The sequence below is a fragment of the Cinclus cinclus genome, chromosome 8 (assembly GCF_963662255.1).
Source record: "Cinclus cinclus chromosome 8, bCinCin1.1, whole genome shotgun sequence".
In the NCBI taxonomy this organism is placed as follows: Eukaryota; Metazoa; Chordata; class Aves; order Passeriformes; family Cinclidae; genus Cinclus; species Cinclus cinclus.
The window spans coordinates 1,500,677-1,607,487 of record NC_085053.1 but is presented as its reverse complement, the minus strand read 5'-3'; the positions used below and the strand labels follow the sequence as shown (position 1 = coordinate 1,607,487).

General features: G+C 45.2%; 3 protein-coding genes across 13 annotated transcripts; all 3 read left to right on the top strand.

The window, feature by feature from the left end:
- Nucleotides 1–21,254: 21,254 nt before the first annotated feature.
- On the top strand, nt 21,255–28,147 carry FMO1 (flavin containing dimethylaniline monoxygenase 1). Of its 4 annotated transcripts, XM_062497199.1 has the most exons (9): nt 21,255–21,295; nt 22,628–22,798; nt 22,984–23,172; nt 23,263–23,425; nt 23,750–23,892; nt 24,241–24,440; nt 24,933–25,288; nt 25,858–25,930; nt 27,062–28,147. In XM_062497199.1, the coding sequence occupies exons 2-9, from the start codon at nt 22,673–22,675 to the stop codon at nt 27,402–27,404; spliced, it is 1,593 nt and encodes a 530-aa protein (XP_062353183.1). In that variant the 5' UTR covers nt 21,255–21,295; nt 22,628–22,672; the 3' UTR covers nt 27,405–28,147. The 4 variants fall into 4 exon arrangements, with proteins under 4 accessions (XP_062353183.1, XP_062353182.1, XP_062353184.1 ...); XM_062497198.1 differs by lacking the exon at nt 21,255–21,295 and having other exon boundaries at nt 22,527–22,798; XM_062497200.1 differs by lacking the exons at nt 21,255–21,295; nt 22,984–23,172 and having other exon boundaries at nt 22,527–22,798.
- Nucleotides 28,148–29,814: 1,667 nt separating this feature from the next.
- On the top strand, nt 29,815–34,580 carry LOC134046888 (dimethylaniline monooxygenase [N-oxide-forming] 4-like). The gene is made up of 8 exons (XM_062497711.1): nt 29,815–29,949; nt 30,226–30,414; nt 30,747–30,909; nt 31,388–31,533; nt 31,852–32,051; nt 32,253–32,605; nt 32,957–33,026; nt 34,211–34,580. Exons 1-8 carry the CDS (start codon nt 29,818–29,820, stop codon nt 34,578–34,580), a joined length of 1,623 nt encoding a protein of 540 aa, XP_062353695.1. The 5' UTR covers nt 29,815–29,817.
- A 17,237-nt stretch (nt 34,581–51,817) lies between these two features.
- Nucleotides 51,818–105,235, top strand: PRRC2C (proline rich coiled-coil 2C). 8 transcript variants are annotated; one of them, XM_062497604.1, is made up of 34 exons: nt 51,818–51,985; nt 53,112–53,289; nt 56,482–56,588; nt 59,524–59,655; nt 61,475–61,710; nt 62,073–62,152; nt 62,765–62,898; nt 62,980–63,067; nt 63,329–63,470; nt 64,428–64,502; nt 65,220–65,826; nt 66,635–66,804; nt 67,398–67,644; nt 68,681–68,894; nt 69,494–71,857; nt 72,495–72,703; nt 73,296–73,450; nt 73,903–74,239; nt 74,705–74,790; nt 75,712–75,900; nt 78,538–78,789; nt 83,453–83,542; nt 85,257–85,358; nt 89,362–89,569; nt 90,403–90,606; nt 91,279–91,391; nt 91,929–92,065; nt 94,024–94,258; nt 94,654–94,761; nt 96,365–96,583; nt 97,378–97,452; nt 98,602–98,705; nt 99,932–100,058; nt 103,386–105,235. In XM_062497604.1, the coding sequence occupies exons 1-34, from the start codon at nt 51,871–51,873 to the stop codon at nt 103,653–103,655; spliced, it is 8,109 nt and encodes a 2,702-aa protein (XP_062353588.1). In that variant the 5' UTR covers nt 51,818–51,870; the 3' UTR covers nt 103,656–105,235. The 8 variants fall into 8 exon arrangements, 7 of the variants coding, with proteins under 7 accessions (XP_062353588.1, XP_062353591.1, XP_062353592.1 ...); XM_062497607.1 differs by lacking the exon at nt 83,453–83,542; XM_062497608.1 differs by lacking the exon at nt 85,257–85,358.
- Nucleotides 105,236–106,811: the final 1,576 nt, after the last annotated feature.

Genomic DNA, 106,811 nt, shown 5'->3' with positions numbered 1-106,811 from the left:
CAATATATTATCAAGAATAGAACAGAAAAATCAGCAAAGTTCTGACTTTGCTGATTTAAAAAATCACATCATAGGCCACTAATGGTTGGAAGGAGGGGTGCTCTCCTTACCTTGCCTAAAGTGAATTTGGTTGCATGTGCAGGCTTTATTGAAAGGAACAGGAAGGAGATACTGAACAATAATGCTGATTTCTCACTGGCTTTTGTTCACCTTTCCTCATAAAAAAAAATACAAATAAAATAAAAAATAAAAATAAACTGGAGGGACTTGCTAAGAGAACAAGAGAAAAATGTGTTTTTCCTGGCCAAAAAATACACATCCAAAATCTTTCGAGAGAAGACTGAGCCTGTGTAAAACACCTCCAAAACTCTTATGCACTCAAATGTTACTATTTCAACGAGTTCTAACAGTTTATTTGATGCTGTGTGATGCTGCCTGTGCTTGTTTTTCCTGAGATATTGTCAAGGTGTGGGTCATTAAAAAAGCAAAGCTTGAAGACACTGATGTGCTGGCCAGGATGGCAGCAGGGTTGGCCTTGTATTGTTGTGAGTGAGTAGCACAGGAACACCCCTTTGGTTATTAATGGCAATTCCCATGAAAACGAGGAGCTGGATGGAGTGGGGTATGCCACTTGTGATCTCACGGAGCCCCTGCTGCTTCCAGAGCCTGCTCAGAGCAGTTGATCTGAGAACTGGGCAGCAAGGGGGGAGGTTTTTAACTTTTTTATATCCTTTCACTACTTTTTTTTGGTCGTTTGTTGGAGGAGTGCATTGCTCTGTTCCATCTCTCGTCATCTTAGGAATGCCTGTGTCCATCTTGATGCTGTATGGACCTATCCAGTCATAAATATTAATATAAATTATTATTTCATAAATAATAACCAGCTAATAATAAATAAATGCCAGCTCAGTGAAGGATATCTGAGTATCTGGAAAATTCTGCAAGTAGTAAATACTACTCTCAAGACAAAGGTTTGTTGAATAGAGTAGCCAGAGCATGTCCTGATCTCCTCTTGACGAGGCTGAATTGGGCATGGTGCTGCTTCCTTACAGAAAAACCTCAAAGAAAGACCAAACTCATCCTGATAACTGCCAGGAGTGAAACATCTGAAGCTAATTTGATTCCCATCAAACCTGCCCTGTTGTATCCAGTCTCAGTGGGAGCTGGAAAGCAAAGGTGATGCAGCTCCCAGCAGTGATCCTTCAGGTCAGCAGTTCCAGTGCTCTGCTCTGGAGCCTTGTTTCTCCCTCCAGCACCTGCTTCAAGATCAACCACTTGAATGCATTATTTTTAAAATGCATTTTAATAATGTCCAGGCTGAGACCTGGGAACCTACCAGACCAGGACAGGTCACCTGCAAAGCCACCTGCAATGCTGAATTTATGTTTGTGATGCAGCTCGTCCCAAACTCTTCCAGTTTGCACTTCTTCAGTAGCAGAACTGTGAAATGTTTTGAGCTCTTTTGGTGGTCCTTCTCCATCTCTTGGATGTCCTGTAGCCCCACTGCTATTTCCTGGGTTTCATTCCTACTCCAGGCATCCTGCTGCTCCTTTCAGGCTCTCCCTGGTGCTGGTTGGGCCTCTCTGCAAGGAAGCAGCAGAGTCCCTGCTGGCACCTTCCCAGAGAGGTGGGTGATGGGGATGGGCTCTCTCCTGGCCTGTCACGGAGCAGGAAGGAGGGAAACACGTCCCAAAATGCTTTCCATCACCAGGCAGCTCCCTTAGCCCTCGTGTTGAGTTTTATTAATGAAAAACATTAGCAGGGCAATATGTCAGCAGGCTGCAGCACTCCAGGACTCAGCCTCCCTGTGGGATTGTCCTTGAGCAGGAAGGTGCAGTGATCTCCGTGTCCCTGATGGCACCTCCTGTAACCCTGCCTCTGGCAGGCCCTATAAATCCCTCTCTGACTGCTGAGAGAACATAGATCTACCCCAAAATGTGATCGTTACCAAACATGACTGCATTATTGAGCCATAAATCCCCCATCAGCTTAGGGAAGTGTCTGGTTCCATCGAGCTAAACAAGTCAAGACATCTACTTAACTATTCCCAAGCATCAGGCTGTTAAGATGCAGACAAGGAGCAGCTCAGTGTTATTTTCTCAGCAGTCATTTATCACATTTGTACAAGTCATAAACAGGTCTATGGCTTTTGGCCGTGCCTTTTAATTTCCAGAAACGGAGACGTGGCCAGGAGGAGCAGAGGCAGGAGCATCTGCTCAGGTGCAGGGGAGGAGCTGGGGCATCAGCCTCACTGCTGCAGAAAGAAACAATTTTGTGCTGCAGGCAGGTGGTGCTGTGGCATTTGCAGCTTCCACTTCTCAGGGAAGATAGATAAATATGTTTGGGAAGGGGGCTGGGGTGGTGAGAAGCCAGCGGCTCCAAAAAGCCAGTGAGGTACAAAATGACAAACCAGGTACTGATATGATGAAGTAACAAATAATGGAGCTTTCTGACAGCCTGGGTAGGAAAAAAAAAAAAAATTAAAGCCTTTCTGTGCCAATATTTTACCATCCCAGGCTGTAAATGAATCCTTGTCTTGAGCTGGAAGAGTCATGAATCTGCCCGCAGAGCCAAGGGCAAGGATTTACAGCCTCTCCTTCTGTTACTCTCTCCTCCAGCAGCTGAAGCAGGGTGCCTTTCCCCCTCTGGGACTCTCCCTTGCCTCTCACACTCTGCTTTTTCTTGCAGTGGAGGATGTTATTTTTCCCTGCTGGAGCACAGGAGACTCTGTTATTCCACACCAGCTTCATGAGCTGGGTGTCCTGGCTGTGGTGGGGAACTCCTTGGAGCTGATCCTTCTGCAGGCACTGGAAACTGAGCCAGGGCTGCAGAGCCTCCTTGTACAAGGATCCATAGAGTTCTCCCTGCAGGAAAATGAATCTAAATGTCCCAAAAGCTGGGACAACCCTGTTGTGTTTACATGGGGAAGATTATAGCCCCTTCCCTGCAGGTCTGGAAGCGCCAGGATTTGAGCTGTGTGTGACAGTGGGAAATGTTGTGTGTGTTTTTGTTTAAAATACAGGTGTCTTGTTAAGAAAGGCAGGAGCCCCTTTTGAAATGGAAAATGTAAACCCCCCTCCCTCTAAATAATTATAATTTTGAAATTAAGGAGATATCAGGCAAAGGTGGGGGACTAGGAATAACAGTTCTTTACAAGAAAAAATAAAATAGAAATACAGTATTACAAAAAACAAACCCAAAGCACTGCCAGAGTCAGAATCCAAGCTGACACCCCATCAGTCAGTCAGGGTGTTGGGAGCAGTCCCATTAAATGGTGGCTGCATCCTCCTGCAGTGACAGATGTGGTTCTGTTGGAGCAGTGCTCCTGTAGAAGGTGCAGTTTTCCTCTGAAGGTCCAGTGATGATGTAGAAGGGTCTGGTTTTCCTCTGGAATCCAGTGGGAATAAAGCTGCCCTGATGTTCCAAATCTCCAAAATCAATGAATGCTTCTCTTTCATCTGCAGCGATGCTTTGCTTCTCTGAAAAAAAAAAAACCAAAAAAAAAAAACATTTGCAGCATTATTGGAAGTTCTCAAGAGGTCAACCCATCAGTTAACCTGCTTGGTAGCAAATCCACAATACACAGGACCAAGTAATCAAAACATTTTGTGAGCTCAGTTGGTGCATGTAGCCACTCTCAGTTCCTGAAAGTAAAAAAGGACTTTTTTTTCCATAGTTAAAAACAGACACAAGGATTGCTGATAACTTAATTTGTACATGGGGTCCTATCCACAGCCACACATTCTTTCCCAAAAGGGAAAAGGGCAGGCCTGGCACATGGAAATTTCAGCCCTTTAAAGACTGTGGTGTGAAAGTGGAACATCTTGCAAATGCCCCAAGAGCTCTAGGAGGCTGATTTCAAAAGGAAGTTTCTCTTGGACAACATGGTCTCTTTGAGACAACATGGTCAAAAAACAATTGGTTTTGAAAGTGGAAGTTGGGTATGTGCAGCAGGCTGTCAAATAGCAGCCAGAAAACCACTCCCCAGTCCTGAGAATACGTGCTCAAAGGAGACTCAAATCATACTGCCCCTTGCTCAGAGCAGCTCCACCATGCCAGTCCCTGGGGCTCCCGAGTGCCCAGCCTGCTGGCCTCCTCTGGGCAAGCAGTGCTTGTGCTCTGTCTGATAAAACTCCTGACAGAGCTGCGTGGTCTGTACCCAAAATCTGAGCATCACATCCAGGCCCCAGCTCTTCTGTGGGGTTGGAAGGAGAGGCACAGCAGCAGCCACTGAGCAGGATGGAGCGCTAGGTCCAGACCTGGTAACCCAAGCAGAGGAAAAGCCCAGCCTGGAGGATGTCATCAAATTAACAAACTGAGCAGTTCCTCCCCATAAAACTCTGCTGGCTTCCTCCCATCCTGCTGAGCTTTACCCTGTGGGCTTCACCCCTTTCCTCAGGGCCAGAGTTCAAGTGACTTACATCTGATTTCTCACTGCCTTCTGATGAGTGTTTTCATAATGCTTTTCTCCTTCCCAGATCTGGGCACCTGCCAGAGCTCAAGTCCTTCTGCTCTTTGACATCTAATTTGGTTCTCCACAGGATATTTCCTGCAGGGTTCATAGGAGTCTTGAGAGAGGCTGCCTGGCCTTGCAGCAAGAGAAACTGGTGCTGGCAGAGGTTGTGGTGATGCTCTGTGGGCCTATAAAGGGTTGGCAAGCAGCAGAACTGACCCAGCCCTTGCCAGGGATAGCACATCCCTTGGCTGATGCCTCACAGAGATGGAGAGGGACCAGAGGAGCTGTAGTACAAGAGGGGAAAAAGGTGGGCAGAAGAAAAAAGAGGGGGAAAATGTCCTCCCAGCTGTCATCCTCTCCCCTGACAGTTGCTGATCCCTGGGATTTGATGCAGGATCATGAGTCAGTGCCTGGACCTGGGCTGCTCAGGGCTGGTCCTGCAGTCCCAGCTCGGCCTTGCCCCAAGAAGGGTGGTCAAAGACTGGGAACGTCTGGAGATGCATGGGAGGGCTGGAAGGAGAGAGGTCAAACAGCAGCTCTCTGGAGAGAAGATGGGGAATGGGTTGAGGGTGGAAATGAGGAAATGGAGACAGGGATGAAGCTGCCTGTCTGGCAGCAGAAGTGGGGACCACAGAAGTGTCACTTGAAGCTGGTTGCTGTGGTGGAAACCAGTGGTCAGGAGGGACTGGCACTGTGGGTGGCACCCAGCAGTGCGGGGCAGGGTGCGTGCAGCAGGTGTCCCCCTCTCTGGGCTCTGCTGCCCACTGGTCTGTTTTGGTTTGAAAGGCAGGTGTCTTGTTAGGAAAGACAGGAGCCTCTCTTGAAATGGAAAATGTTTACTCCCTCCCTCTAAATTATTGTAATTTTGAAATTAAGGGCTCTCAGGCAAAGGTATAGGAATAGGAATAACAGTTCTTTACTAGGAAAATTAAAATAGAAATACAGTATTACAAAGAACAAACCCAAAGCACTGCCAGAGTCAGAATCCAAGCTGACACCCCATCAGTCACTCAGGGTGTTGGGAGCAGTCCCATTAAATGGTGGCTGCATCCTCCTGCAGTGACAGATGTGGTTCTGTTGGAGCAGTGCTCCTGGAGAAGGTGCAGTTTTCGTCTGAAGGTCCAGTGATGATGTAGAAGGGTTTGATTTTCCTCTGGAATCCAGTGGAAAAAGGCTGCTCTGATGTTCCAAATCTCAGATTTTATCTGGGGAGGAAATGCTTGGTTCCTCCCCCTGGGTGGAGCATCTCCCAATGGGATGATGGAATTTTATCAGTGATGCAGTGGGACTCAATGGCCCATTAACAGGAGATCTCTTTCCTGGAGGAAGGATGGGTTGTGGAAAAGGTAAAGAGCACTGTCCCAGCTGGTTTAACAGATGGTGATAGAATACACACTGCTGGGCACATCCTGCATTGCAAGCCAAGACATGGTATGAGGCAGGGCTGCCCTCAAGTCCCTGGAAATGTTACCAGGGTCTCAATGAAAAAATGCTGAATTACCTACAGGACAACTGATTGCATTATTGATAAATCCCCTTGGATTTTTTAGGGAGTGGAATGCTGCTTGTTGAAAAGGGCCCTTTCTCATTTTTCTGCCCATGCTGCTCTTTGCTTGAGCTATTCATTTTCTTTCCCCATTTTTGCAGACATGTTCCCTCCCAACTCTGCCCTCCTGTCCCTGCTGTCTGGCTCCTGGGTGACATTATTTTTTCAGGTCTTTGTAGCTCACAGCAGAAGGTACATGTTGGAACCCAGAAATCTGGGAGTTTTGAGCTTTCTGTGCTTTCTGACCTGACCCCCTGGAGAACACTGCTTTTGACTTGAGGCCTTGGAGAAGGCTTCCAAATTTAGGTAATGGAGTTAGAGTCATGGGTGTGTAGTTAGAATAGAAGTGTGCGATTTCACAAGGTGAAGGGTTTTGAATTTGAGGTTTTAGAATATAGTAATGAGACAAAATAAAAGTTCATAGCTTTGAGCAGGAGAGTGTTGTCTCTTTCTGTCTTCTTCCTTCTTCTTCCTAGTTTCAAGTAGTAGTTTTTAGTTAGATAATTAGTGCTGCACTACAGGTCACATGTCTTTGGTTATTGGGTCAAAAGTATAAATAATATATAAGTGTTAGTTCTTTATTAGACTGTTTCATCTCTAAAAAAACCTTGTAACTAGCTAAATTCATCTCCATTTACCTTGCTTTTAGCTGGTAGGTAGAAGTGTTGCAGAACTCTCTGTACTTTAAATAAAATTTAATAAACAACCCAGTCCAAACAAGGAATCCGTCTCCTTCATATTTTAATCCTAACTGTAAGGAAAAACAAAAGAAAATAAAAACAAGCCACTAATTAAGTAGTGCAACTAACCCTTTACAAGTGGTGGACAGTGGGTACATCTCCCAGTCCCTGCTTCCCAGGACTCTTCCCAGGTGCTTTTAGCCCAACAGAGTGAAATCCCCACATACCCAGGCTTATTTGACCCAATCTGGAGTGGTGTGGGCTTTTCTCACTTCCAGCTCTTGTAGTGTGCTTGGAGGCTTTGTGAATCAGATGGAGCCCTCTGAGCCTCTCGTGCTGTGGGAAGCCTGCTGCTCTGGAGACATGAAGCCCTCTGGGTGCCCCTTTGGGTTATTTAGCCCCATTGGCATGACAGGAAGCCCACCCCTTCCAGCCTTTTCCCTGCCCATCAGCTGCTTTAGGAGCAGTGGAGCCGTGGTGTGCTCTGGGCCATGCGGTTGGGAACGCCTCTGGAGAGGAGCTGTCTTCTGGTGCCTCTGCCTGTTGGACATCTCTGCAGGCTGCTGCAGCTCCTCTCGCATCCCAGAGCCTGAGCTGGTGCCAGCAGCTCTGCCCTCTGACATGGAAGTGGCCAAACTCTGTTTTTGGTGTCCCTGGCTCCCTTTGATGTGCTGCCTCGCTGCCCTGAGCCTACGCACCCCAACCCGTGCTATTCCCTGAGGTGCACCCCTCTTTCCCAACAGCCATGAGAAACATCCTCCTTGCGGCATTTCCAAAAGGAAAAATTTGTCCTTGAGTGCTGTAAATAGCACAGAGGAATGGTTTCTCATGATCCTGCTAGGGCCAGCGTTTCTGCTGCTCGAGCCTCGTAAAGTCCCTGGGCAAATGTCAACAGAGAGCCCTTCTCACCACTCTGTGGCCCTTCCCATGCTGCTGCCTTCATGCTGGCCTTGAGGAGCCCCTGGGGAGCCAGGAGCCCAGGTGCTGTGAGAAACAGCCCTTTCCTCACCAGTGGGAGGGTGAATGTGCCTGTTCTGCACATGTCAGATGAATCCCAGACCCCCTCACTGACCTCAAGCTGCTGGATGATTGGGTGATGAATCTGCAGGAATGGCTCTGGGATCCTTTTCCATGGATAGGAACTGACTCCCCCTGATTGTCTGTCCTAGGATGGGTGTCTCACAAGGTGTTCAACAAGTGCTGGCACTGATATATGGGGTGGGGTTGATGCCTTAAGTTTTAGCTTTCAGATTTTCCAGATTCTGCACTGCATTAGTGTGTAACTCTGAACTTCATATCAAGTGTCAGCAAGTTCTCCTCACAGCTCAGTCACACAAAACAATCCTTTTCCAGCCCCACAACCAAGGACAGCGCTGCAGCTTCAGCCCCAAAAAGTGCAAACAGCAGAGAATTGAGGAGAGCAATCTGGGAGGATGGGAGTGCAGAACCTGGAGCTGGAATTGGACAATTAACCCCAGTATGGACATGGACCAAAACTTATAAAAGTGTGAAAACTCCTGACTCTGAGTCCATCTTGGGTGGAGCCACGGCTGGGCTCTTGCACTGCCCAAGGTGAATCCTTTGAGGGGCTTTTAATAAATCGCTACTTTATTCCTTTAATTCTGTCTAACCTCTATTCCAGGGAGTTTCTCAAGGCATCAGGGTGAGGTGGTCCCTATCCCACCTGGGGACATGGCAGCTTTTTGGAGTGTGGCTGCCTCTCTTCAGCTCCACGTGGCCACAGGTTTCATCTCAGGCACGTCCTGTTCACAGGCTGGGAAATGTGGAGAAGGAAAGGAGAGCAAACCCATCTCATCCTGTTTCTCCAGAGCTCTACAGCTACACCCCAAGAAGGTGCTTAGCTCTAACTCCATCCCTTTTCTGAAGGCACAGCCCAATCTGGGAGAGGCAGAGATGAGGGAGGCTGGGCTGCACTACTGTTGTGACAGTGACAGCATCTTCCAGGCCACCTGTGTGACCACTGGCAGAACAGACCATCCCAAATTCACAGCCATGAGTTGTGCAGAGATACAGCAGCAAACCAGGGCCAGAGGTACAGCTGGCGTGGCCAAGGAAAGCACATGGACCAGTGGAGCCACCGCTCCCTCTGCAGGAGGGCATCCATTCCCTTCCAGAGCAGTGGCAATGTGTTCCCAGAGCACCCCAAGTGCAGGCTGGCACCAAACAAGTCCCTCGCAGGGTGTTCCTCGCCTCTGAGGCTCCCCTGTGCCTGTCCAGGCTGGCACAGAGAGAAAATTGGCAGGGGGAAAAGGAGGGTACTTCCCATAAGGAAATAGGGCCCCTAGGAATCACCCTTTTCCCAGCCCCTGGGTGGGAATGCACCACCAGGGGCAGACCTGGCACATGGAAATTTCAACCCTGAAGTCACATATTATTTGGAAGCTAATGACAAACAAAATCTATTTTTGCAGTGGTCTTGTTTAAAATATTTCCCCTTATTCCCCTTGAAATAACAGTAATTGAAAACGGTTCTCTGCCATGCCAGTGCATACTTCTTTAATTATATCCTGCACTGCCTGTTTCCAATGAAAGGGCCCTATCTGTTTGCACTTACTGGCCTTATGAAAACCAGGCTTGGGCCCAAGTCGGCAGGAACCCAAAATAAAAAACATTTCCCTTCAGAGGCATCATTTGAGCTCATTAACTTTAATCAGCCCAGAAAGATCTCCCTGAGATTTCTTCCCCCACCTTGGAGCTGGGGCACTTCCAAGTGGCCCCAAGGGTGAAGAGCCATGACTTCCCAGAAATGGTGGGACTAGGGTGATGCTGTCACCAAGGGAGATGTGGGGTTGTCCCACAGTTTATAGGGTGATGGGTTCAGGTGCTCAGCCAGTGTGGGAGGGGGACAGTTCCTTATCCCACTCCTCCCACGTTGGCACAAGCCCAGGGACAGCAGCTCATTGAAAAGCTCAGCCTCAGGCAGGGTTTGGAGAAAGGGGCAGGGGCTGAAGAGCAAACTGAAGTGAGCTAGATGCCATCACTTCTCCCCATGTGGCTTTCTGGGTGCTGCTGGAGGAGCTGGTACCCAGCCAGTGCCTGGTACGTGAAGCCTGCAGGTGAGGAAAGGAGGGGGAATGCTGGGTGTCTGCTCCATGTGCTTTCCCCTTCCCCAGGTTTGGTGTCTGGGCTGTGCATGGGGTGGGATTTGGGGCAGAACTGACAGGCTTCCCCTCCAAACCCCACTTCAGACAAGAGCCAGGTTATTTCACTGAAATGCTTCTCATCTGCTCTTTAACCTGCACTGTGATTAAGCCTATGGGAAAAACTGAATTCATTAGTGTCGAGGTTCTGAGGGACTGTTGGGCTTTGATTGCCCCAAAGGAGACTCAGCTGGGCCCCCCAAACCATATTCAGTGTTGGGAGTCCCATCTGAGCTGAGGCTCAGAAATTCTTCTCTTTCCTGAGAATTTTCTCAAGCCAAAATTTAAATTCTGTGCTTAATTTTGAGTGGAGGATTCTGTTTAGACACACTTTCTACTGCTAGGATTTTTGGATTTTTTTTTCTTCTCAAAGCCAGGGTGCCTCCCTAGGCCAGGGTAAGTGAATAATTTTGTGGTTTTGTTTTTATTTCAATGGTTGTTGAGCTGCCAGAGATGTAAAGGATGTGCTGGAAGGGAGCAGAAGATGCTGTAGCAGCCCTGTGAGTCCCAGACATACCCAGGAGGCAGGGGATGGGTCAGGAGCATTCTGCCATGAGACTAAGGGGGTTTTCTACCTTAGATACCTAAGTATTTTAGGGCTGCATCTGCCAAGGCTCCCAAAGTGCCTGACTCTTAGTTTCTCAGGCTGGTGATCCAGGGAAATCCACCAGCAGGAGATCCTGGCTGTGAATAGAAACCACTGGTACAGAAAACAGGGGGAAATGTTCTTGTGAGCTTGTTGGCAGGGCATTTAAAAGTAGCTACAGGAGCAGAAATGAGTGATTGCTCACTTTGCTGTCTGCTCCCTGTGCACTTGGAGAGATTTATTGACTGGTAGCAGAAGATCAGATCCCTTCACTCCAGATTGTGTGTGCAACTGAGCACTAATTATGGTTAATGGTTGTACTGAAGTGGACTTTTTTTTTCTAGCATGACAACGAGAATAATATGATTTAGCAATATCCCTACAGCAAAAAAAGGCTAGGAACTGTTCTGAAGTTATTTCTGCAAGCTTTGCACAACAGGCAGAGCTATGGAAAGAAGACAATGGGAAAAGGACACAGGCATGGAAAGAAATCAGTCCCCCTCATGTGGGGCTTGGGATGGGCTCAGCCAACAGAATTGCTCATCCACAGCTCTTGTGGCAACAAACCACAGAGGAACAACCCCAGCAGTGTTTCCCATGCAGAGGTATTTCTGGGCTGCAAGGGGCTGATGTATTCACAGAGCAGGGAACTGCTTGTGGGAAGGCACTGAGGGAGGAGTGACAGCCACAAGTCCTCTCCACCCAGAAGCTGCCAGCTCCTACTCAGTAGGTGTGCAGTGGAGATGGGGGGGGAAAAAAAAAAGGGCAGAATTCTGTAGGTGGGTGGAAGTGCAAGACCCAAACCCAAGGGATCTGTGCTGCACCCACTGCTGGTCGAAGTGTTTTGCTTTGTACCGCCAGGAATTTGGTGCTTTTGCCTCCATACCCATCTGCTCATTAGGACCATCTGGGAATGGGAATTGGAAGCACAAGCAGGCTGTGGGTGTCGAGGTGAGCAGAACAAATAAAACAACTGTAGGTATATTGTTTTTTGAGTAAATGATAATGGGAGGTTATAAAATACATAAACCAGCTCACAGAGTTATGGAGTACCTGACCAAATACAACTTGGAGAAAGCAATTTACAGGGCAAATCAAATGTGTGGTGGGGAAGCTCCTCTGGGCAGCAGGGATTGAGCACGCCGAAAGGACAGAGCCAGCTGGAATGGGAGTGTGGATATGGAAACCCAAATGCAAGGTGAACTTCTGTGCAATAAGATCTGGGCTTTGAATGGGAAAGGCAGCAATATCTCACCTGCTGACTCAGAGTTTCTCCCAGGTTTCCTGGCACAGCAGCAGGACAAACTGGATCATGTGCATGATGGCAGCGGCCGTTCCAGCATCTGGACACGTTTGACTTTAATTGTGTGTTAAGTAATTCTGGGATATGTCTGGGAGCTATAAATACTCCCACAGTGACAGTAGGATAGCTTTATCCAAAAGTGGATTAGAGCAGCCTGGGTACAGGAGTCACAAGAGGGAGCTCGAGATGAATTTTAGGGGTTTTCTTAAGGTATAACACTTTTTTTCCCCTTTACAGTAGGCAAATAGGCCAGAAATCCCCAGTGTAATGATGCTCCTTTTTAACAGCTTTTACCCCAGAGTGTGAGGACCTGGCTGGATGTTTTGCATCAGAGGAAGCAGCCAGGAAAGCACTGGAGATGTCCATCTCTGGCTCCTGAGGAGCCTGTCATCCTGCCAGCCCTCAGTAATTATGTAATGGGGAAGGCTTGGAAATTCTGGGTTTGCACCAACCTGCAAAACCCTGGGTCTCACCTCCACTGGAGAAGACAGGACAAGAGCTGCCCCCATGGAAATGCAGCCCTGGAGGTGCAGGTGCTGGGCTGCCTTCTTTTGCAGCCTTCATCCCACTGGATGTCCCAAACCTCTGGAAAACAACTCTGCTGAAGCAAGGAGGGTGTTAAAAGTACATATTATATTATATTATTGGCTTTTTGAAAATATTAAAATGAATGCTATATGTAAAATTTGCTTTGCTTATGAATATAGTTTCTTTTTGTTCTGCTATTAGCAAAACTTAGAATTAGTAGTGTGATAAATATATATTTTTCTTGGACTATAACTTGGTGATGTAAAAAGCTGTTGTTCATGTAACTAACTCAGAGAACGGTAAAAATGATAATCAGGAAATTCTTCACATTCTTGGATTATTGGACACCAGAACCCCAAGGAAGGAATTTATTGATATTCCATTATCAGGGAGAACTGACAGGAGGGAGCCACAAGGAGAAAAAAAAATTGATTTACAGGTTGGGGGGGGATGAAGATCTATGAATATGCAACAGGTTGATGCATTTAAAGAAGTGTTTTCAGCGTTAGAGTGTGCTCTTGGCTGGATGCTAAGCACCTGGCTGTTAAAACCTCTTGCTTTATTGTTTGTCTCTTATTGTCTTTTATTAAACCTCTTAAAATTTACCAGGGAAGCTCGTCTTTCACAAGTGGATTCTTGCCTTTCCATGAGGCACATGAGTTAAGTGCAGTGGTTCAAGCCACGGATGGCAACGTGTCAGTGCCATGGGGCTGGAAGGCAGGAGGTGAGGGTGAGAGGTTTGCTCTGGGATTAGTCCCTGCTTTCCTGTTCCAGGGGGTTAAACCAGACACCTTCTGCTGGGTACCTGTCTCCCAAGGACCAAAGAGAAAGCACAGGCAGTCAGGAAATCTGTGACTGTTAAATGCAGGAAACCTCTTCAGGCAGGTGGGGTCACAAAGCATCCTGGAGCAGTTTGGTGCTAAAACTTGAGCTGCTGGTGTCCTGTTGCTGAACAAAGGCTGTGTTTGTTCCTTATGCAGAAAAACAGGTCAAACCTTGAAATCCCAGCCTGGGACCTCACCAAGGCTTGGGGTCCCAAGTAAGTCTTGCACATCAGTGACAGAGGACAGCCCTTTCCCTGGGGAGGTCACTGACAAAATCCTGCTCCTGTCCTTTTGGGCTTACCTAAAAACGGAGGTCAGACAAAATTAAGGGAATAAATAAATTTTTAAAAAGCGGTTCTATTGATTGAAAGGACTTCAGGTACATTTTGGGCAGACAAATCCCCCCTCAGAGGCTACACCCAAAATGGATGAGGGGTCACAAGTCTTTACACTTCTCTAAGTTTGGTCTATTTGCATATTGGGGGTTAACCTTCTAATTACAGCTTCAGGTAGTGAAGTCATTTACTCCCACTTTTCTCTACCTCAACTCACTTCTGTTTGCCTCTCTCACGTCCTGAGGCACTGAGGTGTCCTTGATCCCAGGCCTAGAGAGGAATTGTTGTGTCTGACCAAAACAGGAGAGCAGCAGCTAGCACTGTATATGGAGCTCAGAGTGCTACACTGAAGAACTGCAGGGTTACAAATACATGAAAAATACACGAGCTAAAATCCTAAGGCATCACTGGCAGGGCATGGGTTGGAGAAACAACCAGGGGAGGAAAGGTGTTTTATTGAAGGGAGGGTAACCCTTGGTACTATTTCCTGCATTTGGGAAGCAGATCCCATGGCTTCTCCATGTCTTGCAGCCCCCTGCAAGGCACATGGATTTCTGGACAGAGCTGTGCTTCAACAAAGGCATTTCAGACACGAGTCCCTGTGGTCTGGCAAGGTGGGGTTTTTTTGATTTGTCCTTGTCTGGTGAGCTGTGAAGCTGGAGTGAGCGATGCCCTCAGAGCTCCTGTCTCCACTGGAAGGTTCAGAACAGCTCCCTGGGGAATGGCAAAAGCAACTCTCAGGGCAAATGGAAGCTTAAGGAAGGTGAAGAGACACTGTAACATTTTCTTCCCTATCACAGGGGATTAGCTTCCCCTCGGGGTGCTCCATTCATCAACCCCAAACCTACTGGGAACAGTCCTGCAGCCCTTTCCTGGAAGGATTTTGCTCACAAACAAAAACAGGGGAGAAGGGTGTGGAAAAGCAAATGAAATATGGACTTTCAGCCGCGTTCAAGAAAAACAAGAGCTGGCTGGGGATGCAATTAGAGCAGAGCCAAGGCAAGGGGAATGTTCTTGTGCCTGGCTTTGTGCTGCTGCAGCTGTGGATTTATTGTCCCCCGACCAGCCTTGGCTGCTGGCAGCTCCAGAGGGCTCTGCCCAGCTTCCACACAGGGTGGTTCTCATTTCAGACTTCAGAGATGCTGGAACAATGCAGCTGCACATCAAAGGGAGGAGAGGATGATCCCTGGCCCCACGGGAGCTGTGGGCGTCAGTGGGGCACAGATTCCCAGTGCTCCCAGTTGGGCCAGTGGCACCTCTGGCCAGTTTGGATCATCCCTGGCTGATGAACCTAGCTGCAGCTCTCTGGTCAAGGCACTGTGGTGAGGTTTATTCCTTTGGCCTACAGCGAGGAATCCAGCTGTTTCCAGATGTTTCAGCTGGAATGCTCCTCAGGGAAGCATCTGTGGGTGTTGTGTCACATCCAGACGAGGCATGAGCAGCACAGCACATGCTGAGCATCCCTCCAGCTCCTGCCTCTGAGAGCCTCTGCAGGCAGCCAAAGGATCAGGACTGCAGGGGTTTTCCTCTCTGCTCTGCTGCTGCTCCCAGTGGGAAGGTTGGGAATGGCCAGCTCAGGCCACCAGGACACAGAGCTGCAATCACAGGAGCAGACTGTGCCATTGCCTTCCTGTAGTTCCTGCCGCTGCAGGCTGTCCCTGATACCTTAGGATTTTAGCTTTGGTATTTTTCAAATCCTGTACTGCTTTAGTGTATAACTCTAAACTCCACATAGAGTGTTAACCTGCTGTCTTCATGTTTTATTCAGACAAAACAACCCCTCTGGGCCTGAAACTCAGGGACACCCTACTGTCTCAGGCCCTGAAAAGTATCAACAAAAGTGAATTATGGGGGAGAAAACTGGGGGCAAAATACTTCATTACTCAAAGCTGTAATTGGAGGATTCAACCCTGATATGTAAAGGGACCAAACTTATAGTTGTCTGAAAAACTCATGATTGTCCATCCTGGGTACAGCCCTTCTTGGAGGCTTTTGACTGTCCATGGTGTGTCTAATGAATACCCACTTCTACTTACTAAATACCCACTTCTACTCTCTTAACCTTGTCCAGCCTCTGTTCTAGGTGGTCACTCCAAGGAATCATCCCCAGCTGGATTCCCACTGTCCTGCTGTGGCACCCTCTGAGTAACTCAGGATGCCACCTCCAGCCTCAGATTTTGTAGGTGAGACTTTCTGTGCTTTTTCCCAGCTGTTCATGTTCTTTTGGATGCTGGGAGCCCTCTCTTCTTGTTTTCTTTTCAGCACATGACAAAAACTCCATCAAAAGTTTGCAGATGTTGAACAGAACTACCTTTATTGCTATTAGAAAGGTTGAAGTCTTTGATTTTATTTTTCTCTCTCTCTCTAGGGATATTTGACCACCTTAATTTTTCTTCTTTTCTCTGCCTTCCTACACCTGCAGTTCTCCTTTCCTTTTTTTCTCCCGCTCATAGAGGAGAGAACGTCCAAAATGCAGTTTTTTCTCTTTGGAGGAAAACTGCAGCTGGGAAATGACAACTTAAGAGATCCATGACTTTTCCTGTTTCAGTTTCTTGACATCTGTGTCAATCCAGGTAAATTATTAACTCTTCCTGCACCTTTATTCCCTTCCCTCTGCCCTGGCATAACCTCTCCTATCCCTGTGCCAGGGCCAGGAGCAGGCTGGCTCTCACACTGTGCATCATTCCTGGATGTTGTTTTCTGACAAAATAAATCTTTTATTTCATAGAAGTCCTCCTCCAGGTTACAAACAGGAAACAGTAGCTGGTGGGGTCCATTTTCAGTGGTGCTGAGCTTCCCCAGGAATGCAGGATCACCTGTGTGTGCTCAGCAGCTTCTCAGATCAATTAGCAACTCAAGGCAGGAGGCAGTCAGAGCTCCTCTAACTGATCCCATTAATCAGTTCTCATTTAAACTGAGAGAGGGGTGAGGCTGCAAAATGTTCTCAATTATCCCCAAATGTCAGCCTGGCTTGGATGTAGAGAGAAAAGAAAACTCGATGGTCCCACCAAAAGCAAGCCTAGACTTTTATGGGAGTCTCCACAACCAGAAGTTTTTAAAACAAGTGAAGGAGACGAGGTGGTCCAGGTCAGCTGGAGCTGAGTTTGGAGGAGATGGGTCAGACATCCCTCAGGTCCCTTCCCATCTTGTCTCCCGGGGAGTGATGAAGGTGGAAGATCTGCCAGCTCATGAGAGCTCCTGCAGCTCCACAGTGCCTGTGCTGGCTCCTCTGCCAGGTGCCACCAGGGGCTCTGAGAGCAGCACCTTGCTCAGGCTTGGGGGTTTGTCCTCTTAAAACCCCCTAATTCTGGGGAATAAATGTGCAAAAGTGCTCCCATGTGGGAGGCTGGGGTGGTGCAGAGGCACATCTCTGCCTGAATTAGGAGTTCCTGTGCTGGGGGGTGGGAATGCCCAGCCACAGAGGCAGCAGGAATTGGAGGCATCCCAAGTGCCTGGCCTAAGAGCTCAGTCAATATTTATGGGAAGGGTCAGCTGCACTGAGTGGAATTTCTGAAAGCACTCCAAGGTTGATGGATGCCTTCACCTGGTGGTGGTAGGAAGGCACCTTCTGCTCAGGTTTAACTATGTGCTCTCCAGACAGCTCCTCCTTAGGATTATTTTGCTTAGGAGTTACCTTAACCCTAAATCCTGCTTGCTCTGACAGTCTCCGCAGCAGCTGTGCTTTATTGCCTGTGAAATGACAGGCACAGACCTCTTGACTCTGAGGAATGGCTCAGAAAAGCTGAGCAGGGTCTGAAAACCTTCCTAGTGCTGTGTGCCATCTGGGGCCATCTCCCTGGGAACCTCTGTGTTTGTCCACTTGGAGTCCTGGCACAAGGATGCGATGGTAAAGGGAAGGGTGTAAATGTCCATCGGGGTTGGGAAGCTGTAAAATGTACACTTTCAAAACTCCAAACCCAAGAAGTTAAAAACTGCAGCTCTGCAGGATTTATAAACACAACAGGTTTAACAACAGCAGCAGCCTTCTCTTGAGACATTCCACGGGTTACATGCCTGGAAAACACGGTGACTTATTAAATCAGGTTAAATTTTACCAAGAATGTTGGAGTAAAAAACACTTCAGCTCTCCATGTAGAGACCTCCATGCTTAACAAGCAAATCCCTCTCCTGTAGTCACTGTACAGCCATGTCTGCTCCAGCACATCCTTTGGATCTCCTTAAAAGTGGTATCTTTTGAGAGGTTTTGGGAAGAGTTCAAGATATTGAACATATCTAGCACAGCTGTCATTGAGATTGTATGTGCTGGGAATAGTAAACAGGAAAACAGCCTGCTTGGGAAGGGGTTTTCTTTGGTTTTGAGCAGTAAAATGCCTTTTGGCCTTGGAGGTGAAAGAAAAGTAGTTTTTGTTTTGGTTTTTTTTTTTTTTGTTTGTTTTTTGTTTGTTTTGGTTTGGTTTTTTTTTTTGTTTTTTTGTTTTGGTTTGGTTTGGTTTTTGGTTCTGGGGGTTTTTTTGTTTGGTTTGTTTTGGGGTTTTTTTGTTTTTTTGGGGGGGGGGGTTGGGTGTTTGTTTTTTGTTTGTTTGTTTGTGTTTTGTTTTGTTTTTTAATCAACATCCAGGCCCCAAGAAATGCATGGGGAAATTTTTTCCACCAGCAGCTGCTTCCCTCTGTGGATGGCCTTATCCTGCAGCTCTGCAGAAAGCAGTGGGAGGCAGAAGCCACCTTTGAGGTCAATTAAATTATATCAATTAAAGCCTCTGGACAGTGATAAGGTTGGAGAGGGGAAAATGAAGTGATTCACTGATGAGCCCAGACCTCACATCCCATTAGGTCCTGAGCAGCTGCCTGGTGCTGAGTCCCCTGCCTCGCTCGGAGACCAGCTTAACAAGGAACTCCACTTTCATTTCCATTTTTCTTTTCCCCCTTTAGCATGGCACATGCCAAAAACTGCTGACACAAATCTAGAAAGCAGCAAAGTGGGCTGCAGTGAGAACTGTTTGTGCAGAGATTTGCCCCTCCTCGGCCTAAAGTGTTATTTTGAACAGAAATTGTAAAACCGGTGCCAGAGTTTTGCAGACAAGGTGAGTTTCCCATCTGATTCAGACTAAATGGATATATTTAGTTTCTCCTAACTTCTGCTTTAAGGATTACAAAGGTTATTGCAGAGCCCAGGCTTGTGCCACAGTGCTGGGGAGTTTTGCTTCTCTGGGGGACAAGGGGCTTAGCAGTGGACAGGCATATGAATATCCCATTCCTGGTTCTCATCCTCAGCCACCACTGGATATTCCCTGGTCCTGGCTCTTCCTAAGGTGTGCCAGGGCTGCCATGCCAGCAGCAGAGGTGGGTAAAGGAGCAAGAATTTATCTGTTTTCTGACAAGGGCTTTTCAGCACCCCGGGCATGTGTGTTCATAATTACAGGAATTGCCTCCCTGCTATCTCATCTCCATCTCTTCTAATACTTTGTTCTGCACACTTGGCCAGGGGTATTTGTGGAGTGGAACACCACAGCCCTAAGGCAGATTACTGAGGCTTTGCAGGTATTTCTAGCCTACACTCACATGGTATCACCCACTGCATCTAGCTCTACACCTCTGAACTGGATTCCTCACCAGAACCAGGGCCAGCTTTACTGGCTGCAGCAAAGGTATCTGGTCCCATTTCTGTACCAGCAGCTCATTCTTTGCCAAAAACAACCTGTTCTTTTAGAAAGTTTCCCTACACTGCCCTCCTAAAAGCACTAACACCACTCCTGGAATGCTGCCACTGCATCCCTCTAAGTGCAAGTCACTTGAATGCCTTCTGGGGAGCTCAAAAAATGCAGAAGCATATAAAGAACATAATATTTGTCTCAGTGGATTCCTGACCTCTTTTTTTTTTTCTGAGTGCTGGTGAGCATCTTTGCAGGAGCACCTGGAGAAGGGTCCAGCGTGAGGGAGAGCTGGGAGACAGAGCTTGTACAAATCCAATGTTGTCAAAGGTGTGCAAGTCTTGCTGTCTTTTTTTTTTTTTTGGTAAACATGTCCCTTCAGCCTCTGCAAATCAAAATACAGGGCCAGAGGAGACATCTCTGTTGAATAATTTATTTACAACCCTCTGGTACCTGCAGACCTTGGATGGGTTTTTCTTCTCCTCCCTTGTGGACTCCTTGGTTATCCAAACTGTTAAAAGAGCTGGTATCAAATCTGGGCCTTTTGCCCTGGGAGTCTGTTTATCAGTGACAGGGTGAGGCCCTGATGGGGCTGAAACCTTTGACTGTCTTCCCTGCACTCACTCTCTGTGTTCTGCTGTCACCCCCATGGCACTAATATCTTTTTCTAAACACTGGTTTTCCTAAAGACCCAGTCCTCTATCAACTGTCTCTCCATGGCTTCTATATTCTCCATGCCCAGCTGGATTCATATGCAGGGATTTCATACTTTCCTGCCAGTCACCTCCAAATATATTGAATATCTGGGAGCAAAGCCCCATCCAAAACCACCTTTTTTCCCTTTGTTCCCATGATCATTTATTTCTGCCTTGGAGATACCTGGAGATACCTGTCTTTAAACATAAATATGTTATATATTGTAATACAGCCTAAACATAACTTTTCCCTGAAAAGGCTGGTTTAATTATAATGAGTTCTGGGAAATAATTTCTGTATTTGCCTTTGGCTCCTCCTGGTTGTGTCTTCTCTGTGGCTTCAGTGGCTTCTGGTAGTCATGGGCTGGGGAGCTTCAGATGAAGTCAGCTTCTGTTCTTCACGTTGAACTTTTCACCTCTGTTCCTCACTCCTGCTCCTTGGACTCTTGGCATTTCTCCAGCCCAAAGCCAGTTTCTGGTTTGAGATACTTCAGGCTTACTGAAGTTACTTCAGCTTACTTTTATCAGGGGCCAGTCCTGCTCCTATCAGACCTTCCTAGCTCCCTTTATCGCTATGACCTGCATTGTTGTTTCAGTCCACAGCCCCCCTTTCATCATGCCTGGGACCTTGGTACACTGGTTTTGGGGCCATTTCATGCTCTCTCAGTTGGCATGGGCAGCCTCCTGCCCAGCTCTGGTATTGGGAACTTATAACTAAGCTTGAACAGTCTCTAGTTTGCTGTGTAACGAAGTGTGTACTCTGCTATACAACAACAGGATATTGCCTATTGTTTAAGACTGAAAAGCAGGAACTAGTGCTCGAAAAAAATGGTAAAAACTGGATCTATTATTTAGACTATGGCCAGAAGCCTTGGAGGACAGCCAAATACCAAGAGAGCCTGTGCAAGGACCAGGTTCATCCAGAGGACATCGGGACCACTTAGTTCATCCAAGACCACCAGAAGACAGTGTGAAAGCTCAGAACGTGAAAAGCTGATTAACACACGGAGAGCAGGGTATGAATATGCACAGGCGATGTTGAAACTTTCATAAATATGTATGAGCTGAAGTGTATGCAAACAGAGCCTCTGCGCTGGGTAAACATAGCTACTTGAAAGCCTTGCTGGTTGTGGAGCCTTTTCTCCGCGTTTCTTTCCTGCTGCGGCCGATGGCACATGCCCCATGAGCTCTCTTAACTCAGCTCTCTTTCCTCGAAGGTGCCTTGGCTGCAAAGCCCTGACAAACCCCTTTTTTTGGTAAGTAGCCACGGGCGAGTGAAGGCATCGCACAGCTGGAGCCGCCCCCTCACCCATGGGTCCACAGCTGGAGAGCTCCACTCCCTGTCCCCCTTTTAGGGAACAACATCTGGGCTTGTCCAGCTGGCTCCAGGGCTCCAGCAGCTCCTCCCACGGCCAAGTTGTGTAACTGCTGGGGGAATTGAGTATTTTTTCTTGTCTCCCTGCCCTTCTGGCCAAGCTCCACCTCTCTATAACTCTGGAGCAAGAGGAGCCCTGCCTTCCCGATCCCTTCTCGCAGCAGAGGTGACCCGGAGCTGAGTGGCTGGGGCTGGAGGTGAGTATTCCCAGAAAAACCTTTCCTTCCCTCCCTATGCCATACCCGGGCACTTCTGAGTTTTGGGATAGTGTGGCAGAATTGGTATTTCTTGCGTGTTACTTCTCTGCAAGAAGGTAGGGAGTCAAATAGCAAATGTAGCTGGGAGATGTTGGTGGTATAAAGTTAAAAAAAGCCGCCCCCAAAAGAGTTATCAGTGAGCAGCTCATGCTAGTGCTTTCCTCATTTACAAAGGAAAAAGTCCAGGTTTTATTCCAGCCTGAGAAAGCAGAGTATTCATTAGATGTTGCTATATGGCTGAAAGTTAAAATACTTCTGGAGGATTTGGTGGGTTTTAGAAAATATTGTGTCCAACCCCATTTTTTTTTTACTGAAGACTTTTTATCTTTTAGTTTCTTTTCCGTGTTGAATGCATCGTACATTGTGTCTGGTGGAAACCAAAAGCAGTTCTCAGGCCAGAGGAAGTGGTGCCACCCATAGTGACATCCTGCCACGCTGAATTAACAACTCAGTCGAGCAGGCTGCTCCCTCCAGCCCTGGGGTTAAACCACAAGATGGAAGCAGCACCCCCAGGGCACCTGTGTGAGGATCCTGGCTCTGGAATTGTCCAGCCCAAGCCATGGAGCCTGGCCACCACCCCTTGTTTTATTTAGTTTTATAGTCCTAGCACTACCAAGGATTAGGATCCATCATCCCCACTGGGAGTTTTGTAGGGCTGCATGTCTACCCAGGGACTTGCCTTTCAAGCCCTGGGGTGGAGCTGCTTTTAGCCCTGTAGGAGACACAAAATCATCCTCAGTTCCAAGGTGTGCCACACCTGCAGCCCCTCTATCAGCCTCAATGGCTATGTCAGAGTCAGCCTCATCTTCCCTGGGAATGGGGGAGAGGACCCTGTCAGAGAGGCAGAAACCGAATAGTCCCAGTGCATTTTTAATTTTTTTTGTCCTTCTGAGAGAGGCAGGGGCACATATCCAAAGATAAAATACAAATATTTGCAAGGCTGATAACGCAGGAGAGTTTAAAGCCAGCTTGTAAATAAAACTGGCAGTGAACTGTGGCTCAACTGCATACTTTGGAAGCCAATTTCCAGGGCAGCTGCAGGGGTTTGAAAGCAGCCTGGGGAGTGGCCTGTAAAATTGGAGAGATTTTTAAAATAAACGGGTAGGGGGGGGGGAGGGGATGGGGAAGAAAATTATTCTTTAATCTAACTTGTAAATAAAGGGCCCAGAATGCTGGTAAATGGAATGAGGTTTGGGGGTAACATGTAGAGAAATTCCCTATGGAGGGCATGCCTGCCAAGAGCGAGATGATCATCTGTGGGGTTTCTCCCAGGTTAAATCCCATTGAGAGCCTGGGGTCCCAGCAGAGGGCACAGGGATGAGAGTGGCCGTGGTGGGCGCGGGGGTCAGTGGGCTGACAGCCACCAAATGCTGCCTGGACGAGGGGCTGGAGCCCACCTGCTTCGAGCAGAGCCAGGACATCGGGGGGCTCTGGCGCTACACGGTGAGCCAGCAGGGTCCATCCTCCTCCTCCTCCTCCTCCTCCTCCTCCCTTGGGCAGCTGCAGCTCTGCAGGGTTAGGGGTGGCTTGAGCTGGGCTCCAGTGGGTGTGGAAGAGCTTGCTGGGTGCTGAGCTGCACTCCCTGAGGTCAAGGCACAGGGCTGATGCACCCTGGGCTGCCATGGCAGGAGCACATCGAGGCCGGCCGGCCCAGCCTTTACCCATCACTCATCAGCAACACGTCCAAGGAGATGTCTGCCTTCTCTGACTTCCCCTTCCCCGAGCACTTCCCAGTATTCCTGCCCAACGCCCTGCTCCTGGATTACCTGCGGCGCTACGCTGAGCACTTCAGCCTGCGGGAGCACATCAGATTTGGGGTGAGTGATGGCTCCACCCTGCTCCCCCCTGCTCCCCCTGCACCCCTGCTGGGTGCCCGCTGGTGACTTTGCTTCGCTTCCACATTTCAGACCACCGTTGTCAGCATCCGTAAGCACCCCGACTTTGCCACCACGGGCCAGTGGAATGTGGTCACAGAGGCAGGTGGCAAGCAGACATCAGATGTCTTTGATGCTGTTATGGTTTGCAGTGGCAGTTTCTCGGAGCCGTCCCTGCCCCTGCAGTGCTTCCCTGGTATGGTATGGGGCTGCCTGTGATTCAGGGGCCAGGGAGAGAAGATTTAGGGATTACTGGGGGGAAATCCTCCCTTTCTTTTCTTGATTCTGCTTTCCAAACCTGCTGGCGTGAGCAGCAGTACTTTCTAGTGTCTCTGAGACCCTATTTTGGTGGGGAAGCATCAATTCTGCATGCATGGGATGGAGGGCTGGACCTCCCCAAGTCCCTGGTGGCCAGAGACTGCACATCCTTGCTCTTGCCATCCGGACTGGGTTTTTTTTACACCCAAGAAAACCCACAAATGCTCAAGTACTTCAAAGCTCTGTTTCTTTTTCCCCCGAGGCATCGAGAGGTTCCGAGGGCAGTACTTCCACAGCCGGCAGTACAAGCATCCCGACGTGTTCCAGGGCAAGCGTGTTCTCGTGGTGGGCATGGGCAACTCGGGAGTGGACATCGCAGTGGAGGCCAGTCGTGTAGCTGCAAAGGTGCCACCACCCTGCCACCCCAGGGGCGTGGGGAGAGGGACACTGGAGACAGACGACAGCTCCCTGTTATCATGGGGACACAGCATATTTTTGGTCAAAAAGTCTTTGACCAACCATTTTGGTTAAAATTTGACCCGAATTTTTGGTCCAAAACCTACCTTGAAAGCAAGCTGGTTTTCTTCTTGTCTCCTGTTTCATCTCCATCACCAGCAGCCAGTAGGTCTTAAAGATGATGTTGCTGCTTTTCCATTGCACAGCTGTTTGTGAGGGGCTGTTTGCCCCCCTGAGTTTCTTTAGAAAGGAAAAGCAGCAAATTCACTGCCTGAACCATTGATTCTTCTCTTCCAGGTGACCATTAGCACCTCTAGAGGATCCTGGCTGCTCAGCCGTGTGTTTGAGCGTGGCTACCCCTGGGATATGGTTTCAATCACTCGCCTTAAGACCCTGATCAAAACCAACCTGCCCGGACCCCTTTCATGGTGGTTGACTAATTACAAGGTGAACAAGAGATTCAACCACAAAAACTATGGCCTTCAGCCAGACAACAGGTACTTCTTGGTGCTTCCCATCTCACGCAGATGGGCTTATGGTGTGGGCAGGGGAGGATATTCAGCAGCCAGGATCAACCAGTGCCCAGACTGGGGTGGTCTCCAATGGGGAGGAGAAAATAAGCTGTAGCTCCCTTAGGTGGTGGAATACTGGGCATGCTGGAAAAGCCCAGGAAGGCCCAGAGGAGTTTTCCTGGTGAGGGTCTCTGGGTAAAGAGGAGAAGAAAGGCTTAAAGCATGGATCAGTTCTGGGAAGAGATGATTTAAAGAGTAACTGAGTGAAAGGAATAAGGCGGCAGATGTCCATGAATCCCTCGTGCTGTGAGACAGGGTGACATTGGGGACACGTCATTGTCTGGAGGTGGTGGGCAGGGCTGCTTGCTCAGAGAAAGTGACACCGGGAGGTGTGAGCTGGTGGCCCTGGGGACAGGAGGAGCAGGGGACAAGGCTTGTTGGTGGTGTCCCACCCTCAGAGCCCCTGGCTCTCCACAGCTGGCATGTCCGCGAGCCCCTGCTGAACGACGACCTCCCGAGCTACATCCTGACAGGCAGGATCACCATCAAGCCGGGAGTGAAGGAGTTCAAGGACAACTCAGTCCTGTTCCACAACTGCCCCGAGGAGGAGCCTGTTGATATTGTTGTCTTCTGCACGGGCTACGTGGTCTCCTTCCCCTTCCTAGAAGAATCCGTCGTCAGGGTGGAAAACAAGCACGCATCCCTCTACAAGCACGTGTTCCCAACCCACCTGCAGAAGCCCACCCTGGCTGTCCTTGGGCTGATTAAGCCCTTAGGGCCTGTCATGCCTCTGGTAGAGATGCAGGCACGCTGGGTGAGCCGTGTCTTCAAAGGTAGGGGAGCATATGTGAACCCTCCTGTGCCCCAAAATGCAGCCCGGGCTGGACACATTTTGTCCCTCCAGCCAGGGAGATCCCAGAGCTAAGAAGTTCAGAGTGGACAAGGGAGCATTTTCAAGGCTCAGGCTTCCCAAGTTATTTCACTTCAGCTAAGCTACAGCAACATGAGTGAGGAAAGAAACCTACTGGTGTTTTGTTTGGGGTTTTTAATAAAAATAGTAAGGATAACTTTGTGGAGTCAGGACTACCCCACAGAGATGATAAGCTCTAGGGTTTCTCTTTGGGATGATCCTCTCTGGGGCTTGCACAGCCTGTCTGACCCCACATCACCTGCCTGTGCCCTGACAGCTCTTACACATCTGTAGGAGCAGGAAAAGGTGTGGGTGAATTTGGATTACTGGAGGGCTGGTTTCTGGCAGGATTGCTACTGCCGAATAAATTGCCAGCAATGAGACTTTCCTGCCCTCCCAGGGGAGGGATTCCCACGTTTTTCATCACTGAATGAGTTCACAGTTCCCCCCGCAGGAGTTAAACTCGACAGGACGCTCTCCCCTCTCTTCCAGGCTTGTGTCACTTGCCTTCCCAGTCTGTCATGGAGGAGGAAGTAAATGAGAACAAGAAAAACCAAGTCAAATGGTAAGTCATTCCCCAGAGCCCCAAAGGTTTTTTGGTGGATTGAGAAATCCCTGGAGTTTTGGGGGCAGCAACATGTGGGCTCTCACTCTGTGCCTGTTCCCTGCGCACACGGCAGAGAAGAAGGAGGATTCACAGATCTGACTTCCCCTTTGCTCTCTTGCAAAGAGCTATCAACCTTTGATTTAACACTGATGTTTTGCCTGTTAGTGAGAGGAAGAAATTAATTCACAGTACTCAAGGCTAAAGCTTGCTTGGGAATTGGGGAAGAATGCCAGGATCCCCAGGGACTGAAAGATAAAATGGCAGAGAAATTAATGGTAAAAAATGCAAAGTAATTCAGCTGAGGGGGGGATAAAACAAACAAACAACCCACAACCAACGAGGTGTACACACAGATTGTCTCCTCTCTCAGCATGGAGACCTGACTCACTGTGAACAGGTGTCTGAGCACATCTGTGTGGTTCACAGGCAGGCAAAAGGCTAAAAAGGATTAGGGAATGAATGAGTGAACTGGGTGATATATAAATCCATGGTTCACTTAAATAGTTATTGGAGAAAAGGTATAGAAGAGTGAAATACAGAACAACTGCTGTACAATACAAGGCTAAATGGATGTGGGCTCTTTCAGACCTCTGAAGGTGGGACATGAAGCTGTGAATTCTGCAGGGAAGGTGAACTGGAAGCAATTCTCCAAGTCAGAGTGTATTCTTGCAATATTTTTGTGCAAATGAACGTAGGGGGTACTAAAGGGTGCCACCTTTCTCATGCTGCACATGACTTTTTTGCAAAAATCACAGAGATTTGGGTTTCAGGGATTTTTTTGTTTGTTTGTTTGGTTGGTTGTTTTGAAAAAGACCCCAAACTGGTTTGCCAAAGTCTGTTAACAGAAGATTCACCAAGGGGAACGGGGGGAAGATGTGCAATTTGTGGAAAGATTGGCATGAGCCAGCATCACTTTACAGGTGCTGTGCCATGGGCAGCCACAGGTACTGCACGTTCATCCAGTCCTTTCCTAAAAAGAACCCAGCTGCATTCCAGATGCAGTAACAAGGATGCAGAGGACCTCAGCTCCTCTAAGCCCTGCTGATACTGATCTTTCTCCTGCCTCTTTTACTTCTTTGATTCCTTCAGGTTTGGTCTGACCTATGATGAAGTCCTCAAAACTGAGTGGCTGGTCTACCTGGACACGCTGGCCTCCTTCATCGGTGCCAAGCCCAGCGTGCTGGGGCTGCTCTGCACAGACCCCAAGCTGGCTCTCACCATCTTCTTTGGGCCCTCCTCCCCTTACCAGTACAGACTGGGGGGTCCTGGGCACTGGGAGGGGGCACGGCAGGCCATCCTTACCCAGTGGGACCGCGTCCTAAAGCCCATAAGGACACGAGTCCCTGCTGGCTCCTCCAGCTCTTTCCCCTCCCTCCTGGTTGTGGTGGGCTTCCTTCTGCTACTGGCTGCTGTGATTTTTGGTTTCAAATAGCTTTTGGAGCATGTTTGCTTGAGTTTTTTTGTTGGGGGTTTTTTTTGTTGTTGTTGTTGGTTTTTTGTTTGGTTTTTTTTTTTGTCCTGAGAGATGTTGTCTCAGGTAAGAGAGCTCCTCAGATGGCAACAAACTTTAACCTGCAACCTGCAGTATAAACCTTCTGCTCCAGCTCAAACCCAAGCACAGCTTTGCAGACTTCACTAGCCAGGGATGGCAGCCTTGCCCAAATGTCTGTTGCCCCTCTGCTCCCCTGCCTGCTGCCAGGAGCAGAGCAGGGACTGGTGCCATAATTGTGCCTGGATCACACAGGACAGGATGCACTGAGGACAAGACCAGCAGAAGTGGTGATGTGTTACAGGAGCAAAAGTGCCCAGGAATTATCTGGGCTGCATACACAGGTCAGGCTGTCCCTTTCTCCAAGCCTAAACACTGTGACCCCATAATCCCATTTGGGGCTGAATGGGTGCATCTGCAGTGCAGTGGTTGTGGTGGTTTGTCACACATGAGCCTGTGGGGCTGAGCACTCCTGGCTTTGCTTCCCTGCATGCCCCACCACTGAACAATCCTGAGGCTTTGTTTTGTGCGTGGATAGACTGTAAATGAATAAAATCCCAGTGGCTGTGGCAGAAGTGTGCTGCAGATGTCTCTGTGTCCTGTCCTTGTGTGCATGGGAAGAGCTGAGGGGGAGAGCCCGTGTCTGAGCTGGGGCTGTGCCACCAATTGCTGTGGGCAGCGCCCAAAGCTGGGGCTCTCAGGGCATTCCCCGACTCCCCAAAATGAGGTTCCATGTCCCACATCCACACCATCTGCTGGCAAAGGGAGCGTGCTCTGCTCTCCTGGGGATGCCGAGGGAACACGAGCTCAGCACAGGCACCACTAAAGGGGATAGATCAGGGCAACCCCAAGCTGCTGCCTGGGCTGAAGCAATGACAAGTTACACCGTGCAAGCACATTCTCTTTGGGATTATCTCTGCATTTTCACCTGGCACTGCCCCAGGGAGGTTGGGAACTTTCTTCCAGTGCATTTAAGCCCACAAGGGCGGGGGAATGCAGGTGTAAAGGTCAGTGGTGCAAGAGCTGTGGCGAGCTGCCTGGACTTCAGCCTTCCCTTCCAATCCACGGCGAGAGAAACTCAAGGGAAATTCTGAGCTGAGCAGTGAACGCACGGCACTGAACTGCAAGGTTTGCTCCTCGCTTCTCCTGGATGGGTTTGGCAGGGTTGGAGAGTGGGCAGACAGCTCTCCAGGGTTTTGGCATTCACTGCTGGCTTTGCCTTGCTGCTGGTGGGGGGAGAGGGGTGATGCAGGGAGCCTCTGGAGTAAAACCATCTGCAGGCAGCGCTGGAGAAGTGGGGTGAGTTGAGCACCCTGAGCTTGCCTGCCCTTTCCTGAAGCCAAAGAAGGCTCCAGAAACAAGTCAGGCAGCTGTGGGCATGTCCTGCCCTGTTCCTACAGATCAAGAAGTGGCTCAGGCCAGGCTTGTGAATGCCAAAGGGTTTGTTTGTTGTTTGTTTTTTGGGGGGTTGGGGTTTTTTTTTTGCACCTCCCTCATTTTTCCCTGGCTTTCTCCAGTTTCTTCCAGTTTCTATTTACGTTGACTTACTTTTTGACAAAACTGATAGAAAAAGTTATAAATTACTCTTTCTTCAGACTCTGCAGTAGGAGTATTTCTTACCTAATCAAAGTTCATGTGGGTTCATTTTTTCCTAGTTTCTTTGCTTCCCAGTCAAGCTGGGTACAGTTCAGTTTACACTCCCCAGCTTTGAGTTCCTGCCATTTATACCCAGCGTTTCCCGGGTTTCTTACTTTTTGTATAAGCTGTAATCCCAGCCGTGCTTTCACAGAGCTGTCTAACTTCTGAATGGCCGTGCTGTGCTCCTGTTCAGTCAGGCATTGCTTTGCTTTTTTCCCCTTTTCTAAAAACCCTTTTTTGTTTTCAAGAGATTGCTCTTTAATGGGAAATTAAAAAGGAAAGTGTGAAAATGAGCCATCTTAGCTGGAGTTGTTTCTTACAAAGGTCTTAGGAGGATCACTTTGTATAGGCAGAAGAAGACAGCTGCAGCTTCTTTGCATGCCCTGGTTTGGGCTGGAAAAGGGAATGAATGGAAGCAGCAGAACACAGAGGTTTAAAGTGCCTCCTTTTTCCCCCCAGTGGAGGAGGGGGATTCCTGGACCCTCATTGTGGGTTTAGCACAGTAGCAAGGGTAATGAGCAGGATCTGTGCACAGCACTTGAACCAGGAGCTGGCCATGGCTTTCTCCCAGGACAGTTTTCCTTCATGGACACCTGCCAGAGAAGACCAGGGGTGTTGTGCTGGGGATGACAAGAAGGGAATTGGTGTTTCTGCTGATCCCTGGGCTGTTGTGTTTCCAGCTGCTCTCGCACCAGCCTGTCACCTGCCGCAGGCCAGCATGGTCCAGCGTGTGGCCGTGATCGGGGCTGGGGCTGGGGGCTTGGCCTCTGTCAAGTGCTGCCTGGAGGAGGGGCTGGAGCCCACCTGCTTCGAGAGCAGCGAGGACATCGGCGGCATCTGGCGCTACACGGTCAGTGCCTTGGCTTTGTCCCCGGGTTTGTCCCCTGCCTTGGAAGCTCTTTGACTGCAGCAAGGAGGAAAGGGTAGCCACGCCCTCAGGGACTGTCCCTATCCCACTCATGGGGCTCCTCCTGACTCCAAGATGGAGAACGACAGGGAGGGAGCAGAGATTGTCACCTGGTCCTAGTCCTTGTACCAAAGCGTGAGGAAGAAAAATACTCGTATACCTTATGGGGAGAAAGTCTTTCCCTGCACGCCTGGAGACATCACCACTGGCTTCACACAGGACTCCACAGACAGCAGGAGAGTCAGCGTGTACCGCTCAGTCATCACCAACACCTCCAAGGAGATGTCCTGCTTCAGCGACTTCCCCTTCCCCCAGGATTTTCCCAGTTACCTGCCCCACGGCCTCATCCTGGAATACCTCAGGATGTACGCCCGGCACTTCGACCTCCTGCGGCACGTGCGCTTCCAGGTGAGCAGGGACCCCAAACCCCACGGCGAGAAGAGGCATCGGTAGCTGCAGATTCGTGGTGGGATGGGACCAGGCTGGGTGCCAGCCTGCAAGGACCACCTGCCTTTTGTGTCCTGAACGCAGCTTTTAGCCCCGTGTTTTAAATAAGGTTGCTCCAACACGGGCTTGCCCCCCAGTGCCATCACCAGGGCAAAGGTGCAGGGTGGGATTTAACAGCTTCAGATATGACACGCAGCACCCCAGGAACCCAGCCTGCTCCCAGCAGCCCCAGCCTTTCATAGGCACGGGGATCTCTGATCCCTGACTGATGTTTTGTTGGGTTTCTGTGCAAGACAACAGTTCTCAGCGTGAGAAAGTGCCCGGATTTCACCACCTCAGGCCAGTGGGAGGTGGTCACCGAGGCTGGTGGTGTCCGTGAGTCCCACGTCTTTGATGCTGTCCTGGTTTGCACCGGCCATTACCAGGAGCCCTACTTGCCACTGGCTTCTTTCCCAGGTGAGCCCTGTCCCAGCAGTGGGGTTGCCCCCCAGCATTTCCCCCAGCGCCCTGGGGTCTCCCAGGTTGTATTTTCCTCTGCAAATCCAAATCCAGACAGTGGGAACCACTGGGTTACATCCAGAACCCCCATGTGGAGTGGGGCAGTGTGGGCAGGGGACAGTTTGTGTCACTTTTTGTCAGGTCAAGGTGAGCTCTGTGTGTGGGAGCTAACTGCCATGAAGCCCCCACACTGGAGCAGGCAGAACCCTGACCCCATGGAAATGGTGGGGAAATGGGGAAAAACACCTTGTAAAGGTGCAGCCAGGTTTTCCATCAGGATTTGCAAAGCGAGACTGAGCTGAGGAAGTACAGGGGACTTCCATGGGCTCCTCAGCTGCAAGAGGAGGTGGGAGGGAGGAGAGCTGGGGATCTGGGCACGAGGCTGGGGCGAGTAAATGCATCTGGCAGTAGGAGATGCTCCCTGCTCTGTGCCTAGGCATTGAAAGTCGCTTCAAAGGGCAGCGCCTGCACAGCCGGGAGTACAGAGATGTGCAGGCTTTCCGAGGAAAGCGGGTCCTGGTGGTCGGCATTGGCAACACCGGCGGTGACCTCTCCGTGGAGCTGAGCCGTGTGGCTGCCAAGGTACAGCTCCGTGGTGGTCCAGACTGAGTCTGTGAGAGCCCAGGTAGCACAGGGAGCTTTCCCCCCGTGCCTCAATAAATTCCAATTCTCGTTGAAGAAGCTTTGCAACTCCTGGAGTGTTTGGGCCGCCTGAGGATGGGCAACTGAGCAGCTGTGGGAGCTTTAGCAAAGCCACCACTTTATTTGTTCGTCTGGATGTCATCTCCTTGCCTTGGGTTAACTCCGTGTTGGCTCAAGTGCAGCAGAATGGGATTTGCCACTCAGGGCCAAACCAACGAGATGTCTGGGCAGGAGGCTGAGCCCTGCCTCCCTCCCCAGGTGTTCCTCAGCACCAGGAGCAACACGTGGGTCCTCAGCCGGGTCTCAGACCATGGCTTCCCCCTCGACATGGTCGGCACCACCCGCTTCAGCCACCTCCTGGAGTGGTTTCTGCCATCAGCCCTCATGAGGAGGATCAGGTTTCGGAGGTTCAATTCATGGTTCAGCCACGCAAACTACGGCTTGGCTTCCAGCAAAAGGTGGTTTATGTTTTTTGGGTTTTTTTCTGATTGTTTTTTTGGGTGGTCAAGGGGTCTTTATAATATTAAATGTTTGATTTTCAGTTTTGGGGGATAGTTGTGGAATAGCAAACCGCTGGAGGGGAATTCTGACTGTAAAGAAAAGTAATTTTAGGTCCCTCCCAGCTGCTAACACTGCTGCCCTCTTTTCCTCACCTCAAGCTCCAAATTTAAGGTGATTATCAATGAAGAGCTGCCATTCTGCCTCCTCTCTGGAACTGTGGTGCTGAAGCCAAACGTGAAGGAGTTCACTGAAAGCTCTGCTGTTTTTGAAGATGGGACAACTGAAGAAAACATTGACGTGGTGCTCTTTGCCACGGGCTACAAATTTTCATTCCCCTTCCTCGAGGAGTCTCTCAGCAGCACCATCGATGACAACCGTTCCCTCTACAAATGCATCTTCCCTCCCCAGCTGGAAAAGCCCACACTGGCCATCATTGGCCTGATCCAGCTGACAGGCTCCATTATGGTGGGGTCAGAAATGCAGGCTCGCTGGGTGACAGGGATCTTTGCAGGTAGGAGATGGGGGAGAGTCACAGAATTCACAGAATTCACAGAATTCACAGAATGACTAGGTTGGAAAAGACCTTCAAGATCATCGAGTCCAACCCATGCCCTAACACCTCAACTAGACCATGGCACCGAGTGCCACATCCAGTCTTTTTTTAAACACATCCAGATCTTCTGGGTGGGAGGTTTGGGGCAGCCTGACCTGCTGCCCACAGAGCTTAGGGCATATTTTAGCTCCTTGGTAGCCTCTGTGCACCAGCTGCATCCCTGTATCCCTGCTGCTCCACACCTGGGGAAAGGGGCTGAACATTTCCTCTGAAGGTGCTGCTGGAGCTTGCTGGTTTCTCTGTTCTCAGGCTGGAACAAGCTGCCTCCCCCCAGCAGGATGATGGCTGAGGTTCTGAAGAGGAAGCCACCAGTGAAAAGGTGTGTGGTGCTCCTGCACTCAGGGTGAGATGGGTGCTGTGTGCCAGGACAACCTCGGGGAAGGACAGCAGACATGGGAGGGCCCTGCTCAGGACACCCAGCTCTGTGTTTATTACCCCACCACCCACAGTGAAAATGTTCTCCTTTATGGAACAAGACACCGTGAGCTTCTCTGGAGCAGTTGATGACAAGACCGGGGCCTGCAGCTCCACTTCCCTTTCTTCCCATCTCCTTTGCTCCCTCCCTTTCTGCCTTTTCCCTGTCAGGCCTCCAAGCCATGTCCTTGTTCCCAGCATGTCAGGATGGAGGTTTGGCTTCCTCCAGGCTAACGGTGCCATCTCGTGGCTTCTCCCTCCCAAATCCAGGCAGTGGGGACGGCTGGGTTCCACCCAAAGCTCAGTGTCCCTTCTTGTGTCCCTTTTTGGCAGGTCAAGGTGAGCTCTGTGTGTGGGAGCTAACAGCCAGCCTGGTTGGCACTGGGATTTCACAGGATAGGGGATGTGGGATGGAAGATGATGGAGCAAGGAGGGGACCTCGGGGTGCAGGCTGGGTTGGGTTGGCTCATGGGACACTGGGGAAAAAACTGGGACAATACAGAGCCACAGGGATTATGACCAAGAGCCACCACGATGCTGTTACACAGAAATATGGAAGCCTGAGGTGCAAGGGAAACAAACTTGAGACTGTCTCCAATTTTCCTGAAGCACATCAGCACATCCTACCTCCTGTGAGGGAGATAAGGTTTCAAGTAGAAAAATCCTGGGCGTCCCTCCCAGCATGGGAAGCTTTCTGCATTTCCCAGATTTTCCCAGTCACCTTGGCATTCTTATCTCTGAAAATCTACATCTCTACTTGTCGAAATCAGCCAAATTCACACCCCTGAACCTCAGGGAAGGACGTAGCAGGGGTACTTGTGCATTACAGTGATGATACTGCTAAGTTAGAGCTGTTTTTGGAGTCACAACTATGCTGCAGATTCAGAACAAGCTTCTGCTTAACCCCTGCCCTGGGAACTTCTGGAACCAACCCCACAAGGGCTCTTTCAGTGCCTATGGCTTAATTTGGGACTAAGAGAGAAGCTGGGGCTCAGCTGATGTTTGAGCCCAAGGCTTTTGCTTTCCATGGAGCTGGGATCTGAGATAGGATGATGCCATCTGACTTTTATTTCTTCCATCCCCTCGAAGGAATCCATCTGAGAGAGAGAACCTGAAGATGAGTTTTATCAGCTACATGGACAAAATCGCTACATGTGCTGGAGTAAAGCCCAGCGTGTCAAGACTGCTCCTGACAGACCCCCAGCTGGCCCTGGCCATCTTTTTTGGGCCCTGCTCACCCTACCAGTACCGGCTGGTGGGACGGGGCAGCTGGAGCGGGGCCAGAGCTGCCATCCTGACCCAGTGGCAGCGCACGCTGAAGCCCTTGAGAACTCGGGTGGTGGGTGACAACTCTGACAGCTCCTCCAGCTGGAGCTGGATGTGCCTCCTGGCTCTGCCAGCTGCTCTCACAGCAGCTTTCCTCTTCTCCAAATACTCCTGGGCAGGTCCCCAGCTGTAGAAGAAAGCTGGAGAGCCACAAAGCCAGGTGATCTGGGGATGGTGCACAGGTGTGCCACCTGTGCCAGGTGCTGCCGGAGGGCTGGAGCTGGCAGCAGCAGGAGCCCGGAGCTACCTGGTGTCCACCCACCTCCTGCTGATGTGACATGGAACACTCACCCTGAACCATTCTGGGATGAACTGGTGAGCGTGAGGCCAAGCCTTCCTCCCTTCTGCTCCTGAAAATTTTGGCAAGACCCACACCACCTTAAGATTTCGTGAAACATGAACTGCCGAGAGCTGCTTCTGTGTCTGGCAACTTTTGGAACATCAAGGAGGGAGCCACAAATAAACCTCACAGATTTGGTCTTTGCAGATAGTTTTATTAATGGTTATTATCAGGCTGTGTGGACTCAGAGCTGTGGCAGAGTAGAGAGTCTTGTCCCTGTATATATAATCTATACATTTTATATAATCTATACATTTTATAGGTAGAAATCTCAACAAATGAGATAGGTAAGAAATGTTATATCTGCCAATATATTGATATAGAACAATAAATTCCACATAAAGTGACAAATCCAAGCAAGCAAGCATCCCTGCCACTGCCCAAGCAGCCTTAGGATTATAGGAAACCCTGAATTCCCGAGATGAGGCCAGGATGGGAACAAGGATGGAAACCGGGATGGAGCCGGGATGGGAACGGGATAGGAACCGGTATGGGAACAGGGATAGGAACCAGAATGGCACCGGGATGGGAAGCGGGATGAGAACCAGGACGGGGCCAACATGGGGACCAGGATGGGAACCAGAATACAACCGGGATGGGGCCAGGATGGGAACTGGGATGGGAAGCGGGATAGAACCGGGATGGGGCCAGGACAGGACCGGGATGGGACCAGGATGGGGCAGGGATGGAACCGGATCAGAACCGAGATGGGGCTAGGATAGGGCCGGGATTGGGTCGGGATAGGGTCGGGATAGGACCGGGATAGGGTCGGGTTCGCGCGGCCCCGCCCGCCTCCCGCGCCGCCAGGGGGCGCACCTATTCCCGGGAGCCCGCGCGACTGCGGCACGGTGCGGTCACGTGACCCGCAGCGCGGGGGCGGGGCCGGCGGCGCGCGCTGTGCGCGGTGACGTAAGACGTCGTTGGCGCCCGGTTTGGCCGCCCGCCATCTTGGCCCCTGTGTGCAAGCGGCCGAGGCGGCGGCGGCGCCGGGAGAAGCAGCGGCCCCGCCGGCAGCCGGACCCGCGGGCAGCCGAGCGCCGCCCTGCGCGCCCGGTAAGCGGGGGGGCTCCTCCGCTTCACCGCGGCGGAGCGCGGGCCCGCGTCGCGGCACGGAGCCGGCAGGAGCGGGCGGGCGGCCTGCGCCGCATGGCCCCGGGCGGGGGCGGCTTCCGCCCGGGCGGGCCCGCGGCCGGCGGGTGAGGGGCGCCGCGGGCCGGCACCGCCGCCGGGCTGAGCGGGGCGGGCAGCGGCGCCGGGCGGCTCGAGCTGGGGTTCGCCGGGCCGCCCCGCATTGGCGCCCGGGGCCGGCCGCGCCCCGCCGGGCACGGCCCGGGCCGCGCCCGGGACCGGCGGGAGGGGCGGCTGTGCTGGGACCGCTCCTGCGGGGGTGCTGCTTCCTTCTCCCGCCCTCTTTATTGCCCTCCGCTTTTCCCCTAATTTTAACGGCGCCTGGTCTCCCCCTTCCTCTCTTCCCCTCTCCTTCTCTCCCTCCCTTTCTCTGTCCTCTGGAGATTCCTCGAGGAACACGCCGAGCCCTGTGTGCATTTGAGCTCACTTCGTGGCTGTGATTCTCCCTGCAGAAACGCGCGGGGGAGAGCACCCTTCTCTTGCGGGGTGCTGGAGGCAGGGCGCCTTGGGTTTTCCAACTCTGAAATACGCTTCCGCGCTTCTTTCACTCTTGGCCTACGGTAAAAGGCGGTTCTTGGGTGGTTTGGTGCAGGACTGAGTGAAGGAAGGCATTGTTTGTGCTCCCGGCGCCAGGATTTGTAGGGGTGGGGTGGTCAGAGCTGGGGGTGTTCTCAGGGATAGCGCTTAAAGGTTCGTGAGAGCGTGGTGAGATGACACGGCTGAAATTCAGGCAGTTGGTCTGCAGTGGGCATAATCCAGGGATGCAGGGATTGAAAATGTTGAGGCTAAAAGTGGCCGGATAATTTCTAGTTCAGGCCCTTTTCCTGGGGAAGGGGGCATGCATGAGAGCATGGTGCTGCACAGTGAATGGAACATCGTGGGGTTTTTTTGTTGTTGTTTGTTTGTTTTTTGGGGCTTTTTTTAATTCACGTAGGTGTTCTGTAGATATATTCTTGAGTGGAACATCTTCAGCTCGGTATCTTCAAGGAAGGACCATTTCTCCTTATTGCCCTGATTATTTGGGTTAGATAGGTATATTACTGGAAATTAGCAATATTTCCAGCAGAAGGAGCGGGGCTGTAATTTTTAATAAATTTGTAATAGCTTTATTTCTTGTGCAATGAAGCACCTGGCCTTGGTGTCTCAAAGAGCTCTGCTCAGACAAGAAACTGTTTTTGAAGGGGCAGGAAACAGGACATGATCTCATTTGTCCATGTATGAGAAACAAAAGGATTGACCATAAGTAGTGACTGCCAGACTTCTCTCTGTGGCTGTCGGGGTTTTTTTAATTCTATGGGCTAGAGAATTTTGCTTCTGGATTAATTTGGTGGTGTTTTGGTGCAACTCTGCAACCATTTCCTTGAGAATAAAGAGTCTCAGAGTTTTGGGAGTTCTTTGAACTGGGTGAGTGTTCAGATGAAAGGTGGTTTGGTGATATGGGCTTGAGGGGTCGCTCTTTAAACTGTACTGTGAGCTTGGTTCCCTCTTAGGCCACTGCTTGGAGAGCAGGATTGAGGCTCTGTCTGCCACCTCAAACTCTGCCTTGGTGTGTAAATACGTTCCTTGTATGAATTTCTTGGCTTCTGTAGATAATAGCCCGTGAAATACACATAACTCAATATGCAGTTGCTTCTGTGAGTCTCAGTAATATAAATATTCTGTGTCTTGGCAATTTAGTAGCAATTTATAATATCTTTGCTCTCATTTAGACTTTCCATAATGGGAACCCTGTTTTTTTTTGTTGGTTTGGTTTTGTTTTGTTTTTTATAAAGCAGAGCAGTTACATCAGTCTCCAGTTTTAACTTGGGCTCCTGCTCCAGTTCTACAGATTTATGGGATGCACCTTCCATAGGTTCTCTTTCCCTAGGGAGGGTGAAACCGGCCCCAGTGAACAAGGGAGAGATGATGCAATTCCCGAGGGAGCTCCCTGTGGGTTTAGGGCTGTCTGAATGAATGCTGGGTGGCAATTAAAAGAGAGAGAATGGAAGGATTCTGTTCTACGGCGTCAACTTCAGCCAGGTGTCCTGCAGTACTGGGAGCACAGTTCCTTTATTCCAGGCTGATTTCCAGACTAAGGAAGGGCAGGGATGTGAGAGTGGAGATCGGGTAGGAAGCAGAGACTAAATACCATATAAGGGGTGGTGTGGATAAAATGAGGAGATAAAAATCTTGCAGAAGAATTAAAGCCTTGCACAGTGTGCTCTTGCAGAGGAGTAAACCCTTGTGTAGTGGATTGGGGATCTGAGAGAAGGAAAAACACTTCTCTTCCTGCAGCTGACGTCTTCAGAGGCTTCTACAACAGTGTGGAGGGTTTGAAGGGGAAAAAAAATGCATGAAAATGCAGCACCTTCCCACTAGTTGAGGATGGATGTTGGGCTTGTAATGACGGGACTGCTGGTGGTGTTTTACTGGTAGAACCAGTTCATCTTCTGCAGGAAATTTTTCCTTTGCTCAGCTTCATGCTCTCATTGTTTTTTGCGTTTGGGTTTTACAAAACCCAGTAGAAGCTTCCGGGTGAATATAGTGTAAAAATAAAAACTGAAATCCTCCGTGTGAGGAGGTGTGAGAAAATAATACTCTGAGTATTGGTGAAGTAAAAATGGAGTGCACAGGAGTCTTTAAAAATGCATTGAGAGCAGAGGAAGATGAAATCCTAATAAAAATCAGATGAAGACAGCTTTTATGTCTATGAAGAACAGGCTAACAGAAATAGACTGTTTTTATTACAAATACCTCAGCCATTACATAACATTCTAAGTAAATGCTAACGAGCTCATCTGTTACAGATTGCAAACACATACTAAAAGGAGAAACTGTTTAACATTCACATTGTTCATGGTTTAAATTATCTGACACTATCTTGATTAACAGGAAAATTAGAGTGCAGAATCAACCTTACTTGTCTTCAGTCTGAAGGATGATGGTGATAAGTTTTAGCTGATGTGTGTTTGAAAACAACGTGGGGCTCATTTTCAGGGTCTTCCAGCGTCACAGTGAGGAATGGCTGCACTTTATCTTCAGCTACAACAAATGTACAAGTACTGCCTGAAGAACTGGGGCATCACCCAGTGCTGGGTAACTGAGAGAAGAGCTCTCTTAAATACTGATTTAATCAATGTACAGCTGATTCCTAAGTGAAATGCAACCTTACTCAGATTTTACCTAGTTGGGCTATAAATTGCAGTTTGGCAGTGACTAGGTTGCCCATTTTGTGCTGCACTGCTTGCCTAAGTTTAGCAAATCAAACTTTCTGCTTAGAAAAGCAGCCTTTTTAGGCTGTCCTCATGAAATCGTATAAACCACTACACCTTGGATTAAAACTCTTATTTCATAAGCATGGGGCTGTTGTTAGATTTTATTGTTTATAAAGTACCATTTCAATCTGCAGTTATAATCTTAAGGAATGTTTGCAGGAGTAGTGATTTAAGATGTAGTTAAACTGATTTGAACCTTCAGCTAAGGTGGAAGTGCAGCAACATTGGCTTTTTGTTTGAGAAGCCAGTAATTTCCTCCAGTTAAAGACCTGATATTGCTTTAGGACTTCTGTTTCCAACTCACAGGATACTCCACTGAAGGACCTCAGTCTTAAATCAGTGAATTGATGCTTTCATTTGGAAAAAAAAATAGATACTGATTTACAGGGCTTGTTTTTAAGTCATGTTTAGGGCAGTCTGTGCTTTGTCTAGGTGCTCAGCAGAATTCCTCTTAAGAAAAGGAACAACAACATTTTCCCTTGACAGTGCAAATGAGAAAGATGTATTTTAGCAAGAAAAGCTTGCCTTTGGCTTGTGGCATTTCTAAATAGTTGCTTTGCTGGAGTCACACCTTGGTTAAGACATGTTTTTCATGCCACAGATGAAGCTACCAGCATGGACAGAGCTTTGTAGGACACACAGAGCTTTGGATAACAAAAAGTTCCTTGATAAGTATTTTGATAATGTGTTGAGCCTGAATTTTTTACTGCATCTTGAAAGCAAAGTGTCAAGGGACGTGGGTTGTTGTTTGTTAGTTTTTGGGGTTTTTTCTGAGCAGAATAAACAGAACCAAGAGCAAGTGAAGATGTTAGATCTCATCTGCAGCCATTTGGCAGATGCAAGTTAACTTCCATGGAAAATGGATTCTCTAGTGCTGAGAGACAGCTGCATAACGCTGGCTATGCTGATAAGGCTTTTTAAATTTAGCTTCTCATCTTTTTTTTCCCTTTTTTTGTGGTCAAATCCATTCTGAAGCAGAGGTCTGAAGTCAGCCCTTACTGTAATTAACTGGTGTTCAGAACTGTTGTCAGTGTGGTGTTGGCAGCTGCATTTCTTCCATGCTGAGCATTCTTCAGTGAACAAGATGTGTCTGTTCCAAGAAATTAGTGAGTCAGAGGGAAAAAGCATGTAACCAGAGATCCAGAGGATAATGGGCAGCAGGTAGAAGAGACTGAGCACCTGTGAGTTCTCTCCAAGCTGCACCAGACCAAGGAGCAAAATTCTACCACCTTTCTATGCATGGGAGTGAGATTTTTTTCTACTGGTGCTGTCAGTGTGTTACAAGCTAGAGCATGTGGCAACCCTGGCTCTCACTGTCAGTGAGAGTATCTTAAAAACCTTAAAAATGCACTGTAACATCTCTTTAATACAGAGAAGAAATTATGTTTATTTTTGATGTTCATGAATCAGGTTAAGAATATGATAGGAGTAACAGGCAGCAAAAAACTTGGGCAAGGTGGGAAGTTTTGAACATGGTGACAAGTAGCATAGGTCACTACACAACTGATAAGAGTAACTGTTTTGAACTTTTTTTTTTAATGATGGTGAGGTTGTACAAGACTCTACAAAAGTTTATTCTGTAGGGTGCTACTGTTAGGTGCTTCCATCTTCAGGTCCCACCCTTCAAAAACAAAAATACCTTAAGATTAACAGAAGAGAATTGGGGGGGAGGGAACTGACAAATGGGATTAATTTAGGCACTTGTGTTCTAAAGAAGAGGGGAAACCCTGAAGGATGTAGTCCTAGAGTGATTCTTGTGCACCGTCAAAATATTCTGAAGGAGCTCAAGAGCAGAGGAGCTTGCCTGAACATTATTTCAAAGCAACTTCTAACAGATTTCCAAAATAAAACCCCTTACATGTAATTACTTCTTATTTAAGGATTAACTTATGAATAGGGGCTTTGAGAAAACAAGTTATGTATAAAAATTTTACTTAATTGAAGTTGAGGTCAGGGATATTTTAGAGATGCTGAAAAGTGTGATGTGGGGAGAAATTTACTGCTCAACATTGTTGTTCCTGGGGAAGAACACTGAAAAAATATTAATTATTTCATTGGGGCTTAGAAATTGTGGTGAAGAAGCAGGAAATTGAAGTTTTGAAGAGATTCCTTGAGTTACTCCCAGCAAAGGAGTGGTTTAACTTTTTTTCTCCTAATCTGTCCTGCTCTCTTCCACTGTTCCAAGTCTACATGGAGTGGGAAGGGTTGAAAACATGCCACCAGCTCGGTGTGGGTTTGTAATCAAGTGCTCTCAGGGGTTTGTAGTTAAAGGGGCTTTTGCAGTAAAAAGTGAAAGGGAAAAATGAAACAGTGCCAAGATAGGTATTGGTTGTAAATGGCTGCAACTTCTGCTCATCTGTTGGGAATCTGGTCTCTTTTTCGTGTACTTGCAGATTTTCATTCATCAGCTTCCTGAAAGGAAACGTTTTGCACCCACTTATCGTTGGGATTGACTTAAGGAGTCACCTCCTGCTCACCTCAGCTGTTCCTGCTAACTTCCCCCAGCCAGTTCCTGCAGGGGAGCTGTGGATTTGTTTTTATCCCCTTTTTCTCAGCCTGACACAGCAGCCACTACTCGGGACACCACCAAGGAGGACACTCCCCACATCACTTTGTCTGTGTGTGGGGAGAAGGGGTTTGCTGATATTTTTTACCTTTCCAGGCTTCTGCTGGATGGTGTGGTTCAGTTGAGCAAGAAACGAAGTGGTGCTTGTGACAGTCTGCTGAATGTTTTTGTAATTTTTAAGGGATTGTTTGTGATCCTAACCATTAACAGATGCCTTTACAGAGAGCTGCTGTGGTCTGGATAAACTGATCTAAATTAGCTATTAAGAAGCCTGGTGAATAGTTGTAATTTTTTCAGTGAAAAATCCTTCTGACAGGTAAGATAGGTCATGGTATTCTTCTGTATCAGAGAAAAGTGCTGCCTTCCAGGCTGCTGCTTGAATCCTTCACTTTGAGAGCAGGTACACAGCTTGTTTCTGCAAGAATTTGCCTTAATTTGTTCCTTTATCTTGTGCTCAAATAGGCAGCAATTCAGTTTCTTGAGCTTTGAAGTTTTCTCATTCTTCCAAATAATGGAAATTTCTTTAATAAATGGTTTTGCAAATCTTAAAAATAAGTCTCATTTGGCATCTGCAAGTTGAAAAGCTAATTGGGCGAAAGCACTTACATTGTTCTGTTCCCAGAAATAATGAGAATGCATATCATTATGATGCTCTCTTTAATTCTATAGAAACAGTTTGGGTTTGTTTTTTTTTTTTTTTCTGGCCCTGGCTTCCTTCCACAACTTCAAAACTCCTGCCTCAATTAAGAATTTACAAATTATGAAAGTTTCTTAACCAACTGCATGAAACTAGAAAATCAGAAATCTATCTTGGAAAAAAAACTGTTTAATGCTTGGTGTCAAAGAAGTCAGAAAAGTCTTGTAAAGACACTGTCAGGCTAAGAAGAAATAATGTAGCATGCTCTAGAAGTGACCCACAGAGAAAACTGGGATGTTAGATTTTCAGAGACTAGATTTTTAGTTGCAATATGTTTGGTAATCTAGTGAAACACTGAATTTGTAATTCGTGCTGGAGGATTGTCAGCACATGGCCAGAATAGCTGTGTTGGGTTGGTGCATTGGCTTTGTCCAGTGCTGGTTCTCACTTCTGGGGGACACTCAGTGTCAGTCTCTTCCCTGGAATGTGAGATATCCTTTGTGGCAAAGAAACTGGGATAATTTGAAAAGGGCTGACACGTGAAGGAATATTCTAATACAGGTATTGGTAGTTACTCCTCGTTTGCACTTGAGCTGTGGTTGTGGTGTTAAGTTTCTGCTCCACTGTTAGAAGGAATGAGAAAATGAGCTGGACACTTGCAGTACCAGCGAGGGCTGTGCTGTATTTACCTGGTCACTGTATTCCACGGTGTTCTCAGCCTACAGTTAGGAGTCTTTTCAGCCTCTGGAAGCTTTTTATTCATGTGTCAGTGAGGAACAAGGTTTGTTTTGCATTGCTGTGTCTCAGCCCAAACTGGGAATTGCTCTGGGAGGAGCTGGGCAAGTCTGATGGTTGTTGCTCTTGGAATCTGCAAGCAGACATGTGGAGAGCTAATTATTTAATTCAGCATGATTCCATATCACCTTCATCAGCAGTGGGAAGCTCTCTGGGACAAATGCAGAATAGGATATGCTGGAGCGTGCTGGCGTGCCTCTACCTGGATCAGCCTGGACCATTCCAGGGGAGGGGAATGCTGAACCCAGGGTGCATTGGTCTAGTGGCACATCCAGGGTTTTTGATCCCCATCATGTTGTGGTGCCTGTGCAATCAGGTTCACAACTTCAACCTTTAGTACTTGATAGTGTGCAAATTCCATCAGTCTGCTAGCCTAAAGAACTATTCCTCATGTTGCAAAGAAGTTTGAAAAAAAAAGAAGAAAGACCAGAGTAAATTTTCTAAACTCAGACACCAAATTAAAATCACTTCTATCTTTTTAAGCCAGTCTTTTTTTGGCTAAAGACTTGAGCCTTAAGGCTGAGCCTGGACATGATGCGTTTCACTTCTTCAAGGTACTTAACTGCCAGAGTAGGATTTCTGTAGGAGTCTTACTTGCTTAAAAGTGCTGCTGCTTGATGTGGTAGATGTTGGATTTTCAGTTCAGAATAGTAGAAGAGCACTCTCTGGTGATACTTACACCATTTTTCATTCTCTAACCTCTGGAAATCCGAAGAACTACCAAATATAAAATTCACTGAAGGGAGTTTCTTAATTTGATCTTGTTTGATATTCCACTTTTAAAATTGATATTTTTAAAAGTCAATTTCTATTTTAATTGTAAAGTTATCATTAAAATAGAAGTAACAGTATTTCATTATAAAGCTAAAGCAGACAGGGGTATTACGTCTTTTCCATGTGCAGTAATTGGGAACTGAATAAAATTTTTAGGGAGGAACTTCGTAATTTCAGCATTTTGTTTTAAGAAGAGCTATATTTATACTTGAGTGCATCTCTAAATGATCTCCTTAGCTCCCTGTAAAAGGCAGAAGTAAATATAAGAGGTGTCTTGATGAACAGCTTCCCTTATCCAATAGAAAGCTGGAGACCAAAATTGGGCCATTGGTGTAAAACTTGGAAGTAAGAGGCAAACAATGAAAGTACTGAATTCCTGGATAACTGCATTGTTCTAGGTAATATTTAGATAGTATTTGTCAGGATGCTGAACAGCTTTATTTTATGCTCTGAATATTAGCATGCAAAATCAACTAAATGAAATGAAAACTGCTTTATTTCCCCCCAGAGTTCTTAAATAGCTGCACTGGCATCGTTCTGCCTGTGAGGGAGATGATGGGACCAGAATCTCTCAGTTATCTGAAGTCACCTAAAAAGGAGAAATTAGCAGTAGAATACCAGAAATTATCTTAGCTGAAAGAAAGCAGCTGTATGACAAATGAAAATATTGAGTGCATTTTTGACAGTTTTATTGCCAACGTGAGTTTAACCTGTCTGTGGCTTTTTAATCCCTTGTTATGTGGACACATTTAAGTCCTGCTGATTCTTATTGATCCCACTGATCAAGCCTTTTTTGGCAGGGCTGTTTCACAGGAATATGATTTCTTTGAAATATTAATGCACCTGCAGTTAAATATATATTAAAATCTATGGATAGAGACAAATTACAGGATCTGTGGGGTTTGCGATTATTTTTTTTCTTCTGTTCTCAAAAAAAAAAAAAAAGAAAAAAATAGAACTGACAGATAATTTTTTTCTGCAGCATGTGTCCTGAAAGTTTGGTTAGTGCCGTGTGTGTCCTAAAATGCTCCTAACAAAAATTCCCTGAGCTGTTGTGGTTTGTTGCTGGTTTTCCTGTTGGAAAGCCAGGATTTAGGTGCTTAGTATTTCTCCCAAAAAATCAGTTAATCAAGCTGCTTTGCAGGCATTCTAAAGTAGCAGATTTGCTTGCTCCATAGATTTCTGTTTCAAAGTAACATATGCTTTGTGGTGAAGTTAGAGTCTGAGTAGACTTTTTTTTTGTGGGTAATTTGGGTTGTTTTCATTGCTTAGTTTAGAAGCTCTATTTAGACTGTTGTTGGATGTCTGTTAGAATTGATGCAGACATATTTGTGGATGCTCATTTCTGGCATGCACAAACTCCATTTTTATAGATGCATCTGTGGGGATAATGGCCTAAAATGGCTGTCTTGTGTCATGGTGTGTTTTCCACCTGATATACTCAGTTTTAGTTCTGTTTTGGAAAGACTTCCTTAGGCTTGAAAGAGGAGTTATTTGAAGAATGATTGAACTCACAAAGCCTGCTTTGCTACAGCTTTGTCTGAGGATGGAGTGTCTTGATTCTGAAGAGCCAAATTAATTTTGATTTTTTTTTTCCCATTTGGTGGCTATTAATTCCTCTGTAGATTGTGCCCATCCTACAGTTGTCCCACTGAGCTGATGGCTACAGAGGAGATGGTGATTAAAGGTTTTTCTTGTCCTACTTGACTGCCATTCTCCATGGGTTTTATGGAGTCTGTGCAGTCAGTGCTTTGTACCCTCTATCAAGCTGTGCTGGAAACCAATGAGCCCAAAATCTAGAGGTGGAAAAGTGTATTAGTGACACTTTCTAAGGAGATAAAACTTGTGTAGGTCTTGTTCAAGAGTGAATTGTACTGAGATCTACCCAAGAACTCATTAAAGATTTGAAGGGCTTCTTTTCTTGTAGGCCATAGAGCCGTAGTGGAGGTACATGAAAAACAAGCTTGGAGTCTCTCAAGTTTTCCTGCCATTTTCAGCCTGCTTGGCAGCAATCTGCTTGAGGATGAACCTTGCTGCAAGTGGCTCTTGGAGGGAAGGGAAATCCTGATTTGAGAGGCTATTTTAGATGCTTAGATTGGACAGAGACCTCTTGGCTACCCAAGTGTTACCAGAGGTTCTCCAAGCTTGTTTTTGTGTCACATTAAACTGATAGTGCTGAAGTTCTTTAGAGTTCTTAATACTGGGATAAATGGCTGAAACTGTTACTTGTTTTGTTGTTGTTTTTGTAAATAAAACTGGGCTAAATATGTTGGCCCCAGAGTTGAAAGTATAAGGCCATCAAGAAGAAATTGTTGATGTTTACTATTTGTAAACATCATGTCAGAGAAGTGAAGTCAGGCTGTTTAATTGTAATTCCATTTTTTTTATTTGTGTGCAACCTTCTCTGTACAGAACCACATCCAAACCCCATGTATTCAGTAATTGCACAGTATTTTGGAGTGTCCTTTTAAAATGATAGGATTCCTTGAGAATGGGTTACAAAAAGCATTAAAGGCTTTATTGGGTTCCAAGTACTTTTGACTCCAGTATCCTCTGTTTCTTTGCTTGAAACTGGCATTCTCTCTCTGTAGTTGATTTAAATTTGTCTTTTTTCTGAAGATCACAAAGTAGTTTTTCAAATCTTAGTATCTCGCTGGAGATTATGCTTAGGTTTGGCAGTTGTGGGCAGTTTCTTCAGTTCTAGAATCTAAATATGCCAGACTTAGAGCTGAAATGAAAACTTTGTCTGAATTTTTTAATGCCACATTTTTGTGAGCAGTGAAATTATTTTTTTTAATTACTAACATTGATTTGGGAGCATCTGCCTCTAAAACCAATGGAATATGTGGTAAAAAAATTATTATTTTTTTTCTTTTTAGTAGTTGTATTTGATTTCAGAATTTACCAGAACCACATTGTTCAGTGTCCCAGAAACAAAGCTATTCTTAGAAAAGTGAAGTTATGGCTGGATACAAATAACAGATTTGTACATGGTGGTTTTTACCCTTTGACTACTTTCAGTGTGCTTAAAATAGTGTATGAAAATTGTTTCTGGACTGGTTTCTTGGTTTCTGTTTTGAGAGAGGTGCTAATGTGTCCCAGTTAGGAATAAACTTTCATGTAGTATTTTTTGTGATGTTTCCCACTTCACAGATGGGCATTTGAGGCACTGAGATTTCAAATCCTCAGCTGCTTTGAGTCTTGAATGCTGCTCTTTGCTTCAAGTCATTCCAGTGCATCTTCCTCCAAATTTGGCCAAAACAGAGCCCTTGGAGTAGAGGTGACAGGGACTAGATGTCCTTGCTGTGCTGAATAGGAATTGTGAGAATTATTCCAGTATTTTAAATATTTTAAGACTTAAAAAATCCCGTACAGGTTACCTGTTCTGAGTGCTTGTAGGCTAAAGGGGTGTGGGGTAGGGGGGTTAAGATGGAAGGTATCAAACTGTATTAAAGCTAACTGTAATATTGCTGAAGAAGTTCCTTGACATGTTACATTAGAAATCAGACCTTTTTTGTCTAGCTTGGGGTTTAAAAATGCAGTGTATAAAATATGGATTGAGAGAGTTTGTCATCCGGAATGAGAAGAATTTAGGAGTTATTAAATGTTTTGTACTTCTTACCAGACACTTTTCTAAAGGGACCTCAAAATACGTAATATTTTTACCTTGTTCAAGTAAAACTTTTTTTCTGAAGCAGAGGGGACATCTTTTTGGGGCTGCAGTTGGCCATAATGGAACACTATGCAGAGTTTACAGGCATAATAAATGGTATCATTAAATTCAAAACAAATCATAGAGGTGAGTTCTGAAATGATCAGGAGAGCTAGGAATTTAGTGGAAAAGGCCTGTGTGATGCATGTGGGGTTTTGTTTGCTGGGGTTTTGTAATTAAAACTCTGGTTTTTGCAGTGTGGAATCCACTGCATTCCGTTTGTTCTTCTGCCAGCTCTAAATGGCTAAGAGGGTACGAGTGTTAAATGTGCTTAACAAAGACCAGGATATTTAGAATTTGTGGCAGCTACTTTGTGTGCTATTTTCTGTACACAAGCTTCTGAGTTCTTGTAGGATCTAAATAAGTCAGCCAGTTGGAGTCTGAAAAAGTAGTCTGGTACAGAAATTAGTAATAATTTTTACCCTAAAATTTTCAAGCCACAGTGAAGTTTAGTTAACTTATTTAATGATACTGCAGAGCAGCTGAAAGGTAAATTTTTTTGCTCCAGAATTTTGGGAGCATTGTGCTCTCTGCGGTTGTGAATAATATAACTGTAATCATTCAGAATGAACAGCTGACTTACATAAATTTCTTAATGGTGCAGTGAGCCCTGCCAAGTGCCATTATGGCTTGTGCTGTTCCTGTCCTTCTGTTGGCTGTCACAATGCTTGCTTAGCTTGGGAAGTGCTTCTGACATCTTGTATGTGTTTTCAGAGGTGCACGGAGCCTTAAACCTGTTGCACAACAGCACTTCACTTGTAAGAATTTAACTAATAATAACAAAATACAGAAATGTAGGGCAGCTTGGCAATCACTTGAGGAGGAAAGTGTTGTATACACAAGTTAGATGTGTCCCATGTAGAAACACTCAGGTGGCTCTACACAGTTATTCCAGTGCTCAAGTGTGGGAATGTTGCATACCTAGCTGAAGTTTGGATGAAAAGGCAGAGTTCTTGGAGCTAGATAGTTTCACACAGCTCAAAATTCTGCAGCTAACTCTTCCTACCTGTTGTCAGATGGCACTGAGTGCTTGTTTAATGCGTGACCCCGCAGGACGTTTGTTGAAGGCCACATAGGCTCTTCAGAGGGAGGATTTGTCATCCCTGGCTGGAGTACCTGGTCTAAGGTCTAATTTTGCAAGATTACCTTCTTTGGCAACCAGTATCAGGTCTAAACAGACTTAAATGTATTTATTATATGTTGTTGAATATATGTGTCTGCATAACTGAAATGATTTATTTTGTGCAAGTCAGATTACCATGGAATGTGCGGTTTTAATCCTTGTAAAACATTCAGTTTATTTTTCTGTGTAGTATGAGTTGGAAAAAAACTTGTTAAACAGTATGAATTTTAATGGTGTAAAAGGCATAGAGCTCACCTGTAATGAGCAGACTGATTTTTGTAAATTAAATATAAAAAGGTGGATTTGGGGAATGTGTTCTGTCCTCTGTTCTTGAAGCTGTCAAACATTCTAGAAGGAAGAGTTGTTGCAATTAATGTCTACCCAAGTATTAAGTCTGTGTTACCCTGTCAAGTGTTATGATTAAGATTTTCCGTGTTTCATCTCTACCAGAGGTGCAGGCTTTGGAAAATATGACAAAATATTATCTTAAAGCACCCTCAAACTGCTTTCTGCTCTGTCTGTATCTCTTGGGGCATTGTTGCTGTTGAGAATTTCGGGGGTAAAAAATGACCCAAGTCATCTTTTTCTGTTTTGTTTACCAGTTTCTAGATCATTCACCATTGTGAAGCTACTTCTTGTTTTCAAACTCCTTAGCTGGGATGAGTCTTGGGCCAAAAGTTGAAACTGTGGATGAGTAGTTCACACTTGGAAGAACGTGTGAACGTAGTGATTGTAGTGTATGACTTGATACAGTTAAAGCATCACCTGAAAGCTGGTTTGCCCCTCTGTGCTTCTGGCAGTTATGGCCCAGTACCTTCTCTGATGCTCCAGGATGATTGTGGTGGACTCTTTATCAGAAATACATGATCTAGACTCCAGCCACAGACTTGGCTGCTAGGCTATCCCTCATCTATCTTAAAAAGCTACACTGAGGCAGCAAGGTTTCACTGGAAGCCAAAGCTCACTACTCAGATATCTTCACAGGAAAAAACCTACCCAGTCTGATACATGAATTTAGGCAGTCTTATATTTGGAGTTATCAGCTGAGCAGATTTCAAGCAACCATTCACTCCCCAGGCTGCCCCAATACTTTCAATTCAACCTGTTGAGCTTTGCCCATCAGTATTATTCATGGCCAGACTCCTGCTTTCAGCCTGTCTGGAGACCTGAATCCAGGCAGATGCGTTCATCAGGCTGAGTCTAGATCAGACATGAGGCTCTGCACTGGCTTTTTCTTCTGTAAGGAGACTGAGTTTACCATAAGGCATTCAGTAAAATGTCTGTGAAAGAACCTGGCACATTCTTCCCCTTCCATTCTTCTGTTCCTCTCTGTTCCCAGCTTTGTATTTCTGATCAAGAGTCCACCACAGTCATCCTGGAGCATCAGAGAAGGTACTGGGCAGTAACTGCCAGGAGCACAGGGTGGCAAACCAGCTTTCAGGTGAGCCCATAACTGTATCCAGTCATACACTGCAATCACTCTGCTCACACATCCTTTCAAGTGCAAGAGCTCATACAGTTTAAATTTTTAGCCCAAGTCTGTTCTCCTCAGTGGGCTGGGTTCACCCTGCTCCTGTCCCACATTTCGTATTTTTGGATGACACATAGAAAGACTGTTGGTGTAACACTTGCTGTTGAAATAGCCAAATGCTGACTAATCTGGGAGTTGCTGTCTTGTTCTGAGGGGAGAATATATTTCTTGGCCGTATATGTGGCCCCCTGCAAGGCTGGAGATTGTACCCTTTGCAGCAGTCTACATGGGCTGTAATAGAAAAGCTTCTGGTCCAAGTTACACTGAAGCTGGACGGTCCCAAGGTTATTTGCTATCTTAATTTCTTTTCAATCACAGCTTGTAAATTGAGGTAGAAGGCAGAGGAGGATGGAAATGTTACCATACCTATATAAATGAAATTTCCACGGTCTTTTGACATTGCTGAATGTCTGTCATGATCAAGTGCTTTGTTCTTGAGGCTGCTTGTCCTTGCAGACTCTTCTTAATCCATGAGTACGTTGCATGGCAGTAGAGTTCCCTTTGAAGATCTGCAGCTCTGAGTTTGACATGGGAGTTTGATCACTGAAGGGCTTGAGCATGATGTCTTGTTTCTTGCTGCCTATTTTTAGAATGAAACACAAGTCTTTGAGCATATATAACTTCTGGAATTCATGTAGAAATAGATAAAATACTCCTGTTGTAAAGAGGGTAGCAGGACTGTTGAATGTGAAGAGAAATCAACTTGTATAATAATGTTCTCTTTGTGCGAATGCTCACTTGTGTTCCTGCCTGCTGTTGAGCAGCAACTCTGCAAGTTCTTTCCAAGAACTTCTAGAGAAGTATCATAGTTAATTACTGGGTTCTCTTTCTCAAGGTCTGTTATTCTGGGGGAAGCAGGGAAGAGAGAAATGGCCTGCTGCACCAGCCCTGTAATTTACTGCTGCAGGAAGAAGAGTGGAACTCCTGCTTTTAGGAATTCTCATACTCCCCATCTGAGCATACAGTGTTCTGGTTTTGAGAAACGAAAAATTCTTACTCTCTGTATTTAGTCACTGTCTGCTGTGTTCATGATGGTTTTAACTGGGGAAAAAGGAAGCAAGTTCCAGAAATGCTGTACTGCAGTAACTGTTAATTGTGTCTCAGTACTTGACTTCGGGAGCGGGTGAGGTCATTGAGCTTCCCCAGTGGGGAAAGAGCTGCTGGTGGAAATTCTGTGTGTTTGTGGGGTTTGGGACTGGGGTTTTATTATTCATTTTCTGGTGAAATCATGGATGGTATTTACCACTTTAACAGTGTTTGATGCTAATTAAATGCTGAACCTCCTGATTTTGTGACATTCATATTGAAGAGACAGAAAGACTTCAAAATTCCCGGTGTTACGTAAGGATAAGGTTTCTGGAGTTAATGCATTCCTTGGCATCCTGCAGAATGCTTAAATGAAACAATGCTAATGGTGTTAAATATGCTGTCCACTTCTGCCCTGTGAACTCTGACTTAAGTCTTGGCTCCTCTTCAGATTGCTTTACTTTTCTGTTGTTTTTCTTTACAGGCAGATTTTGAGGAGTGAACGGGAGGTACCAGACTCGATGAGTTTCCAGCGAAATGTCGGAAAAGTCAGGCCAGAGTACAAAAGCAAAGGATGGAAAAACAAAGTATGCAACACTCAGTCTGTTTAATACTTACAAGGGAAAGTCACTGGAAACTCAGAAAACCACAGGTGAGTAAGCTCTCTTTAGAGTTGCATTATTTCAGTTTCATCATTACTGCAGTGCTAATTAAGAGTGCAGAGTATATGAGCACTTGAACCACAGCGTGGTTTTTCATAACTGCTTGGTGTAGCAGTGAAGTGGAGGGATTGTGGAAGGCAGCATTCATTAAAGTTTCTGCTTAGCTGTAAACAGGAGTGTCAGTTCAGAGACACAGTGTTTGCAGTCTCGTAGGAAGCAGAATGTGGGTAAATAAAGCTGTGCCATTCCCCAGCTGTGCATTTTACTGCATTAACATTTGCCATGCTGGAAATGTTTAATTAAGGAAAAGGCAATGCTCACTTCCAGCTCAGCGACTTTGATGTTTGGACAACAACTGAATAAAACTTACACTGATATCTCAAATAAAGAGACTGTGAGCCTGCTTTTTCATGAGTCATTAAATGGAGAGCCAGGGAGAAATTATGTACTGAAGGTTTTGAACTTTACTTGACAAAGTAGCCTAAATTGTGTGTAAAAGAGAAAAAGTGCTCAAGCTTGTTGAAGCTTGCAGCAATATTATTTTTAAAGGTTGAAACTGAGCTGTTTGTTATGATACAGCTTACCCAGGGCAGTAACTTGTGCTTGTTCCCTGAGTTGGTTACTTGGTAGGTTGAAAGTCCTGTGGGGTGCATTAGCTTCCTACTTGTGGTCTGGAGTAAATACAATTTGTAGGAATGTTTTTGCAAGGGCAGCATCTGCCAGCTGAAATTTGCAGCACAAAAGAAATGGGCTGGATCCATAGCAGTATTCCTGGACTCATCAATGTGCATTAAGCTCCAGAAGAGCAAGAGACTAATGCTTGACATTAACATCATATTGGAAGCTGCTTCTTTAGCTTTGTCACTGAATGTTGTGTATAAAGGTGGGGCCTTTTTAATCTCTGGAACAGGCTAACCATAATGACTCACTACTCAGGAAGTACTCAGGTTTTCCCAAACCAAGTGTTTTCAATTCCCTTTTTAAAATATTAAGTTCTGAAGCCTTTTAGATTTTTAATTCTTAACACTCTTAAATTTTTCTGACTTTCTTACAAAACATTTTTATGTAGCTCTGCCTAAACAGTTGTTAACTTCCACTTTTTGTTCTGGCACGCAGTTGCTGCACGCCATGGATTGCAGAGTCTTGGAAAAGTTGCTATTTCCAGGAGGATGCCTCCCCCAGCTAATCTGCCCAGCCTCAAAGCAGAGAACAAAGGCAACGACCCCAATGTGAACATTGTGCCTAAAGATGGCACAGGATGGGCTTCAAAACAAGAACAGCACGAAGAAGAGAAGTAAGTGAGCGCTGAGCTTGGCCTGATTGGCTGGGCCATTTCTCTCAGGTTTGTCCAAAACTTGGTATTTGCAGGACCTGGAAGAAATTGGCTACACTGGAGTGCCCTCAGCATAGCTAACAGAGAGGAAATAGCACAACTGTTAATTTCTGTGAGGAACAATCTTGCTAATAGAGGAATAATTTAAAAAAAAAAATAAACCTCCTCACATATAAGTTGAAAAATGGTCTGTTTATAAATTCCATGTGAGGGGAAGAATATTTCTTTGGACATGTAGGTTTTGATGTCTGCTGACAGGAAATACTATAGCACATTTTTGTAAGGTCAGTGTCATCTCCTTAAATAAAATTCTCTTGGAACCCCAAGGAACGCAGCAGGAAAATCAGAGAATAGCTTGCAAGTTCATGAGAGCATGCAAAAATCTGCTTAATCATGTTTGTGCTGATGTATGGCAGAGAAAAATAAAAATTCTTGGTTTGCATATGTTTGTTTAAATCTGCTGTATTTTCCTAATGGTTCTTAATGTTTGCACTTTAATTTTTGTTGTTAGAATGCCATAAATTCTACAGACTTATGAAATTTTTTAATCTTAAGCTCTACACTGTTGTTCCAGACTCCTCCAATACCTGATACAAACAAGACAGAAGTTGTGGCAGTGTTGATGCACGGTTGTGTACCTTATATGATGCAAATTTCTCATGCTCAGTGCAGTTTCATGTGCTAGGTTTGTTTCACATTTGTACAGCTAAAGAAAATAGAATGAAAGGATCCTAGAATATGCTGAGTTGGAAGAAACCCATCAGGGTCATTCAGTCCAACTCCTGGCCCTGCACAGGAAGAAGCTAAAGAGAAACTTTACAGTTTCTAACTGGAAAGTATTTTAAAGCAGTTATTTTTTTGCCATGTAAATTTAAAATAGGATGTGATCTCAGTGCATAAGTAGAAGCAAGGTTTAAGTGTTAATTATTTTCATACAAATTGTTCTGAGAAACACTGGAATTTAGGGACAGTGGTTGTATGTTCCTAGTGCATGTGAAAGCAAAGGATGAGGCTTAAAGGTTTCCTTCCCCATCTTTCTCTCCCTTTATTTTTCTTTGTATACATTCCAACATTTAAATACCAGTTTTTGACATCTCTCTAAAAAATTACTCGACTTCAGAAATATCATGTTGTGTTTAGCCTTTTATTTTAAACTTCTGAAACGACAGATTCACAATTTTATGCCCTGTGTTTGCTTTGGTACTTTAGCAACATCTCCCTGTACTTCAAGGTCACTTACACTTTGCCCTGTTAAATCTGTGTTGAGCTGGTAGCTTTTTTGACTAAAACAGGCCTTTCCATGGCCTTGTGTCAGAAGATAGCAGTAGTTGATGTTCTGTTTGCAAACAAATAAGTAGCTGTCCCTTAGCTGCAGCTGGAAGTTGGTTTTTTTTGTATGTATTACTTTGATAAAGGCCTCAGAGTCCACATACATACAAGTAAAACCTGTGGGGGAGAGATTTGTTCCCAGGAACAGGTGTGTATGTCCAAGCCATGAGGAAATTCTCCTAAATTTGGACTATCTGCTGTGTTTGCACAGATCTTAAGATGATTTGATTACTGCCCTATTTGTGATGTTTCAGTGTGCTTGAAATGCTGCTGTTTACATGTGAAGTGTTTTATTGTTCCTCTCAAAAGTGTTGCAGATAAAGGTTACAGCTTGATAACAGCTCGCTTTAGTTTAATGCTTTTTGTCTCCTATCACTGCATTGGAGTTCACACGAATGTGTTGTTTCCTGTAGTTATGAAAATTATTTTATTGCTTTCTCAAGTTGTCACTCATTCTGTGGGTATTGCCTCAGTCTCTTTCCTGGATAGTGCAGGCTGTTGTGTATTGATTTGATTAATTCATCTGAGTTCTTTCCCTCATCCGTATTTGCAATACAATGCTTGGATAACTAAAATTCTAAATGGGCTTGTGTTTGAAACAAAAATGCAAGGAATAGTTTCTTTAACAGTCTTGTTCCTTGTTTTGCTTGTGTCACAAAAATATAGCCATGTAAGTCATAAATTCCCCAAAGGCTGCTTAGAAAATGTGCAGCTGTAAGAAAATGCAAGTGAAAAACAGGAAAAATATGAGAACTGGGGTTTTTTTCTAGGTTGTGATACCTTCTTGGAACATGAAAATTGCATTCAGTTATCCCTATGAGAAGCTTGTGTGTTTCTGCCTAGCTGTGATCTTTGGGTTGGTCACTGCAGAACCCAAATGGAACTGATTTCTAAGTGGTAGCCCTCAGAAATTTAGGATCACTTTTGGGATCTACTTGGAGCACTTACAGTTGTTTCTTGTCAGTTAAATGATGTGATACCACACTGCTTCTCTTTTCAGTGGTGTAATAAAGTGATTTTAGACTATAGGATTTGCCCCATAGTTCCTGTTTTATCAAAAGTTCCTACTAAGGAGCTGGAGGGTTAGGCTTAATTGGTTTTACACACTAATGCTTTAAGTTACCTGAATATGCAGGTTTCAGAAATAGCCTTTATTGAAAGAAGTTGAACAATACAACTGAATCTGCAGACTAGAAAGGACTTATTTACACTGGAGTTTATACACTGGGCAAAAAGAGTGCCTGTGCCCCTTCATTGTTGATATGGTGAGACTGGGATAATGTCTTAGGACTTAAGGTTCTGGGTTCCATGTTCATGGTACCCATAGAGTTTTTCACTATGTCTTTAGCTTTCCTTATCTGTTCCTTTTATTTGGTAGTTCCTGACATGTATTTACCTTCTTTCTCTCAGTTCATGGTGGTCTTGAAGTATTTTCTTCTGTTAACTCCCAAGGCAAGAGAACATTAATCAAAATCATTGCTTTTGATGGCTGTACATGGATTGTTTTTTTGATTGTCCAATACACTTCTTTGGAAGCTGTAATTCAGTTCATGCCTGGCTGCATTTTCTGTCCAGCCATTTTCATTCATTCCTCTCCTCTTTGGGAAATGGAATCTTGAAATAATTAGCTAATTTATTCCATTTTTTAACTGTTACTATAACAACTTATTTTATGTAAGAAAACGCCTTTTCTGAGGAAAAGTTTTCTGAGAAAAATTGGTTCCTCAGCTGCACAGCTCCCTTATTTTACTCCTTGTTTGCAGTAGCCATCCTGACATTCTGTGCTCATCCTCTTATATTCACAAGCTTTTCCTTTAATTCCAGACAGCCAGACGTGCCGCAGACACAGCCAAAACCTGCTGTTCCTGCTCCTCCAGAAGCAGCTCCTGTTGCCAAATCCTGGGCCAACACCAAGCCAGGGGGGCAAGATGGTGAGTGCTGCTCAGGTTCTGCACTGGACACCAGGCTGGGTCTGTGCTGGGAGAAACCCCCACACTCAGCAGTCCCTTAAGACTTGGCATGGCCAGCTGGGACTGGGGAAGGTTGTGGAAGCAACATTCCAGGCTGGGAAATGAGCCCATCCCCAGTCACTGGATTTATCCAGCAGGTCTGCCTGACTTTTACAAGGCTGGTGTAGTCACCTGTTTTGAATTGACAGGGAGGTGGTGGTGGCACCATAAAATTTTCTATGTGGCTGTGGTGAAGAGGGCAAATCACAGTCAGTTCTTAGAATGCAAACAATTTTGGCATGGGAAGCGAGAGCTGTAAACAGTTGGTGGTCATTCTGATCATGGTTTTGGATCTTTTTGTGCAAAATGTGTATAGATGTGCTTCTGTTTAAACCTGTGAAACAGCAATAGTTTTGCCTTCATTTTATAAATTCCTTGGTTATTTTACTATCAAAGTGATAGTGTTTAAGTAGTTATCTTTCTGGGAAAAACATTAAAGGTGTGTTTTGAGGGTTATTTAACATAATTGGATGAAAGGATGGAAAATTGTTTCCATCAGTGTGACTCTTAGCTTGAGTGTTTTCATTATAGATGTAAGATCAGAACTAAGTCTTGGACAAATTTTTTTAAATGCTTGTAGAGTGAGAGTTAACTTAAAATTCCTCTGTCTCCATTATTTATCATAATGGAGACAGAGGAATGTGTTTCATTCCTTAAGTTTGAGACCTGTGAGTTTTCCATGGCTATAAAATGGAATTTAGGCTTCCTGGTTGAAGAACTGAGCTATTTTCTGAATAGACACCTTAAAATAATAAAATACTGATAGCATGGAGGTAATTTTGTAGATATTATATGGAATTTAACATCACATATCTAATGATTTGGGCTCTTTTTTGCACTAAGAATTAGAAGTGGCAATTCTAGATTCTCTATTTCCTGCTGCTTAATATTCCATGTTTTGCTGTCAAATATAGAAACTTTTCTTCTTTAAGCTTTTGTAGGATTTCTGTGGAATGAAAAAAGAATTAACACTGATGCAGAGTGATCTGCATGGCAGCCTTCCTGCAGAAGCTGATAAGATCATCTCCATGACACAGGAAATAGTGATTTGGCTCAGTAGCTTGAAAATGCATTTAGCTAATTATTTCATAGTTGCCATGGCAGCTCGTGTGCCAAGCCCAGATGGCACCCTCATTTCATTCAATTAATGCAGCACTGGGTTTGCTGTTTCAAGAAGCAGCACTGGATGTGAATTGACAGCAGCTGCTTGCTGTCCTGGGTTGGAAACCCAGGGTCCACCTGTTGTGCTCCTGCTTTCCTGAGCTTGCAGTTGGCTCTCAGAACTTGCAGTTCCTCCAGCTGCCTTCTGCTCTTGTTAAATTTGAGTGGGGCAGGGCTAAACCTTTCTGTGATCCTCTTGGTGCCCATGGAGAAGGGAAAGACAAGATGCAACAGTAGCATTATGTGCTTCAGCTAAAAGTTGGAGTAAATTACTGCCAAAATATTTTTGAATTTTTTAACTTCTTTCTGAACTGCTGGCTGCCAGTCTGGCTTTTTCAGGTCTGTAGCTTAAACATAGTCAAGGAGATCTCTGGTGCTGTTAACTTTGCCATTAAAATGTTGTTGATAACTGTGTAGGGTAGAGCAGAAAGCATTTTTCAGGATCGATAATGAATGTTGGATGCCACAGGATCTCAGCAGGGGCTCCCTTGCCTGGCAGGTCATCTGGTTAGTGGGACTGGTTTTCTTTCCCATTGAGCAAGTCGTTGGATGTATCTTAGGAACAGCAACAGTCCAGTGTCCTTTAGGAAAAGAAACAAATTAATGTGGTCTGTAGTATGTGAAATCAGAGTGAAAATTGAAAGAGTTCAAGGAAATTTGTAGACATGGGGATAAATGCTGGTATTTGCTGACATGCCTTTACAGAGCAGAGAGTGAGGAATCTATCCTGCATTTAACTGTTTAAAAAAATGTAAAAGCCCACTGGGGTCCCTGAATTTTATCTTTGTGAATGATTCTTTCAGAGATTGGAGAGACCAGAAGTTCTTCTGGTTGTTAAAAAAAGCCCATCGTTGGGATGGGGGGATTTTGGACACCATATATTCAGATCCTTGTTTGTGAGTTTGCCCCCTCCCATAATCCATGTAGCCTAATACCATGTCCCTTACAGCAGTCAGTAGTAGACACTGATAGAGGAACAGGCTGTTATTCAGGCTGTTGGAATAGAAATCCCCACTTGCTCAGATTATTGGTGATTTGGCATGGGAATGCTGCTGATTTAATAGATCACTATACATTGTGTGTATGGAAAGGAAATTGGTGCAAAGCAGATGCCAACAAAACCTTCTGACAAGGAAGACAACCTATATATGTGGCTTCCATACCATGTACAACAAAAGTCTTAAATTCCAGTCTTGAGTATAATGTCAAGGATTTTAAAAATCAAAGATTGTTGTTCTGATATTTTTCTCATAATGTAAAAGCCATGGCCTTTTAAAGTCCTGGAGATTTCTTACTAGAACAGTAATTAAGCATAAGTGTGTTTGCAATTACATAGCTGCCCATTCTTGACTAAGGAAATCTTTGTCTGGAAGGAATGGGGAAAAGTGCTCACAGAGCTGAGGAACTCCAGGTACTCCCTGGGTTAAGTCTTGTTCCATTGTTCATTGTTGCTCTCTAGTACTTCTGGATTTTTCTCAGGCTCAACAGTTGTGATAGTTGGTCTAGTAAATTTTAATAGCTTTGGTAGCAAATGTGAGCCCTTTACATTGCCAGTAAATGACTGTGGCTTTAACATTTGAATGTTTAACATTCTTCTTTTAAAGCTTTAAGGTTCACTTCTAAATGATGTTCAGGCTTCTGTTGCTTTCTAAACTGTTTTGACAAGGTGTGACTCTGTGAATCTCTTGCTGTGCAGGTCCACCTATTCCAATCAATAGTTATTTCCAGCAAGAATTCCCCAGTCTGCCAGCAGCTGGGGATCAGGAGAAGTCAGGCAAAGATAAGGATGGAGCTGAAGATGGATCAGGAGCCAACCTGCGACCACAGAGTAAGTGTGAGCTACAAATTGTTATGAAATTGGATTGGTTTGTGTGGAACTTATTGCTTGTACCCTGGACAAAAGAAACTGAAGAATAGGTTGTTTCAATCAGCACGCTCCTACACAGAAGAAATGTATATTTGGGGTTTTATGCTGTTTTTCTGTGTTTTGGTGTGTGGAAAATAGTGTTTAATCCTATCACTTCCCATTTTCCCAGTCTACTCAGTACTGTAGTTGTACTCTGAGGAGCATTTGTTAGTTGAACAATACTGACGTTTTCTTACTTTGGCTGCTGATGTCACAGCAGGTGAGATACCTCTCTAAAGAGCTCCTAGAATTAACTGATTACATGAATGGTGATCAGGGCTGGCCTTAAGTGCTTAGTACTTGTAAGAGTGGAGCCTGAAAGTTCTTGAAGAGGAAGTTCAGTCTACAGGATGCCAGAAGAGGGGGTTGTGCCTTGAAAAGTGTTGGCATCTTCAGCTCCTGGATGCAGTGCTCTGACCAGCTGGATCTGTTTCAGCAGTGAGGGATTAGATCTGGTGAAAACAGCCATAACAAGTGCTGGGTTTACCTCTCTCAGGAAATAAATGTGTATTTCTTCCCCAGATACATTTAATGGAAGGTATTTGGGATTGTGCTTGTTACCAGAAGAAAACAAGATTACTTTCTCCCTCAAAAGTTGGGTTTTGATGCTGGCACTGTCTTGTGCTGGTAATAGGCACTTCAGAGGGCTTGAGCTCTCAGGGAATCTGTAACTTCTTTCCTTGATTTGTTTGTCAGGTTCTGCAGACCAAGGCCATGTGCCTGCTTATGTCTTCTCTTGATTTTGAGCTAAAGAATAAATTTGCAGAAAATGGGAGAGATGTCCAGCACCAAATGAGAGCAGCTACGTGTCTGTTCAGCCTCCTGCAGGCAGTTACAGTTTTGGTCAGCACTGTACATGCTATATTAAGCCCTTCTTTCCTGTCTGACAGCAGAAAGCTAAATGAACTTGGCAAGCAGTCCCCCTTTAGCAGCTGTGCTTCCCAGCACAGATAAGTGCAAGGACTGTAATGGATACTCGGGAGCAGAGTTTAACACTGCCTAAAGGGTTTGTGTCCCTAAAGGAACATTATTTACAGCGTGTCTCTGAATTTTTGTTGGTCTCCATTTATGTGAGCACTGCTGCTAAGTTCACTGTGGTGGGGTTTTTTGTCTTAACCTGTGCTCTGCAGGCAGAAACTCCTAAAAGAATGGAGTGCTTGGCACAAATGAGAAGTTGTGAAAATCCCTGACTTTTCCTGGACAATTTGCTAGACACTGACAGCAGAAGTACAGCCCTTATCACTTCTGTTCCATCCTTATCAGGCGGAGATGCAAACCTGACTATACCTGTCTGTAGTTGGACATATACTTGTGCTTTACCTTTCTTTCTGAGCTTCTTGAGAATTTCGTGGTAGGCCTTTGCTGCTTAGGAACCTTGGATCTTTGCCTTGACAATATCTTCACACTGAGTCAACAGTGGCCCACTTAGCACAGCTAAATCTGTTTTCTTTCTCGGGCTGTAATCAGTATCCTTCCTAAATTGCACTGTTTTGGAAGGTAGAATAGGACAACTAGAGCAGTCCGTAAATTTAGCTCTGGACCTTCAGGAACACAGCTGGACCTAGGGCAGAAGAGGATCGGGAAGCAGTGGCCACTGATTGTTTCAGTAGCAGGTAGGAACATGTGTCTGCTCTGTCACCAAGGACTGCATGGGAACAACATGTTCTTCACCATCCCTGGCTGGAAATCTGCAGTTTAAAGTCTATTCCTGGCTTTTCTTGTGCTGATTCTGTCCATGCAGATGCTACTAGTTGGAGGGATGGGGCTAATAAGAACAACTCTCCTGGTTCTCCAGCAGATCAGGAAGCTAAGGCTCTGGGACAAGAGGATGGCAGCACTACACCAGCAGAACAAAACGATGGCCAGAAGGCAGGAGACAAGAGGGATGTGCGGTTGCCACAGGTCCCTCAGCCCAAGCTGAATGGCCAGCAGCAGCCACCCATCTCATCCCAGTACAGAGCAATGATGCCTCCTTATGTGAGTGATGCTTGCATGAATGGTTTTTAAGGAGTAGGGATAGTTTTTGGGTTTTTTAGTGGGATTTTCTTATGCCCCTTTCTGTCCCCTCCGTGGAATTCTTAACAGTTCTTCTGGAAGGGCAGGGTTGAAAGCCAGCATCTTACAGGGTATGGCTACCTGTTGCTACATGGAGTTTGAACTTGTCAGGAGTTGATTAACACTTCCACTCACTTCCCCTTGGGTACTTGATATCACCCACTTGTGATTTTAAGCAAACTGTCTTGAGTGAAAAGTCTCATTTTATTTCCATTACTTTCCTTGATGGTCTCAGTGCAGTGATACTTTTTAATGAATGGCTCCTGTTTTTAATCCCTTTTTAGATGTTTAATCAGTATCCCAGAATGGCATATCCTCCCTCCATGCAAGGTCCAACGAGATTTCCTAATTCGGAGCCTAGCAGGTAAGAAACCTACAAGTGATGGTGGTTTTTGTCTGGGTATGGACTCTGTAACTTTATTTTAAAAAGAAATCATTTGCACTAACTATTTCCATGGTGATTATAACCTGCATAAGGACTGACACTGGTCATTCTCCCAAGTTTTGCTTTTGTGGAACAGTGCCGTGGAGTGTCTGGAGTTTGAGAGCTCAGTTGCAAAACTTGAAGCAGTTCTGCATATTACAGAGATTTTGATTGATTGTGAAGCACAGGAGTCACTTGCAAGAACATCTTTGAAATTTAAACCAGTATGTTGCCCATAAAAGGACTTTTCCATTGTTGCAGCGAAAGTAGTCAATTCCTAGTTCTCAACTTCGATGCTTTCCAATTAAAGTTGAGCTCTGATGTACTTTGAAACTAATTTTCCACTTTTCAGTGTGTTTTTCCATGGTGGAGGATAGCTGTGCACATGCAAGGGTAATTATTTGAATTCTGGTAGATGCACATGTGGATGAGAGTTCTCTGTGCTTGAAACAACACTGCTGTATATTTCAGACAGCAGTCATACAAGTTGACCTTTTCTTTGTCACTTGTGCATAAGTAGTTTTTGTTTCTTTTGTTTCTCTCATTTTTTAGGGGCCCAAGGGGAAGAGGCCCGCCCTCATGGTGCTCAGAACCTATTGAACGCCCATCCATTCTTAGTGCTAGTGAGCTCAAAGAGCTTGATAAATTTGATAATCTAGATGCTGAGGCTGATGAAGGCTGGGCAGGTAAGAGCATCAGATTAATGGTCTTTTATTTGTATGCTGAATGTTTCTGAGAGATTAACTGAATATTTGTTTATGCATCAGGTGCTCAGAGTGAAGTGGATTACACTGAGCAGTTGAATTTCAGTGATGATGATGAACAAGGAAGCAGTCAGAAAGAAAAGGAAAGTGGGTGAGTTGGTGTTGCCAGTTAGATGTGAAATGTCACTTAACTAGATTTTGGAAAGATTGAATTAAATAAGTGCAAGTACTCATTCCAGTGGCACTAATTCCAGTAATTTAATACTGTGTTCAATTGTATAAACTACCTGTTGACTCCAGTCAGTTGGGTGTGGAGTAGAAATTATCCTAAGAAGCACTGAGGCTAGGAGATAAATCACCGAATACCTGTGTGGAGTATGCATTCTGTTTTTCTTATTTCTTTGCACAATAGTGATGAACAAACACCATCAAAAGATTCCCAGAGTCCTGATGGCCAGAAGGAAACAGAAGAACAGACAAATGCCAAGTCTGCCACCCAGGTTTCCACAGCAGCAGCCAAAGGGCCTTACAGCAAAAGCTCTCAGCTTGATCAGGTTTGTGTGCTCTTCTCTTCAGCTCCTGTGGCAACAGCCTTGTCAGGAGAGCTCTGACTCAGGTGTCTTTCCAAACTGTCAGGTCAATTAAGGTCATGAACATGAAGGAAGGCATTAGCTGCTGAAAACATTATCTGAGCTGTGCTAACTGATCAGGTTCTGCTCAGACAAGTTAGCTGCCTCTGGTCATGGTACAAAAATAGCATGGCTTTATGTAGTGTGTCCTGCCCCACATCCCTGAGGGGTGAGAGCTCCTGCATCAGGCACTGGTGCTCAGCTGACAGGCTCAGTACTCTTGTCTGTCCATCCCTGGAACTGAATGAAGCCATTCTGGTGTGTATCAGGTTTTCCAGTGGATAAATAGCCCACCCATTTATCATGGGTGTGAGGATGTGGGGATTTTTTTCCTATCATGGTCCACTTTCTGCAGTGCAGCTTAGCTGTAATGTGAGTTCACTTCTCATGCTAATGGATATGATACAGACCATGTAGAATTTATCGGCTCAGCCATTTTTGGTTTTCTCTAGTAGAGGAATATTGCCATCCACCTCAATTTATGCCTGCTGCAGCCCTATTTCCACCCCCCACCCAGGAAAAGCTACTGTTTGTTGTGCAAATTTCCCAGAAATACTTTCTTGTGACACCAGTAATAAGGAAGATAGGAGATCTGGGATTGGTTTTACTTGCACTTCCTCTCTCTGTTAAGGATCACACTGTTCTTTAAGGCTTGATGCTACATTAAATCTAAGGAGAAATGGTGCAGGAACATAAATTGTTCAGCTCTCAGCAGGTAAAAGTGAAAATGTTTCTGCCCTTGTTTCACATGGAGATTTGTGTTGGATGCAGATGCCTTATTAGGTGTAGTATCTTAATGCAGTAGAAAACAGTAAATAAAATTTTTCAGCTTGGCTGTGGTTAGAAGCTTGCTTAAACCTGGTACTGTATTTTACCCAACAGGATCGAGGTCCACCACAGCCTTCTATACATGAAAGAGGTGGCCCTGCTCCTCCTCCAAAATCTATTCTGCCACCGGTAAGAAAGATTAGAATTGCCCTTACTTCCTTGAGTTAAATTCTTTAATGCTCTGATGGAGGGATTGAGATGAAGAAAGGTAAAACTTGGCTTCACATAATGATAAACCTTTCCTTTAACACATAAAATGATCATAGTTGCTGGGGCTGGCGGGAATGGGGCCCCAGCCCAGCCACGCTGCAGCTGTGTAGAGCTGCCCCATCTTGTAAGTGCCATGTGAAATGCACAAGAATTTTGAGAGCTTTTAGTTACCCAGCCCTACTTGGGAGCTGGAGGAGACAGGAGCATGGGAACAGGGCTGGAGGGACGGCTGCCAGGACAGTGAGGAGATGAAGTCGCAAATGAAATGTGAACTCAAATCTCTCATCCTGAGCTACCTTGAAATTCCTTGGCTCCTTGAGGGGCTTTTGTCTGAGATTTAGAGCAGCCTGTAACCAAATCTAAAATATTTTTGTGATCTTTGCTGTCACTTTACCTTAATGGTGATGGGGAGGAGACCTGACATGAGCCCAAGTGATTCTCTGCCTCTCCTTTCCTAGCTCAGGTTGTGAGAGTCTCAACCAGATCAGGAAGGTGGGGGCTGGCTTTTTCTTCCAAGTCTTGCTTTTTAAAGGTGCCATGCAGATAAACGTGTGTTGACAAATAGTTAAAATGTAGTATTTCAGCTGGCTGCTTATGTGTAACACGTGTTCAACTTGACTGATTTTCTCCTTGCAGCACCCTCCTCCCCCTGATCGCCAGATGGGGAGGCAGGGACCCTTTCCCCCTAAACCAGTACCAGATGAAGATGAAATCTGGAAGCAGAGGAGAAGGCAGCAGTCAGAGATCTCGGCTGCAGTGGAGCGAGCCCGTAAGCGGCGAGAAGAGGAAGAGAGGAGAATGGAAGAGCAGCGAAAAGCAGCCTGCGCTGAAAAACTCAAACGGTTAAACGAGAAATTTGGCTGCGTGACAAAACCCTCCCGGGAAGACCCTCTGAAAGAGAGAGAGAGGGAGAGGGAAAGAGAAAGGGAGAGAGAACGGGAGCGGGAGAGGGAAAAGGAGAGGGAGCGGGAGAGGGAGCAAGAAAAAGAGAGGGAGAAGGAAAAGGAGAAAGAGAGGGAAAAGGAGAAGGAAAAGGAAAAAGAAGAAAAAGAAAAATTGGAGAAGGTGAAAGAACAAGAAGTGGAGAAAGAGAAAGAAAAAGAGGTGGAGAAAGAAGAGAAGGAGAATGAGAAAGAGAAGGAAGAGAAACCAGCACATGAGGTTCCTGAGCCTGTAGAACCTGTGGCAACACCTGTAGTAGAAAAACAAGACAGTGAAACCAAGAATAACAAAGAAGAAAAAGGTATGCTTGCACACAAGTAGGAGTTGTCCTTCTTAAAGCTGAGTCACAGAGCATAGCTGTTGTCTAGAAGTCTCATTTATGTACCTAATTAACCTAGTGCATCTAGCCCAATTATTTTCCTGGCGCGTTACAGCTGATAACTGTCCTTTGAGCTAAGCCTGTTTGCCCAGCTCATCAAAATATTAGGGAAAAAATGACTTCTGTGGTTTAGGCTGGATTTCGAGGAATACAGAAAGAAAAGCAGATTTTATTTTCTTCCTAAAGAAGGGTCAGCCACCCACATTGCTTAAAAAGCATTGCAAATTATTTTAGCTTTTCTGTTCTTTCAGCAAGCCTAGAGAAGTAGACACAAAGGGCACCTATTCAAATGTGGTGTATTTTTTGTACTGAAACTTGAGTATCACGAGAAAACTGATAGACTATGCTCAATAAGATTATATTATATTTAAATGGATAAAATTGATTGTAAAACCAAACCTTAGTTCATGAAAAACGTTGATCCAAATGCGATACGGTGTCATTGATCCAGCACTTCTTAAATCACATAATAGTTGCAACCTAAATGCCAGTGGTTGATTTCCCAATGTATTTAAGCTTAAAAAAGACAGAGGTGTATTAACAACAGTTGTTCTAGTTTTGAGGGCTTGTCCTTGACTTTTTGTGCCTTTGCTGCTTTTGGAAACTGAGACTGTGAAGTTAAAGAAGACAGGCATTTTAGAACATTCTTAGGCTGACATTGTGGTAAAATTGAGAGTTTTAAGATTGACTGTTGTCTCACATAGGTGGGGTTTTTGTTGGTTTATTTCAGAAGATCAACCAGTCTTTACTCGACAAGACAGTGGTCGGAATGAGAAAGAAGTTTCACAGGTGACTCATGAGAATGAGCCAGACTCAGGATCTCAGCCTCGTCCTGCTGTTTCCTCAGGCTATTCTAAGCAGTTCCAGAAGTCATTACCACCAAGATTTCAGAGGCAGCAGGTAACAAGCCACTTTGTTGAAAGGAGGCTCATTTAAAGAATGCTGTATTCTGCCTCATTCTGAAGAAGGTGACCATAGGAGTTTCAGAAATCCTGAGTTTTTGGTTTCCAGCTTTTAGAAAATGTTATTGGCAGGAATTTCTCTGCCTGAAACACTTGTTGTCACTTGCAAGGTCTATAAGTGAGCAGAAGGCAAGAGAGGCTTTAAAGCTGGCCCACACTGGCATTGCCCTGGACTTGGCTGTGGAATGTGAAGTCTGATGATTATTTCTGCAGTTTTTCCTAAAAGGCTGTGACACTCACAGTTGAACTTGGGTCCTGTTGTCTGAGGAGCACTTTGCATTAATGACATACACAAAGTATAGGTTCAGCTGTGTCTCAGCTGCACACCACTTAAGCTGTTGCTGTTGTAAATTGTCCAGTCTGCTTTTGTCCCTTTGCTCCTAGCTCATACTGATGCATGTTTGCAATTAACTTCCAAAATATTTGCTGTCCTGGAGAATAATTGTGCTTGTTGTTTCCAAGGGTTATTAGAGCTGTGCTCAAGTCTTCATCTTATCAAAAAGTCCTGTAATACTGTTTTTTGATCTGCAGGAGCAAATGAAACAGCAGCAGTGGCAGCAACAGCAGCAAGGTGTCCTTCCACAGTCTGCTCCCTCGCAGCCTTCCAGCGGCCCTGTCCCACCACCCCAGCACAGACCCCTTTACCAGCCCATGCAGCCCCATCCCCAGCATTTGGCTTCCATGGGCTTTGACCCCCGCTGGCTCATGATGCAGTCCTACATGGACCCACGGATGATGTCAGGAAGACCTGCCATGGATATGCCTCCTATTCATCCAGGTAAACATGGAAATGGTTTTTTGGCTGTTGAATTTACTTGGTTTTGAAATAAAAATCAAATCTTTAACCATGCTTTCTTTAGTGAATGGGTGGGTTTTTAAGAAGAAGTCTACATTATTTTATTGTTTGGGACAAAATAGATTGTAGTCATAGGTGACTAAAATTGTAGTCCTATAAGAATGTATACCTTGGATTATAAAGTAAAATCCCAGCTGTCACACTGCAGGCATGTGAGTGACAGTTAAGATGATTGAGAATGTCAACATAAGCCTTCCTTTGTTACAGACAGAAAGGTTGAACTGAGTGTATTTACCATTTGTTTCATTACGTCTTGGCACTACATTGCTTCCTAAAAAATCCCATGAAACTTTGCTATTTTTATATTATATATTAACAGCCCCAGAGTCTTAATAAATTTGTGGTTTCAGATGCTTGACCCTTAAAAGTCCTTTTTAATTTGTGGAATAGCCATCTGATTTGCAGTTAGGAAAGCTCTTGGGTGTAAATAGTACAAATCTGTCATGTAATGTAATGGAGATACCTGCCCAAATAAAGAGCAAGGGAAAGGGTATCCTCAGTGGGTGCAAGGAGCGAATGGAGGAAATAGCAGACTAAACAAAGATAGTGAAAACGACAGAATTTCACTGAAATGGCACAAAGGAAAAAGCTGGAATAATAGAGTATAAAAAACTGCCTGTGCATACAGTCACCTTGCCTTTTGCCATTCAGATGTTACAGGAGAAACTCCATCCGTGAGTTTATGGGTCCACAGGCCTGGTTCTTCCCATTGTAGTGAAAGAAGACAGCTTTTTCCTTTGGTTGGGACAGGGGATACAAGTGTTGAATGTGACTTAGCCAATCTGAGGTCAGCTAACAAAATAGACATTTGGTTTCAGCACAGACAGTCAAAGGGAGGGAGATTGGAGGAGAGAGAATAGCATTCCTTGGTACCTCCTGACAGGCTTTGTTTGCATTGAGGTCGGTTTCTTCGCTAATGTTAAATTTCTTTCAATTGCTGAACTTCACTCTGCTACAGGAATTATGCCTCCCAAACCACTGATGAGAAGAGAGCAGCTGGAGGGCTCAGCAGCTGGGTCAGATTCATTTGAGCACATGGCTCGCTCTACAAGGGAGCACAGCGTGCCTCTGTCAGAGCCACGCATGATGTGGGGCTCAGACCCCTACCCCCACACAGAGTCTCAGCAGTCCACTTCTCCTCCCAAGGTCTTAGAAGAGCCTGATGATTTGAGGTAAGCCTGAGTTGTGCCACTCTTGAAGCCATGCAGGTTGTAAAATGCAGTTTTGACTGACTGGGTTGTAGCTTAACAAAAAATTCGAAAGGAGGAGTTGTGGCTGGGGGATGTAGAGTGCTTGGTGCTGCTGCTGTACCAAACAGAAGACGTGCCTGCTCTGTAGACAATTAGACAATTTACTCCTTGTTTAGCATCATTAGCCTGGATGAATGATGACTGCCAGAATATTTTTAATGTGCAGTTCTGTAGAACATTCCTACAGTGCTCTTTGTTCTCCCCATTTTAGAGAACTTTTGTCCGATGTGTACTTAACACACCACTTTTGAAACAAATACAAGTGGTATTAAGCAAAAGTCCCTTTCTAGCTTTTACTCCATGGTGAGTGGTCAGGATTTTTCTCTGCTTCTTAGAAGTGTTCAGAAATTCTTTTTGCTCTGCTGCCAGCTGGATAACAATTGGTGGCTCCATTAAAAATTATTTCCTATTACTTCCTAGTGCCAACATTGATCCTTAATAGAAAGTTACTTGATTTGAGTAATTGTGTATGAATAAACTCTCCCTCCACGTGCTAATACTCTTAATTGCTTTCTGCTTAGGTCTGAGGCGCACTTGGAGCAAGAACGAGTTGCTGTCCCTGCCAGTGCTTATCCTGTAGAGCACAACCAGTTGGACTCTCATCCAAAGACAGAATTTTTCAGAGAATCAGGAGAGGTAGAGGTACAGAAGTTTCCAAGCAGGCCTTTGGAAGATGCACAACCTCTCCAAACTGACACCCCTAACACAGCAGTTAATTTTGAAGGAGTGAGTGAGAAGGTCACACGTAGTTCTCCAGAAGAATTGGTGCCTGTAGGGGAAAGTCACTCTTCATTGAAGAGAAGCATTTCCCATGCTTCAAGTCACTCTCTAAAATCAGAAGACCAGAGGAGTGAAACAGCAGCAAATATCCCTAAATTAAGTAGCAGACCAATTGAGACAAAGGAGACAATTGAGAGACTTGAGATTAAACCGAAAAAAGAAATTCTGATCACTAATAGAACATCAGAAGGACCAAAGCCTGAGAAAACATTCAAACCTAAGTCTGAAACAAGATGGGGTCCTAGGCCAGGTTACAGCAGGCGAGATGAAGGCGGCGACAGACCAGTGAGAAGATCGGGTCCTATTAAGAAACCTGTGCTTAGGGATATGAAGGAAGAGCGTGAGCAGAGAGAAGAGCGCGAGCAGAGAAAGGAGAAGGAAGGAGAAAAGACAGCTAGTGAAAAACCATGCAAGCCTGAAAAAAGTGACAAAAAGGAAGCACCTCAAGTGCCTCTGGCTCAGGCTGAGCCAGAGAGATCAGCCTCCAGCAGCGCTCCCCTGGCAAAGAAGATAACCCAGGATGCTGCCCCAGCACCAGCAAGCCAGGAGAGCAGTCAGCCCGAGGCAGCAGCTAAAGCTGTGGTGCAGCCCCCTGCCCCTGCAGTCCAGCAGCAGCTCCCAGCTGCCCAGCCAGCCACTGGCCAGCTGCCCCCGGCCATCCCGCAGCCACCGGCTGCCCCGCTGGCCGCTCAGCCCCCGCCCCACACGCAGCCCCCCGCTCCTGCCAGCAAGGAGGACAAGCAGGCTGAGAAGGTGGTGAGCAAGGAGGTGGTAGAGAAACCACGCCTGGAAACCAGGCCAGTGAAAAGAGAGCCTGGCTTACCACCTAGGACATACTGGAAAGAGGCCAGGGATAGGGACTGGTTCCCAGATCAGGGCTACAGAGGCAGAGGTCGTGGCGAGTATTACTCTAGGGGCCGTAGCTACAGGGGTTCTTATGGGGGACGTGGTCGGGGCAGTAGAGGCCATAATAGAGAGTACCCACACTACAGAGATCCTAAGCCTAGATCAGAGCATGTGCCTTCAGGGCCTGTTAGGCAAAGAGAAGAGAGCGAAACTCGTAGTGAGAGTTCTGACTTTGAAGTAATCCCAAAACGGCGGCGCCAGCACGGCTCGGAGACGGATTCTGACAGTGAAGTGCACGAGAGCGCAAGTGACACCCTGCTCTCGGACAAAGACAGCATCATCAAGGGCAAGCACCCGAAAAGAGAAGAAAGAGCTGATGGCAAGAAGCCTCCAAAGCCCCTGTCGTTCAAACCTGAGAACAGTATCAGAGTAGACAACAGATCCCTAGAAAAAACATACATCAGAGATTATGAGAACAAGCCCAAACCAGGATTTCTTCCTAAAGGAGAGCCTTCTAGACGAGGCAGAGGGGGAATGTACAGACGTGGGGGCAGGGATCCCGGGGGACGTCCTCCACGCCCATCCACAATAAGGAGACCGGCCTACAGGGACAACCAATGGAACCCCAGGCAAACAGAGATCATTAAACCAGAAGATGGGGAGCCTCCAAGAAGAAATGAGCATTATGGTCCTATACCAATTGATAAAAGACCTCCAAAATTTGAGAGAAAGTTTGATCCAAACAGAGAGAGGCCACGAAGACAGAGGCCTGCCCGGCCTCCAAGGCAGGATAAGCCACCACGCTTCAGGCGCCTAAAGGAGAGAGAGGCTGCATCCAAGATCAGTGAGGTGGTGACCAGCTCCACGACGAGTGCCACAGTCAATAATGCAGTTAATGAGCCCTCCAACCCTGCTCTGGATGTGTCAGGAAGTAAGACGCCAGACTTGTCCAACCAGAATTCTTCAGACCAGGCAAATGAAGAGTGGGAAACAGCCTCGGAAAGCAGTGACTTCAATGAGAGGCGGGAAAGGGATGAGAAGAAAACAGCAGATGCAGCAGCACAGGTTGCTGCGAAGGCAGGAGAAAATGCTGGAGCTCCAAAAAGGGAAATAGCCAAGAGAAGCTTCTCTAGTCAGCGGCCTGGAATAGACCGTCAGAACCGACGTGGCAACAACGGGCCAGCCAAGCCAGGGAGGAATTTCTCAGGGCCCCGGAGTGAAAGGCGGAGTGGTCCTCCTCCCAGAAGTGGAAAAAGAGGGTGAGTACCCAACCTTTGTGAGGAAGCACATAAGGTGATGGTCTTCTGTTCTCTTGTGGCTTAAAACCATCAGCAGTTAGTTTAGATCTGTAGAGTGGTAGAAAAGACACTGCTATATGCACACGTGGCTCTGTACTTCTGTTTTTTCTGTTCATATTCATAGGCTCCTTGAACCTGAAGCTGAGAGCAGTGTGTTCTTGTGTGCACAATGCTAAAAAAGCCTAATTTAAAAAAATTGGACTGCTCTTTCTGAGTTGAGCTGTGTTTCTTGAGATTTGTATGCAAGCAGAAATGTTCATGTTAGCAGTTTTGCACTTAATATTTGAATTGCTGCATTGCATTTTAGACCAGTCACCTAACGCAGACAAGCAGGTTGAGAAATGCTTACCATTTAGATTAAACTTCATTTTTTCCATATGCTTAATTTGATGGAAAATTTAGCAGGGCATTTGATATTTCCCCAAAAGAGCATTTGCTATTGAGCTTCTCATTAGGAGCTGAAAGTAAAAAGTCTGAACCCTACTAAGAAGTCACTAAACATTTACAGCCCTACAGTGGGATATGAATTTAGATTATTGGCTCCCTCCTGAGCGTTCTCTGTGGCTTAATTTCCAAATATTTTTTTTTTCTAACACAGGCCATTTGAAGAGCAGGCAGCACCTGTGCCCGGTGTTGATCCTGCCAACGGCAACGCTTTACATCAGGAGGATGGAGGTGTCACTGCTGCAGGACAGAAGACCACCAAGGATGCAAGTGGCAAAAAGAGAGAAGAGCCAAAGGCTGGTCCAAAGAAGCCTAAGGAAAAAGTGGATGCCTTGTCGCAATTTGATCTTAATAATTATGCAAGTATGTATTGATAATATCCTAATCATTTTTTATAGTTCTGCTAGTTTTGTTGCATATAGAGCTAGATGTTTGAAAACTTTAAAAGGGGGGATTTTGTTAAAACACCAGAGTAATTGTACATTTGAGCATGGCCATCTTTGTAATACCTGATAATGTGTGTGCTTCTAAAAGGTGGCAAACCTATTCGTTAGGTGTAGATGAGAACAACTGTGTACAATCATAACCTTTCATTCCTACCTTTCATTCTCCATCACATTGTTATAATTTAGTTAATTTTCAAAAGTAAATGCAGTGGTTATCACTGCTAAGCTTAGACCTGATATCTGGGAGGGCTGTTCATTATTTGTTACTGTATTTTAGTAATTTCCTGGAGAATCTGGTACAGGAAACTCCAGTTTTAAAATTCCTAAATATGAACTCCTTGCCTTGAAGCTCAGCAGCAAAGCACTTGGCAAGCAGAAGTTTGCCATTGATCAGGGCCCCCGTCTGTGTCTGTGGGGAAGTAACTTCCACTCCAAAGCCAGTTTTGGCTGGGTGCATTGCACCTGAAGCTGTTGAAACAGCAGCATCTATACCTTTCCTTTTCCTATAGGTGTTGTGATCATTGATGATCACCCTGAAGTGACAGTAGTTGAAGACTCCCAATCTAACTTGAATGATGATGGTTTCACAGAAGTGGTGTCTAAGAAGCAGCAAAAACGCTTGCAAGATGAGGAGCGCAGAAAGAAGGAAGAACAAACAGTGCAGGTACAAGACCAGCATTTCTAGTGGGGGAAAAAGCTGCTTGCAGTAATGGGAATGTTGTCAAGGGTGCAGAAGCTTCCTTCCAAAAAAGATGTATTTTCTCCTTCTAAATATAACTATTAATTTATATTTAATGTGAAAGTTGTTCATATTTTGTAAATAAAATCAATTTTTTATTTAGTTACCTTGCGATTCTGTACTTCTCAATTGGGTGCTGTCAGGCAGGTGGAATTGGCAAACTGAGAAAAAGACCATTTTTCGTACTTGGATAAAGATTTACCCTATTGCTTGTATATTAGTTGATTCTTAGAAGAAAATGGATGAGAAATCATTGTTCTTTTGGTTAAATACCCCTCCCCCCCAAAAATAAAAATCCTGTAAGGCTGGGTTAATCAGTTCTCTTTTTGCACTCTACAGTTGCTGTCTGCCAGAATAAAATTTACTTCTCCTTACAGGTTTGGACCAAAAAAGGATCAAGTGAAAAAGGCCGAGGTCAGAATTCCAAGCTCCCCCCCAGATTTGCCAAAAAGCAGCAGCAGCAGGCAGCAGCTGCAGCTGCACAGCAGGCTCAGGCACAAGCTCAGGCTCAGCCTCCCTGCCCAGCACCGTCTCCAGCCCAGCCACAAGCTCCTGTTGCAGCACAAGGCCAGGCTGCAGGAGGGACAGCCAGCACAGACTACACCGTGTCAGGCAAAGTCCTGCAGAGCACCCAGCCTCACAACGGTCTGGGAGCTGAGTTATGGGACAGCAAAGTGCCTCCTACAGCAGTTCTGAATGACATCTCCAAAAAATGTAAGTGCTGCCTGTTGGATTTGAGGTGGGGGCAAGCAAACATGGTATTTGGAGAAAGCTGATTGCCAGCTGGCTCTCTGGTTGTCTTTTCACCTGCAGATGGATTCTGCACAAGGAATGAGGGCAGCATACCCAAGTGCAGCGTAGTAACCTCCAAAAAGAGGGTTTTGCAGTATAGTATTAGTCAGTATTTTATGTTACTGTGTTCTTGGCTCACAAGAAATGAGCAACTGTCGCTCCCTTGGAGTCTGTTTTGTCAGACTTGGTCATTGTTCCAGACATGATAATTGCCCCACTTGAAAGTAGCTGAATAGGCAGCACATTTTTAACCACTGAATAGGTTAATTAAAGCTTCTTTACTCAGGACATCTGTAACTTAATTCTCAGTCAGTTGATACATTGATTTGAATGCCTCTAGCAACATTTTAGGGTTTTTTTAACTCTCTCTCTTTTCTTAATTGCCAGTGGGACCCATTAGCCCACCTCAGCCACCTTCAGTCAGTGCCTGGAACAAGCCTCTGACATCTTTTGGTTCAGCTCCATCTCCAGAGGTAAGAATGAGAGGAAGAAGAGTAGCTGTGTGTGAAGCTTACCCCAGTTATATCTCTTTGGGGTACAAATTATCCATTTATCCAGGAGTGCAAATACTTAAACTAATGTGTGTAGAATTCCATGAAGTCAGGAGAGATTACAGAATCATGGGATATATAGGCTGCTGGTTTTATAATTGCAGCATGGAAAAGCTATTCCCTTGATAATAACTCAGCCATTCACAGATTCTGTTGATAGCTGTTAGTCATTGCATTTCCAAAGGAAAAGTGCTGCCCAGTTTGCATGTTTGTGTAGGGTTCAGTCATGTAAACAGAAACAGGATGTCTCCAAGGAACTAAAGGGGTTTTGTGCTCCTTAAATTGGAGATGCAAAAAGCAAACAGTGCTTTCTAACTGCATTATCTCTGGCTATTCCCATGGAATTTGCATAGCCTTAAATTTTACATTTAAAGTGCTGTGGTTTTAATTTCTTGGTACTTTTTTGGTCTTAATAGTTTTAAACTGCAAGAATGTTGAGACAGCTGTCATATGAGACCATTTGAACTACACAAGACATCTGGAAATACTTTTGTATTTCTTACTGTTTCTCTTGAATTGAGCATTAAGTTTTGAACTTCCCAGAGTGTTGTGAGCCTGAATCTGAATTGCACTTGTTCCTCTTGATCTTGATGGTGTTTACATATTTCTTCACTGCTTTTTTTTTTAGCTCCTTTAACAGCAGAGACTTGGAGGAGGAATTGTACATTCAGATACTGTTTTTTCTTGCAAATATGTTGCAGTCATGCATGTACCTCTGGTGAAACATAAAAAGTACCCTTGTAATGTTTTTCAGCTAAGCATGTTTTGTGCTCTTTTCTGAACCAGTCATTGTACTGATCCAGAAATTTTTCAGAATGGGTTAAATGTTTGCTTTTTAACCAGGGGGCAAAGCCTGGACAAGAAGGTGGAGTTGATCTTGGTATAGAAACCATTCAGTTTGGAGCCCCAGCTTCCAGTGGCAGTGACAATGAAGTTGGTCCTGTGCTTTCTGAGAAGTCCACTGACAAATTACCAGAACCCAAAGAGCAGAGACAGAAACAGCCTCGGGCTGGACCCATCAAAGCACAAAAGGTAAAATGTCATAATTTCAGTACAAACTTGTGAAGTTCAGTCAAAAAAGGGTTGCAAATAGCAGAATGGAATACTCACTGAGTTAGGACTAGACCCATAAAAATTGCATTCCCTTTTTATATTTCCTAAAACAATCAGCAAGGTAGTTCTTGCAGAGAAGATGTGCAGGGTAATTAAACAGCATCCTAGCCCAGCAGAAGGCTGCACATCGGTTCTGTGTTTGGGGATGGGAGTATGGATTTGTGATCTCTTTGTTGGGAAACTGTGGATGTGGTGGAGTGCTTTGGTTTTGTTTGAGTTTCCTGTTATTTCTTGGGCTTGCTTCACTCATACCTTGAGAGCTGTTTGGAAGCAGCACTGCAGTGCTGTGTCTGCAGGTGCAGTGGTTCTTCCTGCCTTGCCCCCTTCAAGTGATGAATGGTGTCCTGCTTAGTTTTGTAGCCAGGTTTTCAGTTGATCAGTACATGAAGTTGCAGAAAAAGAAGTGTTTTGAGGAAAGGGAGGAATGTTAAAGACATTAGTTTGAGGTCTCCAAATGCACAGATGATACTAAATAATCAAGCTAGTTAATCAAACTTATATTGGCTTTAAAAATAAGTCTGTTTGTTGCTTGCCTTACAGAGATTTTCTGTTATTTCCACCTCCAGTGCACGCTAATCTGTGCATCACTAGCACTCAGCACCAGCTTCTAATTCTCAGAAAGAGGTTATAGCAGATAAACTTGTCTGGTGACTTAGAGCATCAGCTATTCCAGTCCCTCTTGATGTCTGAGATTTGGCAGCAGTCCTGATGTAATTAAAGCCCTTTTGTCTCTCTAGAGGAGTGGGTGTTTCTTTGTGTTGGTCGTTTGGGTTTTAGTTGTTTGGTTTTTCCCTACCTCCAAAAAAAGAGCTGAAATCTGAAAGTTCAGTCACACGCAGAATGAATTTAACTTCTGCTGTATGAGACACTGAGTGGATGTGTTGCAGTTCATGGCTTTCATTGCAGAATATAAAACCTGTTCAGAAAAGAAATATGCCTTAATTAAAACTGCTGGTGAATGGCAGTAACCCATGTCTCAGATACACTGCAGCATGCCTACAACTGCCCAGTAAAATCACTTTCAGATATTGAAATCCAAAGTTAAATATATAGATATATATAAATATATAACTATATAAAAATAGTTATAAAATAGCTATATAGTTATATAAATAGATGTAAAAACTATAAAACCTATAAATAGTTATAAAAACTAACTATAGTTATAACTATATATATACAGTCTACTTGACACTGTGTAGAATGTTCCTTTTTTCTGCTTGTTTAGAGCTAGCAAGACTTCTGCAGATTTTGTTGAAAGACATATGTGACTAAATAGTAAATGCATTGGAGGGTAATATTTTTTACATTCCTTGGAGTGAGGCAGCTATAAGTCTTTTTAGGTGTCTCGATGACAAAAAATAAATCTCAACAAACGAACAATTCTTACTCACCTACCCACTCCTGTGATATTGCTTGCTGTGAAGCCTAAATGCAAACTTATGTCCAGGATTGGAGGTTGATCTTGTTGAATTAATCTGGGCAACATTAGTGGACCATACCTGAAACAAAGCAATTTACCTTTCCAAGGCAAAGTATGAAGGTTTAAGTGACTGAAGGAATTTTAGCCTCTCTAAACTGCTAGGGAAAAAATTATTTGGGGTGAGGTGAGCCTGATGCTCCTGAGAGCAGCATTTCAGAGCTCATGCAGTTAATTCTGCTGGTTCCTCCCTCCCCTCTGAAAGCCAGTCTTTGCTGGCCTCCTAAGGGGGTACCAAGTCCTTTGGGAAACTCCACCCTCCCCACAACCATCGTATTTTAGAGTCTTCATCCACTCCTGAAATAGCTGGTTTGTATAGAGAAAAGCAATTACCAGCAGCTTCTGTCTTTGCCCTATCAAAGCTTAAGGAATTGGATTTTCAGGACTGCCTTGAAGGGATTTGTGTGCTGCTCAGTAGTGAAGTGGGCTGAGAGTCTCAGCCAGAAAGGATGTGGCTGTTGAAACAGCAGAGCATTCAGGTTCCCTAGGGCTCTTCGTTCTGCTGTAATTCAGCTGCACAAAAAAGAACTGCTGAATTGCAGCAGTGATCCAGCCACTGTGTCTGCAGTATAATGCAGCACTTGTGTGTAGGTGTTTTATTTTTTCTGGATCCCTTTTGTGATCAGTTTCCAAGGAAAATGCTGCCAACATCCATACTTGAAGATGATTTCCAATAAAGGTAGAGTCTTCTGTTATAGTTTCCAGGGGCCCTGTAAAATCCTGCATCTCTGGAAATAAAAGTAACCTGTAGGTATACAAAGTTGTGTGGTTTCTGTATTTTTGTGCTTTTCGTGTAAGGACAGTCAAACTGACGTTATTTTGTATTTTATTTGAACTCTGCCACTTCACATAAAAGTATTCATTGCTTGAAAACAATGGTTTAGATTCCTGATGTTCAAAATCAGTGTATTTCATGTACCTGTCACTAACTTAGTCTCAAATTCCTTAGCTGATAGAAAATGCTTCCCCTTGGAAAGCTTTGTTACATTTAAACAATGACTTTTAGCATGTCAAAGTATTTTTGTTGGTTAGGACACAGAGAGGAAGGCATGACTGACAAATTAACACTAACTTAGCTTCCAGACTTGAGCCCGGTAGAAAACAAAGAGTATAAACCTGGTCCTATTGGCAAAGAGCGTTCTTTAAAGAACAGGAAGGTGAAGGATGCCCAGCAGGGAGAGCCTGAGGGACAGGAGAAGCCATCTCCCACCTCTGTCAGAAGCCCAGAACCTGTCACTGCAAAGGAGACCAAAGCAGCGAGCGAGCTGAGCACGGAGATAGGAACGATGATATCTGTGTCTGCTCCAGAGTTTGGGACAAACACCAAGGTAAGGAAAATATTCCCAGAAAAAGTACAGTAAAATATTACCGAGCACTGTATGTAAAATGTGGTTAGTGAGGTGGTTGATGCTTGGTTGCCTGCTGGTGGAGCTTGCAGCCCACTGAGTAGCAGATGGGAACCACTGGTACTGCTTGAATTCAGAAGTGCTACAGAGATGTGCTGTCTTGTCACACCCCTGAGCACGGATCAGCTTGGAAGTCTGTTCTGCTGAATGGGAAAACCCAGTCCCGAGCACTGCTGTGGAGAGTGGCGCTGGAGCCTGGAGTAGGCAGTCTGTAGCCTCAGATCAGTGTGGTGTATGCAAGGTGACTTACCACCAGAGAAGTGAAGTTGTGTGCATGATTGCTGGTTGAGTGTATGCATGACCTCAAGCTGTGAATTAAGTGCTGTTCTGTGGGGAAAAAAAAAAAAATCTCTAAACTAGGAAAGTGCTAAAGTTTTGGATAAAGCATGTTCTGTTTCCCCAAGTGGTCATGTATATTCTGTTGGCTTGGATATTCCTTGCAGAACTTCACGACATTTAGGACTCATCATAGTCCCCTGTTTTCTTTCTAACTGCTCAGCAGTGAGGTGGTGATCTGGTGTTGAGATTCATTGTTCTGCAGCTCAGTTCTTAGATGTGGCTGAAAAACATCCCCAGAGATCTCCTTTCTGCCTGTGTCTTGAGCAGGTACTCTGGTTGTCATCTCTCAAAGGTAAAGAAGCTATGCAGTTTGAGTTACACCTGCTTTGGTAAAGGAAAAATGTTCCTTGTAGGTTTGAAAAGCAGTTTTCTAAGTGTAGACTCAGGTTGCCTGCTGTCTCAACCATCCCAGTCTTAAGCAGAAATCTTCTGACGCCGTTGAGAAAAACTGATCTTCTTTAGGAGTTACATTAATAGTTGAAGAATATGAAGTGCGCATCACTTCCATTTCATCTTTGTCACCCACAGAGAGGGAAAAAAAAAAAAAAACCAAAGGACAGCTTTGGCAGCTTTTTGCCAGAAAAGGTACTGTCTCAATGAAGTGTTCCTACAGAGCAAGTGTTGTAGGGAGGATATTTGTGTTCAACATGGAAGCTACAGGCTTAAGAAAATTCAGTGCAGGGATTTCTCATCCTTCCTGACATTTTCCATCTTGTAGGTAGATATGCATGGCTTATGTTCATACCAGAAATCAATAGTGTCCTTGCATGAGAATCAGAAGTGCAGAGCAGTAAACACCAGCTTGCTCAGGTGTTGGGTGAGGCTGTTTGTGTCATGTGCTTCCCAAAGTCCCACTGACTCCTGCGACCAGAGCTCAAGACAGGACAGGCTTAGGCTTCTCCTAAGCCACAAACTAAATAGGAATCACAGCTTTGATATACTGCAGGCTGGCTCAATGTAGTCAAGTGGCTCTGCTAAAATCAGCAGAATTTCCTCTCTGCAGTTGCGTTTTTGAAGTACGAGTTTTTCAGAAGGGAAGCGTGGACTCTGTGCCAGTCTAGGTTTAGTTTAACATGGGTTACCAAGGTTCTTTGAACTAAGTACTAAAGCATCGAGAGTCTGTCTTCTGGAAGGAAGACCTGAGTGGAAAAAGCCTTTCCAGTTCGTGTTGCATATGAAAATTCTCAGTAATTTCCTTATTGAGTAGTTGCTTAAAGAAGCATAATAGGCTTAAATACTTGTCTTACCAGCACCAGGTTTGCTTTTAAATTATTTGTTAGGAATAGTTCCTGAGGCAATAGTAAGTTGCTTTTTCTAGGAAAGAAGTGGAAGTGAAACAATAGAGTTACATCTCTGGAATTTTAACCAACAACATGCAAATTTATTGGATAAGATAACCTTCATGTAGGTTTTGCAGGAATAAATCTGCAGTAAATGTCCCTTCTTTTTTAAGAGGCTTTTAAAAGGAGTTCAAATACTGTTCCAACCTTGGAGTTCTTGTACTGATGGAAATTGCAATTGCTTTTTCTTGTCTTGGTACTCTTCCCATTGCTTGTTCATAAAGGAAGAGGTGTTGACATCTTTCACCTGTTGTTTCAGTGTCAAATACTGAAATTTTGGCAAACCTAAATGGCTTTTCTTTTGATAGTCTTTAACATCCCTCTCAGAGATTACTGTTCAGCTTCAAGCAAGGCATGCTTGTGATGTGTTTGGTGATTTAAATCTCTGTAAAAGCCAGCTGTCCTCCCTCAGAAGCTTTGTAAAAGTACCCCATCCATTCCAAAACAAATATCTTGATAAGAGCATGTGCATTTAATCATACCAGACGGCTTAGAAACTGTATAAATATAAATGATTTACTACAGTGAGATGTTTAAGTTGAGTACATAAGTATGATGCTCAGAAGCCATTGCAGCTGCTTCTTTTGGATTTTGCATTATTTTTGTATTGAAGGCGGTCTGATGTGTAAGTTTCTGAACTGGGTAAAGCATCTTAGCTTTCCCAGCCTTCCATTTGAACCTGCCAAATCCCAGGAAGATTAATACCTGGTTGTGGACACCAGTGAAGTATTTGGACAGGTAGCAACAGCTGTGTCTTACAGATCATGTCTGAAAGGACACACTGACTGGTTTTCAGAAGATTTTGAATGTCTTTCAAGTTCTCATTTGGGTGATTTATGTAAATCAGAAACAAATCAAATAGCTAATTCATCCCATAAAGTAGCCTGATCCTTTACAGCTGGGCCACCTCTGAGGTCTGCCTTGTGCTTTGTTCATCAAGTCACTTGTGGTTTTGTGATGTCTTCTTTTTGAGGGACCTAGTTACAAGAAGTCTGCCTGTTCTTTTTCTTCAGGTATAAACAACTTGCAGAGAACTCCAAAAAAAGCATAAATATGAGCTTTTTGCTCTAGCTGTTACTAGTTTATAATGAAGTAATCAGTTGGTTTCTTCAGTCAAACAGTTGTGCAGGAGAATCACTACTTTAACTGAATTACTAAAGCTTATGGTGACAAGCCACATCTAACAAGAAATGTTATGGAGATTAATCTACAATTTATGTGGTGGTGTTCATGTGGTTAAAGCATTGTCTTGTCTGCATGTTCAAGCACATAAACCAGCCTTGTGCTTCAGCATTGCCCATGCATTTGTAAGGGCACCAGAGCTGATGGAGTGGGTTGGGTTTAATCCGAGTGAAAAAGCTCTCTGTGTGCTGTGAGTTTGCAAAGTAAGGTTAGCAGTAGTCTTGTTCAATCTTCTTTCATAAGGAATTTCATTGCTGAAACCCTGAAGAAGTTGCATCCAGACCTCGAAGGAAATTTAATAAAAACACTTTCTTAAGCATCCTTAAAAATTCTGGAGCCACTTAGTTACTTCATTAGAAGGCCTTTGTGATTAAAGCAGCCTTGTGTGCTTGCCTTGTCCTACCCAGATGAAGTTTGCCTGTTGGAATCCATTGCAAATATGCAACTTGCAGTTTGGTGGTTGGGATTGTGGGAGGCATCATACATCTTGTATTTCACCAGTTTAACAAGTAAAGGAAGTAAATAAATGGAAAAAAGAGTTCTCTATTTTCTTCATAAATTATAAAAATAAATCACTGTGCACATTGTCCTGTCTCACCCAGTTACGGTTTAGCTTGTTCTGGTCTTTTGCAAAAATGAGCTCATCCTTTTAAGGAGGGTTCTTTGTCACTTGTCAGTTAGTATCTCAGAGCTCTGATTGCTTTTTTTAGGGGCATTACTTACCACAGGCCTGAAGAGTAAATTGAGTGTGCACTTTTTAAATAGCTTATTGTCCTACTGGTTGGATGCAACTAAACAAGCATTATATGGTTTGTGTCTTCAAAATCATTATGGGTTGGCAAGTCCAGACACTCAGTAACAGTTCTGTCCTTCAGTTCTTCTGTGGTGGTTGGTTCTGTAAAGGTGATGGAGCCTTTCCTGGGCTTCAGGGATGTAAAACTTGAGACATGTAAAACTTTGCTCAGACCGTTTGTATCTGCAGCTGCAGGAGTCACTACCTACAGCCAGCACTGAAAGGACCTTGTTTGCTGAGCACGTGAGGGGCTGCTTAACTGTGACAAGTAAGCTTTAAGGAAAGCCTCTGAGGAGACTGGAAACCCCAGTCCTTTTCTTCCTGGAAGTCATTTCCCAGTGCAGAAATCAGAAGGTGTCCTGCACCATCCAGAGAATCTGAGTCTTGCGACTTTCAGAGACAAAACTTAACAGGAAAGAAAATTGTTTTTTGCAAATTGCAGCCATCCCTTTGTGTTCTTTTTAATCTGGAGGGCCTTTCTTGTCATAGTAAGAAATTTCTGTATTTATTTAAAGCTGCAGAAAGCTTTCAGCTAACATACTTTACTTCTTAGGTAGTCTGAAAGAGCCTGCACGTGGCTGAAGCATCTTGGGTGACAAATGATAGTTGTTTGCACCACCACAGTCCAGTTTTAGAGTGCCCAGGCAATACATTGCTCTGTATGTTCTTTCCTTACAGACTGTATTTTGACTTTTCTCCAGATGTACATTGTTGAGGTCATGAGGCAAACTAATCTTCTAGGAATCCTCCTGACCTCAGTAGCAATTCTGCAATAAGGATTGCTAGGCATGACATGTAAGAAAAATGGTGTGAAATTCTAATCGTCTGTTGCGTGGTGAACTCCTCCTGTAGAAAGGCTGGCATCTGTCCAAGAAACTGAAATGGAATTTAGGTAAGGGAGATATTTTAATGGAATTGTTTTTCTTCACAGGAGTCTGTAACAGACTACACTACACCTTCTTCTCATCCTAACACAGTGGCTACTAGCAGTACAAAAATGGAGGAGACTTTGGTGACGAACGTAAGTCCATTGCAGTGATCATCTTGACTTTGAAGACAAGAAAATATTTTCACACTTGTTTCAAAGCACCAAATAATGCCTTCAGTGAACAAGTCCACAGGGTTCCTTTCATGTGAACCAGCTGGGCTTTTTCCAGTAATCTTACTCTGAAGGACATTTGGTTTGATTAGTACTTACTCTGGAATTCTTCAGGTATTTTCTTGTCTTTTGAACAATCACAGTGAGCTAAAGAGCACAGAAAGTGGAGATGTTTATAGGGACAATTCTAAAAAAAAAGCAAAGATAGGCATAATGAGAGAACGTGTTCTTGGCAGCAATTGGGAGTTGAGCCTGGTACCAGTAGCGAAGCTCTGTAGGCTGAGTTTGAAGAAGGGCTCTTACAAACAAAGGAGTTTTGAACTGTGGCCTGAAATCACAGCAACTGCATGCAAAGGGAGCAGCTGAGTGGTTGTGAGAGCAGGCAGCAGGCTTCCAGGTGTTCAGTTGCTGTGGAGATGAGATGTTTGCAGCCCTCAAAGCCAGTGCAGTGATCCTGACTTGTGAGTGTGGCATAGCATTTGAGAGAACCAGCTGGGTTGTGACTTGTAGCAAAATCAAGTTTGTCTTGAGTGTGCTGGGGCATCAGGGAGCTTGGATCTTGTGATTCTTGTTGTTTGAGGAGCAGAATTAGCTCAGGGTTGAGTCACTTGTTGATGGGGGAAGGGAGAATCATACAACAGCATCCCAGTTTTTTATGAGGATGTCTTGTGAATTCCATCAAAAAATGCTCTTCAGCTTACTGCAGCACCATTTTGAAGCAGTACTGATTGAACTTCTTGCTCTTCTGCTGGCGTTCCTGGTAGTGTTGTGGTTTTTGACTTTGGTGGTTAGTGTGGAAGACTGGATTCTTTTGTGTTAATGATGTCCAATCCTTGTGGATGTTAGAGCTGAATTTCTAACACAGGAATTAGGGGTTCCTGGCCACAAAGGATCTGTGCCATCCCCTGCTTCAAAGCTTCAGGATCTGTCTTTTGGATTAGCCTTGTCTCATCCAATGGAAGTCCGTTAGCTATGCTATGAATAGAGAGGGGAATAGTTAGGAGTAACAGACTGGACACTGCACTATTTTTGATTCATTTCATTTAAAACTTGTAGGAAATCCATTGGAGTTTTCATAGGCAAAGATAGCAGTAGCATTATGTCAGGTTTATTTCTCTGAGTATCACATCTTTCATCTTTTGAAAGAGAAAATAACTGAATTCAATTATTGGATGGCAAATCTGTTGTAGTTTGTTTCATGGTCCTGTGATTTTGCAGGTCTATAAAAGCTTCCTCTTTTCAGAAACTGCATCCCAGAACTCAAGGTCACGAAGCCCCATGTACTGTATTGGTACAAAAAGGGACAAACCTGGCTTGGGAAGAATTTTTGCCTATTAGTAAACTGAAATGGTACTTGACATGAAATCCCCAAACAGACAATTGGTGTTTGTTTATGCAGAGGACACGGACACCCTAAAACCTTAATCTTCAGCCTCTTAGAGAGATGAGAAGCGTCTTGGCACCTGCTGAGTGGCCTTTCCTTGCCTACCAAATTTTCACCTTATTTTATCAGTCTCCCTGCCAAATGCTCAAGCCTTGAAGAAATTGTAGCTCACTTGATAAAGCTTGAGCTTTGCTTTCTGGGGCTTTTCTAGTAGACGTAGTTAGAATGTGATGTGTGTTGCCTGCCTTTCAGGTGCCCCTGCCCCACACCCTTCCCCTCCCTAGGAGGGAGACTTTACAACAGAGCTCCAGCCTAACTCCAGTTTCTCCCGCTACCGTCGACCTCACCCTCAAGGTATGTACCACATCCCTCTAAGGGTCATTTTCTTGCATGCAGGGGAAAAAAAATTATTGGAGAACTTGCTGGTGAACTTTTTTTAGAGCCTTCCTTTGTTTCCTCTGCTGAACTGCTTTTGCATATAAATGGATGGCTGAAACACGAGACTCTATCGAAGGATGCATTTAAATCATACATTTCTAACCCCGTTTTGCATTAACACTTGGCATCTCAACCAATCTTGGCTCCCACTGCCCTGAAAAACCAAGATCCTAGAGTTTTAGCGTTGGACCACACTGCTCATGGCAAACCATCAGAATCTGACTGAGGTTTTTTGGAGTGTTGAGCTTTAAAGAAGTTGCCTGGTTTGGTCTAAAGGCTTGAAGGAGTTGCTTGATAAGGATAAGCCAAGCTTGATTTCTTCTTAGTTTGAAGCCTTTGGTGCAGTGATAATGTGGTTTTTGATTTGGATGGCTGAAGTTCCAAATAGTGACATGTAGATGGTGTGTTGGTGTCTCTGAAAGGCAGTTAGATCTACGAGTCAGAATGTGTTTTGTTGTGTTGTAAATGTTCTGTCGTTTCCTGCTTTCCAGTGCAGAGCAAGTGTGGAGAATATTTTGAGTGCTGTTTTCCCATTCTGTTGGATTTTGGACTGTGTGCATTATATAACTCACTAACACAGGGTTGGGCTCTAGCTTTGCTACTGTATTTTAGAAGTTTTTGGGTTTTTCTTCTTTTGTTGTCCTAGATCTGCTATGTAATTGTGACTGCAGGTGACTGAGACAGTAGAAGTGTTGTTGCTGCTTCTGGTATTAAGGGATAGTGGTGTTTGACCTTACTTTGTCTTAAGTTTTTTAAAGAAGAAACGAAATTTGAGATTGGATGCAGAACTAATGCTTTGGAGGAACTTGCTTGTCAATCCCAGTGAGAATTGTCTCACTGGCATGGTTTGACAGCTGTTTGCTTGTGTTCTCTGCAGATGAGAAATACGTTCTCTTGTTGAATCTTTGCTTTCCTTCTGTTAACACCTTACTTCCTAAAAAAAGTATAACACCTCTTGCAAACAGTAGATCTGCAGAAACGGGGAGAGCACTGTGGAGGGACAGGTAGTTGGGGGAAAAAAAACAACCTGGTTTTCTGCTGCATTCTTGTGTAATGAGTTATCCTGATGTGACTTTCTGGCGTCTGCAAGTGTTCTGAAATAACAAACAGTCTCTGCCTGTTTGGCAGCTGGAGATGGAATCCCATGTCATACAGGTAGGGCTGTACCTCAAAGTGTGGGACACTGCCCAGGTACAGAGCAGACTGTGGTGTCTGTCTCATTCATCCTGCATTTCTTTTCCTGCTCTTGTGGTGTTGCTGATTTCTCAGGTGATGATAGATTTTCGATGTGTGGTAACAAAATAGGTCAAAGATCCACATTTTGAGGCTACCTTGAAGAACCCTCTGACCAAAATCTGAATGAAAAGCTCTTTGGAAGCAACTTTGTCCCGGATTTCTTTATTCCAGCCACTGGAGCTCTACCTCCTTTTCAGAAATGCAGGAGGCAGCAGGCTTGTTCTGAAGTACACACTGAGACTGTCACTGTCACAGCAGGCCTTCTGGCCCAGGCACAGCTCTGCTCTTTGTCATCCTATTCAGTAGAACCCTTGCATCTTTCAAAAGATACTTTTGGAGCAGGAGAGAGGAAAGCATTTCCTTCATTTTATTAAAAGAACAAAATGTCCAGGTTCTGCCTGCGTAAGGGATTAATCCTTGCACGTCCTCTTCCCTCATCCCCTGTCACAGAAAGCTGTGAAGAGACTTGCAGGGAACTTGGCCACAATTGCTTTCACTGCTTGGCATCATTCTTTGGTAGAGGTACAAAGTGCTCGTATGGGAAGCCTTGTAGAGATCTTGTTTCCTTGGAGTAACTTTGCTACGACGCCTTTACTCAGTCATCCACTTAAAGACTTGGCTCTGAGGGTTGTTGTAGGTAATGAGCTGAGCAGAAGAAAGTCCAAGGCAATCTCAGACTGAGCTGCTTGGTCTTCTTCGTGTCCAAGGTTTCATGTGAGATTTCTGTTTAGGCATCTGGTCCAGAATCTGACACATTTGGACTTTTCTTTCTAGCCATTGAGACTTTGGTGTATTTAAGGAAAGGCAAATTGGGGTTTATCTCCAGTGGACGTTTTGGGTAATATGGGCAGGACTGGTAATACAGTGTGAGGGCCCCAGTGGATCAATGATGAAGAGAAGCCTCAAGCAGCCACGTCCTCCTGCTTGTTGGCCTCCTTTCTGAGCAGTGAAACTTCAGCACTGTCCCCAGTCTCACTTCATTTAGAGCCTGTTATTCCTCCATATCTGGTCTGTAGATGGTGCTGCACAGGCATTCCTAGTGTATCAATCTTTCTTGTATCTGTTCCTCTAGCTTAGAGGTTAGAGGTTGCTAAGAAGCTTTACAAAAAAGCAAAGCTGTTTTCCAAAGGAAAACTTCAGGACTCTATTATATGCTCCCTAGATGTGACAAAATGCATTGTGTAGGTTTTGCTATCAGTAGTTTCTCCAGGACAGCGTGAAACCCAGTGAACACAGAACCTTCTACAGCTTCTCTAGTCCATCAGTCACAGGTACTCACTCACTTTGTCTCAATGCTCGTGCAATGCACCTAAACAAAATCATTTTCAGCACATCAGTGGTGAATGAAGTTTGCCTTGTCTGTAAGAATGAGAACCAGTTTGGAGGAAAATGTTGTGGAGAGGAAACAGTGCATGGTTACTGGGGAAGATGATCTTAAAAATGAAAGTAGGTGACTTGCCCCCACTTAATGTGTAACTAAGTTTCTCTCCTCCCCCTTTATTCTCTTCAGGAATCCAGAACCCCATTTTCCACATGGGTGTGTATAAATCACCTGTGACTCGCTTCTTTCAATACTGCTCTGCTTTTGTATCCCTTCTGAAGCATCTAGACAAATAACCTAAGCATTTGGTCTGTCCAGACTCTATGTAATTCATGTAAAGCCAGGCAGGTTGACAAGTGTGGCTTTGAGAGACTGCAGGTCCCAGCTGGGGGGGGCTGTCTTGAGCAGGCAGTGAGGGCAGGTGTGTGGTGGGTGTTTATTTGCCCCTTAAGATCCACCACTAAAGACAGCACCTGGCCTCCAGAAACCCACAGTGAGCAATTTCAGCTTGGCTAGCAAAACTTGTGTTTCCACTGGAGACAGCTGAAGGTTGTGCTGAAGTCCATGGACCATGTTTGAGCTTTTAAATTAGTGAGTGTAGTCTAAACATTAATACTTCTTGTTTATTATACTTCCTCAGAAGTGTCTCATTTTAGATTTCACATTGCATGGCTAATGTAGCAAGAATTAGATTTTATTGGCTGCAGTAAAACAGTGGTTGTTTCCACTTCTGGTGGAAGGTAGCTGTGTCTATAATATTTAAAGTTTCATCTCCCTTGCTGTACAAGACATAAGTTCATAATTATAGAAATAGAGGAGCACGAAGCATTTTTAGGTTTAACGTAAAGCAGCGCACGCAAGCTGTGCCAGCTTGCAGTTGCTTCTTGAGTAGCAGTTGCTTTGGAAATCTAAACTTGACTGCTGTCATGTTCACTGAAGTGTGCAGTAGGTATCTCTGACCAAGAAAGCAAGGGGCTGCTTCATTTAAGTGGCCCAAGTAACCTGGAAGTAAAGGACTTGATGGAAATATTAAGGGGGAGGTTCTCCCTTTCTTTTGCTCACTGTGTCTTTGCTCTTCATGTCAAACAAAACCAAGCCAAATTAGTGTGAGTGAATTCTCTTTGGAGCATTGGATGTTAAGATGGTGAACTGTGCACATGTGCAGTTGGAACAGATGAGCAGCTCCAACTTCAGGCTGTTTGCTTTTTGCATGAACAAAGTTGCACGATTACAGCGACTTCCAAAAGAGGCTCGCATGAAGCCTGAATTGCCTTTTGACTAAAAAGAACTGTTAAAAGAGGAAGGAGGACTGCTTGAAACTTCTAATAGATGAGGAATTTTTTTTTTTTTTATTTTAAATAGATGGAGTCTGCACGGAAAGCATGGGAGAATTCCCCAAACATGGGGGAGAAGAGTTCACCAGTGACCTCCGCAGCGTCTCCCATTGCTGGTGGCAGCAGCAGCAGTAGCAGCAACACTGGGCCAAGCAGTGGCACTTACAGCTCTTTCTCAAGTGCATCAATGCCTCCTATTCCTGTGGCCTCAGTTACCCCCACAACATCCCTCTCAGGTACCACATGTCAAAGCTGTAGTGTCCTGTTGTGTTGTTCCTTGCTTGTCTTTCGAGGGATTGGATTCCCTTTGGAATTGTTTAATGCAAAGCTAACAAAAGGTTTGTGCTAGAAATGGAATGTCAGAGCTGACCAGCAGCTTCCCAAATAACCTGTTAACTGACTTCACCTGTTTGACTTCAGTCAGCTGAATATAATACTAAGATGTGTCTCTGCCTAAGCTACTTAGATGGACTTGAAAGAGGAGGTGAACTTCTCTTGTCTGCTGGTTTCATGTTGTTCAGCCAGATGAAGGCAAGCACATAGATGTTGTGTCACAGGATAATTCTGATGTCCAGCTAAGTTCCTTTTGTAGCTCTTGCTTTTTAAGTTGAAGCTTCAAGAACCCCTACCAAAACCTATTTGCAAAAGGCAAAGCAACTGTCCAGCTGCTCTTCACAAGCAGTGCTGGTTGCCACCTTGGTTCTTGGCAGCAGACAAAAGATGCTGTATCTGGTTGAAACTTCATGCCTTGGAATATTAAAATACATCTCCATGAGAGGCACAGCCACTGTGGGTTGCAATGTTTTGTTGCAAAACTGACCAAGCTGTCTCCTTCAGTACTTCTGTGTATTCCAGTGCCCGAGAAGGGACCTGTATCGGGGTTGCAGCACTTCCCACGGTGAACTCAGCAGAATTGGCTCCATGTTTTTCTTGTTTTGGTGGAAGCAGCTGCATTAGGTTTCAGTGTTCTTTACCAGCTGTGGCTGTGCTTGCAGAGCTGTCCCAACTGACCTGTGAATGATGAGGCTTTGAAATGTCTTTGATGCATTCTTTGCTTCTCTCCTCCTAGGAGCTGGAACATACACAACCTCTTCACTGAGTACAAAGACTGCAAGCACGTCAGACCCTCCTAATATCTGCAAGGTGAAACCCCAGCAGTTGCAGACAAGCAGCCTGGCTTCTGCCAGCCACTTCTCCCAGCTAAGCTGCATGCCATCCCTCATTGCCCAGCAGCAGCAAAGTCCCCAGGTCTACGTGTCTCAGTCTGCAGCAGGTAATGGTGTTTGTGGCTGAGAGGCCACACATCTGCTTTTTTTTAATTTTGAAGCTGGAGAGTTGAATTTGGTTCTGTTTTTATCTCTGCAGTAAAAAGAGAATGATAGTGTGTTCTGTACTCAGAGACTCACTGATTGCCTTAGTCTAAATCTGCAGTGCTTTATCAGGAAGTACAAAGGTAGTGCTGTGTTTGTTGGAGGAAGTAAGTTTGAGTCTCTTCATGTACCATTTTTCTGTTGAAGAGCTATGAATTGCTATTTAAGACCAGGAGGGATTTAGTTTTAATTTCTTTCTTAAAGTGCTGCAGTAGTTGAGCGTTGTGATATTATTTTAAGGAAAATCCTACATCTTGTTAACAGCCTAGTTAAATTATATGACAGTATGACAAGTTCTTACCCTTCCTTCACCCAAATGCCTTTTTTTTTTGGCCAGAATCTGTTTTTGTGTGGGATTAATGATACCTGTGCAAGACTGGTAGATTCTGGGGGTGAGTTGGAAAAGATACCAAAGCTTTTGAGGCACCCAGCTCTCCAGTGCTTCTCCTTCTCCCAGGCTCTCTGGTAGCTGTTACAGTGGGAAGGACTCACAGTAGCTGCATGATGAAAACCTTTCTGGCAGGGAGGTGTTGAGATCAGATACTAATTGTATTGCTCTTCCTGAGGTACTACAGCTCAAATCCCAGCATTTTATATGGATACAAGTCATCTGTTCAATACCCAGCATGCCCGTTTGGCACCTCCTTCTCTGGCCCAACAGCAAGGCTTTCAGCCAGGCCTTTCTCAGGTATTTGGGCATTCCTAATTCTCTTTTCTTCCCTCCCTATCCATATTGCCTTTAAAGTTCCACTAAAGATCTGATGGGGGCAGGGGAGAGTGAGACAAAAGACTGCAAAAAATGAGGTAGTGCCTGCCTTTCCTGTCTGTTCTGGTGCATGCAGGCAGTGTTTTATGGTTTTCCATGGAAGTTGAGAGGATAAGCTTCCACTCACAAATACATGGGAAAGTTCATCTTCCTGGGAGCTGTTTCTGTGGCCACGTGAGTGCAGGCTTACTCAACTTCTGTCATACAAAATTATATGCAATCTCAGGCAGTTGTTTTATGTGCAGATCTGAATATTTCTGTCAGTTTCTGCTGGTTGGTTGTGAGGAAAAGTGTAAAATTCAACTAAAAAGTCATTTTCGCGAGGGCAGCGATGCTAGCTCTGCATGCAGCCTTGGGATTTGACATTCTTATTTTACTTTTCATAATAGTGCACAAATCCTGGCACACATTTAACTGTTGCTTTTCTAACTTAATTTTAATGTTTTCTCTTTTATGCAGCCTGCTTCAGTTCAGCAAATCCCCATCCCCATCTATGCACCTCTGCAAGGACAGCATCAAGCTCAGCTGAGTTTAGGAGCAGCACCAGCTGTTTCACAAGCCCAAGAGTTGTTCAATTCCTCCTTACAACCTTACAGGTGGGTAGCATATGCAAGTTTGTTTGGGGTATTAGTGTCAGAATTACTCAATTTGGTTCCCTGCAGACTTGTTTTGTGCTCCATAGCTGCCTCATCTTCCTGTCTCCCCCAAAATCTCTTCTGTCTGAGAACTCTGTGTGCAGATTGTCTGCCTTGTACAGATGCAGTTGTGAAATCATGGGTTAAAAAATGATGCATGATAGTTGTATCTTCAGGAATCCAGGCTAAAGAGCTGAAAGCATCAGTCAGTCATACTAAGAGAACAGAAAATGTCTGTTCCTTTAGTTCAGCAATTTGTTTTTCCTAATAAAGCTAACACTGGAGTCTTGAAACACTGAAGTTCCAGTTTGAACTCGTAGGTGGTAAAAACCTCATAGCAGATGTTGAGGGGCTGCATGGTGTGTTTTAGAATGTTTTCTATTTGCTGCAAAAGATACTGGCTGTAAAACCAGTTATCTCTCTAATGGCACTGATAGCCAGACAGACTTCCACTGTAAGCCTTCCTTACACTTCCTATCAAAACTGCTTCACAGCAGTATAATTCTGACACATTGTCAGTTCTACCTTGAGAAAGCTGCTCTAGGAGTTTAATTAGAGACTTTTGCATGGGCTGTAGTTAAATCTGCTTGTTGCAATGTAGAAGGCTGAGGCCACAGAAGGTGTAATTAACCACATTTGTATCCTGACTTTGGTGCTTGGCTGACTTTGTGGGACCAAATATTGCTTGTCCTGCTGCAGCTGACAAAAGCTGTTGCAAACAGTTGGCTAATTGCAGAAACACAATCAGGCTGGCATGTGGTCCAGATTAAATAAATCTGATCACACACAAACATGGTATTAATGGAGTTCTAACAGTGTGAGTGCTTCTCCCACATTGAAAATGTGCAGAGGAGGATCAGCTTGGAGATTTACAGGTTACTGGTTTAAAACATTACAACTAGAAGTTCAAAGTGAGCTAAAAAAGAAAAAAAAAAACTTGTGAAAAATAAATTGGCTCCATTGAAGCCAATCCTCTGCATCCAATCAGGAAGAGATTTTTCCAGTGTTCAGAAGATGGCTCTGTAGGAGCCATCTGAACACTCTGTAGGAGTGTTTTGCAGTGAAGGAAGGGTGCAGAGCAAAGCTCCCCCAGGTGTGGGCACAAGCAAACCCCAGCACACAGCAGATGAGCAGGACCAGTGCTGTGCTCAGACATAGCCAGCACCAGGTAAAATGAAAGGTGTTTTCACATCAAAAACACTCTTCCCTGAGCTTAAAAGCCTTGGAAGGAGCATTTATTTAAAAACTCTTGATTCTCCAGTCTGAAGGTGCTACTCACCAACTTCCTAATGGGAACGTTCAGATAAATAGTTCTGATGGACTAAAGCTGTCTGTGGTGCTTTGCTGTACTGGCTTTGGTCTGCTTTTAGCAAACTGTAACTTCCCCATGGTGCTGACACAGGAATTGAATAGCTGGTTAAAATTAAAGGCTGTGAGGTCTTTTGAAAACAAAACACTTAATTTGGAAGCTACCATGGTCAGCATCCAGTGATTTAAGCTGTATTAGAAGTTGTGCTGTGAAGTCAAGAGAACAAGGGAGTTCACTTAATGGCTAAGTGGGACTGCTCACACATGCTTTCCCATCCTACCTTGTAGCACAGCAACTAAGAACTGACAGCTTTTCTGTATTGCAGTTAAGTTATCCAGAATTATTGCAGCATGAGCATCTAAATAGCTAACTGTGATTTAAGATTTTAGTAAGAGGTCTCATTGTTTTTTCCTGTGGCCTTTAGTAGCAGCTGTTATTTTGTCTGCAGTGTAAATTGGAAACAAAAATCTACCTTTCTCAGGTGAAAATGTGTTTAGTAGAGCTAAGCTCCTAATTCCGTTTCAAAAATATAAGATGTGTTCTTCATTTTTGGTGGCTCACTGTTGAGCTCTGTCAGAATTTTTATAAATGACACTCAAATCTCTTGCAGATCCCAGCAAGCTTTTATGCAGAGTGGTTTGTCTCAGCCATCACCAGTGGTCCTGTCTGGCACAGCCTTACACAACTTCCCAGCAGTGCAGCACCAGGAGCTGGCTAAGGCACAGTCCAGCCTGGCCTTCCAGCAGACTTCCAGTACTCAGCCTATTCCTATCCTGTATGAGCATCAGCTTGGGCAGGCTTCAGGACTGGGAGGCTCTCAGCTGATTGATACACACATCCTGCAGGTAGGAAATGCTCCACATTTCCACGTGCAAGCCTTCTGCAGTGGGCTGATACAGAAAATCAAGTCTTACTCAGCTAGGGTGGCAGGAAACTTAAGACAATTGGAGGAGAATGTTCTTTTAATTTAATAAATGTACATTAGCATAATCTCTGAATTGAGGCTTGTTCCCCAAATTTCAGGGCTCTTGTGCTTCTGTCGTGAATTAGAGGTTCAGGTTTAATTTCTCTTAATGGTGATAAAGGGCTATTCCACCACTGCAAAATGAGAGCTTGATCACAAAGTGAAACCTTCACATTTACCAGCTTCCCATGCTGGGGTTTCTCCTGCACTGCTTGATGCACCAGAGAGCTGCTCTCCAAATGCTCCTAATGGGACGGTGTCTCTTGCTCTTCCTAGGCCAGAGCTACACTCACTCAGGCTTCCAATCTCTACTCTGGGCAAGTTCAGCAGCCTGGCCAGAGCAATTTCTACAACACTGCACAGTCTCCCAGTGCTCTCCAGCAGGTAAACTATGGCATGGTAAATTTCCTATGTTGTATTCTTCCTAAAAGCATGTCGTGGTTGGTGGTGTCTTTGGGCTGGGAATAGAGGGGAGAGGGCTGAGACAACCTTTAATTCTTCCAAAATAAAGATGGAATGTTAATAGTGAGGGACGGCTGCAGCAGCAGCACTGCACAAACTTAATGGCTCAGAAGTTGGATGACCTGCAGTTCATGTTGATAGTTTGTCCCTGGCAACTTTCTCTTGAATAGTTCATTTTTCAGTGATGGGCAGATATTTAATTGGCACAGTGCTGTTGCTAATTGATTGAGGCACATGATGCCTTTATGGAAGCAGATATCAGGAGTGGTGGAGAGAGAGAGAAGGGGGGGCAAGCTCCAGGTGCTTAGTGCAGCCTAATTGTTAACAACAGTTCTCACTGAGCTGGAACCCAGGAGTGCTCATAGAAATAACTGGGAAGTTAGCAGACAGGTGATCAGCCAGGTCTGTAAAAGAACTCAACTGATTTGAAGGATTTTTTTGGTCTTTTGTGAAAGAACTGCTAAATTTCTCTGTGAGCATTCTGTCATATTTACAGGGTACTGTATAGTGGTTTCCATCTTCTGATTTGTTTGGGTTTTTTTGGTTTTTGTTTGGTTTTTTTTTGTGGGTTGTGGGTTTTTTTGTTTTGTTTTGGTTTGATTTGTTTTGGGTTTTTTTTATTGAAATGGCTTCCAGAAAAAAACACTTGTGATGGATTGATTTGTTGTAATATCCCACCTCATAGGCAGGAAAAGTTGCCAAGGCAGTAATCTGGAAGAGTTGTAAAAGATTGGATGATGTCTGTTGGAAATCTAGCACAATTTTAAGGACCTTTTAGAGGAGTTGGTACTTTGAATGTGTTCAGTTCTGGCTGTCTCTCTGATTTTAATGTTACCCTTCAGAGCAGAATCTTAGGAAACCTTTCACATTTGGGAGTCTCAGCTCATTCTCATCACACTCAGAATATAGTTTTGCAGGTAGTGGATTGTCAGACCAAGACATGCAGTAACTCATGCCAGTCAGGTCATTGCTGTTGTATTGCCATGTTTATCACTACCACTCTGCTGTTTCCAGCCCACAGCACTCGTGGTAAACACAAGGGACAGGCTGTGTATTTTTGGCATTGTTTTTAAGCTCAAACTGCTGGCTGTTTGAACTCTGGAAAGTAAAATCTAATTTTTAACCCATTGTCCTTTGACTGGAATTATTTGATGTGAACAAATAAGCCAATCCTGTCCTCTCCCCCCACCCTCAAACTGGTTATTTTGTTCCGCTTTTGTTTTCTGGGTAGAATTAAATTTCCCTGTCACACAGCTGAATGATGTTACGTGATGTTGGAGGTAGGAGAGCTCATGCACCTTTGGTTCTGAAAAGCAAAGACCCAAATGCCATTAGAACTGATGATAAAGGCAAACTGAGCAATTAAATTCACTTAATTGCTCTCAGCGCTCTGGTTAAATAAATGAACTCATTAAGCCATTTGTCTGGGATGAAGCTGAAATAGAGCTAGTAATGAAGGTGACATCATGGCCCTCGTGTCTCTGTTACTGGTGATTTTGTGCTCTCTCTCTCTCTCTCTCTCCAGGTGACAGTACCTTTGCCAGGATCACAGATTTCTCTGCCCAACTTTGGATCCACAGCACAGCCACTGATTGCCCTGCCCCAGTCGTTACAGCCACCACTACAGCACACCCCACCACAAGCTCAGGCTCAAAACCTGAGCAGACCTGCCCAAGTGACCCAGCCTTTCAGAGGATTGATTCCAGCAGGAACTCAGCACAGCATGATTGCTGCAACTGGAAAGGTAACAGCACAAATTGCCACGGCTACAGGACAGAAATTACTGTGGAGCACAGCTGTTTGCTGGTTTACATAACCAGCACAGCAACTCTCATTGACTTCTTGCACCTTAAAAATCTGCCTCAGCTTTAAAAGATAAAAAACCCAGTCTGTCATAAAGCCTTAAGGACTGGATCTGTGCATTTAGCTTAGCTTTTGTAGCTAACTTGGTGCTGGTCCATTTGCTCTGCAGGAGTACCTGGTTTGATAGTGACACCATGGACTACTAGGGGATTTCATGTAGAAGCCATGTGGAAAACAGCACTGAGGTGGTGTTGGAGCAGCAGGGGAACAACACTGCTCTGGCAGGGCTGCTGGCAGATTCTGGGCCTGCTTCAGTTTGTTGCTCTGCTTCTGGACTCAAACCAGAGCAAGTTGTTTGAATCCAAGGGTTTCCAGTGCAAAAAGGGGAGTTTTAGGGGCTTCAGCGGACTCTGTATCAGCCATGACCTTAAGGCAGAATTAAACTCTGCTACTGTTGCTGGGGGTCTGCCTTTCTGAATAGCACAGCATGGTGCATATTAAGAGGAGCATTATATGCAAGACAGGCTCTTTCTGTAATGTAGAAAGAAGAGGCTGGTCTTGCAGCTCAGGAAAACTGAGGGACAGGTCCAGCAAGGAAATAACACTAAAACAGTGCAAGAAACTTGAGTTTTGTGGGGGGGAATTCTCTCCTCTCCTTTATGTGAAGCTGCTAAGGTAATTGCTAATGAGGGGATGTGTGGAGCTGGCTTCCAATCACAAGGTCTCTTGTCTTAGATGGAATCCCAGCTTTACAGGCACCGGGGAATTTCGGATAGTGTGCAGCACTCGGCAGTTGCAGTCCGCTTCCAGGTGAGCAGTGGGTGGCACCTGCACATGGACACAGCTCGGCTGACTGGCAGGAACAGCAGGGCCCTCCCACTCAGGGACTGACCTACCTCTCCACCTGAAATCCCTGCAGCTTCTGGCCCAGATTTTAGGGTGTTTTGGAATATAAAATAACCCCCCAGTCCCAATGATTGATTTACAGCTGCGATAAGAAAAATCTCGAATGTTAATTCCACATCTTGGACAGTAATGGCAACCAGAATTTCACACCACCTAGATGAAGTTTCCATCTCCTCACCCCCAGAGTCTGTACGGTGGTTTTTGCACCGTGCTGTTTTCCAGCTTCATGGGATCTGGCCAAATCTTTTCAGCTTTGCAGTTGTTAGGAGCCCATTTTGCAAGCAGCAGCATGTTTCTTGCTGCAGTTGTCGCTAGAAGATGTTCACTTGTTTCGGCAAGAAAGTGAGGGAAGAGCTGCAGTGGATTGCTGGCCTTAGATGACTTTCCTGCCCTGCTCTAAGATTCCCATCGTGTTGCTGCTAAACAAAGTCAACTTAAAACAGCCTCTCATTTTAAAGTGATTTATTATTGCTGTTACGCTTCATGGCCATGTGTGGAAATGCACTGTTCCAAAGACTAATTTATTCTGTTGAGTGTATCTGCAAAACAGCATTCAAGAGTCATTGCTCCAGTTAGTCTGGAGATTATTTTGCATGAATGACAGCTCCATTTTTGCTGTGCCTTGGGTTTGTTTATTTTTATAGACCTGGACTATTATGGTATTCTTCTTCTCAGCGTTTTTCAGGATTTATTTCTAAATATTTTCATGTGATACCTGAGATGGGAGTCTTGGATAAGGAGATCTCAACTCCAAAACATATCTTTTTTCTTTTTTTAGGGCCAAATAGATGAAATTACTTTCAAACCCCCTGTCATTATTCAGGAGGACCAAGTTAGAAAGTCAATACCATTGCTGCAAGTGCCAGATAGGGCAGGAAAATTGTGCACAGAGGTGCTTGTGGTGCTGGGCCTGTCCTAATTATAAGAGGCTGTTCTGCAGTCAGGCTTTCATCTCCACTTAAATGACCTCTTTTCATTGAGGTAAGCTAACAGCTGCTTAGCAAATGTAATTTTTTTAATTAGAATTAACATGTCAGTTGCGGTGTTTTTCAGATATCAGAAATGGACCTGAAGGCCTTTGGAGGTGGCATTGATGTTAAACCTGGAACACCACCAGTTTCTGGCAGGAGTACTACCCCGACCTCCAGTCCCTTCCGGTAAATCTCCCTTAAGCTCAAAATTCCTTAAAACCAGAGCTAGAAAATGTACCTAGTCATGCATGAGCAGCCTTTTCTGGCAGGTGTGAGGTGAGGGGCCACTGATACACAATATAGTGCTTGCTCTGAGCTCATGAGCAGCATTCCAGTAGGTCATCACATCTGCTTTAGTTAAACAGAAGAAAATAGCTCTGATATAAAAGGTAAAAAATATTTTTGGGGGTAACCGAAACTAAGTGAGAAGTGGCAGTGAAGATACAGTTTGGGATAAGTAAGTAAGCTGTAAGACAGTTTATCTGAATTGTGGTGTTCAAAGTAAAAAAAAAGAAAAAAAAAGACTTAGCAGTTGTGGCAACCGTTCTGTTAGAGAAGTGTTGTTGCAAGGTGTGTAAGCTGCTCACAGTTGAAATTAGTAAAGAAAACAGACTCCTTTAAGCTCACAAAATACTGGTGTGTGGAGCTTAGCTGGTGTCCCTGCCACTGGTGCCCCTCTGCTCATTTTGCCAGGAGTGCATCACCCACACCCTCTGCACAAGAACTCTCTGAAAGGCAAGCTCTGTTTCCTAAGGAAGGCTGTTCACTCTTCTTTTTCTGTTCACTATTTTCTCTTTAGGGGCTACTTGCTGCCCTTTCCCCAGATAATCAGTCAAGCTTCATGTAATTTGTGGTGATTCAACACCTTGGAAGTTTTAGCGGAGGGTCACATTCTTAGCCAGATAAAACAGGGAGAGCATTTTCTGTGAATTCTTGAAGACTGTCCAAGTGCGTTTTGAAACATTTGACAACAGGTTAGAGTAAAAGCAGCTGCATGTTCACTGCCTGTTGTGACAAGCTCTGAAGTTGCCATGATAGAGCAAAGAGTGCCTGCAGAGGAGCAGGACTGAACATAAGACAGCAGGGATGGAAACTGCATCTAACATCACAGACATCACAAATCTAACAGCTGTTTGTGTCATGAGTGCTTGGGGGAAAGGGCTCTTTCATACAGACATGCCCTGGAATCTCTTCATAGCCAGAATATTTCTGATTATGCTTTCTCTTTGAATTCTGAAGTTCTGAGGTTTTTTGCACGTAGAAGCTTCTGTATAGAAAAAGCTTAACACCAGCTTTTCCATGAGATTCATTCTCCCCCCCTTCAGTGCTGAGTTTCTAGTTAAGTTGTAACTAAGGGCAGAAACATCCTGTGAATGAAAGCAGTTGGTTTTAAGTGGAGTTCTTTCCTTTAGGGCCAGTTCTACAAGTCCTAACAATCAGTCCAATAAAATGAACAGCATTGTCTACCAGAAGCAGTTCCAGTCAGCAGCTGCAGCTGTGAGAATGACACAGCCCTTTCCTGCACAATTTGCACCACAGGTAAGTGACTGGTGGCTTTCTGCAAACAGATTTATTCCTCTGTGTGACCTGGTGGCTCTGACTCGACTGTGTCTCCTCAGGCTTTATCATGGGGAGATACAAAATGAAATGGCCTAAGAAACCCAATGTCAAGATCAAAGCAAAAAATTACCTCTCTGCTCTTGCTTACAAGTAGTGCTGATTTTATGGTGTTGAATTTGGAGTTCTGTGCGCGCTGAGGAATTTAATACAGGTTGTGAATGATGTAGAACAGACAGTGTTGTGGCTTCCCCAAGCAGCTGTAATGCCCTTTGTCCTGCAGAAACAGATCATTTGCTTGGGGAAGGGGAGAAACTTTGTGTCTCAGAAGGGTCCCAGTGCATATTTCACACGTGTAAAGACAAAGCAGGTTTGCAGCTCTGAAGTATTGAGGGAGCAGTTCAGGTTGGAAAGGATCTCTGAGGTCACACAGTCTGTACAGGGCAGGGCTGATGGCAGAGGGCTTGATTTGCTCTTTCCAGGGAACACAGCTTACAAGGGTGGTGCATCTGTGTTGCAGGTGACTGGAGCCAGGCTGCTAGGGAAATGTAGCCTCTCTAGAATTTCCTTTCAGACAGAAAGGATATTTCCATCTTTGCTTTTAGCATTTGGAGTGTTTGACTGCAGGACTTGAGATTTGATTTCTGGATTGTCACTGGCAGAAACTGCCTCACCTTCCTGGGGCTGCCTTTCACCAGTGACTGCTCCACTGCCTTGTGAGGGTCTTCTCCCTGGTCACAAACTGGGTTGAAGTTGTTGGTGCTGCTTTCAGGCCCAGCAGCACTGCAGGGCTGTTTTGCTCTTGCAATTCAAGCCTGTTTCTTTCCTTGACATTCATTTCATAGCAGAGTAGCAACTTTCCCCCCTTTAAGATAATGCCAACGTGCAATCGAGTTGGCAATCTTCTAATTGAGAAATGTCTCTTTTTGTTGTTTTTCCCCCACTTAGATCCTCTCTCAGCCTAACCTGCTCCCTCCATTGGTAAGAGCCCCATTTACTAACACCTTCCCAGCGCCTGTTCAGAGGCTGCCAGTAGTTCTGCATAGTCAGATGCCGTCTCAGATGAGCACAGGCCTTATGAGCCACCCTCAGTTACCACGTGTGGCCAGAGGTCCTTGTGGATCAGTACCTGGAGCCAGAGGCACTCAGGCCAAGGCTGAACGAGACATGAAGGTCAGTATGTGAACAGCAGTGCTGTTACCAGCAGTTCAGTCTGACAGCCCCCAGGGCAGGGATGTGTCTGCAAGGCATGGCTTCAGGAAGTGCCTCTGGACCCCAAGCCAGCAGCCAGGCTCTAACAGCTTAACACAGACCCTCTCTACACTCTGGTGTTTTTTAATAAGAATTTTAGACTGAAATATTTGTAGGGAGCTTCCTATCTCAAGTGGTCTTTCGTGGTCAGCAGCTGTGGAGCTGCCACTGCTGTCCAAGGCAAAGTGAATGTCAGGAGCCTGGTTACCTTTGAATGAGCAGTGAAGCTGCACACCTGGCTGTTAGCTGTCCTTTCACCCCCAGCTCCTCCTGTTCCAGCCAGCCTCGCTCCTTGGGGACTCTGGAGAGTCCTTTCCCCATGGTTTGAAGTGCCTCTGGTGCATTCTCTGGGCTAGAATGCAGTACCTGGTGCTCTCTGCAGAAGAGGGAGCTGCATTTCAGTAGCGGGTGATGGCAGTCACCCTAACTTGTTACAGCACTTTGGGACCCTTCAGTTTGAGGCAAACTCTTCTTCCAAGGCAAGGCTGCAGTGTGGGACATCTGAGTAGGGACACTGCTGGACACTGAGCCTGTTTGCTGCAGAAAAGAAGTTGCTTGAAGGGCTGGTGTTTAGGGGGTTTCTTCATCTGCTGCCATTCCTGTAACCTGTGCACTGAGGTATCCAAGCAGGAGAGTGTTGGTTGTTCTGGTTATGCATGGCTGGGTAAGGCTGATTACCCTTCAATTCCAGGTGGTTGGTTCATTTCCTATCACCACTTTGTTCAGCCTTTGGATGCCTACCAGGTGATGCTTAACATACTGTTGAGTGTGCACTGTGGGTTGAATGTAGCCAGTCAGAGCAAATACTGACACAGTTCTGGTGTCTTTAATCTCCTGCAAATACAGCTGAGAGCAGTGAGAGTTACTCTGTCCTGCTTGGTTACTGGTGATCAAGTCATCCAGCTTTAACCTCAGGGGATGGCTGAAATTTGGGCAAATGGTTTCAGGTGTCCATCTGGCTGTTGCTGCAGTCCTGCAAAGGAGAGTTCACAGGTTTGTTTTCTGTTTTGTTGCTGCTTGAGTTACTTGGAGCAACTACAAAGTATGAGAGCCAAGGCCTGTTGTTCCAGACTTTTGGTCTTCTGTCTCCCTATTGTTGTATGTGTGTGTCCCGGCCCCATTTTTTGTAAAAAAGCAGAAAATATTCAGAGAGGTACATGGAGGCTTAGGTACCTGTGTTGTAATTGGGTTTCTTTGTGTTAAGATAGTCCTTTTTAATTTAAAATAAAAAGGTGTTTGACTGCACTGGGCTTTATTGTTCAGCTTCTGAATGATTGAACTCTTCTTAGTGGAGTCTCTGCAGTCTGGGCAGGAAAGCCAAGTGTTTGCTCTGAAATGTCTGATCTGCCCAGTATCAAAACTTAACTGGAACGTGTTCACAGAGGCTGAATTCCACAGGTGCAGATCAGGGTTGCTGGTAGGATTCAGAGGAGGGAAGGCAGGCAGGCAGTTGGTGCTGTCTGGGATAAGAGCCCTCTTGGAGTGGGAAGCAGATCAGGCTGCAGTTGACACAGCACAGTTCTGAGCCTGGTTCATTCCCATCCCATCTGCGGGCTCAGTGTGTGCCCCGAGCCACAGGAGGAAGGGGTGCTCAGACTGTGCTGCTGGGAGGGGCCCTGTACTCCAGAGGGGCAGCAGGGGCAGCTGGAGTGGCCCTCGGGGCTGGACAGGCACAGCTCATGTGTGACCTGTGCTCAGGGGAAGCTGCAGCTGGAGCTGCCGTCAGCAGTGTTTGTACTTGTACAGCTCTGCGATGGTGATGGCATCATCAAAGAGTACAGAGAGGTTAGGTAATGCTTCACACTGTTGTTCCTGATCCTCTTTTCTGGGGAGGGGTTAGGAAAAGCAAGGGAAGCCTGGGCATGATGTTAAACTACTGCTGAGGAGCCAAGCACCCAGACGTGGTGACACCAGGGAAGCAGCAGGATGGACAGGTGCCTTTCTGGGAAGGTCTGGTTACTGTGATCAGTCCTTCCCCTTTCACATGGGAAATACTTGTGAAGTCACTCCGCCTCCAATGCCCTCTCTTCAGTGAACTTATTTTCTCCCTCTCTTAAGGCAAAACAAAGAGCAGAAGTCCTTCAGTCCACCCAGAGATTCTTTTCTGAGCAGCAGCAGCAGCAGCAGCAGAACAAACCCATAGGAGGCAAAGCCCCGAAAGTGGAGGAGAACGGGAGCAAACCCAGCGAGGCAATTGCTGACTCTCCAGGAGTCTGCCAGGACAAAGCCGAGGAAAAGCCCGCCCCTGCTCCTGCTGCCGCATCGAAACCTGTTAGAACTGGACCAATCAAACCTCAGGCAATCAAAACCGAGGAAACAAAATCTTAGAGGCTGTGTTCCCGTGGAGAGGGGGAGAGGGGAGGGCGGGCGAGGTGTCAGCAATCGGCGGCCCGAAGGATGAAGAGCAGCCTGCTCTCCCCGCCGGGCTCTGAGCAGCCCCACGGGGTGTAGAGGCCAGCAGCAGTTGTGGTGGCAGCTGCTGTGTGTCCGGCTGAGCCCCCAGGCTCTCGGGGCTCACATCTGCTCTAACAGCATGAAGGCTGCTTTGGGGTGTGCACGTCCCACACGCGTGCGCCCCGTTTGGCTTGCACCCGCCCGCTTCCCAAAGCCACAGCACGGAGAAGTAGCAGCGGAGGGGAGGCATTTCCAAGTTGACACAATGACTTCTCTTACTTTCTTCGGGCTCTGATCTTCAGCTGCTATTTATCTTTTTATAAACCCATGAGTATGAGAACATGCAGCTCTGAAGATGGTGCTGGGCCAAGTAACGTGTGTTAAGTTTCTAGTGATTTAAGAAGTTTTGTCTTGTATAAACAGAGGGATCCACACATTTGCCACGCGAGGTTTAACCTAACACAGAGTTAACACTGGCAGTGCTGGATTTCCCTCTGAAGGCAGTGCTTTGCTGGCTGCTGCTGCTTGGATGACAATTTACTGCATTTAATTCACCATATGAAAAAGCTACTTGGCCACCTGTGTCCTCTCCACCCGCTGCCCCCTCAGTGGCTCTCATCCCCGGAGTTGAAGGTTCGTTGCATCAGTAGTCAGATTTGTTCTGTTCACCCCTGTCCAGCTGTCTTTAAATGATGCGAGTGGTCCCTAAACGGTTTCCAGTTTCTGTAACACAGCAACGAGCACTTAAAGTGTGCCACAAGAATAAAAGAAACCTTATCAGATTAACGAGGGTTCTATCTCAAAGGTGCATTCTTTATATCAGAGCTGCGTCGCACCACCTCCTTGCCCACAGTGTGCTGGAAAGTAGAATCAAGTCAAATAAATGCCTTTTTAATTGTATCCTCTAGTATTCTAGCTGTAGGACAGTACTGTATGATACTTCTGTGAATGTAAGATACCCTGTACCTGCTTATGATATGTAGTAGTGACTGTGCTATACTGGAGCTGTTTTTAATAATGTTATTATAGAGGTTTTTTTTTCCAGACAATGATTGAAAAAGCTAATAAAAAGCACCAGGTACCACATCAGTAGCAGAACTTGCTGGTTTTTTCTGGGATTTTTTTTCTTTTTTTTTTACGTTTTTTGGAAGGAAGAGTTGAAAGTGTAATGTGTATAATTTTGTTCAAATGACTGCAGAAGCTGGAAAGGCTGTTGCTGCTATTGATGCCTAGTGAATTGCTATTGGTTATCTTTTTATATAAATATATATATAATTTGAATTTTTGGAAACTAGCTGTGATGTCAACTTTGGAAAAAAGTATCCCACTTGTAGTGTGAGTTGGCATTGTACAGAAATTAACAGCCATATTGGTCTAGAAATGTTAAACTTAATTTTTTTTCCATTTGTACAGGGGTAACGCACTGTATGAAATATGTACGGTCTTATTTACATGGGTTTGATTACAGAAACTAATAAAGTATTCTCTAAATAAAGCCTGGCTGCTCTCGTGATTGCTGCAGGAGGTCAGCAGGGAAAGGCTCCTGAAGGAAGATGCTCCCAGAAGCTCCTTTGTGTATCCCAGCACTTTCCAACCCTTCTCCAGCCAAGGGCTCGCAGGACATGGCCACTGCTTGCCCCAGAAGGAGCCTGGGGGGGGGCTTGGGGCTTGCTGGGAATTCCATGTCCAGCTGGTGGAGCTGGGAGCTGTTCCAGGCAGGAGCTGGGATTAGCAGCACCAGGAAAAAGGCACAGGAGCCCTGGCCTGAGCCTGCCCTGGGCTCTGGGCTGGGGACAGGCTCAGCTGGCCACCAGAGGGGGAACTTGCTTCCCCCAAACACCAGGAACACCTTTGGTGCCTCGGTCTCTGAGCTGCCGGGGAGAAGGTGCTGCCTGGCTCTGTTCCTCTGAGGAAGGGGAGGATTCAGCCAGGAGTGTTGGGGTGGCTCTGCAAGCCACCAGCAGGAGGTGGGCAGGATGACCTTGGGTCAGAGGTGTCGCTGCCAAGCCTGGGGTGTGTTGGGAAGCAGCAACACCGGGGCCACCAGAGGAGCTGGAGTCCTTTCCTGCCCAGACTGGTTTTGTTCAGGGTGAAACTGCGGCAATATGGAGTAAATCGAAGGTGCTGGGATCCACAAATACAGCCATGGGCAGAAAGAACTTCTGAGCAGCCAACTCGGGGTAAATCTTTTCACAAGGATCTGTATGAGCACAGCTGCAGGGAATGCTTGGAAAGGAGAGTGGACGTGGGGAACTGAGTGAATGTGGATGGACACTGCTTCCATCTAGAAATGTGCTGTAAAAGTAACTGAGTTGTGGTGATGCTTTCCTGCTTTGAGGTTGCCTTCAGCCTGTTTCATCTTAAAGGGACACCCCAAGAATGGGAACTCATTCACCAGACTGTTCTATTTTTAAGGAAATGCTGTTGAAAGGATTAATGTTATTTCTGTAGTAATAAATCCATTGGGAAGTCAGAGGAATTTCCCACAGTTGGCTGTGGGAATGTACCAGGCTTTGAACTATTTTGTGCTCAGAGCAGAACAAGGGGAGTGTTTCTGCACAAGTTTCATTAAAAGTAAATGCTTGGGCATTTTGTGCCTCCAAATAACCCAGGTTTGATGTGTGCCTCTCCAAAAGCCCAAACCACACCAGCTGCCTTTGAAGCCAGGTGGAGCTTTCAGTCATTGACCCCGGTTGATTGAATATTTTTATGACATTTAATCGGGTAACTTGCTCCTGGCTATTTACACTGGAGTAGCTCTTGCTTTTTTAAATTTGAGTGGGATTTGGTGTGTGATCTTTTTTCTAGGACTCTGATCATCAGCAATAATTGTGCTGAACCTCACAGAAATTAGGGAACAATTTTGTTTGGGGAATACAATTTTTTTTTCCTTAATAATGTTGAGGCTGTGAAAAGATTGTAACTTTTGTCCAGGGCGAGAGCCCAGAGGGATGTTAAATGTGACTGGGGCCAGATCCAGCAACCCCTCTGGGCTCAGGCTGGTTTCTTGCTGGGATGTGGGCAGGGAGGGCTTGTTTTCCCAAAGCCTCTTCAGTAAAGCAGTGTATTCAGCACTGTTCAGCTCCAGCC

Bases quoted from the DNA above. Each gene is read 5' to 3' on its own strand.
- PRRC2C (XM_062497604.1), top strand. From the start codon at position 51,871: ATGTCGGAAAAGTCAGGCCAGAGTACAAAAGCAAAGGATGGAAAAACA. The intron at 62,153-62,764 runs GTAAGAAACCTA...CTCATTTTTTAG, and splicing joins CCTAATTCGGAGCCTAGCAG to GGGCCCAAGGGGAAGAGGCC. The intron at 65,827-66,634 runs GTATGCTTGCAC...GGTTTATTTCAG, and splicing joins GAATAACAAAGAAGAAAAAG to AAGATCAACCAGTCTTTACT.
- LOC134046888 (XM_062497711.1), top strand. From the start codon at position 29,818: ATGGTCCAGCGTGTGGCCGTGATCGGGGCTGGGGCTGGGGGCTTGGCC. The intron at 29,950-30,225 runs GTCAGTGCCTTG...GGCTTCACACAG, and splicing joins GCGGCATCTGGCGCTACACG to GACTCCACAGACAGCAGGAG. The intron at 30,415-30,746 runs GTGAGCAGGGAC...TTTCTGTGCAAG, and splicing joins TGCGGCACGTGCGCTTCCAG to ACAACAGTTCTCAGCGTGAG.
- FMO1 (XM_062497199.1), top strand. From the start codon at position 22,673: ATGAGAGTGGCCGTGGTGGGCGCGGGGGTCAGTGGGCTGACAGCCACC. The intron at 23,426-23,749 runs GTATGGTATGGG...TTTTCCCCCGAG, and splicing joins GCCCCTGCAGTGCTTCCCTG to GCATCGAGAGGTTCCGAGGG. The intron at 25,289-25,857 runs GTAGGGGAGCAT...CCTCTCTTCCAG, and splicing joins GGTGAGCCGTGTCTTCAAAG to GCTTGTGTCACTTGCCTTCC.